This window comes from Cupressus sempervirens, chromosome 6, assembly GCF_028749045.1.
Source record: "Cupressus sempervirens isolate cs-2001-9-10 chromosome 6, ASM2874904v1, whole genome shotgun sequence".
Taxonomy (NCBI): domain Eukaryota; kingdom Viridiplantae; phylum Streptophyta; class Pinopsida; order Cupressales; family Cupressaceae; genus Cupressus; species Cupressus sempervirens.
In genome coordinates, this window is record NC_143123.1 from 195,531,299 (window position 1) to 195,675,477 (window position 144,179).

General features: G+C 36.1%; 1 protein-coding gene across 4 annotated transcripts; it reads left to right on the forward strand.

Moving 5' to 3' along the window:
- The first annotated feature begins 7,161 nt into the window (after window positions 1-7,161).
- LOC149551909 (tubulin alpha-6 chain) lies at window positions 7,162-120,883 on the forward strand. 4 transcript variants are annotated; one of them, XM_089787408.1, is made up of 5 exons: window positions 7,162-7,395; window positions 59,264-59,508; window positions 84,473-84,580; window positions 113,376-113,538; window positions 120,447-120,883. In XM_089787408.1, the coding sequence occupies exons 1-4, from the start codon at window positions 7,194-7,196 to the stop codon at window positions 113,514-113,516; spliced, it is 696 nt and encodes a 231-aa protein (XP_089643534.1). In that variant the 5' UTR covers window positions 7,162-7,193; the 3' UTR covers window positions 113,517-113,538; window positions 120,447-120,883. The 4 variants fall into 4 exon arrangements, with proteins under 4 accessions (XP_089643534.1, XP_089643536.1, XP_089643535.1 ...); XM_089787410.1 differs by lacking the exon at window positions 120,447-120,883 and adding an exon at window positions 114,439-114,672; XM_089787409.1 differs by lacking the exon at window positions 120,447-120,883 and adding an exon at window positions 113,900-114,191.
- Window positions 120,884-144,179: the final 23,296 nt, after the last annotated feature.

Sequence of the window (144,179 nt, forward strand, 5' to 3'; positions counted from 1 at the left end):
CCAATAGTGGCTAGTATTTGACTAATACTTAATTATATATTTTAATATTTAACATAATTTAAATTAATAAAAATATAATAATAAATTTATAAAGTAATATAGGTTTAAAAAATACCTATCAAAAAATATAAGTATAAAATAATTTAATAAAAACATAAGAATAAATTTATAAATTAATATTTTAAATTAAAATAATTATTTTTTATTTTATTTTTTATTGATAAAAAAGCCAAAGCCATTAATTTATATATTTATAATTTAAAAAATAACATCCAAAATCCTTTGTTCAAATGGGCACTAGTAGCAAAGAACGTGGAAGAAAACCTCGAGTCTTGCCTAGGACCATAGTCCAATATTATTACAAGATTAAAAGGGGCATTCCCCAGTTACAAAAAAGTTTTAACCTTGGGGAACTTTGTCCCTCTAATACAAATAACTTTGTTACATAAAATAAAACGTTGGCTTTCTATCATATTGAGTTTTAGTTATAGAAAGATTACAAGATAAAAAATGAACTGCATACTATTCTAAAGAGGGATCCATCTGGGGAAAGAACAACTAAATCCAAATATTTCAGCGAATGAGTGGGAGAGAATTGAAGCTGAAGTTGATGCTGAGTTATACCTCTGATAGAGAGCTACAAGTTTTAAATGCATATGAGGCTAAACTTTGTTATGAAACAACCAATCCTCGGCTTCAAATATGTCAATTAGGCTAGAATGTAGGCAACCAACATACACCCTCCCCAAGCATGTTATTCTTATAGATTAATATACCTTCACATATGAGAATTACATCCGAAATATAATAATAAAATTTTTGAAGTGTTAGTTGAAATAAAACATAATGTTATACTCCCTACTAGTGAAAAAAAATGGGAGGTCATAAAACATATAGATAGGTTAGAACAAAGCTTAAAACTATAAATGTAGTCAAATATCTAGCTCTAATAGTGGGTATAACTATTATGAATCTTCCTCAAGCTCCTCACATAGTTCCTGGACTACTTCCTCCATTGCTTCATCAGCCAGAACCTCATTCGCTACTATGTAATCTTCTACCTAGTTAAGATTGGTTGGGTCAAAGACCCCATGGTAATGGGCCAAGAAGCTCAGATTCCTAATAAAGATGGGTTGTGTTGCCCAGAAACCATCTTCATCTTTTGTGAAGATGATTAGATATGTGGGGACTTCTTCTCCTCTAATATAAAGCATCTCATAGTTGGCAGCTAATGGGATGGTTAAGTCTTCCCTAATATTCCATAATGCTTCTTCAAGACCAAGCTGGATACCTAGAATGAAGATCTTGGAACAGAGCTCCACAACCATATCATTATCTCCATATACATGGTAGAGTATGGTTGCAAACATTACTACTATTTCACAATTTGATCTCCATTAGTTTGGGCAATTGATGTATTGATCTCCCAAAACCCTCATAACCGCCCTAATTACAATCTTGTTGCTTTTGTTCATCATTAACCTTAAACATTCTATCTTGATTGTTTCATTAGAGGCCATAAGCCTCGAATTACAAATTTTTTTAGTGAGGGTATCCATATCTTTCTACTCTTGGAGAGATAGTTGCAAAAAAGACACAAGTAAGAGGGCTAAAAAAATCCTAGGTGTTAAACATAGACATTGATCAAGCTATAAACTCACGTGATAATCACAAAATTTGAGAGCTACAAAAGGGAATCAAGAAGATCTAAAAAGGTGTCCCAGTTGTGATAGAGCGATAATAAGTGGCAGTGACAGGATATGAGGAGACTATCGAGTCAAATCAAGGGATATTCCTTTGAGTCTAAGTGATAACTATGCAAAATTTCAATACCATCAGTACCTTTATTAGCAAGTTCATCAACTAGGGTGTTTCCTTCCCTATAAATGTTGTTGAAGGTTACCTGCTCCAAATTCTCAATGAGGTTGAGGGAAAGGTTAAGGAAACTAGTTAGTCTCGAATTAGGGGTAGCTTGCTTCCTCAAGGCATTGATGATAATCGAAGAATCTCCTTCAATGGAAACACTCTTGAAATTGAACTGGGAGCATAACCAAAGACCTTCCAATAAGACTTTGAATTCTGCAACGTTTTTTTGTGGTAGGTTCTATCTTCATTGATCTTTCTACCAATGTTCTTCCCAAATTATCCTTAATGCAACACCTAATCTCTGCCAAGCCTGGATTGCCTCTGGAAGCCCCATTGAAATTGAGTTTAACCCATCTAGCTTTCGGAGGGATCCACACACAATTTTTCCTTAAGGCTTGACTAAAGCCTTCTCCTTGCATTAAAGGGAGGAATTCTAAGTCCAATCCATCTAGTCCTCATAGAGCCATCCCATGAAGTCATATTATTATTAGTCTGAGTTTATTTACTATTCAGGGTTTCAATTATTGATGCTTCTATTTTGAATATAACTTGGTCAGAAGACATCTCCTGACTCTTAAAGATATGCCTATTTCTCTCTTTCCAAATTTCCCATAAAATAATAGAAGGTGAGATAATCCATATTCCTTTAAAAATATTGTTGAAGTGGAAACTTAGCTAGGCCAAGAGGTGTTTTAAAATTGATTCATGCGAGACCATGAAAATTCTCATCCTTTTATAAAACCAAGTCCAAATTGTGTGAGAAAAATTGTAGTGTAAGAAGATATGATTAGGATCTTCTTCTGCTTCCTTGCATAAGGGACATCTTGATGGTCCTGCATAACCCATACTTTTGAATTTATCTATAGTTAGAATCTTGTTTTGTATTGCTAACCATGAGAAGGTTCCTACTTTAGGCAGGCATAACGAGTGCCAACAAAGATCAGTTGATAATAATTTCAAGGTGTTCGACTTAAGTCTAGATAAATAACTGTAACCATCTTTAGAATTATATTCACCAGTATTAGAACCAATCCAAACAAGTTTGTCCCTAGATGAAGAGAGGGTAAAGGACCTTGAGGCTAGGGTAGATTCTAAAATAGAGAGTTCTTCTATGGGAATGTCATAATTTTTTTAGATATTTCCATTTCCATCCTTTAGCTAAAGATGCATCCCCTTCCCAGTAATCCACTAAGAGGGTTGCTATTGCCTATGATAAGATAGTCCTAGCCTTGGATAACCTTTATTTTAAAAAGGGGTGGGAATGCTTCCCAAGAATCTATCCAGAATCTAACTTCCCTACCGTTTTCTACTTGCCATGTTACTTTGTTGAAAATAATATGTTGACATTTTAAAATGAAATTCCAGACCCCTGATCCTTGAGGGGAGGATTTTGTTCTGCGGATGCTAAGGGGATCTGATGAGTTTAGATATTTATTTAAGAGAGTCCTGACCTGGGACAGTTTTGGATTACGAATCATTCTCCAGATCAATTTAGCTCCTAGGGCAAGAGCTTGGAGTTTTATATCTCTAATCCCAAAGCCACCTTCCTCATTAGTTTGACAAATCTTATTCCAAGCCATTAGGTTGAATTTCTTTTTGTTATCTACTCCTTGCTAGAAAAAATCTTTGAGGATTTTATTCAGTGAGTTCTCTATATTGGTTGGGGGGTTTTGTAGTGATAGTTGGTAGATAGACATACTAGATAAATATGATTTAAGCATAGTAGTTATACCTACTAAAGCGAGCCACTTCCCTTTCCATGACATAATTTTCTTTTTGATTTTGCCTAATATGGGTTCCTATAGCTTAGCAGGTTTAGAGGAGTCATTCAATTAGAAACCTAAATACTTACATGGTAGAGATCCTTTGACAATGTCAAGGGTTAAGCTGATACTTTTTTGTGTTTCTTCCTCTGTGTTGAAGAAGAAAATTTTAGATTTTCCTTTGTTGATTTCTTGACCAGATACCTTAATGTAGTCTAAAAGTGTAGAGTTAATAATCTCAGCTTCCTTTACAGTAGCTTCTCCATAGAGTAAGGTATCATCTACAAATTGTTGGTGGGTTTCAGGTTTGCTATTATTGGAAATCTTAAGCCCTTTAAGGGATGATTCCAAATTTTTGCTATTTGAGAAATCTCCCCAATGCTTATGAGAGCAAAATAAAAAGGAAGGGAGAAATGGGGTCTCCTTGTCTAATTCCTCTAGAAGGGGAAAATAAATCTTCTGGTGTACCATTGATTAGAACCAAAAATTTAGGTGTAGATATACATTAAAAAATTAAGTTAATCTAGGCTTTTGCAAAACCAAAAGCCTGCAAGCATTTACATAAGAATCTCCAATTTACTTTTTTGTAGGCCTTACTAATATCTAATTTAACTAGCATCCCTGACTTATTACTTAATTTTAGTGAGTGTATTGTTTCTTGTGCAATAATCATACCATCATAGATTGATCTTCCTTGTACAAATCTAGACTATTCTTCACTAATGAGCATAGGGAGGAACCATTGGAGCCTTCATGCCAAAGTCTTGGATAATAGTTTGTAAAGGGTATTACAAAGGGCTATAGGTCTAAAATCTTTAAAACCTTTACATTGGTTAGATTTAGGGATGAGCACTAAGAAGGTGTGGTTAATTTCTTTGAGGATTCCTCCAGAGTTCCTGATACTCTCAAGGGCTTCTGTAATTTCATCACCCATGAAGTGCCAACATTTTTGAAAAAGGAAAGTTGGGAATCCATATGGCCCTGGGGCTTTATCTGGATTCATCTTAAAAAGAACCTTCGTAACTTCTTCCTTTGAAAGTTTGTTAAGTAGGATCTTGTTTTCCTTATCATTAATAATCTTAGGGGTAGTTTTCAGAAACTTTGATTGATCTCGACAAGAGGAGTCTTCATTTAAGATAGTTTCAAAATATCTAAGGGCTTCCTTGGTTATTTCCTCTTTTGCTTCTAAGACTTGTCCCTTTTGTGAGTAGATTTTAGTTATATAGTTAGTCAATCTTTTAGCCTTGGTACAATTATGAAAAAATTTAGTGTTCTTATTGCCTTCTTTTAGGCATGCTTCTTTGGATTTCTATCTCCAGTAGATTTCTTCTTTTGCCAGAATATCTTCCAGCTTTAATCTTAGGTTTTTTTTCTTGGGAATACAAATTCTCATCCATACCCTTCCTCATCACTGATTGATTAATGTTTATTAAGGCCTCTTCAATTTCTCCTTTTAGTTCAAAGATATTTCCAAATTGGTGTTTGTTCCATTGTATTAAGTTAATTTTAATCATCTTAAGTTTTTGTACTACTTCAAACATCTTAGAGTCCTCCACCTTAGTAGTGGTCCACCAATGTTCTAATAGGTACAAAAGGTTGTTTTATCTTTGAACCACATCTGCTCCACTCTGAAAGGATTCCTCTTTGGGGTGGCTTCCATTTCCATTGTTAGGCATATGGGGAAGTGGTTAGAGCCAGAATAAGGAATAGTTTCAGAAGTAATTTGGGAAACTACTCTTGGTAGGGGGCTAAAAGTAAAAAAATCTATGTAGTCTTTTTGCCACCTGGGAACTACCTTGTCTCCTATTATTCCAAGTGAAGGCATTATTTTTGGATGGGATCTCAAATAAATAATTAGTTTGAATCCAATAATTAAAATCGATTACTACCTATAGTAGTTTGGACACTCCTCCCAGTTTCTCTTTTAGGGTTATGGCATTGAAATCACCCCCTATAAAGGAGAAGATTCTATCTTGTTGAGTATGTAGACTGATATCTACCCAAACTGCTTTTTTGTCAGAGTTATTTGTGGGTCCATAAACATTAATCAAGTTAAAGGTTAAAGAATTATTCCAATCAACTACTTTCACATTTAACCAATTTTTTTCTTTTCTTAAGGGTTCAACTTGGTAAGTTTTTGGATTCCAGATGATTGCCAGCCCACCTAAGGCTCCTTTTGAAGGTACTCCTTTAATTTTCACAAATCTCATTTTTTCCCTAAACTTTTCTAATTCTAAGTTACTTAATTTAGTTTCTTGATTTAATAAAAAGTCAGGTTTATATTTATTAATACAATTTTTTAAGAGCTGCTACTTGTCAAGGGCGTTGAGGCCCCTAACATTCCATGATAGTATTTTTATACCTCTTTGGGAAGGTTCTTCCCCTTCCCTGCATCATACATTAAAAAAATTATTACATAATTAATTTAAATGAAAATAATTATTTATATACAAATTGTAGTAATTTTTTATATTTTAGAGAATATAATTATTTAATATAATTTTTGTATATCTATAATTATAATATACATTTAAGAAGATCAAAATTTAAAATTATATAATTATACATAATGATAATATAGTGGAAAAATTATTCATTAAATTAATTGTTTAGGTTGAAAGTAATTCTAATATTGTTTAAAATATTTTGAGAAAATTATATAACCTATTAAATAGTATAAATATTTAGATATTTACTCTATGTAAAAAAATAGCTTTATAATTCTTACAAGGAAGTAAAAAGTAAAAAAATAATAATATAATTTTCAATTTTAGTCTATCCACTAATACTAATAAGTGCCAAAACTTAATAGTAACTTGTTGATGTAGTTTTGTAGTGCAAAAACTTAATAGTAACTAACATTGTTATATTTCATAATTATTTAAATAGATTATTGCAACTGTTGTATATCGCATTTGCAAGAAATTAAAAATATTTAGTCACATAAATTGTTAATTTTCATTAAAAAAGATTAATTCATTATTATTTTAATTTTAAAATCTAAATTTTATTTGGAGTGTGATATTTTTGAGTTCATGGAAAATAGTTATTATTTAAGGTATCGGATGATCAATGTTTTAAAGTTTACTTGAGAAATATAAATGTTGTAATGTTTATAATTTTTCTTAATATATAAGATTTAAATTCTTTTGTTTGTTGGTAGCTAAAATTTGGTGGAATATGAAGAATCCTTAAAAAAATTCCTATAACACAAAATCAAATCACCCAATCACATAATTATATAATATATATAAAACAAAATTCTAATAATTATTGGTCCAAACTAATTCAGTATTAGAGCAATGTGAATTGTAAGAAAATCAGATCACCCCTAAGCATTTAATAGCTTTTTTTGAATAATATTGTTTTGATAATATGAACTTTAATAATCAGTGGAGGCCTAGATACCTTGTATAAAATGTGCATTTTGCAAGGCCGGAACGAAGTCCACGTGTTTGGTTTTCTTAGACATGTTGGCAGACAAGTCATTATTTGTCAAAATATAAAATGTATGTTTAAACCAGTTGAGGCCATAGTACAATTGGGAATTGGGAACTTGTGTTAATGGCGGCATCGGTTACTGCAGTTACGGCCTGTAATAAATTATCTCCGTTACATATATCACGGATGTCTTTTTCGAGGAATTCTAATCACCTGTATGTTACCAGGAAGAATTCCATATTACCCCAGTTAACCCATGCTACACCTGCCCGTCGTCGATTGTCCGTCAACTGCCGCAGAGCAGATCGAGATGGCGATTCTTCAGGTTCACTGTAAAATATGATATAGTTTCTGCCGTTGCTTGTTTGTTTTTTCTTTCTTAAAATAATTTTGTATCTGGTTTGGTGAATTGTCTGCCAGTATTGGGCGAATTTTTTAGAAAAAATGGCAGCGCATTGAAGCCGAAGCTGATTTGTTGTACTTTTCTTGTCGATCTACTTAAGAATTTGGAACTTTTGACAATTTTTATTAAAAAAGTGGAAAGCTAAGATTATTGATGAACGAGAGACGAAACTAAAATGTTAAATTTTCAGCTTGCCGGTTTTCTGGCAGGTTAGAGAAGCCTAAACCCGGGCTTGAAGAAAACCAAGCAGCCCTATTTGGGAACTAGTCTTTAAACCAATAACAAAAAAAAAACCAAATAAATGCATTTTAGCAATAGAAAATAAGACAATTATTCCTGGGGGCACACTCCCTTGCAAAATTAAGATGTAACATAATAAATAACCAGACAACTAGTTGGCAAATGTTCTTGGTAGTTGGAAATCATAGTCACGCTTGTTCTGCATTTTAATCTCCACCATAGGCTTCAAGTGAATTTGGAGGTTGTGTTGTGTGATTGTGCTTTGATGTGCTCTTCAAATTTCAGCCATGGGTCATTCTAACTTCCCTCTTCCAAATCTGACAAACTATGCAAGATGGAAATAAGTGCATGGAGTAAACTAATAGAAAAAAGATTAATTAACTACATTGATGGATTTGTACTAAAACCAGAAGATCCTTATTTCAAAATGGATTGGTTCATCTATATTATTACGACTCTTGAAACTCTACAAAAATATGTATTTGCTGATCATATCTTTCATATTGATAAGTGGAAAACAACCAAGGATGCTTCAAATAAATTTGCTCAATTGAATGGCAAAGTTAATGAGATTATGGGATACAAACTTGATAATGATCTCACTAATCTCAATCATAGAATCTTGATACAATCAAAGACTATATAACTATGTAATGTCCCTGATTTAGAAGGATTCTGGAGTATGGTTTTGTCAACTCATCATTGCAACCTTTGTGAGCTTATGTTTGGATTTGGGGGTCTTTGTCGAGGAATTACTATTTTGGGAACTTACTATTTTTGTAAGTCACTTTTGGCTAGTTACTATTTTTGGTTGAGTAGTTCAGGCCGGGTGATCGTCTGGCATTTCGACACTCGATCTCACGATGGATTATTGGTGGAGTCATTTATTTTGAGAATGATAGAATTTAATGAGTATTTAATGCACACTTAAATATTATTGTGCTTTACATTGTAAAGTGACTTGACTTTATATTATAAAGTTGCTTGTAAGTGAAAGGTGTGTGGGTGAAGCTAATTGGATTGAATTGTATTATAAATATGACTTCTTGGGAGAATGTTAGACACGTTGAATATTAAATTTTCTCATTGATAATTTGATTGAGGGTTTTTGTGAAGTTTTCTGAGATTTATCTGAGTTTTGTTACAACTTGTTGCTAAGGTATAATAGGTTGCAAAATCCTCCTACTTGTTGTCCTGCATTTTGTCACCACAAAATGTTGGTAACATCACGAAACTTTTTCAAGCTACTTTGGCGTATCTCTAAGTTGAATTTGGTATTCAATTGTTTAATGTTGATTGATCAATTTACTTCAATTCGTATATCAAGTTATTTTATTGAAGGTTTTCATCAAGTCTTTTTTGTTTTTCTTTTTGTTGAGCCTTTGCTTGATTTTTGAAGCCTTCATCGTCCTTTTCTTTGCTTTTGAGTTTGCGTTTGTTGGTTTTTAGTCCTTTGGTTTTGCTCATGTCATGGCTTTTGGTTTCTCCTTCAATTTGGTCTAATCTAGAGCTCAATCGAAATTGTCAGTCAAGAGATATGGTCGTTTTAGTGCCTCAAACGTGGACCTTTTTGGTGCAACAACACGAATTAAAAATATCATGTTATATTTTTAATTTGATATTCACTTTTTGAAAAATATAACTTAAATTTAGTTTATGTTATGTTTTTAAGTTATGTTATCATTTAAATTTTCATTTAAAGTAACTATAGTGCACTTTATGTTATAATTTTAAGTTGAGTTGGTTTTTTGATTTTTCATTTAAAGTGACGACATAAACTATATAGTTTTAGTTTAATTTTTGATTTTTAAATCAAATACTCATTTTAATGTTACTTTTTAAATGATATTTATGTTTTGTATTTTTAAATATGATACATAAATGTTGTTTATGTCCCAGTAAGTAACATTTTTATGAAATTAAGCTGATTAAATGACTTTAAGTTATCAAAAGTGGATCTTTTATATGCAATTTCATGTAAAATCCATCAAAAGTGGACATTTTCCATGTCACTGCATATACATTTCAACTTGAAAACATAAGTGGATCGTTTTGATGTCATTACATCAAAAGGTAAGCTTTTGTGTCATTACATCCAAAATGTGCGATATAACTTAAAACATGCAGTCCCTCCAAAAGGTGCGATATAACTTAAAACATGCAGTCCCTCCAAAAGGTGCGATTTTGATCACTTGCATGTTTTAAAACATGTCATTCACTCAAAAGGTCTGATTTGCCTTGTTGCAAGTTTTAAAATGTGCTTGTCACCCCAAAAGGTCTGATTTTGACGAAAAACATATTTTAAAACATGCATATCATCCCAAAAGGTTCGATTTTGAAAGAATGGATGCATTTTCTCTCCAAGAATCCGATTTTGCTCATTGTGAGAGATTTTCTTAGTGGATTTGCATGAGATCTTGTCCATTGAAGGCGTTTTTGCTTGGCAATGAGTTTTCTTGCATCAAAAATGGATTTACCATGCTGAAAATCGTTTTTGGAAGCTCTATCATAGGGCACGTTTTTGGAGATAGCTCCAAATAAATCCAGTTTTGATCAATGTTTTTGCACAAGGATGAATCGATTTGGTGTTTTATGGTGATTGCATTGCATTATGATACACATTTTTGACCTTTAAACTCGAAATTGATTTGATCATGCTCCTTGGTGAAACACGTTTTTCACCAAAAACGTCCCATGAGCATGCATATGCAAAACATTGGATCTTGGAGTATTATTAGGGCACGTTTGGTTATCTTTTAACAAATACTCCTTGATTGCTGCCTTCTCCCATTCGAATTTGCAAGAGTTTGAAAGATTCAAACGTTTTTGAAGACATTTTCAATATTGGAGCATCTTTTTCCTTCATTTTTGACACTTAATCTTCACTTTTTCTTTCGTGCTATTTAATTTGTGCTTATCTTGCTGATTTTATGCACATTATTGCTTGATGATTGCCACTTGTTGAAATCAATGCCATGGAAAGTGCATTTTTCCTTTAAAAATGAAGTAATTGTTCATTTTCTTGTTTTTGGTTTTTCCCCAATTTCCAAATTCGAATTTGTGTGTTGAAGTGCATTGCATCTTGACATGTTTTAGCCACTCTCCAAGGGTACATTTTTCTTTTGAGTTTTTGTGCTTTGTGCTTGCTTGATAATTTTCTCCACTTTGGAGAAGTCACAAGTTCTTTTCCGAACTTCTTGTTGTTTCACTTTATGCGAAAGCATCATCACGTTTCACTTCCATCTTCCTTGTCACAACACTTCACATCTCATCCAACAAATGCGATTACATGTTTTCCATCTCATTCACCATCCGCACATGCATGTAATCCCATTTTCCGCTTCTATTTTCACTCATCTCACTTTTTGCATCCATTTGCGTGACATGATTACACGAAAAGCCTTACGTTTAATTGCATCCAAAATGTTAGATTTTGATTAAAAGTCACTTGTTGAAAAGTCAAAAGATGTCATTTTCATCTTCCATGTACTTTGACTTCTCCTTTTCACCAAAGATGACTATAAAACTCATTATCCCTCTTCCATTTTCCATTTCCATCTCTCCATATGCGTTTGCGCCTTTCTGAGCAAATACATGTTTCCGTGTCTTTCCATGCTTTGCACCTCGTCCTCCATTTGCACTTGCATGTAAAGTGCATCCTCCATCCGCATTCGCATCTCATCTCACCTTTCATCTCCCGTTACATGTTGCACTTACATGTACTTATTTTTCATGCAATAATGCCTTGAAAACCCCAAGTCACATTTGAAATCAGAAATCTTCATTCGCACGCATTCCCATGCATTCCACCTTCACACATTTTCATTTCATTCCATCTTCACCCATTTTCCATCTTCATAACACTTCATTCTGCATTCCATTCATTTCATTTTCATTAACTACATATGTATGATGATTTCTTTTTGAGATCATTTCATTGGATCTACAAAGTCTCCAATCCGTTTCTGAACCTTTGTTGCTGATTGCAAATCAACTTGTATGGCAATTCCTTCTGACAATGTGTTTATGTTTTGGGATTTTTGTGTTGCAGCGCAAATGCAAGAGATGCCCTCATCATCAAAATCCAAAGGAAAGATGAAGTATCAATAGGATAAAGAGTTGGCTCATGCAACTCCATCATCAATTGCATTTGTTCTTGACAATGTAATGGACACTATGATCGGTTATGTGGACATGGCTGATCTTCTACGAAGAGCTGAAAATCCTGTTGGTCATGAGATGAAATGCATCAAAAGAAGTAACATTCACTTGGTGTCTGCATTTCCTATGGCAGCCATGGAACCTGATTTTGTTCTTGGATGTGCACGACGTTTTACTCCAAAAACAAAGACTATCAAGGACGCTGACGGTAGGGTTATCATTAGCCTTGATCCAGAAGTTATTGAGTAGATCTTTAAAGTGCTGCATAAAGCAGAATGTGCAGATTTAACCAAGGAATCATTTTTGGCATGCTGGAATGGGCAAAAGGGTGATTATCATAAGTTTGTCAACCTATACTAGTTAGACAATAAAAGGAACAACTTCTCTAGATGGCCAAAGACTGTTCATCAGTCTAACTTCAAACAAGAATATAAGGATCTCATCATCTTTCTCAGCAAAATTTGTGGTCTCAAAGATTCTATTGATTTCGAGCCATGGATGTATAAGTGCATCTTTCGAATCATGGAAAACAAAGAACACATCTTTTGGGGAGAGCTCATTAGCACTGCACTTTGTTAGCAGATAGGCAATGTGGGAACTTTAGCGCCCTTCTACATGAACTCTTACCTTGTTTACATTGCTGCTGCCATGGGATCTTTCTTTGGTCTCTCGACCAAGGGAGATTGTCTTCAGGTTCCTATTTGGGATTACCATAACCAAATCACTTTTGCAAATAGTAAATTTTATTGCAAAAGAGTTCAAGATGCCTTCTTTGGGCATTTCCGGTGCTTATTTGATAGACAATTATCTGTCAAAAGATTGTCTGATGTAGCATGGGAAAAGGTGAGTCAATACGGCTGTATTTTTATTCAATCTCCAACTTTTACATACTTAAGAGTTGGATATTTCAAAGGTGAGCCGTATACCTTACCTAGGTATGCTATAGATCGAATCATCTTGATGGAGCTAGCTAGACAGCTCATGGACATGCAAAGTGATTAACACGCTATGCATAGGCTTCGTTTTAGTATTACCTCAGCTAAACCCTTGGCTGTTGGCAACTATTCAATCAATTCTGTGCCCAAAGCGAAGAACATGGAAGTAGAGTTGCAGTTGATCACCTTGAAGAAGTTCAAGGATAATTTTGACTTTGATTACCGAGAGATGAATTCTCAGAGGAAAAGAGCTTTCACATATGTTGATCCCATCGAGGATATTTGGATTGATAGGAGAATAGAGCTTGACATCATGAAGATGGACTACAACAGATTAACCTTGCAGCAGATAATCGATCTCAACATATTGGAGATCCATTCAGATTTCCAAGTTGAAGATGACAACAACATTCTTGATCTAGAGTTTCATCAATCCGACTTTGATAAGAAGTCCCCTTTTCCTATTTAGTGGCAACAAAAGGAAGGAACATCTATCATGGATAGATTTCAACCCATCTTGGTAAACACTAACAAATGGCTGAAAGATAAAGGCCTTAAAAGAGTTAATCCTAAGATGGGATTGGATTGTGGAAGCTTTGGCCCTTATGGCAGGAAGTCACAACTAGAGATTACAGGAAAGATGGTGCCTCATCTTTTGATGCTAAGGATTCCCTCAAATTCAAATTGAAGGGTGGAAAAGGTTCTAAGTCTTCTTAGATCTTTGAACCAGTTCAAGAGTCAGAGGAAGAATCAGAAGAGGAACTGGAGACAAAATTAGATAAGGAAGATATAGATGAAGAAGGGGAAGTCATGATCATATCTCCTCCAAAGCCTGCACAAACTCATGCACCATCTATTCATGAAGCACCTTTTCTGGATGAGGTGGATGATGATGTGGATTCATTCTCCATGGTTTTCACTCCTATTTTAGTCTTAGAAATTAATACAATGACTCTTCCTATTTCTTCTGCTACTCCTCTCAGTCCTACAAATGAACAATATGAGCATTTGACAAATGTGTTTGAGGATTTTTCCAACTCTCACAAATGGTCAAGTTTCCCAACTTGATATGTCTTTGACAGGTTTTGAGCTTTTCATGTCAGAATCTTCTTGGCATGTTCTTATGCCTTCAGATGTGCAGACTGAATCTTGCTCTGTTACAATGGAAATATAATCTGGATCAATGCCAATGGTCTCCACTGTATCTGCTTCTACGGATGAAGGTTTCAGCTTGCCTGCATGGTTGAGCAGAATCACAACAAAGAGAAGAAAAGTGGTTGTACCGTCAGATAATCTCCCTATTAAGAAGACCAAATCCAAATCTTTGAAAGATAAGATTGTTTCAAGGATATTGGTTGGTTTAGATAAGACCAAGTTTGTTGAAGTTGCTGAGCCCTTGGTGAACAAACTTGTGGAGGAACTTACTTGATCTGATTACAAATTCACTAAGGTTGAAATCAGAAAACAATCACGTTTGAGTTGTTTACAAGATGCTCAAGATGCATTGGCAAATGTATCAAAGAACGATCATGAGCTATGGGGGAAGGAAAATCAACTGAAACAGGAGGTTTCACGCTTGAATGAGGTCATCTGGCAACAATCTTCTCAAAGTGTTGATGCCATGTCTCAAACATTCAAGGAGAGAAAGTTGATTGAAGCTCCCAAGTCTTGGATAGGAGAGATCATCTCCGAAGGAGTTCGAGCCATCACAGAGGCATTTGCAGTTCTTAGGCACGTCAAAGAAATGAATGGAATGGAGCAAAACTTGATCTCTTCTTTGACTCAAGAAGCGGATAATTTGAAGGAAATTCTCAATGATTGGGATGAAATGGAAAGTTTTGATCTAGATGCCTTGGTTTCATGTGACATTCTTTCGTCATGTGAAATGTTCTTTAGATTTCAAGGACTTATTGGTTACAAAGAAGAAACATTGAGGAAGCTAATCACAAGGTTACAGGCGACACTTGGAGACTGTTAGACAGTTGAAACAGGTGTTACTTGTGATTTGGAACAGATGGGATGCCATGTTATTGATGAATTTGATAATGTCATTGTGGTTGAAAGGGTAAGCTCGGAATATACAATTAGGATCAATGCTGATGTAGATTCTGAAGATTTTGGTTCGCACACAATGAACAAGTTTGTCTTGTATAAATCCTCGACAAAACACTTGTTAGATACTATGGCAGCAAATTCCAAAGTTGTGCAATCAACATATGCAGATGCAGTGAGGGTCGAAGCCATATTAAAGACCATGTCAATTGCTGATCTTCCCACAGTTTGTGATATCGTTGTCAAATTCAAGGCATTGAGAAACCATCTTTAAGATTGTTGTTTTTGTTTTTATTTCATGTTTGTAGGTTTAAGACGATGCATTACATGAAAAAGTGTAAAAGGATGTAATGTGAGTTGCATGTAACCCTATTTTTTTATCTTTTAGTTAGACTAGGTCAAAGTTGGTTGAGTTGCTCCCACTTTTTCCTCCACCTTTTTCTCAACTTTTATGCCTATATAAAGGAGTGCCCCCTCTGAAGGAATTGTGCTACTAGAACTTTGTTTGTGTAAGCACTATTTTGAGAGAAAGTGAATACAAAGGAGCATTTGAGACTTAACTTTGATTAAGTGAGATTGTTACTTGTGTGAGTTATAAGCTTTGTCTATAATTCATCTAAGTTATCTTTGATTCATGTTATTTTGTGTTTTGGATAATTGTATCTTGTGAATTGAATATAAAAGAGTTAAGAAGCAATTGGAGCCTGAGCTTTGACTAGGAGCAATTGTGGAAGTGTATAGCTAGAAGCTTTGTCTGTAGCTTATACTCTTTCTTAATTCGTAAAATAGTTAAGTTATTCTTACTTTTAGGAGTTTTTGTGCCCTAATTGTAAAGCTTTTCCATATAGAAGTATGACCAGACTTAGAGCCAAAACTGGTACATTTTCAGCTAACCTTTGAGTTAGTCAAGGTATATCGGTATCATTGTTTCCAGCTCTTGATAGAAGTGTAGTTAGAGATTAACCCTACCCATTACTCGCGAAGCGAGTAAGTGGATTCTTTTTTGAAAGTTAAGAAGAAAGAATATTGATAACATGCATTTTATAAAATCTCTCGACTTCTTGCTTACCTTGAGTTGATCCAAGGAATGGTGAGAACGGGGAGCCTTCCCTTTACGATAGGAGAGACTTTGTCTCACACGATGTGGCTGGTCATCCTATTTTGCAATTGGATTTTACCCAAAACTGTCGGTTGCAAAATATCCACCCAACAATACTGTTCTTACTATGTTTAGGAGATTGAGATTGGTTGACATTAGCTGATTGTAGAGGGAAATCGTTGTGACATCATTATCAATTTCCTATGGAATTGTATTGGAGACTGATTATAATTGGAAGGCAATGTTTTGAATTTATTTGCATTGTGGGTGAATATCTGAACCGATTGATAATTACAAGATTGGGCGGCTAGTGGTGGTTGAGCTTGCAAATACCAATTAGAGGAAATCGTACAAATTGGGGAGCTAGCGGCTGAGTTATTGGGTAGGCCGTCACCTCTATGTTGGTTTGCGATTTCTTATTGACCTGCAATTTGCACTTGGGAGGATCCACGTCAATGATCAGAGGCGTAGTTTGTCATTTAAGGAGGACGTTATTCATCATTGAGGGTCTGCAATACTTGAAACCTGCCGTATATCTTCTCCTAAGGCATTTGCGTTTCAAATCTACTGCTATAGGCATTTTTGAGTTGGAGGATTTGTGGAGCTAGTACATTGTGCAAAGTGAATCGAAATTCAGGTTCCCATTTGTCATTACGTTTACAATTGAGCAATCGGATTTATATATTTTATTTTATGGTGGTGAGAATTTGTATTTAGTTTTCAGTCATTTCTTCAAAGCATTTTTACTCAACCAAAAAAAATACAAAAAACACATATTCCAAAAAAATAAAAAATAAAAAATGGAAAACACCAAAGAAAATATAGGAATACCAGTTGTGTATCAGCATTTCAGTTAGAAGCCAATTCGGGTCTTTACAAAACTAAGGCTAATTAACTAAGAGCATATAAGACAAACATTTGGTAAATTATTGAATGAATAAAAGAATGAGCAAGATGCTCATAAATAGTTTACAAGGATGCTGTTCTAATAATGAAAGTACAAAGGATATTAGAAACATTCTAATATTTAGAAGATTTACAAATTTGACCATTAAAACAATAATAAATAGAATATTATAGAGAGATTATTCTAATACCCTCCCTTAATGGTCAATTGATCAATGACACCAAGAAGCCCCTTGAATTTAACAAACTTTTTTGGAAGGAGGGACTTGGTGAGAATATTGGTAGTCTGATCCATTGTAGGAACATACTGCAAATCTACAGATCCATCTTCAACCAATTGACAGATGAATTGACAATGAATGTCAATATGCTTGGTTTGCTCATGGAAGAATGGATTTTTGGCAAGTTCGATGACCCCTTGGTTTTCACAGAAGAGGGGTGAAGGACCTGCTTGAGGCATATGTGATGCAAGAGCATCTTGGGTTCAGAGCAATCTCGTATCAACCAAAAATACTTTGTTTCTAGTTTGTTCAATTGTTAGATTGTACAGTTTGTGTGATTAATTCTGTGATAATTCATTTCTTCGAGTTAGTGTTTGTTATGTTGGATTATAAGCTAGACTTATCTTAGATCATGTTCCTAGGTTTGCAACTCATCCAGATCATTTTTGCATGAGTTATGATTTGTTCTCTCTTAGATAGCGTGTTCTTACCTGTTCTAGGACTTGGTGAATTCCAATCTCGTGATGGAAATCTATGGCTTACGAAGCTCGGTAGCGGATACATCCATGTTCTTGGAACATGTGTGGACCTGAATCTCGATTCATTGGCTCTTACTTGACTTATGTGGTTTGTTCATTATAATTTGGGACCAGACCTATTTGTTGTTATACGTTTCCTACTCTTGAGAAATGTAATCCGTCTTGGGCCAACCTGCATGTCACAATGCCTATATATTATAATGTAATGTATCTCTTAAGGGGATGAGGAGATAGGGAATATTGAGGATAGATATCATTAGAATTGGATCTAAGGTCTCTGATCGAAGCTTGTAATCAAGAAGGCCTGTTATAGCTTGACATATATGAAGGCATGTATGTTGCCAATTGATTGTAATTTAATTTCTTCTTGAATGAAAGCAGATCTGACATTGTTCTTTCAATCTCTTGTTGGTTTCTATTTTGTTTACTATTTTTGCATACTTGGATAAATCTCTTTGAGGTCCCTCCATTTGTGACAACACCAAGTGGTATCAGGGCATAGTTGTGTTCCATGTAGAGTTGATTATTGAACTTTTTATTGCGAAGCCCTAAGTTGATTTGGTTGTGGGGTGGTAGAGTTGAGATTTGGCCTACAATTGTAGAGGGTTGACAAAATGGTTTGGGGATAAGTAGATCTAGGTGTGACGGGCACATTCAAACATATAACAACTACATTGGAAGTTGTGGAGATTGCCAAAGAAGAGGTAGACCAATTGAAGATGTAAGTGATGATGAAGTTGAAGAAGTAGTTGCAAGAAATGAAGAACCTGTACTTGGACAAGGAGATAAAATATTCTTGAGAGCCTAAACTAGGTTCAATGCAAAACCACATTTTAGTTTACCTGATTTTGATGGTGAGCTAGATTCAAGTGAATTACTTGATTGGATTATTGAGATGGACAAGTATTTCGAATAGGAGATTGCCATGTAGATAAGAAGGTGATATAGCTAGCACTAAGTTTAAAGGACATGCATCTTTATGGTGGGAACACTTGCAGTTGAGTAGGGAAAAGAGACAAAAGGACAAAATCAAATTTCGGGATAAGATGGTGTATAAATTGAAGGGAAAATCATTACCTGGTGATTATCATGTAAGCTTTTTGAGGAAAATGTAGAACCTAAAGCAAAGAAAGTCTATTGTGAAGGAATACACTGAAGAATTTTATAGGTTGGATATTAGATCTAGACATATGGATGATGAGCTTGAAAGAATTGCAAGGTATGCGAATGGTTTGAGGACTTTTATTCAGGATGAAATTAGTTTGGTCAAGATGGATAGCAATTATGAAGCATATCAATTTTCTTTGAAGGCAGAAGAAAAGTTGAACAAAAGGCATGAACAAAGCTAGAGAAGAAGAGGTGATAGATTTCAAAGAGGTAGAAGCAAATAATTTGCAGAAAGAGGTAGATCTTACTTTGATGTGAACAAATGCAAGTCAAAATGGAAAGAAGAGATTTCATACTGAGGAAGAGGAGGTGGATGCCCTAGAGGTAATGGTTACAAAAGAGAGGATAGAAATTGGTTTAAAGGAACTTGTTTCAAATGTGGAGAAGATCATAGTGCGTTTGAGTGCATTCATTGGAATTCAAGCAAGAAATGGGTAACAGTAGCGAAAATTCATTTGTGAAAGAGGAGTCACCTAATCGTTGAATAAACTAAAAGATGAAGAAGCCCTAATGGTAAGGAGAGCCCTATGTAATAAGGAGCTTGATCAAGAACCAGTGATGAGAAAGAGTTTGTTCAAATCCAAATGTAAAGTTGCAAGTAAGTATTGCAAAGTAATCATTGATAATGGGACTTCAAATAATTTAGCATCAGAGGAGTTGGTTACCAAGTTGCAATTCCCAAGAATAAAGCACCCAAAGCCATATTAGATTGCATGGATCAAAGATGATCATAAGGTTTTGGTAAGTGAACAATGTCTTGTGAAATTGAAGATGGGGTCATATTTGTGATATTGTGTCGATGGATTGTTGCCATATCTTGTTGGGTAGTCTATGGCAATATGATAGACAAGTAGTGCATGATGGTAGATTGAATAGGTATATTATTGTGGCTAATGGGATGAAGTAAGTATTGTTAACTTTGGTAGAAGATTCTAAGAATGTGAATTGTACTATAGTAAGATTTTGTTTAGTTGAAGGAAGAACATTTCTTGATGGCTTGAAGAAAGAGAGTGTGTTTTGTTTTGACTCTATAGAAACCTAATTTGGAATAGTGGATGAGCAACCGTTGGAAGTAAATAAATTATTGATAGAGCTTGAGGACATCATTTTGTATAATGTATGTGATGGATTACCTCATGTTAGGAGTATCAGTGATTGTATGGATCTAATTCCAGAAGCAAGTTTACTAAATGAGGCATTGCATAGGATAACACTTGCAGAGAATGAGGAGTTGAACAAGCCAGTGCAAGAATTGTTGCGTAAGGGATCGATTAGAGAAAGTTTGATTACTTGTGCAGTACCTGTTGTATTGTTCTCTAAGAAGAATTAATGAATGAATGAACGATTTTAATAACATCCGCGAGGCAAAAGCATCCTATGGGACCCACAAGATAAAAGACAAGCACCCCCCCATGATTAAAAACATTAGGCCTTTTGGAGTTGCTTTTCTAAGTCTGCCCTTCGACAATTAATATTGACTAGTAAATTTTTGGTCTTGTCCAACTCCTCTTCCTCAAAGAGTATCTAACTTGCCATTTGCTAGAATATCTTGATAGCTAGAGCGGATGTCATTGTATGCTGGACATTCCATGAGAAAGTGTCACTCGGTTTCAACCACTTTTGTGTTGCAAAATATACATATTCTCTCCTCCCATTCTTCCTTGGGTATCGTCCATCTGTCCGTTTCGCATCTCAAATGATGAGAGCCTGTCCTAAGTTGCGCAATGAGCATCTTAGCTCTCCATTTGATATTTGCTCCTATGTATGTTTTCTCTTCATGGGCCCTTGGTGGGTTAAATTCTTTAATATAATAGGTTTTTTATGCCCATTTTGTTTTGACCATATGCAGCTCTTGAATATTTCCTTCACAAACTTCTTTATCTCAGCATTGTTATTCGGACATTCATGTATACTGATATTCCATTTTTCCATCCATTTAACATTTTGTTTCATCCACATGTTCTTTCTTCTATCCAACCTCTCTTCCATGATCAACTTAGGCCAACGATGGCTTTCCATACTTTGGGCTTCCTGTAAATAGCATAATAACCGAATCACTGCTCATGCCTCTAATGGGAAGATGCTCGTTTCTGCCAATAGGATCTCATAGGGAACTGTGGTTTCAATTTTGAGACGGCTGATGATTAAATGCTTTTGGATTCTTTCTACCTGTCTCCATTTCAGATCCGACATGCTGCTGCCCCAAACCTCACATTCATAGAGGATCACCGGGGTAACTGACAAGCAAAAGAACATTTTTTTGATTTTCTAATCCCATAATTCCACATTCCTGCATATATTCTCTAATGGGCAGCTATTGAAAAGAGAAGTGTTTTGCTGCCTCTTGTTTCTTTTTAAAGAGAAAATCATCTCCGTGGTTTTGCTAGTGTTCACTTGCATCCCGACCACTTGACAGAAGGCCTCAAGTGCCTTCAAGTGTCCCTCACACCACCCTAAAGAATGTTTACTGATTCCAAAGCTATAAACAAAAGCATAGAGAAGTATAGACTTCCTTTACCTAGGATGGACAACATAATGGATTATTTGAGTGGAGAGAGGTATTTTACCAAAATTGATTTGAAAAGTTTTACCAGCAGATCAGAATCAGACAAGGAGATGAATGGAAGTCCGCTTTCAAGACTAATGAGGGTTTGTATGATTAGTTGGTTATGCCTTTTGGTTTGACCAATGCACCTAGTATTTTTATGAGGCTAATGAATGAGGTTTTGAAGAAATTCTTGGGTAAATTTGTGATTGTATATTTGGATGATATTCTGATTTTCAATACGGGCAAGGAGGAGCATTTGATACATTTGAGACAAGTATTGTAGAGATTGTAGTAAAGAAATGTACTATTATGAAGGAGTTAGTGTATCTTGGATTTGTGATTTCAAATAAAGGTTTGAACATAGAGCCTAAGAAGGTTAAAACAGTTGTTGAATGACCCACACTGGAAAGTGTTGGAGAAGTTAGATCATTTTATGGATTGGTTAGTTTTTACCGGAAGATTTTTAAGGAATTTTAGTTCAAATTGCAATCCTATGACATAGACTATGAGAGGTGATCATAAAGATTACAAGTGGACACAAGGAGCAGACAAGAGTTTTGAACTACTCAAACATAAAGTTATTGTACAACTAGTGTTGGATTTACCTGATTTCACTAAGGTATTTCAAGTGGCCTATGATGTAAGTGAAAATGCAATTGTAGCATATTGAGTCAAGGAGGTAGACTTGTTGCTTTTTACAGCAAGAAGTTGAATGATCTCAAGAGGAGATACTCAGTTTAGACCAAGAATTTTATGCCATTGTTCAAGCTTTGAAGAAATGAAGACATTACTTGTTACCGAATGGTAAGTTTAATCAAAGACATATGAGATAGGTTGAGTTCTTCTAGAGTTATACTTTTGTTTTGAAACACAGGAGCGGGCAGTTAAACAAGGTAGCTGATGTATTGAGTAGGAGAAGAAATTTGTTGACAGAGATGAGAGTGAAAGTGCATGGGTTTGATGAATTGAATACTTTATATGAGGATTCTTTGGATTTTGGAGAATCGTGGAAAGCTTGTAAGGAAGTTGTTGTAGTTGAATGAAGTAAGAGGTTGGATTATTTCATTCATGATGATATGTTGTTCAAGGGAGTTCGTTAGTGCATACCTAGAGGATCAATGAGGGATAATTTGGTTAAGGAGAAATATAGTGGACTTGGACATTTTGCTATTGATAAGATAGTGAGTTTAGTAAGACAAATATTATTGGTCGCAAATTTATAAGGATGTTTAGAGATATGTGCAAGGTTGCAGAATTTGTCAAGTTACTAAAGGTAGTAGTCAGAATGTGGGATTGTATACACCATTGCCTGTACCTAGTAAACGATAGGAGGATATTAGCATGGATTTTATTTTAGGATTGCCTAAAACACAAAGGGGTAATGATTTTATATTTGTGGTGGTAGACAAATTTTCTAAGATGTCACATTTCATTCCTTGTAAGAAGACTTCAGATGCAGTGCATGTGGCAGACTATTCTTTTGGTAGATTATGAGATTGCATGGATTACTAAGGAGTATAGTTTTAGATAGGATAGCAAGTTTGTGGGATATTTCTGGAGGACACTTTGGAGGAAGATGAGCACTGAGTTCAAGTTTAGTTCTACTATTCATCCACAAACCCTAAGTTACCGGTTCGAGTTCGAAGAGCCGGTTTGCTAGTAGTGCAAGATTTTGGAAAGGGGTTTGGGTTCGTTTGTATAAAAATATGTAAAAATTATGTATATACATATTTATGAAGCCTAGAAGCATAAGTTAAAACTAGAATGTCACATAGCATCATAAAATCATAAGATTTATACAACGAAAACATCGTAAACTTTAAACTTGTAATCATAGCATCACGAATCATGATTATACCATCATATATTTCAAGTTCAACATCAAAGATTCAGACATTAAAATTAAATCATGATTCATAACATTAAGTCCAAGAATTATTGTTTCAAGTTCAACTAATGGATTAAAACTTTAGCAATATTCATCTTGTTCATCTTCATCTTCTTCTTCATCATTATCATCTTCTTTTTCTCCTCGTAGTTCTTTGGCATTAGTTGACTCAGCAATAGAGCTAAGACCAATGGGATCAACAACATCAATAATAGTATTGGTGTCAAAATCTTCAAAATCTTCAATTCAAAGCCGAGAGTAGAAGCATCCAAGTCTGCCAGCTTTGCATTTACATTTCACCTCTTTGTCTCCCCTTCTTCGTATTCTTTAGTCTTGTGTGAGAGGAGACACAAGTTGTAATGCATGAATACCAAGTTCTTTGCTCTTTTTGATTGCAACTTATTGCGCTTCATTGAGTGGATGAAAGAATATGTTCTCCAATTTCTTTCCGATGCAGATGAATTAGCAACCAATGAAGACATGACAAAGTAAACAATTAAAATAAAATTTAAATTATTAATCTTGAATCTTATAATTTCTAGCAATTTATGAAGACAAAGTGAACTGATAGTAATTTAAAAAAAAATAAACTTACTTGTGATATAACTTTGATTGCAAGGGGCTGCAACGTTTGGAATCTTGGGCCATGGAGGTACCACCAACTATGAGCATCCTTCCTAAACCAATGACGAAGAGCATCATTACTTAGAGATTTTGCATCCACAAACTGTATGATGACATCCATAATCAAATCTCGCATATCATCATTAGGATAGAGTCTTTGAAATGCTGCCTTGTATCCATCAGACACTTCTAAATATCTATAGGGTGGTAGCCTTCCTAGTAGATTAGTAGATTGGGTGCTATAGTATTGGGGCATCAATGCATAGGCAAACAAATGTGGAGGAATGGTCATTTTGTTCCATTGTTCTACAATAGTTGCTTGCAATTGTTTGTAGAAGGTCTCTTCAAGATCTTTCTCTTTTTCATTTACAATTTGCTTGATCTTCCCAAGCATTGAGTCTATGCCATCATAGTTCTCTCCAAAGAAAGGCATATCCATGTCAGCATACCTAAGTATGATTATAATGGATTCGGGAGCTTAATGAGATATTCCACATGTTCCCACTGTAAGTCATCCAATATCCTAAGCTTTATTTTGGATGCCCTCCTACTGTTGCTTTGCCTCCATACAACACAATTGTTGCTGATTATCATATTGGAAAGTGCCTCTTTCACTTGCATAAGTCATCTCAAGTGATTACATTTGATATAAAATGTGTCTCAACAACTTGTAAAATAAAATAGAACAAAAAAATTATAACTATTAGATACATAAGAAAAGAGTACACATTACACGATAAAAAAATCAGAAATTGTAAGATAGTATCTTTTTAATAATTATATTACTAACTTGAGTTCAAGTTCACTTACCTTCAGTAACTCCAAATGTGAGAATGTTTTGAATATCCTTTGAGTCATGTGGTGGTTTGTGATGAACATTTGGATGTCCACAACTTCTGCATACACCTTGATCCACTCAATACTCTTCCCAATCTTTTGTAACGTAAGATTGAGTGAATGAACCTCACAAGGTGTCCAAAAACTATGATGATATCTCTCGTCAACCAACAAACCAACAACTCTAAAATTCTTTGCGTTGTCCATTACAACTAGGACAACGTTTGTAGAACCCACTTTTTCAATGACATAGATGAGAATATTAGCAATAAATGAGCCATCTTTTACTTGCCCCTCACAATCCACTGCTTTCAAAAACATTGCCCCTTATAGTGGACACTGCCACAACATTGATCAATGGACAGTTTCTAGCATCTTTCCACTTGTCGGAAACAATTGTTACCCCTGTCTCAATCCATGAATCCTTTATTGGCTTTAATTGCTCATCAATCAACTTGACCTCTTGATCCAACAAGGTGGTTCATACTCTCTCAAAACCAGGACCTGAACACCCTACAAGAGCTTGATTAGCACATCTCAACATCCTCTTGAAATATGGAGAGCGAACAAGATAAAAAGACAATGCATTTGCATACAAGCATCATGCCACATCAATGTCGGCAATTTCCCTGCTCTGATTTTGAAATGCAGTTTCTAGTAGTTCCCTTCTTTTGTGTGTAAGGGCTGCTTTATTTTGAGAATTAGGGGCAGTTGAGTTAGTATAGAAGGGGTGATCTTCTATCACAACATCTATGGTGGATTTTATTCCCTTTGCTTTTTAAAATTTTATTGCTACTGTCATCAATGGTATTTTGCCTATGTTCTCTCTTATATGCTTCCTCATGCTATTGAATATATTTTAATACTGTTGAATTTGGCACAAGTACATTTTTTTCCTGGACATTTCTTGACTCCTCTTCCTGGGTATCCACACAAATGACCCACCACATGAAAATAGGAACTATTCCTTTCTACATCACAACCTCGACAATTCTAATGGAAAGCACCACCTCCTAGAAGAGGATTACAATATCCACATACTTCCACAAAGGAGAATCAGAATGAGGTTCTATTCTTTGTTGGGTATTGCCTATTGAGGGAGAGGTAGATCCCATTGTAGTTCCTTTTCCTATGGCAAGAAATTGTATACATATTGAGAATGAAATTTTAGGGAAAACAATGGGCAAATCTTATTAGCAATGAAAGATTAAAAAAAAGCTTAAACAAAACAAAAAGAAATTAGAACAAGGACTTACCTCTTCCACTCATTGTAAGCTTGCAAAGGTGTAGGAATGAGACACAAGCACTTCAATATAGCTCATAAATCAATCTTCCAACTCCTCCTTGCACAAACAAACTCTTGCTCAACGGCTTATTTTCTCTTGCTCAAGACAAAATAACCTACTTGTACACCACAAATGAGAGTTAGAAGCCAACATAAGCCTTTCACTTACACATTTTAGGGTTAAGAAAGTCAAAACATTATAAAATATGCAGAAAAAAGCATTTTTCCACCATCCGCAAGACCTAGTTTGACCAAGTTCAAACGTAGTTCGATTTGGGCAAGAGAAATTCGCCCAAGTTTGATTTCCAGAGGCACTGGTTCGAACTACTCTGATTTTCAAACCCTAATTGGACCACTTAGTGAATTGTAATCGGACCAGGTGCCAATTTGAACCTAGGCTTGGTCTGTAGGGTGTATAGCCAAACTGGGCCAACTAAGCACAAACCGTTGGGCAAACAGAGGTTTGTGAATAGGAGTTTGGGTAATTTATTGAGATGTTTGGTTGCAGATAAACATGGTAATCAGGATTTAGTAGTGGTGCAAGCAAAGTTTTCATTTAACAATTTGGTAAATAGGAATACTAGTATGACACCATTTGAGATTGTTATATGTATGAATCCTAAGGAAATTGCAAAATTAAGGGATCTTAATCATGAGAAGAAACGGAGTGCTAAAGTAGAAGGATATGCAGATCTTATGAAGCCATTGCACAAGGAGATTAAACATTGTTTGGAGCATAGAAATTAGAGGTACAAGGAGAAGGCTGATAGATCTAGGATATATAAGGATTTTTCAGTAGGAGATGAGGATATAGTTCATTTGAAGAAAGGGAGATTTCCAATTGGAATTTATAGAAAGTTGTAGATGAGGAGGTTTGGATCTTGTAGAATCTTGAGGAAGTTTAATTTCAGAAATGCTTCTGAAGTTGAATTACCCAAGGATATGGATATATCATCCATATTCAATGTTGCATATTTATATGAGTATCGTGAGACTGATTTGAGTTGAGACGATGATTCAGATATAATAGTATCTTAAGAAGTAGATTGATGAGATAGAGAGATTCTTGGATAATAGAGTTGGAAGGAGTACAAGAAGTAAGGAGTATATAGAGTGGTTAGTGAAGTGGAAGGACATACCAGTTGAGGATTCTTCATGAATTTCTCAAGCTGAGTGGGATCAATTTGATTCTTTCCAAATTGAAAAGTGAGAGACTCACTTTCTTAATAACCCTAGTTGTTTGATGTAGGAGCATCTTGGGTTCTTTGCAATCTTGCATCAACCAAAAATATTTTGTTTCCAATTTGTTCAATTTGCTAGCTTGTACAGTTTGTGTGATCAATTCCACAATTATTCATTTCTTCAAGTTAGGGTTTGTGATGATTGGATTATAATTAGGATCTATCTTAGATCATGTTCTTAGGTTTGCAGCTTATTTGGATCAGTGTTGCTCGAGTCATGATTTGTTCTCTCTTGGGTAGCATGTTCTTACCTATTCTAGGACTTGTTGCGGAATTCAGATCTTGCGATGGAAATCTACGGCTTGTGAAGCTCAGTGGCACATTCATCTATGTTCTTGGAACATGTGTGGACCTAAATTTCGGTTCATTGACTCTTACCCGACTTATGTATAAATTGGGACCTAGCCTATTTGTTGTAATATGTTTCTAGTTCTTGAGAAATGTAATCTTTCTTGGGCCGGCCTGCATGTTGCGATACCTAAATATTGTAATGTAATGTATCTCTAAAGAGGATGAGGAGTTAGAGAATATTAAGAATATATATTATTAGAATTGGATCTAATGACTTTCCTGTCACAGCTTGGCATGTATGTTGCCAACTGATTGTAATTTGATTTCCAATTGAATGAAAGCGGATCTGGCATTTCTCTCTCAATTTCTTATTGTTTTTGGTTGTGTTTACTTTTGCTGCACTCTTGGATAGATCTCTTTGAGGTCCCTCCATTCATGACTGCACCAATATGGATATCAAGAAGTATCATTCGAAGCCAAACCGCCTCACAACCTGCTTTGAGTGTTCCTCAATATTTAGCTTCTATCGAGGAAAGAGATACGACCCACTGCTCCGAGTGATAGCTCCTGTGCCCAAACTGAAGACATACTTGGAAGTGGAATCGTCATCAATAGAGCTTCCCCAATCCGAATATGTATAACCAATGAGGTAGGGATCTCCAGTGCGTCCATATAGGATACAAAAGTCTAGAGTGCCCTTGACATACGTAGGATGCGCTTTATTGCAGTCCAATGATCTGAAATAGAAGATTTCATAAAGCGAGAAATGTAGCTCACTATAAAGCTGAGATCAAGTCTAATGGCGGTGAGATAGATCAAATTGCCAACTAGTTGCTCGAATGCGGATTCATCTCAATAGGAGAATTAGATATGGCTGACAACTTAAGTCTGAACTCCATAGGTATAGAAGCAGATTTGCAATCCTGCATTTTGAATTTGTCAAGCAGAGCTTGTACATACTTAGACTGAGAGATGAAGGTGCCATGTGATTGATGCCAAATCTTGACACCTAGGCAGTAGTGCAAAAGATGAAGGTCGTTCATGTCAAAAGACTGACATAAATTTTGTTTGATTTCTTGAGTCAAATATGCCAAACTGCCAGTGACGATCAGATCATTGACACAAATAACCAGAAGACTGATGTCACTGCCAGTAATCTTGACATACAAATTTGAGTCAGAAGGACTCTGCTAGAAACTCTGATTGATGAGTTACTTATCAATTTTCATGTACCATGTCCGAGGAGTCTGCTTGAGGCCATAGAGTGCTTTCACTAGTTTGAGTACTTTGTTCTCTTTCTGAGCAACCTTGAATCTAGGAGGTTGTGTCATGTAAACCTCTTCGTGCAAGTCTCCATTTAGGAAGGCACTCATGACAACAATTTGACGAACCTTCCAACCACACTGAGCTGCCATGGTTAGGACTAATCAGATGGTGCTTATCTTGGGTGTTGTAGCAAAGGTCTCCTCATAATCAATTGCTTCATATTGAGAGAAGCCTTTGGCAATGCGACAAGCCTTGTACTCATCTAAAGTACCATCAGCCCTGTATTTGACTTTGTAGGCCCAGGAAGGTCTGATAGGACCCAAGTGTTATTTTTCAACAAACTAATCATAAATGCTTATTTCAGTGAACAACATAATTATCATTTGTTATGAATGGAGATGTCTGTTCCACCTTTGTCTTCTCATGGATTGATGCAGATATAAATACAAGTCAATCGACTCACAAAGAAGGCAGATTAGATTATATATTTGATAAACAGTTTTATATGCCTTTGTGTAGCGCTGGATAAGAGCATACAAGGTTGCCATAAGCAACTGCAGGTGCAAGCAATTCATATTTACATCAGAGATTTTATCCCTTAAGAAGCATAATCAATTATTGTTATATCAGACACAGCTTCACTAATGAGAGAATCAGAACACAATCATTTCAAGAACATCAAATATAGCCTATATGGCTGCCGGTAAGATTATACATTGACCTGTACATGTAGTGTGGACAACACAGTAAAGGTCAAAGACAACCATTCATGTTATAGAGCATATTTCACATTGTTATAGCAGATACAGCCTTTCCATTATTTGTATACAACCTTCTTGAAAAGTAGACATTTGAATCTATACACAATTTCCATCACAGTCAGCATTTTCATTTGGAATTACCAGTAATCTGCATTTGATACTATCATTCATTGGAATTGTAGTTTGTGTATGCATTTGTATGATCATACAATTGAATCAGTTGCATTATTTACTTCACTATAAGTCATAGTTTGGATCAATAGATCAATGGTTCCAACAGAAATTATACAAATTCTGTATTGTCTCATATATAGCAAAAAGTGGAAATTACAATTGGTACCAGAGCCTATTGTCCTACCTAAAGGTCAATGAGCAAATCACTAATAACTTACACCCGGTGGAAGACAGGAGAAAAAGGACACATGGGCGAAAAGGGAAATATGGGGAGCAAGGTAGATCAGGTTCTAAGAGAACAGAGAGAATTGCAAAACAAATTAACTCAATTAATTGACATCTTAACTTGGTCCACACTGAGCCATACCCATGAAACCCCAAAAAACTTAAAATGGGCATGAAGAATAATCACCAGCCGACAGTCCAAAAAGACAAAGCTTGAGGCCAGGATTACCAAGATTTTCACTGCCAGATGGAGAAATAGGGAAAGAACCCAAGAACCCTCCTTTCTTCAAATTTAGGAGCAAACCAAACAAGATTTGGAAGTAGGGAATCTACAAAACGAAACGCCCTTCAAAGAATATCTTGATTTAAGAATGAAGTATGTGCCTTGAAGATGGAACAGAGAGGGATGCTCTGATTGAAAAGGCAGGTAGGAAAGTTAAGCATTCTATATTTTGAGGGAACAACAAACATGTTTGCTAGAGCCTGGGTATAAAAACTCGGCACTTACTTTCAACTAAACCCTATGACTGAAGAGGAAGCCATAAAATCTGCACCTAGATGGAATAGCTCATGAATGGTGGCATAATGGGGTGTTAACCATGGGACATTCCAAAATTACCTCCTATCTATAGTTCATCAAAAGGGTGATAGAGAGGTATGACAACAAAGATCCCAAGTTGCATTTCAAGGAACTAACCCAAGTCGAGCACTGTTAAGAAAAGATAGCGTCAGTCAGATCAAAAGAGATAATATATGTATATATGTGTGCATGTATACCAGTTAACTATGTGAACTGATACACACACACATACACATGAACATAATCTACTCTGTCATTATACAGATCCTCCTTGAATAAATCTGATCAAACAAGTGTGAATATCTGATTATGTTTCTCTCAGATCAGGTTGCATACCCTGACGATATTGTATAAACCTCTATGGATCAGGTGTATGATACAATATATTTATTGGATGTTATGAAAAGGATTACTGTAAATGCATAACACTTGCCCGATAGTCATAGGGCACATTTACTTAGTTACTAATCATACCTGATCCTGATCGGGTCTCTTGGATTAATTAAATAAAGTGTTCATACCTTTCCAAGTGTGACTTATCACCAACGGTCATGACCATCCTTATTATGCCTCTTGGTGGATATACTGATATTGACTGATCATGAGAGGATACACTTCGAAATCAATAAATGTTCTCTTCACTCCTGATTTGCAGTCGCAGAAATATTCATTACAACTTTGGTAATCATATTCAATTTACAGTATTGTAATACTGCTTCAAGGACCTGTAATAATTTGCAAAACAATTAAATAGAAGTCAGTATTCTGTTCATCAGATTTGTCATATACATATCAGTTATACAGTCTGAACATAAGTTTAATTACATTAACATGGTATCAGAGCCTGGTCAGTAAGATTAAAGTTAAACTTGAGAAATCAGATCACCTACCTTGATAAAGAGATTCACTCTTCCATCCCTCAAAATGACAAACACAATAAGATTGGAGGATCGCCTTGAAGGGGCCAATAACTTCACAACATGGGAGCTAAGGACCATGATGATATTAGAAGAGTGTAAGTTAGACTTATATATAAAAGACAAAAGGATAGAACCTGAGGATGAAACAGAAAAATCTCAATGGATTAAAAATAATAAGAAAGCTATGGAAATGATAGTGGATTATGTAAGGGACCACATAGTACCTACTAGCCAAACAAACAACTGCATACCTTATGTCAAATCTCTAGAGAACTCATCTGAGATATCCCATAATTTAAAACAATAAAGAAACAAAATGTTAATATGAGCAAAGAAAGAAACACACCTTGTCTTTGTATATATCTGCATTTCCTGCATTTTCATAGTAGTTTAGAATTGTTCTAGTAATAGATGGATCTTGGCACTTACCAAGGCATTCATCCACCATGTAGACACTTAACCTTGATAATATGTGTTGAGTAACATGGATCTTTTCTGCAAATGTACTAACATGGCCATTGTGATTGATGTGTTCGAAATGCAGATTTGGATCTCATATAAATATGAGAGGAGACATGTCTCTATGGTGTAATCATCACTTAATAATATTATATTAACATAACTAGTAATATGTATAACAATATATATATACTATACTATACTATACTATACTATACTATACTATATATATTATATACAATAATATATATATGTATTATATACATACTATACTATAATATATATATGTATTATATACAATAATATATATTATTTGACATGGATAAGTATATATATGAAATGATGATTCAACCGAATCAATCCAACTGAAGCTACAACTTCAACACTCCCTCTTGGCTAGGGAGGATTTGTAGAACACACACACACATATATATATATATATTATATTATAGCATATATATTATATATTATATATTATAGTATATATATAATATAATATATAATATATAATATATATACACTATAATACAATATATATATTATATACAATAATATATATATGTATTATATGCAATAATATATATTATTTGACATGGATAAGTATATATAGGAAATGATGATTTACCAATAATAATGTATATCAGATCGAATCAATCCAACTGAAGCTATATCTTTAACACTCCCTCTTAGTTAGGAAGGATTTGTAGAACGCATTATGCTCTCAAGAATATGAAGAGATATCATCTCAGTATGATATTCAATTTACTATGAGGCTAAATTTATCACCTTTCATAACACACAATTGAAACAATTTCCATAAGTTTAATATAAATTTAAACACCACCTTAAGTGTGGTCTATAATATTAACTCTGTCATGGCGTCCGGTAAGATCCGACCCAAAGAACCATAACAAGTTGGTTATCATGGTGTTTGGCAAAATACGGTGCAAAGAACTATGATGAGTTGGTTATCATGGTGTCCGGCAAAATCCGGCCCAAAGAACCATGATAACACTTGCTCCTAGACATCCAACACATTTAGGTGCTACAAGTTAATGTAGCGTATCTAGGAGATAGGTCAAACTATTGATAAGGTTGTCACCTTACAATGGTTACGTTTTGGTTGATACGTTCATTATCATGGTTACCTTAATTTTCTCTCACAGAAATGCATTACAAGGAGTTTCACTTAGAACTTCTCCTCATAGAGAAGATATCATTCACAAATGATTGCGCCTCAAAAATTCTCCCTCTGAACAATGATCCTGGGAAGTCAAGTCTAGCAGTTACTCCCTTAGAGACTCTCTTACCCAAGGATTCTTGTCAGACTCACTTTGAATCTGATATCTAATTTTCTGGTGATAAGTCATCACTTCCTCATGATATACATAGGAGTAGGGCCATCAAAATCATGTAGTCACACATGTATTTCTAGACTCCGTCTAAGCATCAATCTTCTAAGCTCCTGCGTTGCCTTAGAAGAAGTGTCATACTCCTTAATGTAGAAGAATCTCATAATCTCAATCATGAAAGATGTTTGCTTCAAGAGCCTCACTTTATCCATCTTTATCATCAGGCTCTTTGGAGCTATTATTATTAGATTGAGTCCACACAATATTTGGTAGCATATGTAAAGTACTGACCTTCTTTTCCTGGCATGAGGGCCCCTATCTAGCTATAGAACTCTTACTATACTATAAAGGGGGGGCCCCACTACACTATAGTTCCCCTACTCTATAATGGCAGGGGGGTGGCGATTAAAAAAAATAGAGGAAGGGGGGTAGATGGCGGTACTCTCCCACCCCTCTCCCGACGTAATAACTTAGAGTAGAGTATCTCGAAGTAACTCAGAGTCTCCCGCCCGGAGAGGCCCTCCCCCCATTATAGAGTAGGGGGGCTCGAAGAATATGTTCAAACATAAGGAAAAGATCAAGGCAAATAACCCTTATAGTATGTATAGAATTACAAATAAGAGAGCGACTGCAAGGAGTAGATAAATCTAAAAGATAAGAATACTTATCTACACATGAAGATTCATAAATTGGCTTTTTAGATTATTTGAGAATGGAACATCTCCCCTCTAAATAAGGTTCAAGTGGGAATGGAACATTGACTATTATTCCCCCCACAATGTAAAATCTCCACTCATTCTTATTGTTGAACAATTTTGTATCAAATATGACAACTCCTTTCTAAGTTCCAACTTGTTCTTTTCGTCCATTGAAGGTCCAAACATTCATTTAGCTTAACAATAGAAGCGAACACGTCCTTCCATTTTCTCAAACTCGTCCACAATATTGCCAATATCTTGATTGAGTATGATTGTGCCACATGTATGATTCTACAACTCATACGTTGAGTTTCGTTCATCAAAGAGAGACTCGTTAGATGGTTCAAATGAATTCTTAAAAGCTTCATTAACGTCTCACAACAACTCAAATTTCCTTTGTTCATGCAAAGGTATTTTTTTGATCTTTTGATTAAACCTATATTACGCACATCTTGCAATCTGTGTATTTCAAATTTATATCATTAGTGAATCCATCACAATGTGGTTTACTCCCTCTGAATTAATATGATCAAGATCACCAAAGGTTGATTGAATCATATCCTCTATATGCTCCCTCTCTTTTAAGGTTGCCTCAAATGTCAGCCTCGCTCTGAATCTCAATCTTTCTTTTCCTGTAATAACATTCTCAAAGGAAAAGATCAAGGCACAACTTTTATACAAATGTAAAAATAACAATTTATTAAATTAAGAATACAATACTTGGAAATTATACTCAAAAATAAAAATTTATCTCACGTAGTCAAGGATAATGCCCTTCAGATGACTTCCTTATTCATTACTAATGCTTCTCCTTGTTTATAAATAAATTTCATATCTTATTATTTTCAATAACAATATTGGTATTTCAGAATAATACAAAAAAGTTATATTACTATCTTGATATGTACCCACTACATGCTTTATGATTAATAATATTAGATTATCAAATATCATTATTGAAGGTTATTATCCTTACAACAATTTTACATTATACATTATTAAAAAAGTCATTCATTTACTTTTCTATCTCTATATGTTCTAGTGTATTTATTAACATATTGATAGTGTAAGGAATAATACATTTCATAATAGTATGAAAAATTAAATAATGAATCACCTATACTTGCCTCAAACTCTATTAGTGCTTTAATTTCTTAGCTCTTCCCAATAAGTCTTTAAAGGTATATGATAGCTCTATTTGGTATTGGTTACATTCCCTCTTGGTAATGTCCAATGTCCAATCTATGTGGCAGCTCATCCAGTAATTCCCTTGCACCAGGAAAGATAATTCTTATCGACCTTTTCTTCTTGACATAGGCGTTCCCTTTCAATGTTGCTCCACATCACAGTCCCTGTTGATGCTGATCAGATGTAATTGTTTCCTTTCTATGCACCTTAGTGGAAGGGTCTTTATTTTATTGTTGGTATTTTCCCATTTGAACTCTATGGAGGATATATGTTCAAATACCTGACTGTTATTATACGTATGCAATTCTATTCTTTTGGTATGCAGAAGTCCTATAAGTCTATTCTCTTACAGTAGAGGCCTCCAATATGTATGTCAATATCTCTTTCTACATAATGTGTTTGTGCTCGATGCTGAATTGGATTGAATAAATAATGGATAGCGATGAAGACTATGGAGGGATGGATATGAGTACCGCCATATGATTTGTAACACTATATTCTTGTGACAAGTTTGTGTGGGCAATATATGAATATTGCCCTTAAATGGGAGTTGCTCATCTATATTCGGAATAACCAAAGGGGCCACCTTTGATATATGGTGATCATTGTATTTTCATTTTGTAGGCCGTACTTAAATCAAATTTGGTTCCTGTTCCTTCGTGGCTAAAACTCTCCCCTTACAATCGTAGATGTATTCTAAAAAATGTGCCCTCAGTGGAAGAGTTGCATTAACATTCTTGTAAAAATAGTTGTCTGTGATTGATCTTCATTATATACTTTGCTAAAGTTTTCTTGTCCTCTCTATTCCTTTGTCTGCTACTCCTTATGGTATTGTGTCAAATGTTTCTGCCATTGCTCCCGCAGGTGTAAGGCTGGTACAGTTTATTTGAGTGTCATTAATCATTTATTCTCTTGTCTCATGTTCTTCTTGTATTACTATCTGTACGGTCGACGCCCTCTTTTACATCTTTCCCCATTGTAGATTCGCACTTTCAGGCCTGTGCTAATACCACTGGTGGAATCTGAAATATGATCTCCACGTAATTTGCAGTCGATGATGTCAATGAATATGTACTCCTTTACCTTATAAGTTTGGGGGGCCATTAGGGGTTGCAAAGGTCTCGAACTATTGCATAGTTGACATGGTGTAATCTACACAGGAAATCCCCTTACACATCAAACCCCTTTATAACTGGTTTGTAACTGTATACAAAATTCGCTTCATATATGCTTATTCCTTTGCTTCTTATGCGATAAATATGAGAGGAGGAGACATGTCTCTATGGTGTAATCATCACTTAATAATATTATATTAGCTACAACTTTAACAATATGTATAAGTGAACTCAGGGTGACCACTTGTATATACCATCACTGCTAGTGAGCTGCATGATGGATCAATGGCTTGATGATTGGTTTTGCAGCCATCATCATGTGATCACCATCATGGTGTGCACTATATTTCATATGCCATGCCATCAACATAAATGCATCCATCCATGATATGCCATCACGTATAAATGCTTAACATATCAGTCATGCATATATACATGAAATCCTCATCATACATTGATACATTCATGCTGACTTAATTGTATAATCTTCATTCATATTATATAATACATTATCCACATAACACTATCATAGGATCAACTTCACATATAATCATTATTGTAGGATTTGCAATAAGTATCATATTCTGCATCATATTTGCATTCGCACATCTCTGCAATGTTGCTAGCTGATACATATCATTGGGCTTGATAGAGTAATTATCATGCACCATGAGACTCAATTGATACATACATCGGGCATCATATATTTTACCATTGTGCTATGATATGAGTTGATTAATATAATTGAGCAGAACAAGTTAAGTTGTTAACGATAACTATTAAATTAAGTATATAGAAGGTTTCCATAAGCAACCGCAGGTGGAAGCAATTCATATTTATATCAGAGATGACACCCCTCAAAAGACATAATCATTTATTATTACATCAAAGATGGCTCCGCTAATCAGAGAATCAAAGCATAATCAAATCAAGAACATCAGATACAACCTATATCTCTGCCAGGGTGATTATACACCAACTTGTACATGCAGCATGGACAAAATAGTAAAGATCAAATACAACTTTTCAGGTTATAGTGCATATTTCACATTGTTATAGATAATTTCCATCACTCTCAGCATTTGCATTTGGAATCACTACTAATCTGCATTTGATAATGTTGGGTGGATATTTTGTAAATGACAATTTTGTATAAATTCTGTTGCAAAATAGGAGTATCAGCCACAGTTTGTGTGACAGAGTCTCTCCAACCTTGAAGGGAAGGCTCTCCCCTTCTCACTATTCCTTGGATCAACTCAAGGTAAGCAACAAATCTAGAGATACTTTTAAAGGGTGTTACTGATATTCTTTCCTTTTGTTTTAGGGAATAATCCACTTGGTCGCGGAGCGGGTAATGGGCAAGATGGATATCTGAACTACACTTCTATCTTAAAATTGGAAACAGGGATACCGATAAATTCACACCAATTCACAGGCTGATTCAAAGCATACCGGCTTAGATCTATGTCTAGTTTTTCTACACTATGAAAGAAAATCACTACTATTGGGACACACAGACTTCCAAAAGTTGATGATTTTGAAACTCATTCTAGTTCACAAACATGAACATAACTTAATTCTAATAACATGCATGAACATGAGATATCAATACAAACTATAGTCACAACTTCTAATTTGTATCATAACAATTACTTCCTGTCACAACTTCAAAACAAATTGCTTCTCGTACTCACTTTGCTCCAAATACACACAAGATTAACATGAATTGAAGATAGCAACACAAATTGCAGTCACAACTTCCAATTTGAGCTATCACAATTGCTTCCAGACACAACTTCGAAACAAATTGCTCTTTCTATTCACTTTTCTTTCAAACTTGTACAACAAATCAGAATTATGTTTGCACAAAAATGGTAGAGCTCTCGGCATATAAAAAAGATGATTATTTACAGTGAAGGGAACTCCTTTATATAGGCAAAGGAGTGAGAGAAAAAAAGAGAAAGTTGGGAGAAACTCAACTACCTTGACTAAGTCAAAGTAAGAAAGAAAATTTATTGGATTACACGACTAAAGATATATGTAATCAGGTTACATGCAAATGGATTACACGCAACCTATCTTTTGAAACTACAAAGTTGAAATCACTTAAAAAAACTTGAAGAAAAAGTTGAAATTGTTGAATCAATCTTCAAGATTGTTAGTGAAAGCCTTGTACTTTGTAATGCAATCACAAAGCATTGAAGGATCTGGAATTCCCATGCTTTGTGCAATAGAATTCACCTTGATTGCTGGGGCGTTACACTTCTTGATGATCTGGTAGTTCTCTTCAATAAACTGCCATAGGTGTTTTGCTAAAAACTTGTAGGTTGAGAACCTGTTCACTCCAAAATCATCCGCTTCAAATTCAGCATTGATCCTATTGGTGAATTCTGAAGTGATGTCTTCCTCTACCAACAAACTATTGTCTTCAGTGAACACCTTGTACCTCATCTGCTCTAGATCATCCATGATGTCAATTCCACAGCATTGCACCTTCTAAGGGCTTCTTGTGCCTCTGTTACCAACCTTTCTATCACTCGCGCCTTATGAACAATGAGCCCTTTGTATTCATGGAAAATCTCCGAAGATGGGATGATCTCATATGTGACCAAGACATCCAAGTCAGTTTTTGGCATTTTGTCCCAAATGCTCAAATCTTCATCCAAGGTTTTTAGTTCTTGGTTGAAGGAAGAATGCATATCCTTGAGCCTTTCTACAATACCCCTGAGATGTCCAAGAACTTTATGTGCGTCCCTTATGGCCTGAACTCGCTCTGTGATGATTCAAACCAAGCTTTTGCTGCTTCAACTCTCTGATTCACTTGTTCTGAATGTAGTTTGGTGACAACGGATTGTGAAGATTGTTGGCGAATGATCTCACGTAGGCGAGTATTGTCCAACTTGAGATGGTTCTTTCTTCTCCCGGAGTTCATCATTACTCCGAGATAGGGTAGAAACTGCACCCTATGCATCCTACTCACAATTGTCTTCCAAGTTCAATTTTTATTAACTTGTAATCTAAGCGATGAAGCTCTTCAAGTGGCGTGTCCACTAAAAGTTCTGCAATTTCAGCATACTTGGTTTTCTTAGAATCAACTAGGATTCGTGAGACAACCTTTACATTATGTATTGGAACTTGGAAGTTCTGATTTGTTCTTGGGAAAAAGATCATCAGGTGGTAACTTGATCTACCTCCTCTTCACAACAATATTGCTCAACCATGTTGGTAAGCTGAAATCTTCTTCAGTTGAGACTGAAATGGTGGGTAAGCTAGACATTGGTCTTGATTGTATCTTTTTTGTCATAGTGCTTGCATCTATTTGCACAATTGGGATCATGCGCGCTCTTTGCAATGATTTTGACTTAAACACTTAAAACCCATTGGCGGAGGTATCAAGTTGGGAAACTTTTCCCTCAGTGAGAGTCAGAAAAGTAGGGGTCTCAAACACATTCTCCAGACTTCCATACTGTTCTGCTGTGAGAGAAGGAGCCACGAAAGAGATAGGCTATGCTAAAGTGTTCACTTCTGAAATAGGAATGGTGGGTACAAACACTGTAGAGAAAGAATCCACATCAATATCCAATGCAGACAAGAATTTCTCACCTGGAATGGATGGTTCTTTGTTGGTCAACTCTTGTGGAGGAGAAAGAACAACCACTTGTTCTTCCTCACTTGATTCCTGTGCTTTGAGAGAAGGTGGAGAAGAGTCTTCCTCATTTGATTCATGTGCTTTGAGAAAAGGTGGAGAAGAATGTGATGTTGGAATGATGGCCTTTCCTTCCTTGGGTTTCAGTTTGAAACCCTTTTTTGGCATTGAAGTGGATGAACCGTCTTTCTTCTTACCCTCAACTTGAGATTTCCTGCCTATTGGACCGAAATGGTTGCAATCTACCTCGACTTTTAATTTAATTCTCTTTAGACCTCTTCCTTTCAGCCATGTGTTTGTGTTCATCAAGATGGCTTGAAATCGGTCAAATATTGAAGTTCATTCCTTCTGCTGCCATAGCATGAGGGTAAGAAGAAGCCTCTAAATTTGACTGTTGCAATATGTTGGGTCTAAGATCATATTATCATCCTCAACCTTTAGGAATACAGACTAAGTTGAGATCAATGATCTGCTGTAATGTGAGCTGGCAATAGTCCATTCTGGTCACACTTGTTTCACTTCGAAGATCTATCCGACCATCCTTAATGCGGTGAACATGACTGAATGTTTTGTTTATCTTAGAGTTCACCCCCTTGCAGTCAAAGTCTGATCTGGATTTGAATTTCTTCAATGTGATTAATTGAAGCTCAAATTTCATACACTTGGCCTTGTGCACTGTGATCAATGTATATTTGCCAACTTGTAGAGGATACTGTGAAGAGATCCCGAATCCTAACTTGTGTTGAGTGATTTGATATGCCTGTACCACATGAGCTGCCTTGCCAATTCCATGAGGATAATCCTGGCAGTAGGATACCTTGGTAAAGTGTAAGATTCTCCTTTGAAGCAAACAACTCTCATGTATATGAAAGTTGGAAACTGAAGGAACAACTACAAGCACCCGTATTGACTCACTTTTTTCCATGCCTCAGACACCCTCTTCGTTGTTAAATCTTTATCAAAACAACACTTGAATGCCCATAAAAGGCATCTTGTGCCCTTCTATAGTGGTACTTACTTTGTGTAAGATCAAGTTGCTCGCAATAGCTCCAAATTGGAACTAGGGCACTGTCTCCCTTGGTAGAGTCCCAAGACTGTACCCATAGTTGCAGCAATATAAACTAGATAATAATTCATGTGGAATGAGAGAGAGCTTTTCACATGAACCAATTGTTTACATATTGCTGTACTTATGATGTCTCCCCAATAGACGTGCTCTCTCCTTTCAAGAATTTGGAAGACGAACTTATATATCCATGGCTCAAAGTGATTAGATTCTTTCAGGCCACAAACTCATCTGAGAAGAGTAATCAAGTCATTGACTTCTTGGGAGAAATTAGTCTCGTGCATTACATTAGGCCATCTAGAGAAGTTTTCTTTCTTGTTGATCAACCTCTTATCTTTAGAGTACTTGATATAATCATGCTTGTTCTCATTCCATAGCTGCAAAGATTTCTCTTTGGTCAGATCCACACACTCCGAATTCACAGAAACTTCAATAACGTTTTCTATCACGTCCGGATGTAGGCTTAGGACAACCTTTCCATCTGCATCTTTGACTGACCTTGTTTTGGGATCAAAATGTTTTGCACATTCCCATACAAATTTAGGCTAAAGGGCTGCTATGGGAAAGGTAGAGACCAAGTGAATGTTACTTCCCTTGATCCACAATATGTTATGCTAGGAGGATGTCCCAATTCTTTGTAAGAAATCTGCCATGTCAACATGACCAATTTCCGTGTCTGTGATTGTTGATGTCAGTTTTTTTTCCACTACATAACATATTAGCAATTGAATACTTGATACAGAGTATCAAACACACAATTCCTCTCTTGAAAAGTTAATACTTATGAAGACATAAGCAATAACTCCAATGTTTCTTACACCTGTGGATACTAACTCAGTATATCGATGTGATTTGCTGGTAATCACGTAGGTAGGCTTACGTTATTCATTTGAAGATAACTTGGTCCTTGGTGGAATGATGGTGATGGAGGGTGAATGTTCTTACGGCTTACGCCTTTCCAACTTTCCTCTTCAAAACTCCAACTCCTAACTACTTGCTATTCTACTCCTACTCCTATGAATGGAAAGATTAGCAAATGGACGGGGATCAAATCTAATGAAAGTTAACTAGTGGCTCCACCTCCATAGATGCAATGATTCAAAGGAAAATGAATTATTTTACCACACAAGGCTTCCCAACAAGCCCCTAGGATGCTAGTGGCCTAGTATTGATCCCTATCAAACATCAACTAATGCTATCATGCAACTATCCATCTACTCATAATCTTACTTAGCAACTTGAAATGAAATCCATTTTAGCAACTTTAAAATAAAAATCTTATTCTAACTAGTGGAAGTAGAAACCATGCAACAACACCAAAAGCTCTTAATCACCATGCGAGTCACAACGATGAGAAAGAAAAACGATTTTTTGGCATTATCTTTGCAACAATTTTCTTTGACCATTACAAGTGAAAGCAAATGGCCTTATATAGAGCCCAAAATGTACAACCGACGGTAGAGATAAAGAGGCAAAACCGATGATCTAGATTGAATCCTAAAAACCCTAATTAGGGTTGCCACTCCATCGGCCAATGAGAAGAGGCCATCTCACTAATGGATCAATGAAAAAAGTGGAAAAGTAGCAACCAATGAGAAGGCACCAAAATGGTGGCCAATCAGAATTAGACGCTTGTCCTACCCTGGAAGAAAGAGAAATTGCCACTTGGGCTTACATCAAACAATCTTCTAATATAAATCTCCCTTTTTCTTTCATTCTTTTAGCTAAGGCAATGAACCTAGCTACCCTTTTGTTGACTTCTTCCATGGGAGGGCAAGGTATATGCTTTATCTTGAGCTCAGCCAATTTCGTCATATTGCTTGCTACCTGTAATGTCTTCTCATGGTCCTTCTCATACTCTTTTGCAAAACTGATAAAGGCATTGAGGGAGGAAAGGGTGCCCAAATGTTTCTTCTTGATAGCAACCTTTCCTAGCTCATCCAATCTTGATCCAAGTCTTGTCTCATCAATGTTCTCTTCTCTGATGTCTTCAAAATCAAGTGCCACCCCAACATCGCTCATCATGGTTGAAATGGAGGTGTTGACATTTGGGCTGTGATGTGCAACTGCTTTCTGTATCTCCTCGAGTGCTCTCAATCTGGTAGTCAAGGCAACAAACCAAGACTCAACTGCACTTAATCCTCTTTCATCAACCAACTTGGCCCTTTCCAAATATGTCTCCGGTAGCCCAATGAATGCATGTAGCCTAGGAATAGCTAAATCCTTGATCGGAAGGAAATCCTTCCACTCCTCTTCAAATACTCTGAACTTGTTTCTAACAGTCACTAATGACCAGAATGTCGAGATAAAGGAAGGCAAGAAATTTTGCCTGTCTTGGATTGTATCATGGATCCAATCCTTGACTTCATGCAGCTGAGCCGATATCTTTTCTAGGTTGCTCCCGCTGTCTTGAGGAAGGGCTGCTTGGTGCAGCTGTTGGATGGGCTGGCAATCTCTCCAATATTTGTTCTCGGCCTCCAACTTTATGATCCTTTCATTTGCCTTCCTCAATCTTTCTCTGATCGAAGCTATACCCTCCTGGATCTCCTCACACTCCATGTCATTTGTGTTTCTTCCCAAATTATGCTCCACTATCTCGTATTCTTGGGCCGCAATCTCATCCAATGCCTTGTTGACTGTTGGTATAGCAATCTGAACCTTTCGGTGACCATCATTGTCGCTCCTGATTACCTTTGCCACCGTTTTTGCCATTTGTTTTTGATTCTCGCTATCACCCTTTTCTATTAGTCCTTGGATGTCTTCAATTGTTCAAGTAGTTACTACCTCGCCTCTTGGCATAAGCATTTGCCTTAACCACAGTGGTGCGGTGCATCTCCCCAAATCTGGATTCGGTTCGACTAACAGAGCATCACCAACGGCCTTAGGTGCTTGACTTATTGCCTCAATATCAATCGGCCCATCTTCTTCCCCACTAGTAATTGCCATGTCATCTCCTTGTTGGTTTTCTGAGAGAGGAGAGTACTCGGTGCTTTCACTGTAACTACTTGATTCAGAATCAGAGCTCACCTCTACTGTGGTCCTTTGTTCACTTTTGTTATCTTCTTGGCCTCTAGCCTCAATTATACTTTCCCCTGACGGTGCTGCATGCTATCTCTTTGTTGGAGGTTCCCGATGTTCTTTGCTCTTTTCAACCTCCAAAACTCTCTTCTTGCTTCTAACTGTTTCTTGTTGCCAGCTACTTCCTTTACCCTTCTGTCTGACTGATTCCACTAGACCTTCTTTTGGCTTCATTTTCTCATAAGTAAGGGGAATCCTTTGACTTTGTAGCTTCCTTAATTTTTCATTGTACCATGATTCGATATGCAAATCAACTACTCTTGTAACTGCTTACAAGGAAGGATCCTGATGATTATCCCAATCTACTGGATTCTGTTCCTTCTACTGTATCATAATCTTCTCTCAACACATTTCCATCATTTTCCAGTTGATCGGGAATATCAAGGCCTCTCCATTTGATATCTCTCATCATGTTCACCGACAATCTTGAGAAAGCTAGCTTTCTCACATGAAAGTCATCCTTGGCACTGGCCCAAAAGTCATCTATAGTGGGAACATGTTTAAACACATTTCCATGAGATACCTTGATAAGACCATTAGGATTGAATCCTTGCCTTGCCCTGAACCATCCTAGATGATACCATTCCAATTCCTTCTCTGCATTTGCAAAAGCGACACGGTTGGGGCCACTATCATTGCCAATCCCAAATGAGAAGGTAATCCTTGTCTTACCCTCGAGTTTCATTATTCTATCATAATGCTCAAGTTGCCTAGCCAATTCCATCAAAACTACATTGTCGGGTGGGTATCTTGGAAGCCTCTTGGGACAAACTGTACTTCCTACTACTCTAATGTAAGTGAATTGCGGAAATTGGATAAACCAACTCCCATACTTCTTTATCTTTGTTTCTGCTTCCGGTGAGAGTCTCTTAGCAGGTGTCCCTTGTAATACCCTTACTGTCTTCATGGAAAAGGCGTCACAAAACATTTTGTAATCTTTGTTGTTGTGCAAATGAAGCTAAGGATAGCATTCATGCACCAAATATTGCCCTGGCCCATTGCCAATTTCTCCTAAGGCCTTAAGTCCCGAATTTTTATACAATCTAGCAATTAGGTAAAACAGATAGGATCCCATGTAGAATTGCTTTTGGTTTTGTATGGTTCTAAGTTGCAACTCTAAATTCTCGCTTATGATCCTAGCACAATCAAATCTTCTTTTCTCTTTTTCAATTTCACCAACAAAGAAGTACATCCAATTTTCTAATTGCATACCTTGAGCTAGGCCCATGATCTGGCTGAGGAGCACAATGAGATCGCCATATTCTGATTTGAAATTTGCCACTGTGAGCCTCGATGATCTGGTTACGCCTTTTTTTCCCTCGTGTAGCCAATCCTGTTTTAGATGTGTGAAGTAAGCTTCCTGGTTATCCTGAAATGAATTGGCTGCTTGATCCATCATCACTACTGTCATGCTCTTGTACTGAGGAATGTTAAATGCTTCTTCGATTGCTTGTTTGCTGATGTTGGCCAACACCCTCTTCCCTTCATCAAAAATGATGGATTTACTGATCAGATCAAACCTGGATGCGCACTCCACAACCAATTTTGGACAAGGCAAGGTAGGAGGAAAAGCTGCTGCGTGTACAATTCCACTTCTGTATATCTTCTTTGCCATGGGGGATTGTCCTTCCTTTAGTTTTTCTTTTACCTGTATCATGTTTACAGCACCGACATTGGTATCGATTATTCACCTTATTTTCGAGAAAAAAGTTGTTTTGGGCATCATATCCTCTTTGTCTTTCTTAGTATTTGTTCTCTTAGGGTTTTTGTTTGCACTAACATCTACCATCCTAAACACTTATTTCTGCCCCTTCGTTTTAAGTGATATGGACTACCCTTATCGATCTCCAACTTTCTTTCTATCAATGTATTCTACACTTATTTTTGCCTCGACAAGTCCTATCACTACACTTATCAATCTCCAATCTTCAACTTAGGGTGGGACTAACACTTATTTCTGCCTCGCCGTTACATTAGGATGGACTACATTTATATCTCCCAACTTCAACCTAGGGTGGTCTAGCTTATTTCTGCCTCTTCAAATGTCCTATCATGGATTCTACACTTATCAATCTCCAATTTTCAACCTCGGGTGGGATGATGAAGTGGTGGATGATGAATGCAAGAAGAACCAAGGGAAACAAAACTAGACAAGAGCAAAAGAGCGAAATCTGCTTAAGGACCCCTTTCAACTTTAAATGAATTGAACTTACCTTTACCAATGGCCAGGTCCTCTTTTGGAATTTAGGATCAGACCTAAGAATTTCAAATCCCTTGCAAATCTTGATGCTCTAGTTGGAGAAATCATAATTCGATCGACTTGAAATTGCCCATGCATGTGCCAAAAAATCAGACTTTCACTTGTTTTCTTCACCAACAAAATCGTCCAATCTCTAGGAGAAAAATCGCAGCCCCTCTTGAAAATCAGAATTTTGTGTTCCACAAATTTCGGCTCCCACAAAATTCGGCTTAGGGCAAGAAATTCTGATTTGCCACAAGAAGTTGCCTAGTGCAGGAATGCAACCTTCATGGAAAGAAATATAGATTGCCAACAATGAAAATTCACCTTTGCAAGAATGCCAAAATTTGAAAAAACTCGCCTTAAGAAAAATCACTGCCTTCCTCAGAATTCGCCTAAGCATGGAAGAGGAGGATGGAATGAATGAGGAGGTAAGGGGAAGGAGATCCCTCTTATACCCATTTCACTTGCTCTCCTCTAGTTGGCCGACTTGCACCTAGGAGGAAAAAAAAACATTAATTAATGCACAATTGTGGCTCGGATTAAATGATAAACTAAAAATTAATTTTGCCACAATGAAATTTGCATTTTTAAATTGCCAGTTAGACAAAAATTGCAAATATAAAATAAATAAAGTCTTGGAGATGCTAAACATTTTCATTTAATGACGATTTAGTAATTAATATATCATTAAAAATCAGATTTGACAAGCCAAAATTGATTTTTTCAATTTTAAATTACTAATTTCTTTAAATATTTTAAAATCTTCAAGGTAGATTTATTCCATTTAATGCCAATCTTTGCAATTTAATCTAAATCGATTTTGCTATGCAATTTTAATTTTTTAATAGAAATAAATAATTTCTCTAGAATCCAAAATCGATTTTGCAATTTGATTTCATCATCACAAAATTAATTTTTTCATCGAAAAAAATTCAAGATTTTCCAAAAAACTTAAATCTAACAAAATTTCATTTTTAAAAAATTATTCAAATTTATACAATTATATCCAAATTTTCAAAAAAATCGTCTAAGTAGAAAATTTACAATTTTATCCTGCCAAGTGTTGTTCTTTGAAATTTGTTCAGCCTAAGGATGTAATTGGTCGTTTTGGAAAATCAAGTTGAAACCGGGTGAAAATAAATCTAACCGTCTCCCCTCTAGCCCGAAGGCATCCAAGAAGTAAAATTTTCTAAGATTGGAAATTTTTGGACAACTTCAAAAAGTATTTGCCAAGCCGATAAAAAAAAAGGGGGGTCCCCAAAAATTTTGGGGTGATGGTGTGAAAACCTCACAACAGTGATCCCATCAAAAAAGGATGAAGCCTGAGATGGGGCACTATGTGATAGTTCCTTATCATACTGGTATTTGGTCTTGCCTTTTCCTTTTGAATGTGCAGATTCATTGGACATATCTTGAGCTGCAATGTGAAAGTTCCAGATGGTGAAAACATCATCTAATAGGACTGGAGCCATGAAAGCCTTTGGGATTTGAGTCACATTGATGGATCCATAAGGGATAAGTATTCAAACTATGATTTGGATACTTATTGAACACTTTAGAATGCTGAAAATGGTTGAAGCAGCTTCTTTCTTGGGCAATAATGGCCAAAATCAGGTTTTAGGAAGTGGATTACACGTAGTCCAAATTGTGGCTTAGCTTTGAATGGATAAGAATGCAAGTTGGGAGAATATGGATGTATGTGGATGGGAGTTTTGTGTTTTTAAAAACATGAGCTTTTCCCAAAATCAGGTTTTTGAGATGCATTTACTTATGGTGAAAACTCACTATTTTTATCTTGCGTAAGATGCAATCAGGCTTTAGAAGTCCGATCACACATTTGGGAAATGTGGAGTTTGGACAAATTTGGAGATGGATTGGATATGGAAGATGGGAATATGAAAGATACTTGCACTCGTTGGAAGAAAATTCCAACTTTTCTTCTCAAACAAACTAAAACATGAAATCAACAAACACACAAAGTATATAGAAAAACAAAGAAATGACAAATGAAGAACAAATCTTTTGCTTTGACTCAACTTGATAAATTTCAGCACTTCACTCTTGTATGCAAATTCGTTTTTGGGTGAAGAACCTTTGCAATTACAAAGAATGAGAGTTTTGAACTTGGTTATTAACTTGGAACAAAAATCTAGGGATGCAGCTAAACAAATGGAAAGAAAAGAGCAAAATAATGCATTAAATAAGCAAAAATGATCAAGAAATGCAAAAAAAACCCAAATCTTACACTCACTTGCAGAGAAAAGAGCAAAACTTGGAGCAAGAAAAAGTTGGAATGGAACTCTCTTCTCCAAAATCAGGTTTTAGATGTGTTTGAATGTGTATAGATCAAATGCCTTTGAAATCTTCTCTAATATCATGTTTTAGAAATGTGTTTGCATGTTTAGATCAAATGCCTTTGAGAAATTCTAACTCCAGCCCTAAATTGCACATTTCATGTGCAAATACATATGGGAAATGATGCAAATGTTCCTTCAATGTGCCAATCACACTTTTCCAAGTGCTTTACATGTTGGAAATGCCTTCTCAAATACAGATCACGGTTTTTAGAGGCATCTACATATTTTGAAAATGTAGTAAATGCAAATACTAAAGCATTCAACTCCAAACGCCCAAGAAAAACACACTTTTCCAAGTGCTTCGTATGTCTAAAATGGGTAATCTTATGCAAATCAGGCTTGTCGGGTGGATATTTTGCAACCGATAGTTTTGGGTAAAAATCCTGTCGCAAAATAGGATGACCAGCCACAGCGTGTGAGACAGTCTCTCCTACCTTAAAAGGAAGGCTCCTCCTTCTCACCTTTCCTTGGATTAACTCAAGGTAGGCAAAAAGTTTAGAGATTTTATAAAATGGGTGTTACCAATATCCTTTCTTCTTATCTCTCAAGAAAGACTTACTATTGGAGCGAGTAATGGGCAGGGTGAATCTCTAACTACACTTCTATCAAGAGCTGGAAATAGTGATACTGATAAACCTTTAGTAACTCAAAGACTAGCTGAAAATGTACCGGTTTGGCTCTAGGTCCGGTCGTATTTCTATATGGAAAAACTTTACAATTAGGGCACAAAGACTCCTAAAAGTAACAATAACTTAACTATTTTGTGAATTAAGAAAGAATTATAAGCTACAGACAAAGCTTCTAGCTATATATTTCCACAACCGCTCCTAGTCAAAGCTTTGGCTTCGATTGCTTCTTAAATCACTATGCTCTTTTATTGAACACACAATAATAACATGAATTAAGAAAATAGGCACAAATTATAGTCAAAGCTTCTAATTTGCTCTATCACAATTGCTTTCAGTCAAAGCTTCGAATTCATTTGCTTCTTTTGTTCACTTTTCTCCCAAATTCGTACTACACAATCAAAGTTATTTTTGCACAAATGTGGCAGAGTTTTCTTGCATACAACAAAAGATGATTTTTACAATGAGGGGGCACTCCTTTATATAGGCACAAGAGTTGAGAAAAAGGTGGAGGAAAAAGTGAGAGCAACTCAACCAACTTTGACCTAGTCCAACTAAATGAGAAAATATAGGGTTACATGCAACTGCATGTGCAACTCGCATTACATCTTTTCAAGTACATGTAACTCGCATTACATGTAATTACATGTGTAAGTCTTATTACATGTAATTACACATTTTCATATAATACATTCTCTTCAATTACAAACATGAAAGAAGAAGAAGAAGAAAGACGGAAAATAATTGAAACAATCCTAAGGATTTTATTGAAAGGCCTTGTACTTGGTGATGCTATCCCGAATGATCACAAGATTGGGAGTTCCTATACTTTGTGCCACTGCATTCGCCTTGATAATCATAGTGTTGCGTCTTCGACTTTGATGAATTGTTCATTGTTATTTGAAATCTTGATGTGATCAAGCTTTTCTCGTTCGAGTTGTTGTGAATTCTCCTTTGTAGATTGACACATTTTGGATTTTATGACACTTTGAAAACCTTGACGATGTCCGGATGTAAACTCGGAATAACTTTCCATCAACACCTTTAACTCTTTTAAAAAAAAAGAAAAAAAAGTAAAGTGCTTGGCACATGGGAATGTGTGCAATGAGAACTCTTGACTTTTAAAAAGTGACTTGGGCTTCCAAGATGTCATTGCACGAAAATGGATTACATGTAAATGCAACATGTAACAAGGAATGAATGATGAGATAGAATGCAAAGGCGGATGGTGGACAAGCTTTTACATGTAAGTGTGAATGGAAGATGAGGTGCAAAGCATGGAAAGATGCAAAAAATGGAAAAGCACGTATTTGCTTATGAAGGCGCAAATGCATATGGAGAGGCGAGAATGAAATGAAGTTTGAGGGAAAATGAACTTTATAGTCGTCTTTGGTGAAAAGGTGAAGTCAAAGTGCATGGGAAAACATGCATATGACATTTTTGACTTTTCAAATAGTGACCTTAAGTCAAAATCAGACATTTTGGATGCTATTACATGTAAGGCTTTTCATGTAATCGTGTCATGCGAGTGGATACGGAAAGTGAGATGAGTGTGAATGGAAGCGAAAAATAGGATTACATACATGTACAAATGATGAATGAGATGGAAAACATGTAATAACATTTGTCGGATGAGATGCAAAGTGTTGTGACATGGAAAATGAAAGTGGAATGTGGTGATGCTTTCGCATGAAGTGAAGCAGCAACAAGTTCTTGGGTAAGAACTTGTAACTTCTCCAAAGTGGAGAAAACTGGCAAGCAAGCACAAAACACTAAAACTCAAAAGAAAAACATACATTTGGAAAGTGACTCAAACATGTCAAGAAGCAAAGCACCTTAACATACAATTTCGAATTTGGAGTTTGGGGAAAAACCAAAAACATGAAAATGAACCATTTCTTCATTTTTAAAGGAAAAATGCACTATTCATGGCACATATTTGGACAAATGTGCAATAACAAGCCATAATATGCGTGAAAATAATAAGATAAGCATGAATTGATGAGCAAGTTTGAACATGTCCACTTACTTGGAGGTTAAAGAGCCAAAATAGCAAATTTCATAGAGTTTGAAGACCAATTCTTCTCAAATTTCGGATTCTCAAACAATAATTTGACTTTTTCCGTACTTACATTTAACAAATATTAACAAGCAATGAAGGGTCGAATTTGACATGAAAATGCCAAATACATGGTCTCCAAAGACAATAGCATGCATTAAAATTAAAAATGACCCTTTTTGATCCAAATGTATGGGCTGAAAAGTCATTTAAAAAAGTTTTTTGAACAAAAACGTGACTTTTTAATGCAAAAATCTGGGCCGTTTTTGCAAAAACGTGGCAAAAAAATGCATGTTTTTGAGTCATTTTTTACTTGTGAATGCAAAAACAACTTCCCCAAATGCATACACATGGATCAAAATGCAAAAACGTGACTCCAAAATGCAAAAAAGTGTATAAAAACCCCAATTTTCTGGACGTTTTTAGCAAAAACGTGATTCATAAAAAGCATGAAATGAATTCGTTTTTGGCTTCTAAGTGCAAAAATGCGAGTCAAGATGTATTGCAAATGATTGAAGATGCCAAAATGCCTCTTTCCTTTGCATAAATGTGATTTAGATCACTCTAAATGGATTTATTTCAAGATTTTTCCAAAAATGTGCCCTTGGAAGGAGTTTGAAAAAATATTTTTTTGCAAGATAAATCCATTTTCAATGTTGGAAAATCCATTGCCAAGCAAAAATGACTCTATTGGAAAAGATCTCATACAAATCCACCAAGTGAATCTCTCACAATGAGCAAAATCGGGTTCTTGGAGATTAAATGCATTTGTTTGTTAGAAACAATAGTTCATGAAGATAACTGAGAGGAGGGGATGGGGCGGGGGTGAATTAGTTATCCAATAATTAAAACATTTATCAACCTTAAATAATCTTAACCATTCAATCAAAGTAAACAACCATAATACGATGCTCATGTACAATTACACCTGATATGTTAACTAGGGAAACCCTTGATTAAAGGCAAAACCATGGTGGGAATGATGCCCACAAGATGATGTACTATTATAAATATTCCTTGTTAGAGGATGGACCTTGTTAGGAGTCTATTACAACATTTAGTACATATGAGTCCTTGTTAGGAGACTTTGAATCTTTGTTAAGAGATTCCAACCCTGTTAGGAGTTGTGAAAGATAGGAGTACCCACTGTCCAAACAACTTCTGGGTCAAGACCACTAGACTCACTGTCCAACTGATCTCTCAACTATTCCTTGCAGAATAATTGTCTGTACTGTACTTTAACTTCTTTCCTCTGTCCTGTCAACTGGACCAATCACTGTTAGACCTTGTAGATCAGGTCACGAACTTCATATCCAAATATCAAACTTTGGATCCCACGATAAAACCTCAGAAAAGAAGTTTCCTTCACCTTCGCTCTGCTCTACTTCTCTTTGCATTCCACTTTTCATGCTTCTTGCAATCATTAATCCATTTCATACTTGATAAAGGAAAATGTCCTTCCTTTATACCGAATCCATAAAACAATTCCATGAGTCAGCTATTACACCTTCTCAATTAATTGTTATAGGATCTCATTAAGAACACGTTACATTTAGCGATAACATTAATCTTTCGCCTTGTAACTTGAATAACTTTCCGTATGTGTAACATTATGATGAGTGAGCTGGGTTACGTCATCTCTAGAATGTCTTCTTCACATCTTTAACTTCAACTTCTTAGAATAACAACTCTGCTAAGAGATATAACAAGTTTATCAGAACATGCTTCTATAAACTCTATCTAAGAATAGTCTTCACCAATACTTGCATAACTTCTTCCAGAATTAATATCTTATGCTTCCGAGGTTAACTGCATATACTGGACACTTAGTAGTATCTCCCTTTAACCTCGCTTAGTGATAATGCTCAACAGTCTATTTGTACCAACTTGCTCTTCAGATACCACAAAAAACTGTTATGTTGACATCAATGACAAACACAATCATGAATGTAACATATTATGATAATGATTTAATCACGTTTCTACAATATTCTCTCATAGAAGTATCATCAACATTCATGCTTCCAATAGTGTTCTTCCAAAATCGGACCTTTTGGAGTGATATGCATATTTTAAAAACTTTCAACAAAGAAAATCAGACCTTTTGGAGTGTATAACACATTTTAAAATATGCATATGGTCAAAATCTAACCTTTTGGAGTGCAATGCATATTTTAAGTTGTATCTCACTTTTTTGATGCAATGACATAAAAACTCACCTTTTGATGTAATGACATCAAAAGGTCCACTTTTGATAGCCTTTTGATGTAATGATACAAAAATTTACCTTTTGATGTAATGACATCAAAAAAGTTCACTTATGTTTTCAAGTTGAATTTTATATGCAATGACATGTAAAATGTCCACTTTTGATGGATTTTACATGTAATGGCATATAAAATGTTCACTTTTGATGACTTAAATATGCAAAGACATGTAAAAGGTCTACTTTTGATGGATTAATGTTTCCAAGTTGAACTTTATATGTAATGACATGTAAAAGATTCACTTTTGATGGATTTTACATGTAATGAGACATAAAATGTCCACTTTTGATGACTTTAAGTGATTTAATAAGCACATGTCAATTTAAATTCATTAAAATATTACTTAAGTGGAACATAAATTATATTTACATATCATATTAACAATATAACATGTAAATATCATTTAAAAAGTAATATTTACTAGAGCATTTGATTTAAATGCTAAAAATCGAATTGAACTATATAGTTAATATAGTCACTTAAGTGAAAAATCAAAAAGTAACTCAATTTAAAAATATAAAATAAAGTGTACTATAGTTATTTTAAGTGAAAATCTAATTGATAAAGTAACTTAAAAATATAACATAAAGTGAATTTAAATTATACTTTTCAAAAAGTGAATGTCAAATTAAAAATATAACATGATATTTTTAATTCGTGCTGTTGCACCAAAAAGGTCCACTTTTGAGGCACTAAAATGGGCATATCTTTTGATTGACAACTCCAATTGAGCTCTAGGTTAGACCAAATCGAAGGGAAAAGCGAAAGACATGACATGAGCAAAACCAAAGGACTAAAAACCAACAAACGCGAACTCAAAAGCAAAGAAAAGGACGATGAAGGCCTCAAAAATCACGCATAGGCTCGACAAACAGAAAAACGAAAAAGACTTGACAAAAGCCTTCAGTAAAAGAATTTGATAAAAAAATTGAAGTTGATTGATCAATCTACATGAAGCAATTGAATATCAAATTCAACTCAGAGAGACGCAAAACTAGCTTGAAAATGTTTCATGATATTATTAACATTTTGTGGTGATAAAATGCAGGACAACAAGGCTTTTCTAGCCAAAATGCATATCACAAATTTTCCTTCAATCACCCAAAATTGGGTTTCAGATGAGCATTTACGTATGTTAAATGCTATGTTAAGAGCATGAAGTTGAAACACAGACAAATTGGGGTTTGCAAGCCACAATGCATATTTAAAATAGAGTTTATATGCAATGAGAAAGCACATACAAACTCAAACGCCCATATGGGGTGATGAAATCATGTTGAAATGCATGTACTTGGTGAAAATCGGGCTTTTCCAGCCCATTTACATATTTAAAATGACTCCTTTGATGCAAATCAGGCTTTCCAAAACACATTGCACATTGCATATTTTGACTTCCTGTGCAAATTGCACTTTTTATGGTCACTTACATGTTTCTTTCTTGCATAATAACCCAATCTTAGAGCTGGTCTCAGTTTTCTGGGTGGATTACATATTACATTGTACATGTAAAAGAGAAAATCGGGGTTTGCACAATGAAATGCATATTTTATATGCATGTAAAACCACCCAGCCAAGTTATTTTGCTGAGAAACAAGTGGTTTTGCAAGCCAAATCGTGGTTTCTAGTAGCAAATACACATTGCATATTCAAAAATAGGTTATATGCAATATGCAATTGACTCAAAAAAGGTGTGATTTGCCTCTTGGAGTGAGGAAATACAAAGCAAAATCACACTCTTGAGGTGCAATTACATGTGTAAATGACTTGCACTACTTATTGTTTCTATTTAGCAAATGTTTAATTGATTCACTTAAGTGAATCTCACTTTTTGGGGTCTATTACATATTTATACATATCATTTATGTGTAAATGGGTTGAAAAGTGAGATTTTCACTTAAGTGATTTAAGTTAAAACAATGAATTGCAACATAACATCAAATTAGATTTAAATGTGCACTTTATAACTTAAACGAATTAAGTTATAACTTAAATATCAAAAAGTTGAACTATATAACTAAAAAAGTTAAAAACATATTATAAAGTGATTTTAAGTCATATATTTGAAAAAGTGCAACATAACATCAAATTATTAGGTCTAATATTTAAAATATGCAATCAGGGTTCTAAAACCCAATTACACATGCGCTTAAACCTTAATAACCTTTGATTAACAACTTTGATCAAGTCCCAAGATAGCTCAAAACGAGGGTGTGATCGAAAGCAAGAGATTTAAGGAAACAAAAAGATGAAAGCAATCCAAATAAACTTCCTAAAATGCGAAAAAGGACTTTGAAGACCTCAAAAATCAAGTATAGGTTACCAAACTAAAAAATAAAAAAGACTTGACAAGATCCTTCACTAAAAGGACTCGTTATATAGATTTGGGAAGATTTTTTGATCAATTTCTACCAATTGTATAGTGAGTTATCTTAGAGAAAAATGAAACTTAATTGGAAACGTGTCATAGTGTTGCCTCCATTTAGTGATGACAAAAGGAAGGACAACAAATAATATCATTCGTTTGGAATTGTAGTTTGTGTATGCATTTGTATAATCATACATTATTTACTTCATTGTAAGTTGCAGTTTGGATCAATAGATCATTTTTTCAAATAGAAATTGTATAAATTTTGTAGTGTCTCATATATGGCAAAACAGGGACATTACAATTGGTAGCAAAGCCTATTGGCCTACCCAAAGGTGAATGAGAAAACCATAAATAACACTTGGAGGAAGATAGGACAAAAAAATTACACATGGGAAAAGGAAATATGGAGAGCAAGGTAGATCAGGATCTTAACTCAATCCACACTCAACCATACTCCAAAAACCTATAAAAACTTAAATGGGCAAGAATGACAATCACAAATTAGTAGCTAGGAAAGACAAGGCTCGAGACTAGGATTATCAAGCTTTTTGCCTCTTGGGGGACAAATAAGGGAAGAACCCTCCTTTTTTTCAAATTTAGGAGCAAATCAAACAAGATTGGGAAGTAGGTGACCTACAGAAGGATATTTCCTTCAAAGAATGTCTTGATTTAAGAATGAAGTATATGCTTCGAAGAGGGAACATAGAAGGATTCTCCAAATTGAAGAGCAAGGTAGGAAAGCTAAGCATTCCATATTTTGAGGGAACAGCAAAAATGTCTAGTAGAGCCTGGGTACAAAACCTCGACTCAAGAGGAAGCCATAAAATATGCAGATCTCCAACTAGACAGAATAACACATGAATAGTGGCATCATGAGATGGTAACCATGGGACATTCCAAGATTACCTCCTATCTAGAGTTCACCGAAATGCTGACAGAGAAGTTTGACAGCAAAGGTCCCAAGTTGCATTTCAAGGAATTAAGAGAGGTTTGACGACAAAGATCCCAAGTTGTATTTCAAGTAATTAACCCAAGTCAAGCATCAAGGATCCATAGAAGAATACATCACTGAATTCCAAGAATTTCAGTGCCTGTAACAGATCAATCCGAAAGAAGACTAATTGTGCTCTTTATTGCTGTGCTGCAAGATCCCTTGAGAGGATGGGTAAAGGTACTTAATCCTCTTTCCCTACAAAAAGCCATCAAGAAAGAAAGGGATATGGATTTTGGATCAACTAAGTGTAAACCCTTCAATAAAGAACATCCTTTTTTAAAGGATGTTCCTACACCCTTTAACAAGGAGCCCCTCACAAGACCCAAATTGGATTTTGAAACATGACAAGAACTCAAAAGGCAGAAATTATGCTTCACTTGCAAATAACCATAGGTTCCAAGTCACTGCTGTAAAAGAAAGGGAGAAACTCACTATATTGAAGTGAGACCTAATAGTGGAAGCTCTCATGGATACGTGGGAAAGGAAGCTAAGGAATAGGTTCATTAGTGAGTATTTGATGAGGTGGAAGGATCTGCCAATTGAAATGCTAAATGAGAAGAAATCAACTTTATGAAGCATCCAAATTTGGATTGTTCAAGGGCAACTGATCTCAGAAGGAATGACTGTCATGTCTCCTTTCCGCCTAAGCTTCCAAATCAACCTGTAAGCCCATCTTTCATTTCTTGTGGGCTTCAGGAAAGTAACAAAGGGAACTTAAGTATTTGAATTGTGTGTCCATATATGGTGCCACGAGTGCTATGTAACAAAATGATTATTTGAAGAAATACTAGAGTCGACCAAGGATTGTGTGTGGGTGTATTTTGGAGGGAAAGAGAAGAACAATACTGTCACTCCATATTTAATCAAGATAGGGATTGAGAGAAGATATGCTTGTCTATTCATTAATTTTCCTAAAATATATTGGACTCTGTGTTTGTCTATCCCTAGAGATTGGAGGACAGGAACTCCTTGATTTCCAGAGCTGGTTAGTGGACACAAAACGCCTTGAACTCGTTGTGAGCGATTCCACACAGGCATTGTAATTGAGCTTTACAGATTTGCTATTTAGGTGGCTCTGACAACACCTGTTTGTTTGAGTTTAAGGAAGCTCTCTTAAGCACCTCAGGTTTGTAATTCTGAGATGGCACATATGGCATCACATTTCTTGATAATAATATGGCTTCTATTGTTTTTGAAGTCTAGTAAACTGAATTGACTGTAAGTGCAGTTTCTGTTGTAATAAGAGGAGTAATCAGTAATTTTGAGTAGTTGTGTATTTTGTGTTGACTGTTTATTTTGCAAGAGTTTATAATTCATATCTGCATATATTGTAAAGTGTATTAGTTTTATTAGATCTGATTAGAATTAAGATTCAGTAATTTATGTCAAGTATAGTACCTGTTGTATTAGATGCGAGTGGAAATTGAGATTCGTTGGCTGAGTATATTGCCTGTTCTATTCGATGAATGGAAGTAAAATTTAGTCAATTGTTGTCTGCATAGCAACATCCTATTTGCCTCATTATGAATTATAAATTCCACGGACAAAAAATTATGGATCTATATACTTGCTCCTAGAAATGAAATTTTTAAAATGTGGGGAACTTGATGAGGTTGATTAAATGTAGGGATGAATAGTCTCCTAAGGATTCCTGGTTACTACATATGAGTCTTAAGAATGGTCATTTATGCTATAAAATGAGTTTTGGGTGGATCATTCAAAGCTCATTAGAGATGATTACTAAAAGATATTCAGTAATGATCCTGCTGGTCCCAAAATAGTATTCAATAATTATGGACTGCAAAAATGTAAAAAGCTTAAAATGCCAGTTTTTTTAAAAAATTGTTTAATACTAGTATGTCCTGCTGTATTATAGTGTTATGCATGGCTTTGCTCACATGCTTTTACTATATCTTCATAACAATAAATGATCGAGTCAAACACATTATTTTTATTTTTACATGTAATGGATGCACACAACCTCTCCAAAATGATAAATTCTAGGCTTTCCTGTTGCTGGATGCATTCTGTTACATCATAGGTCCTATTTGTACATGGCAGATTGTGACATTTTTTCTTCAGAGTAACATTTAGCATAGGTGAATGACTTGGGTAATCTACCTTGTCTCCATGACAACCACAGACACGTCTGATCACTTGAGTCTGGATGATTGCTTTTGTCTGTAGATATTATCTAATCCATATGTTCATTGTAATAGTTTTGATTTTGTTAGGATTTATATCTTATAATAGTAAGTCACTGCCTATTTTTTTTGCATCATTCTTTTTTCTTCTGGCAATATTATGCATTGCAGGTGAAGAGCCACCAGAGTCATTATTTATGAAAGAGCTGAAGCGGCGTGGAATGACTCCAGCGTCATTACTTGAAGAAGATGATAAAATTCCATATGGGCTAGGTAACAAAGAGACAAAGACAAGAGAAGAGGGAAGTGATACTTTTGAAAACAGAAAAGACAGAGGATCTTTTACAGGAAGTAGTGATTGGGGCCAATTTAACCAGAGAGCACGTTCAATGGCCCTCAACAGTGAAGGTCTTGAAGTAAGTTCCATACTGCTGTTGTTCTTTAGCCAAACATTTTTTTTTGTGATAGGAAGAAACCATGTAGTTAAGTTTGGTTTTGTTACTTTAATTTCGGGGTTCTTGAACTTCAAAATTCAAGGAGCGATCACATATGTGACATACTGATTCATATGTTATTCTATAATCTTTTGGCTGCTCATTTTCATTCAAAATAGACTTAATATTGATAAACAATCAGAGCTAGTCCTAGATTGCTTCATTTGAGAAAGATAGCAAAAGCAAATCGAGCATTGATTGCACATCATAAAGGTTATGCCTGGACAATGTATTTCATCTGGCAATTCACATGCCTACATTGTTGTTTCTGCACTTTGCAATCATGCCCATTCAGGCATTTGAAATAGGATAGTTTGAAATTAATCTGCATTCAATTGTTCAGTTGAATTTTAATGCAGGGTGGAGGGTGCCATCCAAGGTTGATGATAAGCCAGGTTCACACCGATGATTGCATATGCTTCACAGTATTCTAGCTTTCTGGCAAGCCATCCTGTGCATATATTGAAATCAGTCCATGATGCCATATTTTAGTTAGCCACTCCATGAAAAAGACACAAAGCCTCTTCAAGGAGACCACTTTGTTCATAACTTGTAATCATCACGGTCCATGAGACCTCACGTAATTGAGACATTATAACAAACACTGCCTTTTGTAAACTTCCCATTTGTGACATCCATATCTTTGACAGCAGCCACATTTCCAAAACGTGGCAGACATCTGCTTCCTATTTATAAGCTTTTACATCTGCTTCCTATTCATAAGCTTTTGGACTGCTGCCACTTTGTCTTACATGTTTTATTTAGGCAAAATATGCATGTTATTATTTTTGATTGTGAGGATGATGAAGGGGCTGGGGAAATAGTCTGCTGACCTAATACCAAGTGGCAGGTTGGGATAAAGGTGGGAATTGTTTATGTTATGCTAGCTGCAGGAGATATTTTCTGTACCTGTAAGTGTTTTAGTTTCCTGTTCTCATCGTGAATTCCAGCAGAACTTTTCTTTTATTGATGGAGCCTTTAGTTGTGTTTGTGTTCTCTCTGCATTATCCATTCTTCATATTCCTTTCCACCACTGGCAACACGTTGACTTGGCATTGCAGATTTATGTGTTTGCAATTTTATTACCTTGTGTACTGAGCATCGTGTTCATGCTTCATATTCATGAATTTAAGTGTTGCATCACCATCATGGACATATAACTTGGTCAGTGCTTGTAACAGTGGCTTTTGGGTATTCCATGCAAGCCTCTACAACTTCCGTATGGGCTCTATTGGTATTCACAAGAAATCAAAACCGTTTCAGCTAATTCAATATCAGAAAAACAAATATTAAAGGGACAAGTCTTTTTAGGCTTGAAACCTTTTGTTTCAAATGGAGAACAGAGCTGAAAGTGTCAAGTGCAGCAAAGAACAATACAAGTGTGCTAAAACAGGAAAAGCATACAACCAGTATGATAATGAAACATTATTTTCAGAAATCCACAATGATATACTACTTGTATCAGCAAGTCAGAAAACTGAAAAGTGAAGCTACAGGAGGAATTAGGAATGAACTTATGATTGCTACAGCCAGATGCATATTATTTAGAGTGCAACAGCAGAGAGAAAAATCAGGAATAACAGAATGAGCTGAAAAGAAATACACACAGGAGGCATCAAATGGCAAGAAGTGACAATAACATGCTGTAGGTGTATCAAACACATATGTAACAGCAGCAAAGAATAAAAGAGATTTCAAAGGCCTAGAGAGTAGAATGACGAAAACAGAAGAGAGCCTCAAACAAGGGGAAGCAAATGCATCTTGCCCAGCCAAGGAAAGCCGCAAAGTATCAAGATGAAGAAGATGCACAGGCTGGGAAGAAAAAAAGATACAACTCTTTCTAAAAAATGCAGATGCAGATTGCTATTTACTTAGTTGAGATATTAGTAGGGGATTGGAGAAAAAGAAAATATCATGTGTGAACAAATGTGATGACATTTTTTAGATGATTTTTTATACATTACAAAGTCTTTAATTACTGCTGACGCTGATGTCAAGCAGACCTTAAGCAGAATAGAAGATATGCATTGCTCTTGCTCTGGTAACCATCTACCATCAAGAATGCCTTGTAAATGTATTTATGGTACAAGAGGTGAATATGGTTATAACAGGGATGGTCTTCTTATTCCACAGATTGGCTACTAATTTTGTTTTGAAGATGGTAAAATCACTAAGGCGAGGGACTTTATTACTGAATACATTCCTATCTGTCCTTGTGATATGCAATGTGGCAACTGTATTGTGCAAAAGGGTTTGAAATATGGATTGCATGCCTTTATGAAAAAAGAAGGAAAGGGCTGGGGGGTTTGTACATTGGAGAGATTATGATAAACATGGAGCAATACTACTGTAATGAGGAGTTCAAAGATAAAAACATCCACACCTATCAAATGCTACTTGATGTAGATCATGACATGAAGATAAAATACTTCAAGGATGGTTTAAATGATAATGAAGCTCTTGCATTGGATGCTACCCGCTATGGAAACATTTTCAAGATTTGTTAATCACAGACAGAGAAATAATATGCAAGGGAACCCATTTCGGCTTTTAACACAAGTAGTGAAAACTTAAAATTTTAAAACAAACTCAAGAACACTTACAGTAGAACAACTCTAGACTGGGCGTCACACTCTACAACATCAAAAGAATGGTGTTGAGACCAGTCACAACACCATAGATGGCTCACGGCTATAGCTGGAACCCAACGCCATAAGCAATTAAACACACCTATAAGGAGATAATCAAGAAAAATCCTGTACCGACTTCAACATCTTCAGAAAACCATGAAAAAGAGCCACAGAAACTCTAGTTTCTCGTCCATAGCGGCTAGAACAACAACAAATATGAAGTCGCAACAGGAGAGCATAGAGTAATGACAGAAAAAAAACCAGAAAACCATGAAATAGAACCACTTGACTCATGTAAAACCCAGATTTGGCATGATAGCCAGAGCGAATATGTAGAGAAGAGAGAGAAGAATGCGGCTTATGAACTCCAAGCCACCCAGTGACAGCCATGAAACAAATCAAAGCCGCCAAAACAACTCCAGAATGAACAAGAAGCAATACAACATCCCTCAAGATGTGGCTAGTTCAGCCGTAAAACTCCAGAAACAGTGGCTAGGGTTTCAAACCCTTTTAATCAAGCTGATCTCCAAAACTCACAAATAACAAAAGACTTTGTTTTTCCTCATCTTTATTCCATCTGTTGTTATATTTCATAAGATGTCGGGTCTGCAACTCTTGCTTTACGGTAGGAGATGTATATCATTAATTAAATAACAATGTGAGACTTGAACTTTAAGTCTATATTGTTATTCTAATTAAATTATTACTGTTTGTTGCATTTAAAAACAAAATTGTAATTATTATTATATTAGTTGATATTTTATAAATCAGCTGATTAAAATTAAATATCAAAGTGCAACAAGTAATGGTAAAGGGAAGTTCATATAAATAAAAAATAAGAAAGGATAAATTATTTGTTTGATTAAATGTTGCAAGGAAAAGGTGAAGTTCTTAAATGCCTAAATTCAAGGGAGGTGTCTCAGTTATTATTTCTAGGCTTGGAGTCAATTATGGAGTCTTCTTTGACTTGTCAACATGTGTATATGATCAAGGTACAGTTTGGAGCGCATGTGGCATGATTTGGGAGTTTTTAGACTCTTTTTTGTAAACAGTTCTTTGATTTGCAACCCTCACTTCCTAATTTGGTGGGAAGATGATTGAGTTTCATTATTGTTATATACTTCTCTTTTTGATAGAGAAGGGGTTCAGATTTTCAGATTTTGAGAGGAGAGAGGTGCATATGTGATTTTTTGTCCTTGGCATCTTTTTCTTAAATTTTTTGAGCTATTCACGCAGATGTATTGTTCTTTGGGCTTTTGATCGTAATACAGTTTTCATTGGACTCAGCTTTTTGGAGTAAAGATCTGGTTGTATGTTTTTGGCAATTGATGTTATTTAATTGTGTTTTATTCAGAAACCTTTTGGGTAACTTCTCGTTTTACATCTTCCATGTCTGATATCTGTTATTCATAGGTTTTGAGCTGTGTTTCCCTGGTGATATATTTGATTGTGATTTATTTCCTTTTGTATATTCATCTTTTAGCCTTCTCTTAAAATATTTATGTGAATTAACAATTCCTTCAAAGTGTGTTTTGTGGTTATCTATTGAAAGCTTTCATTGTGCTACATAATATAACAATAAATTGCATTATTATTCTAGTGTATCACCTTAGTTTTCATGATTTAGGTTTTCCATTTACAAGCCTACCTCTTTACCCCTTTTCCATACAAATTTCACATCTTTTATTAGTATAGGTGAGTTTATCAGATATATCAGATAGGAACCGGCCTAGAATCTAGAGGTTCAATTAGGTCATAGGTTACCCACAACCTCTGATTGATCCAATCTTGCTCCAAAATTGTTGAAGGTTTCAGGAATTAAGCATTAGGGTGCAAATTTTTGAGATAACAGTATTACTACAACAAATCCTCAAAATGCCATGCATACATCCGATCAACACTTGTATCCTAAACCATCCTATCAATATGATACTGGGAGGAGTAATGGATCTCTAACAACCTATCATCCTGGACCAACCAACTGAACAAATTGATCACACAACCAAAACTGCGAATATTCAAGAAGTTCGACTCATAAGTCCAACATGTATTGCTGTCATAAACTGGACCAGTGGTACATAAGGTGACACTGCTATCACTGTGCTCCTGTACTGGAAGGGTAACCATCTCGTAAGGTGCGAGTCTCAAGATGAAAAATCTCCACCAAAGAATCTACAACTTGCTAACCTCAAGAGGCTTGACCAAATCTGAATATATAATAAAAAACCCAATATAATAACCACTTATAGCTGGAGTATGCATAAAGATAAAATCAGTAGCTAACAAATAAATAGCAGCCATCTCATGAAGACTTGGTGATATGTCTCTCAATAAACGATAGGAACTATCAGTATACATTAAGGACAATTCTAAATGTTCAACATCTCCATGAGTACCATCATTCAAATCAACACCTCCATCAATGAAATATTCGCCATCAAGTGAAGTCTCTGAATCATTTTCAGTTGTTTCATCTCCATCCACGTGACATTGTGTAGATATATAACTGCTGTCATACAAATCGGAGTTCTTATTGTTCATTTTATGCTGGTTCTTAAGGTCTTCCTCAACATATTGAGCTTCATATAGATAGGGTGAAGTGAGAATACTAAGTTCACCTTCATTCTCACCAAGGTAATTATCCCTTCTACAATGTGTATGAGATCCGTGGTTCTATGATCCCGTCCATCATCAATGCGAATGACTGTTGTAGAATTCTGATTTTCAGCCTAATGTAATGAGTATTGTGTCATACTTAGTTGGAGACATAACTCATCTATCTCTCTCTTTTAATCTTTAGCATGTTTGATAGCCATATCTCTATCATTGAGCAACTTTAAGTAATCTGATTTCATTCTTTCCATTGCTCTCTTAAGAGTGTAAAGACTTGGACTATTAGTTCCCCTCATTATTCCCATCTCCTTTTCAGTACTTTTAACTTCCCACATTATTTCCTCAATGTTTTTATGGGTTTTGTTTGTTGGTTTTCCGAGGACCGCTGCAAATGTACTAGGCACTGCCATGTATGTGGTATGTATGTTTCAAATGGCAGCGACGTCTTATTTATAATGAGAAAGGATAAGAAGAGACATGTCCCTTCATGGGACATGTTTATTGATTAATTTGATAATTAATTTTAATAACAAATATAATCATAGTTATACATATCATATATACCATTATTTTATTAATTTCTCTCACATAATAAACTTATATCTCTAATGTAATTATATCTCATATATACTTATATATGGCCATAGTTTTATCCGACTGAAGCTACCAAACATCAACACTCCCTCTTAGCTAGGGAGGATAAACACAAGATATTACACCACTGGCAATCTTTAGGTATGGCACATTAAAGAAATATTTGATAAGAAGATTTATACTATTTTGATATCACATTTGATATCATGAGTACTGGCCTTCAGAATATCAAAATATGATATTCACCAAATACTCTAAGTAATGGTCTCTAGAATATCAACACTTGATATTCACCATGTACTCAATAAGGTAATGGTCTACGATAACATCAACATATGATATTCACCATTTTGATATCACAATTGAGTATTGGTCTCCAGAATATCAACATATGATCTTCACCAAATAATCTTTGAGTAATGGCCTCCAGAATGAGATGCATGATATTCACCAAGTACTGTGAGTAATGGCCTTCAAAACATCAAGTCGTATGATATTCATCACTTACTCTGTGTAATGGCCTCTAGAACAACAATTTGCATAACATTCACCATATACTCAAAAAATGTTTATAAGGTATGTGCACACACATTCTCATAATGCTTACCATATAAACATCCACCATGCATGGTATAATCTATCATGATCTGCATAGACATCGTAAGATATCCATCATAATAGAAAATTAAGTTATTGTAAGATCATCACCTTTCAATAACTTTTGCAAATACAAGTGAAATCATTTGGAAGCTTCCTCATTATGTACACAGAGGGTAGGCCCATTGAAATCACAATCACGAGGTATATTCATCAATCACAATCCTCTTGACCACTACAATTTATTGATCACTAGAGAATCCATCTCAACATGGTTTACTCTCTTTGAATCAATATAACCGAGATCACCGTAGGTTGACTGAATCATATCCTCTATTTGCTCCCTCTCTTTCAAGGTTGCCTTCTAATGAAATTTCAAGCTCCCTTTGAATGTCAATCTCCCTCCTGTTCCTATAAGAACATTCTCGGGAAAAATAGCTCCTATATTACATATTAACATAATAAGAGACTAATAGACTATTAAAATAATATAAAGACCATTCCAATAAAATATAGATAAAAAATCTAATTTAAATATATACTTTGAACATATATGCATATATATTTCTTCAATCTTCCAAGTATATATCTATATTTAAACACATTATTTTCTATGGTGACTGATTTCCCAATCTATAATCACTTATATTCATAAGAAATTGTTTAGAAAATATATTTACTTTATATACATATGTAATTCACCACACACACACACACACACACATATATATTAACATTTACATCTCTATATATAAATGAATAAATTATATTTATATATGTAAAAGTCTCTATAACATAAATTGATATAAAAAGAAATAAATTCATAAACTTACCTCTTATATCCTTCCATGTGATTTTTACCATAAATTCATAAAAATGAAATAAATTCTTAACCTTACCTCTTATATCATGCTAGGTGAACTTTGCCTTTATTCCTTCTATTTGATATCAATAGTGGGTCCTCGCCTTTGGACTTCTCCAACATCGATATCTTCGTGGTTATTTAGACTCCTTATGAAGCTTCAAATTTGTTTTGTCCGTTGTATGAAATATTCAATAATGATGCCCCCACTCTAATATTGATTTAATGTTTCCATATATACTTTCGAAGTGTCCTTTGATTGGTCTTTGTTAGTCGATGCAGATAACATATCACTCTTACTATGAAGCCCAACTCATTGCTGACGAAGGAGAGCCCTTTAAACATTTATTTGACTTCGATTCTTGGTAGGTCCTCCTTCCTACGTGGAAAATGAGCTTTAGTAACTTACATCACAATACAAATGCATTTATAAAGTCAATGTTGTTGGGGTGGCGGGTTTGCAAAGATTGAGGTCCGGTCATACGTCCACTTGGTGATATCCAGATGCACCTCCTAATTGTAAATACAAAATTTATGCCTGGTTTTCCGCCCTCGATGGTAACGTAAATATATCCTCCTATGCCTGCAATAAAGGGTCGAACCAATTTGGTATCACCATTTGTATATGCTCTAATCATCCGACGCCATGTCCATGCATTTTATAGTCGATATTTAATGCCAAGTCTGCAATTGACATTCAATGCCCTATATTCCCATTGTCTACCTCATTTAAAGGTATTCCTTATTCTATATGAAATCTCCCATTCGATTCCTAAGTCTTTCCTATGATGTGGGTGCCCATTGTTTATAAAATGCCCTCCATATTTTATTTTCTACATTTATTTCAGTTTGCAATAAGTCTTTCCCTACGTATTTGTCCTCTTCAATCACTTGTGGTTTGATGGCCAAAGTACGAAGAGATTGGTGGGGTCTAAAGTCTTGTCCCATGGTATGAATTAACACCTCTACTAGCGCTCACTACTTCTCTAAGAACACATATGTAATCGTTCTAATGCTGACGGGGCCTTCTTAATATCTATTTTGTTATCCCCTGGTCCATTTTGTGGGGCTCGTAGTTTTTAGAGCATTTGTGTTCCAATGTTTGTCTGGTTATATCAGAGACAAATACAAACAACTATTGGTACGACAAATCCCTTCAAGCCTGTTGGTGGTAGGCTCATCAAATTTTCACAATATCTTTTAGATTCTATAGAATCGGTCTTGGCTTCTTAACTGTTATTATCTTTACTCTTCTTCGGTGAATAATATTTCAATGCTTTTTTGCAGAGGATATTATATGTCCTCTTTTGTGTCATTGTTGAATTAAACTTCTGTTCTCAGGTATCTCTTCATGCATTTGGAACCCATCTATTGTATAGGTACACAATCTTTCTTTCATGTCTTTGATGGCTTTTCTTACATTTGCAACCTTGTTCTGATACTATGTTGGTTTTCCGAGAATCGTTGCAAATGTACTAAGCACCGCCATGTATGTGGTATGTGTGTTCCAAATGCCTGCAATGTAATGTCCCATTTATTTTTGGAGGAATTAATTATGAAGTTATCAATTAAAATATATATATTACAATGTAACTTTATAAAAAAAAAAAAAAAAAGAAGCTTCTAGAGGTTGCTGGAAGAAGCGGAGAAAAATTAAAAAGGGAGGCCGACCTATCAAGGAAAAAAGAATAAATAGGCATTGAGGGCTCATTGTCTATCATCGAGATTTATTATTGATTTTTGCTTATGTGTGTTGTGGAGCCTAGGGTTTTTGCAAATAGTCACAATTGGCCATTGAGAACGAAAACTCTTAAATGGTACATAATTTTGAGGGTGTGAGAGATCACTTGAATTATTGCAGCTGTGGGAAGGATATTTCAGTCCTTTCATTTGTGCTTAATTGCTGATTTGGAGTTTCCAGTGGAGTTGCACTTTCACTATATCATCTACAGCATTCAGTCTCCACCATTTGATCAATCCAGGTTCTTTATATTAATCTGTAGTTGCAACAAGTTCTCAATTGTATATAGCCAGTTAGGGTTTCTTTGTAATGTGCTATGTCATAATGTTTTGGTGCTGAAATTTGCCATATCATTTATAAAAACATTTGATTTTCATTGAATGAATACATTGGCACTGCTATTTCTTTTATTTCAGCAATATATTTTAGTAGTGTATTAAATTTAGGGTTTGTTTAGTGGCCTACTGGTACGGGTCATTACAGTGGTATCAGAGCGGTTTCCTGCCAGCTTGATAGGGTTACCTAGCCACCATTTAATTTAGTTTACAAAAGAACCAGCATAACTAAGAATATGGCTGAGAGACATTCTCAAAGTCCATCCAGAAGTGTGCGAAATGATGAGACTTTACAGCAACAGGAGAGGCTTCTACAGTCAATAGAGGCAAGTACACAGGCAATGATGGTTATGATGCAACATTTGATTGGGGAAAATAGGAGAAATAATCATGATTAGGATGATAGAAGCATAGCAGGATCACAACATAGGACACGGTCTGGAACAGCTGATAGACCCACACGTCCTACATTTAGAGAAGAAACTCCAGCACGCACACCTGATGCTATGGTAACAAATATTGTAGATGAACTCTGACAAGCGAGGAATGAGTGGGATTCATTACCAGAATATGTACAAGATGGATGGACATTTGACAGGTACCTGAACTATAGAGCTGCCAGGCAGAAGCAAGTAGATAAACATAGTGAGTTGCAACAGGTCACCAACAAGTTGGTATTACCCACATTTGATGGCAGTGGAAAAATGACTGCTCGTGCTTGGATTCATAAGGTGGATACTTTCCTATCTCTGAAGACTATGACGGAAATTGAAGCACTCAAGTATGCCACTTTACACTTAGATGGGGCAGCACATGATTGGTGGACACATGGCATGATCACATTGCAACACAATCAGGTAACCACTTATTAGGAGTTTGTGGATAGATTGATAGAAAGGTTTGATAAAAAAAATCTTGAAGTTTATTTCCGGGAGTTAGCCCAGTTGAGACAGTCAGGAGGCTTAGAACAATTTATCAATGACTTCCAGAAGCTTGCAGTGATGGTGCTTGACATTTCAGAAAGGAGGCTAGTCATTTTATTCACAGGGGGATTAACTGAACCACTCAAGGGGTGGGTAAAGGCCTTTGATCCTCCTACATTACAGGAAGCCATGAAGAAAGCCCGCAGTATGGAACTTGCAGCTCCAGCAAACCGGTTTAGTTCAAAAGGTTCTTCATCATTTAGAGATAACAAAGGGGAATTCAGCAAGGGTAAAGAGAAGGTTAGTGACTCAAAAGACAAGCTAGCTGCACCTTGGGATAAGGAAACACTTAATGACTTGCGTAGGAAGAAGCTATGCTTCTTTTGCAAAGGTCCCTATGAGTTTGGTCATGATTGTCCTATGAAGCCTAAGGGGAAGGCTAACCGGGTGATGTGGGCTTATTATGAAGGTTCAGATTCAGACATCTTAGAGCACCATGATGAGGATCCTGATGAGGTAGAGGGTGAACAAGAGGTAGATAGTGTTGAGAAAAAAGAGGCTCCAGAGATACATTTACAGGAGGCACGTCTGTCTAGTATTCAAAGAGAGGGATCTTTCAGATTTTGAGGAGTCTTGGCAGGACAAAAGATTATTACTCTGTTGAATACAGGTGCCACGCATAATTTCATTGATGCACGATTTGTGGAGAGGCGTGGACTCATTACTGAGGAGTTTGAGGGACTAAGAGTTAAGGTAGCTGATGGATATACTCTTCGTTGTGATAGGATGGTGCGAGATCTACCTTTGCGCCTAAACAACTATGAGTTTAAGGCGGACTATCATGTGGTCAACATGGGTGACATGGACATAGTACTTGGGATGCAATGGCTACATTCTTTGAAGGAGGTTACCCTAATATTGGAGGATATGGAGATACGATTCGTGGTGGATGGTAGGACTCATGTGTTGAAGGCTATCCGTAATGGTGATGTTAGGACTATCTCATTTAGGCAGTTGGAGAGATTAGCTAGGCATAATAATATAGAGTGGGCAGCAATATGTGCCTTGATGCCTACCCAAGGGGAGCAACATAAGAGTGAATATCATCCAAATATTCAAAAATTGAGAATCAAGTATGGGAAGGTATTCAGTGAGATTCCACTAGGCAGGCCACCAGACAGAGGTATTGAGCACATTATCGAGTTGGAGGAAGGTGCTCAGCCTGTCATGATCACACCATACCGGCACCCAAAACGACTCAAAGATGAGATCGAGAGGACCATCAACGAGTTGCTAGCAATGGGACACATCAGACCAAGTAAGTTACCTTTTGCATCTTCTGTTGTTTTGGTAAAAAAGAAGGATGGAACTCTACGAATGTGTATTGATTATAGGGTGTTGAATAAGAGAACTATAAAGAACAAGTATCCCATACCACACATTGATGAGCTAATAGACGAATTGCATGGGGCTTGTTATTTCACAAAAATTGATTTGAGATCAGGTTATCACCAGATCAGAGTTCGAGAGCAGGATATTGAAAAAACTGCTTTTAGATGTCATTACGGTCATTTTGAGTTTGTAGTCATGCCTTTTGATTTGACTAATGCACCTGCCACTTTTCAGTCCACTATGAACAAGGTCTTCCACCATTAGTTGAGGAAATTTGTGCTAGTGTTCTTTGATGATATTTTGATCTATAGCAGGACATGGCAGGAACATTTAGAGCACTTGGAGACAGTATTAAGCATTTTACAAAGCGAGTCCTTGTATGCCAAGGAGTCCAAATGTGATTTGGGGATGACAGAATTGTTGTATCTTGGACACATCATTAGTGCGGAAGGAGTGCGAATGGATCCTGAAAAGATCCGTGCTATTGTTGATTGGCCACCACCAGAGAACCTTACACAGTTAAGAGGGTTTCTTGGTCTATGTGGATTCTATCGCAGGTTTGTTAGTGGCTACTCACGACATGTAGTGCCCATGACAGATTTGCTGAAAAAAGGGGCATTTGTGTGGACTCGGGAGGCACAGGAGTGTTTTATGCGGTTCAAGGAAATAATGACTACATGCCCAGTATTAGCATTGCCTGATTTCACGAAGCCATTTGAGCTTCAATATGATGCTTGTGGAGAGGGAGTTGGTGCTGTACTCATGCAGGACAAGCATCCTATAGCTTATGAGAGTAGGAAACTCAGAGGGGCTGAGAGATCATTCAGCATATATGATAAGGAGATGTTGGCCATCATGCATGCCTTGGCCAAATTCAAACAGTATCTTGTGGGCAGCAAATTTTGTATTAAAACTGATCATAATAGTTTGAGGCACTTTTTGGGACAGCGGGACCTAAATGATCGTCAGTAGAAGTGGGTGAGTAAGTTACAGGCATATGATTTTGATATCACATATGTTAAGGGGACACAAAATATTGTTGCAGATGCTTTATCCCGTAGGCCACACCTCACTTCTATGATTCGGATATCAGAAGATTGGCGACACTTGATTGTAGCAGAATATGCCAAAGACACGTGGGCCTCTGCTATAATGGAGGGAACAACAATCGACACCAGATACACTCTCATAGATGATTTGATCATTTACAAGAACATAATTTACTTAGTCCCAGGATCGAAAGTGAAGCAGTTGATTTTGAGAGCATTCCATAATTCACTTACAGCAGGCCATCCTGGGTATTTCAAGACTTACAGGTTAGTACGGGAATGATTCACTTGGAAGGCACTTAAGGCTGATGTTTTGTAGTATGTGCGTGAGTGTCATGTTTGCCAGCAGAACAAACAAGAGCACACTTATCCAACAGGGCTCCTACAACCACTTCCTATTCTTGACAGGAAGTGGGAGTGCATCTCTATGGATTTTATTACGAGCTTGCCTAGGGCCCTGGGGTGTGATTGTATCTATGTGGTGGTGGATAGGCTGACAAAATATGCTCACTTCTTCCCTATCGCTACTACATACTCAGCAACTCAGGTGGTAGAGGTCTTCTTTAGGGAGATTTTTAGATTACACGACTTACCTCGGAGCATTGTGAGTGACAGGGACAGCCGCTTCATGAGTCACTTTTGGCAGGAGATATTTCGGTTGTCTGGCACTGAGCTTACACCTAGTACCAGTTATCACCCACAGACTGATGGTCAAACAGAGATTGTAAACAAATGGGTGGAAGGGTATTTGAGGAATTATGTGGCAGATCAACAGCGAGCTTGGGTCAGATGGATATATCTCTGTGAGTATTGTTACAATACTACATATCATATGACTATACAAATGACACCCTTCATGGCACTTTACGGTTATGAGGCACCTAGTTTCTTAGATTTGTTGTTGGGAGACAGTTGAGTACCCTGTGCAGGTGAACTATTACAGGAAAGTAAGGATATAGTTGCTACTCTCAGAGACAACATTGCTAGAGCTCAGAACCAGGAAAAACAATATGCAGACAAGAAGAGGATTGAGCGTAGTTTTGAGGTAAATGATATGGTTTACCTCATGTTGCAACCATATAAGCAGTCCACTCTCAAGAAGAGGGGTATAGAGAAACTCAAGCCAAGCTATTATGGACCATTCAAGATCATCAAACGAGTTGGTGAGGTGGCTTATGAGTTGGAGCTTCCCACAGATAGTCGAGTGCACAATGTGTTTTATGTATTACGCATCAAAAAGGCGTTGCGTCAGAATGTGATGCCTTCTGCAGTATTACCTCCCTTGGATGGTGAGGGGAAATTGATCTTAGTGCCAGAATTTATTCTGGATAGTAAAGAGAAGCAGCTTCGCAGGAGAGTAATTAGAGAGTATCTAGTTAAGTGGAAAGATTTACCTATTGAAGATGCTACTTGGGAGGGAGAAGTGATTTTGCAGCATCCAGCATTAAGATTGCTTGAGGCCAAGCAATTTTAGGAGGGGCGGACTTGTAATGTCCCATTTATTTTTTGAGGAATTAATTATAAAGTTATCAATTAAAAAATATATATTACAAGGTAACTTTATAAATTAAATAATAATAAAAAAAAGCTTCTAGAGGTTGCTGGAAGAAGTGGAGAAAAATTAAAAAGGGAGGCCGACCTATCAAGGAAAAAAGAATAAATAGGCATTGAGGGCTCATTGTCTATCATCGAGATTTATTATTGATTTTTGCTTATGTGCATTGTGGAGCCTAGGGTTTCTGCAAATAGTCACAATTGGCCATTGAGAATGAAAACTCTCAATTGGTACGCAATTTTGAGGGTGTGAGAGATCACCTGAATTATTGCAGCTGTGGGAAGGATATTTCAGTCCTTTCATTTGTGCTTAATTGCTGATTTGGAGTTTCTAGTGGAGTTGCACTTTCACCTTATCATCTACAGCATTCAGTCTCCACCATTTGATCAATCCAGGTTCTTTATTTCAATCTGTAGTTGCAACAAGTTCTCAATTGTATACAGCCAGTTAGGGTTTCTTTGTAATGTGCTATGTCATAATGTTTTGGTGCTGAAATTATCATTTGTAAAAACATTTGATTTTCATTGAATGAATACATTGGCACTGCTATTTCTTTTATTTCAGCAATATATTTTAGTAGTGTATTAAATTTAGGGTTTGTTTAGTGGCCTACTGGTACGGGTCATTACATGCGATCTCTTATTTATAATGAGAAAAGGCTAAGAAGAGACATGTCCCATGAAGGGACATGTCTATTCATTAATTTGATAATTAATATAATAACAAATATATATATATATATATATATATATATATATATATATATATATATATATATATATATATATATATATATATATATATATATATATATATATATCATTATTATATTAATTTCTTTCACATAATAAACTTATATCTCATATGTAATTATATCTCATATATAATTATATATAGCCATAGTTTTATCCCATTGAAGCTACCAAACATCAGCATTGTCAAAATGCACTAAGGCTGCAATGACCATATCATTTGATACTTTCAGCTTATCCTCCAAATTATATGCTCCAAAATCATCAACCTGAAATGGAATCTCTGATTGGTCCTTCAAATAAGCCCCTATAGTAACATCATCTTTCTCTAGATTTTGAACACTAGATTCATTTTCAGTTGCACCATTTTCAGAATTTCCTTCTATCTTCATTGTATTGTCTCTTTAACTATTATGCCATTGTTTTCAAATAGTCCATCCTCACAGAGAGATACTTTTTCATTTTTAGATACATCATGTAGATAGACATTTTTATGAAAATGCTTGTCAATAACCACGTCCAATTCACCAAATAAGATGCTAGAACAATACTTACCATCCTCCATAGTGAAGTCCCTCTCATGATCTTCATCATGTTGAAGTTGGACTAATGAGTCCTCAACTTCGTCAATGCTGATTTGTACTTATTGAGCTGACTCTTCTTCCTTGTTTTCCTCACAAGCGTGATCAAGTGATCAGATATGCTTGCAAGTAAAGCAAATCTGCTGTTTCTTCATTTGGTTCTTGCTCATTTTCTGAGATTCTGCAACCTGTAATTCCCTTGCTCTTAGTTCTTCTTTAACCCGTTGTTGTTTATACTTCTCAAATTTTGGCTCACATTGTTTGAGCACCTTGTTAACCAACTTGCGAGCGGCTTTGGAAACTCTTTGTTCCCTGTTTGGAATTGCTAACAACATTTGTAGAAGTGGCTGGAAAGGAGCACCACTCTCATTAACTGTCATAAACAGAATGTTTTTTATGGCTGCAATATTATTTGCATTGTGTTCTTCCTTGATTGTGCCTAATAGATTTTGAAACATGGTATGTTTTAAATCATACAATCCCATGTCAAGCATAAGATTGCATAATCCGATTTCTGCAAATGCTTTTAGTATGACACCCTTCTTGAGAAATGACAAGTGCTGATGTCCCAAGGTTTTGAAAACTATCAATGATTAACTCAAGTACCTCCTTCATCGTGTCTTCTTTGTAAGGTTCTTGAGGTGCTGAAATTCTTGTAATCTCCATCAAACAAGAAGTAACGAACAGTTTAATCTCGCCATCTGAATGCTTCAGCCACATGAGTCATTTCAACTCAGTCACTGTAGGGACAAGAGCAGTCTGCAATAATTTTGCGAGCGATTTCTCAACAATCGTCAAACATCCTTCCAGTTGAAACAGGGTGATGAGATCCTTTTCCCTTGTTTGTGATACCAGAACTAGCTTGTTACCTACCTCAAAAAGCACTTTGGCCAAATTATTTACTGATGTCATTTTTAAAATTTGCAAATCTGATGCCACTAAAGTTTGCACCCTTGACTACTGCCTTTTCTCATAGGAAATTCATTGAACAGTTCACAATTTATATATTAGAGGGGTATTGTCTTGGTAAAGCAATGCAATAGCTTATATTGAGAGAAACACATCTTACAAGATTTATTGTATTGTTGGATACCACAATATTTGCTCAAATATGAACGCTTAGTACCCAATCTTCCAAAACTTGCAGATCTGTTTCAGAATGTTATTTGAGTACACATAAGGGAAAATACGTGTTTGCAGACCCAGTATGATTGGATGCACACAAATTTACAGAATCAAGAACAGTTCAGCTTACTGATCAGAAAATAATCCCTCAGGAGGTCTTACATTAATCACTGACTGGTCCTTGGCAGATGCAAACAGTAAAGTAAACAAACCACACTCTCACCAAACGCAGTGTTCATACTTTCTATCTAGGAAACTCCAATATTAGAACCTTTGACAGTTGAAGCTCAAACTCATATTCTCAGCGGTCTAAATAATGCGGCATGTAAGTTGATAATTGGAAAAGGTTTTTATGAAAGGGTCCAGCCTGCAAGAGCAAAGGTTCTCCTAAAAATTCCCAAGAGTAGACGACACATTGTGATACATAGCTTAATGTTTACCACCTCCAATAGAAATCAGGCCTCAACTTAAATACATTTGGCAAATGGGAACAAAAATCAAATCACACCTGTAATGCCTTCTGCATTCTAACAACCTCCAAATTCCTCTCAAAAATTTCCCCAGCACACAAATGTAGTTGATAGAAGACTTAAACTCCACATGTGGCAATAATAGAAACCATTTCAATTGTTAGATTCTGTTTGTGGATTCTTCTGCCTTCAATATACGTACGTTATATGAATTAAGGGACAAATTAAGAACTCCGAAATTGTGCTTAGCGTCTTTAATGAGATCCATGCCAGAGTTCTTGACCTACCTAGTGTAATAGTTCAGTTCCCAGAAATAGCCATGTTGTAATGCCAATGAGAAAGCCCAAATTTATAAATATTCTCTCCTGAAGAATTACACAAAGCCTGTGACCCTGTATTGCAGAAACACATAATTTCCGAAACATTTGCCTTTTAAATGTTCAAATAAAATATATGGCCAATGTTCCTGAATATTAAATATCTGGACATTCAAATAATAGCATTGCCTGATAAAATATATGATAAAGAAATATTTAAATCACCAAACGTTATGTTCAAAATTAACGTTTTGCCACCTAATTTGTTATTGGTGTCTGCCAATGAATTGCCACTAGAATATGAAGTTGTGCTCTGGTAATGCTGCAATATTAATCTGCCTCCATCAGTATTTCATGATATAGAATCTTTCTCAAATATGAAGCGCCCAACTTATATAACAGACGTTATTAATTACACCACTCAAGCCGCAGATAACTCCTGCAATTTCTCCTGTCTCATCCTCTGTGTTTGACAGTTTCCTATGTATGTTCTTCAAAACTTGACTGGATGACTTTTGTTACGACAGTGACTATGTAGAGAAAACGTTATTCTCTTCGTATACCCTTCAGGGAATGATTAAGAATAGTTAGCAGTATTCTGTTCTTCTGCCTAGTACTTTTGCACATGCATCACAAAATGATTCCAATTTGTCTCCTGAACAGGAAACGGTTCATAACTTTTATAACATTTAAATCTATACCCTCGGACGCTCATTCTCTTGATTGCATTGAATCTTAATTTGAGTTATATTCGCATTGCTACATGGCATGCAAATGAACACCATTGCCTGTTTTAGATATTTCCTAAATTTAGTAGACTGAAATTCTTGTTTGTGGCAATGGAAAAAGAACAATACTCAGCCAAATACGATTACACTGTTGGCACACGGCTCTATTAGTAGTATTCATTCACAAAGAAAAATTAATTGCCCAAGCGCTCGAGACCATATATTATAGTTCAAAAAATGAAGGCCCGATATCCATCAAAAGTGGACTATAACTCCAACTGCGATTTGATATTAGGAAAATATTTAACTTCCAAACTTTAAAGAAGCCCCAAAATTTAATCACAACAATCTTATGGGTCCACCAAAATTAATCAAAGGAACCTATGAAAAGCAAATTTCAAAATCTTTCAACTCAGTTAGTGCCGAGTCTCTAAGGAAAGCTGACCAATCAGAAAATTGTATTAATAATGGAGACTTTTATAAACCACAAACTTTACCAATACTGTGGAGGATTTCGATATTCAATGACAATATGTCCCCCGACTATACTCAGATGCCACAAGACAGCGAACAGGACCCACAAATCGATATTCATTAGCTGAGCAGAAAAATATTTAAGGTCTCCAAATCACAATATATCACATTCAAAAAATGAAGGTCTGACTAAATAATCAATCAAAGTCTCAAACAGATTATATACTTCTGTCCCAGTTTGGCAAAACATTCAAAGCCTTCAAAATATTGCCCCATCCATTATCTTTTCATGACCAAGGAAATCAACATGCACTGTCAACTATTTTCCCTGATTCTCTAATGTTTTCTACTGGTTCTATGTCCATATTTACTCCAATGCATATTAAGAAAATTCTGTCATTTTCATCCAATCTTGAACAAGCTACAAATTTGTCTTTGCAGGTCTAGCTGTTCAGAAAATTAATATCTTATCAAACTAGATAAAATATTTCTATTTCTTGACCTCACAGGCTGGCAGGATACACCGCTCTGATATCACTGTAATATCCCAGATTGATATTTCCCAAACTTATCTCAAAAATATGATTTAGAATACAATCAGATCACTTATGCAATAAACTTTCAAACGTGAGTAGCAATTAAACAACAAATGTATGTCGAAAACCTCAGAAGTTTCTATTGTCTTATGATATTCAATAATTATAATGGCATGAGCAAAAAAACTCATATAAACTCTTTAGAAAACTTTATTGCATTATACATCAGCAATACAATAACCAACTATCAAAAATTCCAATCTTAAACACAGATTTACAGTCAAATTGGAAAACTGAGAAAGATTCTGTAAGCACACGTGAGAGACCTGGTGGTGATGTTTCCACAGACAATGGGGTTGCGTTCACTGTCTACTGGCACAAGGGTTGCCGTCCTCAGGCTGGATGAAAGCTGAAGCTTTTAAATAGCTCTGCAAGAGAGAAACTAAAACTGGAATCATAAAGCTTGTCCAAATTAATGCAGCCTCCCTTCTTTTAATGCTCAAAGCTGTGACCCTTCAACTACTCCCTGCTGTCTTTTTGTCTTGTTCCGCTTTTTCTGTGTCACCTTTCAGCTCACTTTAATATATTAAATTGACCTCTTTTAAAAATTAACATTAAGCTCTCAAAAGCCAATTTTAATATTTTAGTGATTTAACTTTGGAGTTCCTAATGTCCCAAAAGGGGACATTACATTTCCTGTGGATAGGATTTGCATAACCAAAGAAAACTTGTAATAGGACCGACAACCATATGGCTGCATCCCAATTTCAATGTGCCTGTGCTGATATAACTATCTGCATTGTGCTTGGAATTGGACATCACTAGAACACTGATGCACAACTCATAAATATTCTGACTAATGCATAAGACAAGGTGCTCTTTAATTTTATTTTAACATATCCATTCTTGTACCTACTAGAAAACAATAAGAATAAATATCAGATTTTCACTTTTATTGTTTTTAACACATGTAATTTATAAATAAAATATTTTCAGTAGTTTCTTATAATGTATGTTTCTTTTCATGTTGAGCACAATGCACACATTAACATTCTTTGCCATTCCTACAACTTTACATTCACAGGACTCAGCATACATATTTTGTCAGATGAGTGTATATTAGTCAATGCACACATGTTGCATTTTATAAATGCAACACTTAAATCTTTTCAATCAGGACAATGCCAGATGTGCATTCTGCATTCCACAATACACAACTTATTTACAGAATTCTTAATAACATATGCGCTGCATCGACAATTGTGCATACATAAAAAATACACAGACTTAATCTCATTCCCAGCATAAATTAGATTAATGACTGATGCATCTAATGAATTTCCCTTCGCATTATTTTCTCATATATAACATGTAATCATGGCAAGCACAACATAATCTCAATATTGTCCTCAAGTCATAGCTCACATCCACATAAAAGTCTCTGGGTACTTGCCTTATTCAAGGACCACAATACTTGCTAAATACCCTAAATGGTCCTGGCACAGTCATCTGTGCAGGATATAAACATTTCCCTTTGTTCAGTCCAATAAGTAAACATTTCAAGCTTTATGCTTGGTGTGTCGAGGATATTAGACTGGATTAGTATGGCATCACAAGCACCAAAGGTTCCTGTCTGATACATTAGCCAATTCTTGAGCCATGGGTATAATTCATGTACATATATAGATCACACAAGCATCATAGGGATTGTTCACAACATATATTGTACAAATAACTTGCATCTAAAATACATCGGACATATCTCTCCAAGGATAAACATATAACACAATTTATTATCCTCTAACGAGGTTCTATGTTGAGGGAGATAATGAGATGGTATTTCTTGTGGCACTTCTTTAATCATTATTGGGGCCCTTAGGGATGCACCTCAATCCTTTCATCCTAAAAAACCCTCAGATTCATAGCTTCATGCACAAGGCACTTACAATACTGCATTGGTTCCTTTCGACTGCTTCTTTTCATCTGCACATAGGCAATTAGGATGTTATTTCCTTTAACTTATGCATTCAACCATATTTCCGACCACTTTCACCTGGGTCTATGAACTGCGGTTCCTATTTGCTTTTACTTACACAAGGCTAGGCACTCAGAACGATAGGTGACATGAAGATCCCTCAGTTCTTTACACAAAGATCCCTCAGTACTTTCAACTCTTTAGGGCACTAGCCCTAGTTTCCTTTCCCTTGTGCAAGGGTCTCAAAACAACTTTATTATTTTTGTTCACTTGTGTAAGGCACTTAGAGCCTCTAGATCCTTTTGCTAGCAATCACTAGGATGATTAGGTGGGCAATCTGCGTTCATAACCACTTACATATCTGTAATGTCCTCCCTTTGTTAATTTAGGACTTAAGACAATTACTTGAATTCCATTGGCTTACTCCCCTTAATAAGAAGTAGGATAATATTGTGTTTGATGGATAAATAAACGATATGCAAGTAATTGGATCATGTTGCCAAATCAATCTATATAATACTTAAGATTGTTTCATGTATAATTCTCCCAATGTTAACAATCTCTGTTGTAAAGAATTACATATATTAATCTGTAGATGTAATGTTCAATTCTTCTCTAATAAATCAATATGCTGGTTGGTATAATAACTTGTTTTCTTTCCCCCTGATGCTACTCCGTTCTTTGTATTTGTTGGTGATACCCACATGCTAAAAAACAGGTCCTCTCCTTATTCCCTTTTCCCAGATTCCTTCTAAAACAGTTCAAAGTTCTGATAACTCCTCTAGTTTTAAACACTTATTATCATGGTTTTCTTGATGTTATTTGATATTTATACCTTCCTTTCACCACTTGTTTGAATCTAAACTGAGGACATGTCGTGTAACCCTGGTTAGCTGTAGATGCCACTTTGGTTTCTAATTCTTGGTTGCAGACGTAATTTCCTTGATTCCGTAACCCATGGTTGACCAGCTCTAGTCTTTATCCTCTTGGTTGTCATGCTGGCATATTTTACTTGTTTCTAAATTGCTGTCTAATCATTTTGTCTTTTACTAATATATGGTTTGAATATTTATGTCTTCAGTTTGAATCTTTCTACTATATTATTAATTGTTTGTATAAATACAAAGATTAATATTTAATTATAGGTTGGATTAATTACTAATATGTAATATTAGTAATACTGTTGGATTTTTAATGAAATACTATTGATTTGATTAATATTAATATTATTACTCTTGACATAATTTAAGGAATTAACAATACTTAAATAAATTATATATGTATAAAGAAAAATATTTGTATTGTAGATATGTTAATTAGGGATCATGACAATATCTCTCCAATAGCTACATAAGATCTACACATCTCTCCAGCGGCAGATGGTTGTCATAAGTATGAGAACTTTAGATAAAATTCCTTTCTTAACCCATTTGTGTACAATATAAGTGCCTTTCCCCCTTAGATGGCACAACAAGTGGGAAAGTACATGCACATAGAAGCACAAAATGACAAGACACACTTCACATTACAAGTTAAGAAACCTCGTAATGGAATACTGATTTGAAATGATATTAGGTTCAGATGTTATTTAAAATATTGCTTTTTAGATTATTTATTAGGGCTACAAGTCTCTCTACAAATGCTTCGACATTCTGTATGGATAGATATATGATGTTCATTACTTTTATGCCTTGTTATTGAACTGCTTCATAATTCCTCCATGCTCTACAACGTTGTAACATTCTTCTTTCATGCTGCTTTTATAGCTCACCACCACACTCCTAGATTTAGCACTTGTGTTGGCGCACTCCTACAATTATTTCCTTTGATTAGCTATCTTATTTCTTGCCTCTCTTTGTAACTTCTCGCTAACATTGCATCCCTGAAACTTTCTCATTTTCAAGCCTAAAGAGGCAAAGTTCAAACTTATTGTATCTAAATGGCCATCTTGTTTGTATGTAATTGTTCCTATGCTTGAATGTGATCTTCATTTATTTTTTATTAGTATCCCAAATATTGTCTGTCTTCCAAATTTGACATGTGTTGACATTTACCAGTCCTTCAAATCTATGAGATTTACTAAATACCTTGAAAGTTGGCACTTTTCTCCTTCATCCCTTGTTGGCTGTTTGTTATTTTAAATGTTTAGTTAGGGTAATAAACAGTTGACTATCTACTATAATCATTAATGCGGCATTCATACACACATGTATGATTTGATATTGATCCTTTAAGCCACCATACAAGATACTAGATAATTATTTACCTTGACATGAAAGCTCTTAGACATAAAATTTTACCGTTTACACATCAACTGATAAGATTCTAACCTATATAATCCTACAGGTCTGACAGTACAGACCGTACCTCTCTTAGTGTTGATATATCTTAAGATTGGCATCTAATATTTATACTTGCTTATCCTATAGGTGCCAGCTACTTTCTTAGGGATGTCTTGGTTTGTGTTTGGCTAAACTAATGTTCAGTTAGTTAAATCCTAAACTAAGTCCCTTGAAATCGCTGACTTAGGAAGAGGTATAAGTAAATGTCATGTGAAGGGTTATGTGCCTTAAGGAACACACCCTCTAGCAAGGTATATATTCGGTTGTGGATGCAGATTAGAGGACACACTATTCACAACAGTCTGCTCCTATAAGCATCTCACTTCCAGCAATCAATGAGTCTGCAATATTATATATTATCAGTTTGGAAATAGAACATTGAATCTACATTCAAGAGAAACCTTCAACAACACCTAATATTGATAATATTAAGAAGATCATTCTCAGCCAAACTCAGAACTGAATTATAAGTCTGATTCAAGACTCAGATTTTGCAGAACGTTACATCAACTTTAATGCAAATCAGTTGACTATGAGCTATTGAAGATGATATCCTAGCCATTCAGAGACTAGGTTCTAGAGGCGATTTATCTGTACATTTAAAAACACATTAAAAACATCCATGGTAAGACATTGCCAAAGCATAATACAATGTCATCTCATCAAATACATGATGAAGGCAGTTCCTTTTCCCAATACTTTTTCTTGGGACAAGCATATCATCTCTGGATGTCGTTGCCATTGCATATAATAGCAGAAGAGGTGAAAAGTAGTTCACTCTCTTGGACCATGAGATGAAACCAATGGAAAAGTTATATTGTAGATAGTGTTTACAGAAGTTAGATTACAGTATTTTGTGTCAAAATTCATGATTAGACTGTCTCTAGTCTGATGATTAATGTCGCTGGAAAATAGTAGACATTTCACATACACACATATGTATATGTATTATGTATGTAAACATATATACGCTCACTTACATAAACCCGCACATGCACACATCCACACACATCCATTCATCCATACGCATATGCATACGAATATGCATGAGTCATACGCATACACATATGTATACAAACAGACATGCTTTCAGTCACACACTTACACATGCTTGAACTTTCCATTTGTAAGTTTGCACAAATTATGCTTTTTAAAGTCTTCATGTCACGCTTTAAGAAAACATTTGTATTTAAACTAGAAATTTGAACAAGCATTTGTTTGTCTGCATAAATGCAACATTTAAAAAAGATATAAGCATTCATTACACGAAAATTCTTTATATCCTATTGTTACAGGGATTGATCCCACGAGCTAAGGTACTTTTGACACTTGGTGCGACATTCTTCTTCTTTTTCTGGCCACTTATTCTAACAACAGTGGCATTCTTTTCAGCAGTATACATAGTAAGTTTTCTAAATGCCAGTTTTTTTTTTGAAAATATTAGAAGCCTATATTTATTTAAATGTTTCAACTTCTGGGAATCAGAATGTAAATTTTGCCTCCTTAATGTTTATCTTAGTATTGAAAGAGGATTTTTTATTATGAATTTATCCATAGGAAGTACTACTTAAGCGTACGACTACTGATTGCACAATTTGAGAAAATCTTTTCATTTTCCTAAATATTTCTTTATGGTGTCTACTGTTAAACATTATGATCAATGAAATCCCTCAATAGGGATAATATTTTTTACAATTAAGTCAAAATTTTTCTTAATCTTTAGTTTGAATATATCTTACGTTCTATTTTATGCATATTATGCATATCACTATCAAGGGAAGGTACCTTAAAAGTATTTATTCAATTAGGTTAATTCATTGGAAAGGCAGAATGATTGGACTGTTAATCCAGTCTTATTTCGGCAAAAAATATTCAATAAGATAATGCGTAGTATTTCATCATCTAGAATTAAATATTCCATATTATTGCATCATTAAAAAACACATAAATAATAGAAGATTTAATTTTTGTTTATAAAAAATAAGGTCTTCAGTTTGTGATTGTGAAGCTATGCATTGGAGCATTATCAGAGTCTTTCATATACATATTGTTGACATAAATAATCTCATTTCAAATAAATTTAAGAAAATTATAGTTAGAAGATCTGAAAGAACCAGAGGTTAGAATGCAAGACTTTGAATAGAAATCAACTAAATATGGCAGGAAAAAGAGAATACAATTAAATAATCTGTCATAAAACAGACTTTAGGACTGCATGTTAATGCAATAACATTGAGGATAACTGTCAAGTGTTTTTAGTCACCACAAACATCCCCGATGATGTGGAAATGCTAGGGATATCTCCCCTTGCCACCTCTCCACCACTGCCACCAATATAGGGAAAATAGTCCCTACTGGAGATGGCTGGGGATGTTGGGGAAATTAGGGCATTGACAAACATTTAAATATCAAAAAATGATTTTTTTGTTTGTTAATGGCAGTGAGCTTAACATCCATGAAGTAGGTTGTCAAGTTTTTGTGATTTGAGGGAATTTTTCTGTATTTTCTGATGACTATGCATTTACCTTTCTTTGTTTATGGTGATCTGGTTTGGCCTGGCAATGTGTTGAGTCTTGGAGCATCGTTAATTTTATCTACCGAGGTTAAAATGTTATTCCCAATTGCCAATAGATTATTCCCAACAATCATTCGTATTGCATCAGTTGCATGTGATCCAATGCAAAAAAACCACCTCAATTTTTTTGATACGAATAATTCACTGCAGTCATAGTTTCCTACCTGGAGATATTTTGGGATGCATTTTCAGTGTCACGTGTAATCTACTACTAGTTATTTCTCTCCTTCCTTAGATTTCTGAAAAGTTTGTTTCCAATGTTACACTACTTGGTCCTTCCTGTACTTTAGGTAGTGTTTCTGATTATTAGTATAGACTGTTTTTGTAACAAGTATTTGAATTGTGTCAGTCTCTCAGCCATTATGAATTTTTCAGTCTGTTCAATGGCACGTTTTTTCAGCTGTCCATAATTTTATTAGCTGCCCTAATTTAGTGCTAGACTGAATAATTGTCCATCTCTCCAAAACTGTCCATATTTGTCAACTGCTAATATACTTTTGAGTTTCCAATTAGGGATATTTCTCTTTAGCAGCACATTGATTGGTGATCAGTGAATAACTCTCTATTTGAGTATCAGTCATGTTTACATTTTTAATCCTTCTTTGATGAAGCCTGAAATTCAACTTGCTATAGTCTTTAGATTCTGCATAAATAAAATTACCATGCTCTGAAAGACCCCCAACTGTCTAACCACAGATTCCGATTTTTGCTTGGTTTCTGATTTTTTTTTGTAATTTTTAAGATCGGAGATGCAGTATATAAACACTAAAAAGGAATTTAACGCTTTTTATGTGAATAGACACTTACAAATGGCAACTAGGATGGCAATCAGATGATGAAATTGTGGCATGATTATTTCACCCCTTTGGCATTATATTACCACTCCCAAAATTTTCAATAACTAGTCATTACTTATGAAATCACATACTTCATCGAACAAGCTGAAAGATGGCATTTGAGAATGCTCAACCAGCAGTAAGGTGGAACATACAAACAGAAAATCATGCATTTAAAGTGGCATATTCGGTTAAAATGGTGACTACAGTGGCAAAAAATTCCTAAAGTTGCAAAGGGCTATGGCATGTTTCTGACATGCATGACCAGTTGAACAATGAGAAATGAGGTGAGCACATTATAAAACTGTGTCCAACATCCAAATCACTATTTTAGATGGCAGATACATCGCAAACTTCTTTAATTTTTAAAAGATACTTGTCCAACTAGAACTAGGGTAACCAAAAATAATCATCATGCCTAATCAAAGCTTTTTGCAAGCAAAAAGCGATGAGTTTTAGTCTTTGCTTGATATAGGGAAGCAGCTTTGAGGAGAAAACAAAGGTTCAAGGAAAAAAGAGACCTATTTTGGGCTAATTTTAGGGTTTTGGGTGGATGAGGATACCATTGCTTTAAAGTGCAGCTGAGCCCAAGAAGCTACTGCTGGAAGCCATTAATGTGTGTGAGGAACATATAAATGGAGGATAGTGGAGGGCAGACTTTTGCTGCAAAAATCATCATATGGATTTAAGTCAGGACTTTATGATTTGTGTAGTGAATAAACGTATGTGAGTTGCTGTAAAGCCTATGCCACGGAATCTTATTAGGAAATTATTCACCTCGTGTTGGTAATTCTGTCAAGTCAGTTTGATTTGAGTAGCTTTACCAGCCTTTGTGATGATGCTACTTGTTCATTGAAGAAACAAGTTTATGTGTCCCTTTAGCAATTGATTTCATGGAATCATGTGATGCCTATTTCATTTCTTGTGTTCATGTTAATTCCTTGATCTTTGATTTATGTAATGAGCTCAAGTTGGCTCTACTGGCTATGCTGATAAAAGTAGAGATGTTCTTTTTTATATTTTATGTTTCACTTGTTTGTTTGGTCTTTGCAATAGACTCTTCTGAATTTTCAAACAACATATCGAATGCTAAAATAAATCATGCAAACTCACAATATGGAAAGGCAATATATTGAAGCCTTGAATAAACTAACATTTTTAATGATATTCAAATGACAGCTTCAGCTTAACTGGTAATTACAATCCATAAATTTAAAGAACCTGGTGATTCTCAGCCTAGAATGATTTGCAGCAGTTTTAATGGCCTGTGGTGTTGCGAGTATGCAAGAAACTCCACATCCAAACTCGCTGGCAAACAGAGAATAAAAAGACCTGATAATGGCATTCACTTACAGCAGCAAAGTGGGTCCATTTTCTGGGCAGTGATTGCAAGGGTTAGATGCCAACTTTCCACACCTTATCAAAACCAAATTGCAGGTCCACACAGCTAATCCAATCGCTGTTAAATGCAGTCCAATTTGGGTTGGAAAATCTTCCCAAATTACCTCAATTACACAATGCCAGAAAACAGAAACCTGGACATTGGAAAACCAAATAATTATTCACCAAACTCACAGGCAGAAATTTGTACCAATAAGCTGAAATATTATGCGTTCAATGATATAAGTGCTAGCTGTTGGGTGGATATTTTGCAACCGATAGTTTTGGGTAAAAATCCAGTCGCAAAATAGGATGACCAGCCACAGCATGTGAGACAGAGTCTCTCCTATCTTAAAGGGGAGGCTTCCCCTTCTCACCATTCCTTGGATCAACTCAAGGTAAGCAAGAAGTCGAGAGATATTATAAAATGGGTGTTACCAATAGCCTTTCTTCTTATCTTTCAAGAAAGAATCCACTTACTCGTGGAGTTAGTAATGAGCAGGGTGAATCTCTAACTACACTTCTATCAAGAGCTGGAAATAGTGTTACCGATAAATCTTTACTAACTCAAAGGCTAGTTAAAAATGTACCAGTTTGGCTCTAAGTCCAGTCATATTTCTATATGAAAAAAATTTACAATTAGGGCACAAAGACTCCTAAAAGTAAGAATACTTAGCTATTTTGCGAATTAAGAAGAAAATATAAGCTACAGGAAAAGCTTCTAGCTATACGCTTTCACAATTGCTCCTGGTCAAAGCTCTGGCTTCAATTGCTTCTTAACTCTTTTCTATTCAATTCACGAGATACAATTACAAATAACACAAGATAACATGAATCAAAAAAAACTTGGATGAATTATAGACAAAGTTTACAATTCACACAAATAACAATCTCACTTAATCAAAGTTAAGTCTCAAATGCTCTTTTGTATTCACTTTATCTCAAAATAGTGCTTACACAAACAAAGTTCTGCGGGCACAATTTCTCCAGAGCTCTCTTGCATAAAGATAATGATGATTTTACAATGAGGGGGCACTCTTTTATAGAGGCATGGGAGTTGAGAAAAAGGTGGAGAAAAAAGTGGGAGCAACTCAACCAACTTTGACCTAGTCTAACTACAAAAAAAAATAAAGGGTTACATGCAATTCGCATTACATCCTTTTACATGCATGTAACTCGCATTACATGTAATTATGCTTTTTCTTGTAATGCGTTCTTTACAACTACTAAAATAAAAACAAAACAACAATCTTAGAGATTGTTTCTCAGTGTCTTGAATTTGACAATGATGTTACGCATTGTGGGAAGATCAACAATTTCCATAGTCTTCAATATGGCTTCAACTCTCATTGCATTTTCATATGTTGATTGCACAACTTTGGAACTTGTTGCCGTAGTATCTAACAAGTGTTTTGTCAAGGATTTATACAAAACAAACTTGTTCATCGTATGTGAACCAAAATCTTTAGAATCTACATCAGCATTGATCCTGTTGGTATATTCTGAATTTACTATATCTGCTGCCATAAGATTAGCAGATTCATTAGTAACATGACATCCCATCTATTCCAAATCACAAGTAACACTTGTTTCAATTGTTTGACAATCTCCAAAAGCCGCTTGCAACTTTGTGATCAACTTCCTTAATGTCTCCTCCTTGTAACCAATGAGCCCTTGAAATCTGAAGAACATTTCACATGACAGGAGAATGTCACATGAAACCAAGGTATCCAAATCGAATTTCACCATTTCATCTCAATCATCAAGGATTTCCTTAAAGTTATCTGCTTCTTGAGTCAAAGAAGAAATTAAATTTTGCTCCATTTCATTCATCTCTTTGACACGCCTAAGAACTGCAAATGTCTTTGTGATGGTTTGAATTCCTTTAGAAATGATTTCCCTGTATCCAAGACTTGGTAGCTTCAATCAGTCTTCTCCCTTTAGATGTTTGAGACATAACAACAACAATCTGAGAAGATTGTTTCTGGATAGCTTCATTCAAACGAGAGATCTCCTGTTTCAACCGATTCTTCTTTTCCTAAAGCTCATGATTGCTTTTTGATACATTAGCCAATGCATCTTAAGCATCTTGCAAACAACCAAAATGTGATTGCTTTCCAACTTCAACCTTAGTAAACTTGTAGTCAGAATGAGTAAGTTCCTCAACAGGTTTATCTACCAAGGGTTCAACAATCTCAACAAATTTGGTTCTATCAGAATCAACCAAAATTCTGGAAACAATATTATCTTTCAAAGATTTGGATTTAGTCTTCTTAATAAGAAGATTGTTAGTGAGGAACAACCACTTTCCTTCTCTTTGTTGTTATTTTACTCAACCATGCAGGCAGGCTGAAAGTTTCATCTGCAGAAGCAGGCACAGTGGAGACCATTGGCATTGATCTAGATTGTATATCTGTAGTGACTGAGCAAGATTCAGTCTGTACCGCTTGTTGGCTCCTGATTTAACAGTTTTGAAAATGACCAAGAAACCAAACGAATGCATCTAAGGCTAGCCAATTCCTATGATGAATGCACCTGATTGCAGTCCTGGGCCAACTTTAAGGCATAACTCCTTCACTTCAGGCTCTGCTAAACCTTCAGGTTCTGAGATATGGTACCAATGCATTTAAAACATAAATCTGAACCTAATTATTGCAGATGTAAACCCCTTATATCTCCTAATAACTCATGAAATGACACAGATCTACAGTAGCTGAATGCAAATCTATGAATCTCATAAGTTGAGTGAGGGTTAATCCTTTTTCAGCCCACTACAAAACATGAAAAAACTGAACTGATTTGATTAAAAGATTTTGAATTCAACAAAACCCCTAATATGCAGCAGCATGAACAAGTGATCTTGTAAACGATCAATGCCTTATCTATTGGGCAATTCTATGAATTAATCACACACATATAGATATCTGAGACATATTTCTATCTTCAGATATACAATCTATCCATTCACCTTGTAAATGGACATCCATGTTCAATTTGAATCTCATTCTTACATGATATCCTTCTCAATAAACTTGCAACCCTGTTGATTCCCTGAAGCATTTACATAACTCCTTGAGTAATAAGCAACAATAAAACAACATACAGCCTTAAGGGACTGCAACTATGACCTAAGCTCTTTGTTCAAAGATTATAAAACATTGAAAATTCATTGAGACTGGAGACGAGAATCAGAATGAAACTAATGAAATTTTTCCTCCTTTGTATTCATTTCCTTGAAACAATACAATCAAATGCATGCAATCAAAACATGAAAACACCTAACACATCAGAACTTCTTGTATTATCCTTCCTACTACTGTTCATACAAGAGAGATTTGCTAAAAAAAATGGTTTCACAGTAAAAATCTAGAACCCTGCTGGTATTACCCAGAGAAAATTGCCAACCCTTACAAATGAAAGAGAGAAAGAATGATATAGGAAGAAGATGAATTCCCGGATTTGATCTATGCCTGACATGTGTCCACTTGGAATTCAATCTTTTGCAACTGAACAACCTCTCTCTTCCTTCTCCCATTTTGATCTGATTTTGTTTTCATCATTACTTTGTTACTGATTTGCAAAATATCTCTTGTTGAATGATGAAATCATATGTTTGCCAAAATATCTGATATGCATCAAGAATGCTGATAAAACTCCATTTAACTGACTTAGAGATGACCCCAATTGCATTTTCACTGTCTCTTACCCATATTCAGGTCATTAACATGTCAAAAATCAGTTTTGAACTTTGATACCTGAATACGATTGCAAATTGGAAACCTGATAGTAAACCCCTTATAGCTCAAATAGACTGCTTCTTGTGTGAAAACTAACCCTAGAATCGGAAAGTTCGTTTGCTCCCGATTCCGGCGATATATAATACTGCTATGTTCGCCTACCGGGAACCTCCAAAATCTCTGTTTGAAAAACACTCCTCTGGTATGAAAACTCAGATCTGCATCCTTGATTTAAAAAAATTAAAAACACTTTAATGTTTGAACTTTAGAAAATGCCTTTTTGCAATTTAAAAATCCTGTACGCATCTCTTTTTGAAAAACATTGTAAAATGACATTTTAAAAAAATATTTCAATTTTTGGTCCATTGAGGTGCCTGACATGTGCCACATGGCACCATATTATTGGCCGCCCAACTGCTCCGTCACCATCTGCCTGCTTCGACTGAATTGCCACCTCACCATGCGTCCCGGGCCCACCTACCACGTGGCGCCCGGGCGCATTCCCACATTGCTTAACGGTCGAGCACTTCCATGAAGCGGGGAAGCGCCAACCGCTTGATCTGCCATGTGGCAACATCTCGGCGCATCTCCTCCACATCATTGCACGTGTACTTTGGTTCAAAATTAATCTACAGCTACCTCCAGCTGTTGTCCACACCCGGCTGGCCATGGGCCCTACACAACACAACTTTGCCTTTACAAAAGGCGCAAGTCTTAAGACATGATATTGGGTGAGTGGAGTAGTATTTAAACTCTTAAGTAACCCTACTCCCAGCGAATGTGGGATAATGGAAGATGCCAGACATGGGTTTTCTTGCAATGATAGTCGTAGATTTTGATTGCCACGGCTCCCTCCTTTGCATACTACAACTATTGATGTTGACACTGCCCTCCTCTTTCTTATTTGGCGTAAGATTAATATTACTTGGCAACTTTCTTTCCACATGCCACATTTGTTATGCGTAGAAGGCTCCCTTGATTCGCTGCATGGTATTCCTTTGATGAGCTGCCCGTGTTCTTACTTCTATCTTTAGGGAATTCTCCTTATGCGTTTCCCTCTTTAAAGAGGCAGCCTTCTAATCTGCATACGCTGACTGTTTCATAATTCCATTTCAAACTTCCCTATTCAGCGTGGATTGCATTGGCATTGACTTGTGTGGAGTGTTTCGTTCAATGCTGCATGGGCTTCTTTCATGCCCTGTCTTTAACATTGCTGCCTCATCCAAACGGCTCCCGTGTCCTCTTCATGCGTATTCCTGCCTGATTTGGCGTCTTTTTCTTTGTTTTGCTGGAAGTTCTCCTTTTCTGCTACAGATTTCACATATGCATGGGTTTTTGTTGTTAGGCGGCTTCCATTCTTGCCGCGGACTGCCTCTTTTCTCTGTGTATGGGCGTCTTCTTGTGCCCTGTGGCTTGACGTTGGTTTTGTTTTTGACTGGCGTCTGCTGCTTGGATTTTCTTTCATTCAATGCATGCTGGTCTTTTCAAGACGCCCCTTGCAAAAAGAAACCGTTGCTTCCTCCTTCAAACATCTCCTTCCCTTGCGGCTTTGACTTCATGGTTGTGGCTGTCCCGTTCGATCAAACTTATTATAAAAATGCTTTCTTTGATTTAAAACTCAGCTTCCTCATTTGCTGACGCCTTGCTCTGCTCGTGGGTGTTCTTTTACTTGCATTATTTATTATTGAGCATACTCGGGCTGCATACGTAAGTGAATTATGGGTCTCATCCAAATTAGACTCTTTTGGAGATATGTTTACAAACATCAAGGTCTTTGCATTCCCACCAAGTGAGTCACTCATGAGCATGGTCGGCTTGTGATTCCTGTATGGTATATGTTGCCCTTCAGAAGCCAATGCACTAATCACATCACCCAGAGCTGAAAGAGATTTGTTTATATTTTGAGCCTATTTCAATTGATTCCCTGTTAATCCTGATTTCTTTACCCTCTCAGATCCAACAAGATCAACAAAACTTAGCTTTCCTTTAACTTGGACCTGAGTTTGAAAATTTGTGCTCTCCATTATAATAGAAAGTATTAAGTGTGATCTTGAACTTTCGATATTCATCTATGTTCCAGAAGTATGTCACCTTTCTATCCCTTTAGATACAATAGCTTCAAGCTCTTCATATGTAGATATAGGTACAACAGTAATATTCTCCACCATTACCATCCGATTTTGCATAACAATATGCATACATCAGAAACTTTATAAAGTCAATGTCAATATAATCAATCCTTTTAAAATAACACTAATCCTTTCAAGTGTCATGAATTTGATGAAAATTAGTCGGGCCCCAAAGTGGGTCCGGCTAAATTTTTTTTCGTTTTCAAACAACTGAAATTGCAAAGTGACCTACTGAATCATCCGACATTAATTGGATTCAAAATCAATCACTGCTCTTGCCATTAAAACTCATTTTACTATTAATCTTTAACTTGTCGACTTTGTACCAGTAGGTCCTTTGATTGGCCTTAAAAACTGATCAGAACATCTCATCGGGCTCTGAAAATTGGTACACTGATTCTGTATTCCATACACTTTTACCCTGTCGAATCTTGTCTGATGACGAATTCGGGGTCAAAAGATATTCACTGTCAAAGTTGACCTCTCAGAACTGCTTGCAAGCGAACACGTTAAAAAAGCAATAAACTGGGTTTGGATTTGGCTTTGAAAACCAAGCAAATGGACACTTGGGAAAATGAAAATTGGAGCATTGATTCTCTGTCACGAGGAGAGTATAAATCTGTGACTTGGGCTCGTGACGAATAACAGGACGCAAATGGCGAGAGGTCAAAGTAGGCTACTCAGATTTGCTGACTGGAAACAATGGCAAGAAATCGATTTTTGCAAATGGAATGGACTTGGAAAAGTGTGCAAACGGATTCGTCATGACTTGCAAACTGACATACTTAAAGTATTTTTAGAGGACAACACAGTGGTACATTCCATTCAATCTTACTAATCACGGATTTTGAGTTATGACATCTCGAATAGGGGTACCAAACAATATACATTTTATGACACCAGTAAAATTTTAGAAATTGCGTTTGGAATCGCGTTTGAAAACTGATCAAACGGATTCGTCATGAGCTGAAACTTGAAACATAACAAGTCTTTGACGTTTGCAATGCAACGCAAAAGGAATTTCAACATTTGGGTCAACTGGTCAAAAGTTATAACTCGTCAAACAGGGCTTCCCAGAATTTTGAACAATTTGCAAATGCATGACATTGATAAACAACCAACTTTGAGGGATTCGAAACCTAGTCAAACAGACTCGAAACAACTCGAAATCTGAAACATAGGTTCACAGGTATGGACACTAGACATTCCCAAAGTGGTGAGTCATGAAACATTTCTGGGTGTGAGATATTCAATTGCAAACATAGCCTCTTGTCACTGTTTGACATAGGTGAATGCAGAAATGACACTGGCTCAAAACAGGACTTTACCAAATGACTCGGAATGTCAATTTAACTTCATGGAACGCTTAGACAGGCTGCATGGAAGGTGCTAGAAGCATTGAACACCTCTTAGGCCTCAAAGGTACAACTAGGTACACATGCATTTATGGGCATTTAAAGGGCTTGAATTGACTCAAAATTTGAAATAGATGCTCAAAATGGGAATGCAATTTTGAGTGCCAACACGGCTGAAGGCATAGGAACATGTTGAGAAGACTCTATCATGAAAAGTTCAAATCCTGTCAAAGATGTATCAAGTTGGGAAACTTGACCATTAGTGAGAGTTGGAAAATCTTCAAACACATCTGCTAAGTGATCATATTGTTCATGTGCAGGGACGCGAGGAGCAACAAAAGAAATAGGAAGAGCCATGATATTAACCTCCGAGATTGGAATGGAAGGAGTGAAAATAGTGGAAAATGAATCCACATCATCATCAACCTCATGCAAAAAGGGCTCTTCATTTATAAAAGACGTACAGGCTTGTGCAGGCTTTAGAGGTGATTTGATCATGATTTCCCCTTCTTCATCTGAATCTCCTTTATCGGATCCTGTTTCCAATTCTTCTTCTGATTCTGCTATTGATTATTGAATTGGCTCAGGAACTTGAGATGATTTTGTTCCTTTTCTGCCCTTCAATTTGAATTTGAGAGAACCCTTGGCATTAGAAGACGAGGCACCATCTTTCCTTGTAATCTCTAGTTGTGATTTCCTGCCAGGAGGACCAAAACTTCCACAATCCAAGCCCATCTTAGGATTTACTCTTTTAAGGCCTTTACTTTTCAACCATTTGTTGGTGTTTACTAGGATGGATTGAAATCTATCCATGATAGATGTACCTTCCTTTTGTTGCCATTGCATAGGAAAAGGGCATTTCTTATCAAAGCCGGCTTGATAAAACTCCGGATCAAGAATGTTGCCATCATCTTCAACTTGGAAATCTAAAGGGATTTGCAACATGTTAAGATCAATTATTTGCTACAAGGTTAATCTGCAATAATCCATCTTCATGATGTCAAGTTCTGTCCTCATATCTATCCAGATGTCTTCGATGCGATGAACATGAGTGTAGGCTCTTTTCGTTTGAGAATTCATCTCTTGGTAGTCAAAATCAAATTTGGCCTTGAACTTCTTCAAGGTAATTAACTGCAACTCTGCTTCCATATTCTTTGCTTTAGGCACAAAAATGATTGAATAATTGCCAATAGCCAAAGGCTTATCTGAGGTAATGCCAAAACCAGGCCTATGCAAAGTATGCTGATCACACTGCACGTCCATGAGTTGTCTAGGGAGCTCCATCAGGATGATTCAATCTGTAGCGTACCTAGGTAAGGTATGCCGCTCACCTTTGAAATATCCAACCTTCAAGTATGTGAAAGTGGGAAACTGACGAAAAATACAGCCGTATTGGTTCAGTTTCTCCCATGTTGCATAAGATACTCTTTTGATAGACAACTGCTTATCGAACAAGCACCAAAAATGTCTAAAGAAGGCATCTTGGACTCTTCTATAGTGGAATTTACTATTTGCCAAAGTGATTTGGTATAGTAATCCCAAATAGAAACTTAAAGACGATCTCCTTTGGTAGAAAGACTAGAGAAAGATCCCACGGCAGTAGCAATGTAAACTAGATAAGAATTCATGTAGAAGGGTATTGATGTTTTCACATTGCATATTTGCTGGCAATGCATAGTAACTAATGAGTTCTCCCCAAAAGATGTGTTCTTTATCCTCCATAATTTGAAACATGAACTTATACATCCATGACTCAAAATCAGTAGAATCTTTAAGGCCACAAATCCAATTGAGAAGGATGATGAGATCCTTGTACTCTTGTTTGAAATTTGACCGATGAACAATCTTTGGCCATTTGGAGAAATTGCTTCTTTTATTGTCTAACCAATAAAAATTGACATACTTTTGAGAATTACCTTTTTGCTCATTCCAACTGGTCAATGATGATCCTTTAGTCAAAACAACACATACTGATTTATGCGGAACCTTGAAGATTTGTTCTATAACCTCAAAATCTAGGCTAATGATAACATTGCCATCAACATCTTTGATAGTTTTCGTCTTAGGAGTAAACCGTCGTGCACATCCATAAATGAAGTCAGGTTCTATAGCCACCGTAGGAAACGTAGATACCAAGTGAATGTTGCTTCTCCTAATGCGCTTCATTTCATTACTAGCCGGAGCTTCAACTCTTTGTAGAAAATCAGCCACGTCCACATGACCAATCTTTGTGTCCTACATGTTATCCAAAATAGATATGATTGAAAGAGTTGCATGAGCCAATTCTTTATCATAGTGATATTTCATTTTGCCTTTGGATTTGGATGGCGAGGACACGTCTTGTGCTTGTGTTGCAACACAAAAATCCCAAAATACAAATACATCATCAGAGGGAATCTCCATACAAGTGAATTCCAGATCAGCAGTGAAGATTCGAAAATGGATTGGAGACTTCACAAATCTGACAAAGTGACTTAAAAGAGAAAGTATATGCATATGCAATGGAACAGAAAACGGAATGGAATGAGAATGCGTGAAGGTGAAATGCATGGGAATGCGTGCAAATGAAAATGGCTGATTTCAAAAGTGACTTAGCGTTTTCAAGGCATTACTACGTGAAAAATGAGTACATGTAAATGCAACATGTAATGGGAGGTGGAGGGTGAAATGAGATGTGAATGCGGGTGAAGAATACACTTAACATGTATGTGTGAATGAAGGTCAAGATGGAAAGCATGGAAAGATGCGGAAACATGTATTTGCTCACGAAAGCGCAAATGCATATGAAGGGATGGAAATGGAAAATGGAAGTAAGATAATGAATTTTATAGTCACTTTAGGTAAAAAGGAGAAGTCAAAGTACATGGGAGGTGAAAATGACATCTTTTTGACTTTTCAAAATGTGACTTTTAATCAAAATTGGACCTTTTGGATGCAATTATACGTAAGACATTTCGTGTAATCGTGTCATGCGAATTGAAGCGAAAAAGTGAGATGGGTGAAAATGGAAGTGGAAAATGAGATTGCATGCATATGCGGATGGCGAATGGGATGAAAAACATGTAATTGCATTTCATTGAGTGAGAGATGAAGTGTTGTGACATGGAAATGGAAAGTGGAATATAACAATGCCTTTGCATGTAATGAAGTAAAAACAAGTTCTTGGGAAAGATCTTGTAATTTCTCCAAGTGGAGAAAAACCGACAAGCAAGCACAAAACACAAAACACAAAAGAAACAACATACCTTCGGAAAATAACTCAAATATGCCAAGATGCAATGCACTTCAAAACTCAAATTTGAAATTGGGACTTAGGAAAGAACCAAAAACATGAAAATGAAAAAAATCATATTTAAAGGAAAAATGTTCTTTTCATGGCAAAGATTTTCACAAATGGCAACCATCAAGTAATTTCATGCATAAAATCAGCAAGATAAGCATGAATTTAAAGCAAGAAAGAAAGAGTCTACTTACATGTGCAAAAAATGAAGGGAAAAGATGCTCCAATGTTTGAAAAATTCTTCCCAAACGCTTAGACTTTTTCCAACTCAACAAATTCAAATGGGAGAGGGTAGCAAATAAGGATAAGTTGTTAGGAGATGCCAAAACGTGTCCTATTCATGCTTCATATTCCAATGGTTTTTAATGTTCATGCTTGCAAGACGTTTTTAGCAAAAACGTTTTTTTATGTTGCAAGATCAAAACGTTTTAATCATTAAACACCAAAATGTGAACTACAATGCAATCTAATCCCCAAAATATGCCAAATCGATTTGGTTGGGAGGAAAAATATACATTAAAAATGGATTTTTTTGCAAATTTCTCCAAAAATGTGATCCATTATGAAGCTTTCAAAAACATTTTTGAGGTAAATGAATCCATTTTAGAAGCAAGAGAAATCATTGCCATCCAAAAATGTCTCCAATGGAACAAAACCCATGCAAATCCATTAAGAAATTCTCAAGTTTTGACCAAAATCGGGTTTTTGGAGGGCAAAAGAAAGTTTTCTTCAAAAATGAACCTTTGGAAGCTCAATGCATATGTTAAAAACATGTTTTCCTCTGAAATCGGACCTTTTTGGGTCACATACACATTTTAAAATATGCATCTGAAATGACCCTAACTATTAAAGTCACTAAAGAACCAATGCTTAAACTGAGACAATTCGTAAAACACTTGTTTTGAAATCTGAAACTGTACTATAAAGATAATGTTCTACAATATTTGCCAAACTTCAACTATTAAATGGTTAAGGAAATGATGTCTCAATCAATTCACCAAATGTGCTGGCAGTAACAATGTAATGGTAATACAAACAGTATTCAGCTTAATTCTGTTACCAATCTTACAGTATTGTAATAATCGCATAACAATGTCTGGATGTTCTTAATTTTCAAATAATAGAAACAACATCAAGAACTTGAGATTTCTTGCTTCCATGTATTCGGCTTGACTGTAACGTTGCTAATGGATGCGGGTCTGCCCTTTGCGATTTGGAGATTCTTGCCACACGAGTCTTTACTCCAATTAGAATGACGTTTGTCTCGAGTTTACCATTGCATTGCAATAAGATCCCACGAATCAGGGTTGATCTGATCACCTACTGCGAATTATCAATTATATTTCATAACCTTCTTATCGAGTGCCCAGACTGATGAAAACGATATTGTTACTGCTGTCGAATTTGAATCTTGACAGTGTGTGAAATCGCTGACGAATTTACCAATACTGGATGCGGGTAGCCGAACTATGAATAAGCAGTATGCCGCCCGAGTGAAAAACCTGACTGGAAGTACTTGTGGTTAGTGCGTCTCTACCCGCTATCTGCCCTTGGTTATCTGCTGAAGAATGAGTTCCCAGACTGAGTCGAGAATGGGGTCCTGAAGTAGCTGCCAGCTCATTCAAGAAATCACTCAATCACGTGTGGCAGACCATCTTAGCCCTGATCCGAATTTCGCCAGTTCTTCAATAATTGGGTGGTTGGCAATTAACTCGTCTCAGACAATCAAAAATGCAAGAGTTCCCAATTTGGCCTTAGGCCACAGATTTTCGCCCTGATGAGATGACTGTAATGTCACCTCCAGTTTTGCAATAATTCGAGTGATATCTCACACCCTCAAAATTGCTTATCAATGGGAGTTTTCGTTCCCAAAGATAACTTGAGAATTTGCAGACCAAATGACTACAAATTACTCCAACTGAAATAGAAGTCGAATCCACAAAACCCCCTTGTGCCAATGGGTGCCTCTTGTCCTCTATTTATTCACTTTTTGAGAAGTCACTGGAAGCTTCCAGAATTGTCTTTTATAATATCTTATTATAATGCACTTTTATAACTTTATTAAATTAAAAGTGCAATCTTAATTCAACATTAGAACATGTAGTCCCCAATTACTGGATGTAGCAAAATGCAATCTTCTGGCAACGAGATGACTCTCTCTCCAAAATCATTTGCTTACGAGAGTCGATGATAGGCAAATCTACTGTAGGAATTGTGTTGCTAAAAAGGGGACATGACAGTCCGCTCTTCCTGAAATTGCTTGCCCTCAAGCAATCTCAAAACTGGATGCTGCAAAATTGTTTCATTTTCCCAAGTGGCATCTTCAACTGGTAGATCTCTCCATTTAACCAAATATTCTCTGATCATCCTTTTGCGGAGCTGCTTTTCCCTAGTTTCCAAAATGAATTCCGGCACTAAGATCAATTTCCCTTCATCATCCAAGGGAGGTAACACTGTGGAAGGTACCACATTCTGTCCCAACGCCTTTTTGAGACGCGACACATGGAACACATTGTACACTTTGCTATCCGCGGGAAGCTCAAGCTCATAAGCCAATTCCCCTATTCGCTTGGTGATCCTGAAGGGCGCATAATACCTAGGCTTAAGCTTTTCTGACTCACCCTTTTTGAGAGTAGATTGCCGAAAAGGCTGAAGCATGAGGTAAACCATGTCACCAACCTCAAAGCTTCTCTCAGTTCTCTTCTGATCTGCATACTGCTTATACTGATTCTGTGCTCGAGCTATGTTATCCCGGAGAGCATTAATAATGTCCTTACTCTCTTGAATCAGACCCTCGGATCGTGGAACCCGAACATCACCCATCAGCAAGTCAATAAAGCTCGGTGCATCATACCCATATAACGCTCGGAAAGGTGTCATCTGAATAGACGTGAAAAGTGGTATTGTAACAATATTCACACAAGTAAATCCATCTTACCTATGCCTTCTGTTGATCAGCCACGTAATTTCTCAAGTAGCCTTCCACCCACTTGTTCACTATTTCCATCTATCCATCAGTTTGCGAGTGATAACTGGTACTAGGTGTGAGCTCAGTGCCACATAATCAGAACAACTCCTGCCAAAAATGACTCAAGAATCTACTATCCCTGTCACTGACAACACTGCGGGGTATCCCATGTAACCTGAAAACCTCTCTGAAGAATACCTCAGCTACCTGTACTGCTGTATAAGTAGTGGTGATGGGAAAGAAGTGAGCATATTTCGTTAGTTTATCCACCACCACATAAATGCAATTGCGTCCTTGAGCCTTGGGCAACCCTGTAATGAAATCCATGGATATGCATTCCCACTTTTGATTTGGAATGGGAAGTGGCTGTAGGAGTCCTACTGGGAAGGTGTGCTCTTGTTTATTCTGCTGACAAACAGGACACTCACGAACATACTGCAATACATCCGTCCTGAGTCCTTTCCATGTAAACCGTTCTCGCACCTGTCTATATGTTTTAAAGTACCTAGGGTGACCAGCTATGGGTGAATCATGAAGAGCCCGCATAATAGACCGCTTCACCTTCGATCCTGGGACTAAAAAGATCCTGCTCTTGTAAATGATCAAGTCATCCATAAGTGAATACTTGGTATCAACAATTGTCCCATCAACTATCCCAGATGCCCAAGAGTCTCTAGCATACTCTGCAACAATCAAATGCTTCCAATCCTTAGAGATCTCAACCATCGCACTAAGATGTGGCCTCTGTGACAAGGCGTCTGCTACAACATTCTAAGTTCCCTTAACATATGATATATCAAAGTCGTATGCCTGCAGCTTACTCACCCATTTCTGCTGTCTATCATTGAGATCTCTTTGTCCAAGGAAATGTCTCAAACTGTTGTGGTCAGTTTTTATACAAAATTTACCACCTATTAGATACTGCCTGAATTTAGCTAATGCGTGCATGATAGCTAACATCTCCTTATCGTAAATGCTGAATGATCTTTCTGGCCCACGGAGTTTCTTGCTTTCATATGCAATAGGGTGTTTGTCCTGCATCAGAACAGCCCCAATACCATCTCCTGAGGCACCACACTGAAGTTCAAATGGCTTTGAGAAATCGGGCAATGCTAGTACCGGGCATGAGGTCATGATCTCCTTAAATCTGTCAAAACAAGCCTGTGCCTTTGCTGTCCAAACAAAAGCTCCCTTTTTTAGCAAATCTGTCATAGGAGCCGCATGTCGGGAATATCCACAAACAAATCTGCGATAGAAACCACATAAACCAAGGAATCCTCTCAGCTGGGTCAGGTTCTCAGGAATAGGCCACTCCACAATAGCACGAATCTTATCAGGATCCATCCGTACTCCTTCTCTACTGATAATATGACCTAAGTACAATAACTCGGTCATGCCTAAATCACATTTGGACTCTTTGGCATACAAGGACTCTGCCTGCAAGGTATTCAGTACTGTCTCTAAATGCTCCATATGCTCACGCCATGTCCGACTGTATACCAAGATATCATCAAAGAAAACCAACACAAACTTCCTCAGCTGATGATGGAAGACCTTATTCATGGTGGACTGGAAAGTAGCTGGTGCATTGGTCAACCCGAATGGCATCACTACAAACTCAAAGTGCCCACAATGACATCTAAAAGCAATCTTCTTTATGTCCTGTTCTCTGACTCTAATCTGGTGGTAACCAGATCTCAAGTCTATCTTACTAAAGTAGCATGCCCCATGTAGTTCATCTATCAGCTCATCAATCCGCGGAATGGGATATCTATTCTTAATGGTTTTCTTATTCAGCATTCTATAATCTATGCACATCCGTAATGAACCATCTTTCTTTTTAACCAAAACTACTAAAGAAGCAAAAGGAGACTTACTGGGTCTGATATGTCCCATAGCAAGAAGTTCCTTAATGGTCTTTTCTATTTCATCTTTAAGCCTTTTTGGATGCCTGTATGGAGTAATCATCACTGGTGTAGCACCTTCTTCTAATTCGATGATATGCTCAATCCCTCTATTAGGTGGTGTACCAGGTGGAATATCACTGAATACCTTACTATACTTTTCCCTCAATATCTAGATGTCTGGATGATATTCTGTCCTTTGCTGTTCCTCCTTGGTAGGCATAAGAGTACACATGGCTGCCCATTCAATATCGTTATGCCTCACCAATCTTTCCAATCGTTTGAGAGAAATAGTTCGGATGTCACTATTCCTGATAGCTCTCAACACATGTTATTTCCCATCTACTTCAAACTTGATCTCCATATCCTTGAGTCGAAAAGTGACCTCACCCAATAAACGTAACCATGTCATACCCAAAACGATATCCAAGTCGCCCATATTGACCACATGATAATCTGCTTTAAACTCATAATTATTCAGACATAAAGGCATGTCTCTAACCATTCTATTACATTTAAGAGTGTATCCATCGGCAACCTGTACTCGGAGACCCCCAAACTCCTCTGTCTTAATTCCATGACGCTCGACCAGACGTGCATCAATGAAGTTGTGTGTAGCACCTGTATCAACCAATGTGATCACCTTCTGTCCTGCTAGAACACCACGTAACCTAAAAGATCCCTCCTGCTGAATACTAGACAAATGCCCCAGCTATAAATGTAACTCAATTTCTTCCTTTTGCTCTGAATTTCCTGTTTCTTCTTCAGGTTCTGAACTACTGTGATCATCCTTATTTGCCGTACTATCAGAATCTGATCCTTCATAATATGCCCACATAACTCTATTGGCCTTTCCCTTAGGTCTCAAAGGACAATCATGGTCCTTGTCATATGGGCCTTTGCAATAAAAACATAGTTTCTTCCTGCGCAAGTCGTTTAATGCTTCTACATCTAGGGGTGTAGTAGATTTTCTTTTGGTTTCAATACTCTTCCCTTTATTCTTATCAAACTTCTTATTGTCTCTGAAAGAAGTAGTACTCTTGGAAGTGAACCTGCTAGAAGGTGCTGTAAGCTCCATACTCTGTGCTTTCCTCATGGCCTCTTGAAGTGTTGGTGGATCAAATGCCTTAATCCACCCCTTAAGGGGTTCGGACAATCCTTCTGTGAATAAGATAACCAACCGTCTCTCAGACACATCCTGTACCATAACTGACAACCTCTGAAATTCACTAATATAAACCTCCAAATTGCCTGACTGTCTTAATTGTGCGAGGTTGCGAAAATAAATCTCCGGATCCTTTTTATCAAAACGCTCAACCAATCTATCCACAAAGTCCTGGTAAGATGTTACCTGATTGTGCTGCAAAGTAACCATCCCATGCGACCACCAATCATGAGCTGCGCCTTCCAAATGCAAAGTGGCGTACCTGATGGCATCTATCTCAGACATAGGCCTTAAGGCTAGGAAGGTGTCCAACTTATGAATCCATGCCTGTGCTGTCATCTGACCACTTCCATCGAAAGATGGTAAAGTGAGTTTGCTAGCAGCTCGCTGCAACTCACTATCATGACCTCCTCTAGACCGTCTATTCTGACGGCTACTCCTCATATGCTCTCTCCTTTGGTTTAGATAGCGATCAAAGTTCAATAGTTCACGCACATGTGGTGGTAATGCCTGCCATTCTGCAGTAGCAGCTCTGGGATCATCCTGAAAATCATTTGGCAAATCGTCTTCTCCTATTTCCTGAGCCTCCTCCCTTAGGAAGGTGGGACGGGTAGGCCTATTTTCTATCCATGATCTGCGCCTAGGAGCACCTTGTGAGCCTGCCACACTTCTATTATCATGATCAGGTGTACCTCTACCTTGTTCCTGAACCCTGGGCTGAACAACTCTCTCCATTATGGTAGTCAAAGCTTGTAGTGACTGAGCTATTTCTTGCTGTCCAGTAGTCATGATTCTGTAAAACTCTCTGGTCTCATCGTCATCAACTCTGGGAAATCTTGGTGGACTCTGTGACTGTCTCTCACCCATATCTCTGAATTTCTATTCGCCCTTAAGTGTTGCTCTTCTGCGAATATAATATCTGGAATATGGTTGCATAAGATGTTCTACCCAACAGGATGGCAGGAACACTGCTCTGATACCACTGAAATGACCCTAACTATTAAAGTCACTAAAGAACCAATGCTTAAACTGAGACAATTCGTAAAACACTTGTTTTGAAATCTGAAACTGTACTATAAAGATAATGTTCTACAATATTTGCCAAACTTCAACTATTAAATGGTTAAGGAAATGATGTCTCAATCGATTCACCAAATGTGCTGGCAGTAACAATGTAATGGTAATACAAACAGTATTCAGCTTAATTCTGTTACCAATCTTACAGTATTGTAATAATCGCATAACAATGTCTGGATGTTCTTAATTTTCAAATAATAGAAACAACATCAAGAACCTGAGATTTCTTGCTTCCATGTATTCGGCCTGACTGTAACGTTGCTAATGGATGCGGGTTTGCCCTTTGCGATCTGGAGATTCTTGCCACACGGGTCTTTACTCCAATTAGAATGACGTCTGTCCCGAGTTTACCGTTGCATTGCAATAAGAGCCCACGAATCAGGGTTGACCTGATCACCTACTGCGAATTATCAATTATATTTCATAACCTTCTTATCGAGCGCCCAGACTGATGAAAACGATATTGTTACTGTTGCCGAATTTGAATCTTGACAGTGTGTGAAATTGCTGACGAATTTACCAATACTGGATGCGGGTAGCCGAACTATGAATAAGCAGTATGCCGCCCGAGTGAAAAACCTGACTGGAAGCACTTGTGGTTAGTGCGTCTCTACCCACTATCTGCCCTTGGTTATCTGTTGAAGAATGAGTTCCCAGACTGAGTCGAGAATGGGGTCCTGAAGTAGTTGCCGACTCATTCAAGAAATCACTCAATCACGTGTGGCAGGCCATCCTAGCCCTGATCCGAATTTCGCCAGTTCTTCAATAATTCGGTGGTTGGCAATTAACTCGTCTCAGACAATCAAAAATGCAAGAGTTCCCAATTTGGCCTTAGGCCACAGATTTCTGCCCTGATGAGATGACTGTAACGTCACCTCCAGTTTTGCAATAATTCGGGTGATATCTCACACCCTCAAAATTGCTTATCAATGGGAGTTTTCGTTCCCAAAGATAACTTGAGAATTTGCAGACTAAATGACTACAAATTGCTCCAACTGAAATAGAAGTCGAATCCACAAAACCCCCTTGTGCCAATGGGTGCCTCTTGTCCTCTATTTATTCACTTTTTGAGAAGTCACTGGAAGCTTCCAGAATTGTCTTTTATAATATCTTATTATAATGCACTTTTATAACTTTATTAAATTAAAAATGCAATCTTAATTCAACATTAGAACATGTGGGCCCCAATTACTGGATGTAGCAAAATGCAATCTTCTGGCGACGAGATGACTCTCTCTCCAAAATCATTTGCCTACGAGAGTCGATGATAGGCAAATCTACTGTAGGAATTGTGTCGCTAAAAAGGAGACATGACAACATCCCTTCAAAAACACACTTTTTGGGTGCCATTGCATATTTTAAAACATGCTTATAGGTAAAATTGGACCTTTTGGAGGAGGATGCATATTTTAAAATGTAACTCATCTTTTAGATGTTTAAACATAAAAACTTCACTTTTCATGTCATAGCATCAAAAAGGTCCACTTATGATGAACTTTTGATGTAATGACATCAAAAAGTCCATCGAAGTAAACTTTATATGTAGTGACATGTAAAAAGTCCACTTTTGATGGATTTTACACGTTATTGCATATAAAATGTCCACTTATGAAGACTTTAAGTCATTTAATTCACTTAAAATTATAAAAATGTTACGAAATGGGTCATAAACAATATTTACTTATCATATTATGAAATCTAATATATAAACATCATTTTAAAGTAACATTTAAATAAACATTTGATTTTTTAAAACCAAAAATTAAACTGAAACTATATAGTTATATAGTTACTTTAAGTGAAAAATTAAAAAGTAACTCAACTTAAAATTATAACATAAAGTGCACTCTAGTAACTAAAGTGCACTATAGTCACTTCAAGTTATAAATTTAAAGTTAAAGTAACTTAAAAACATAACAAAATTGAATATAAGTTATATTTTTCAAAAAGTGAATGTCAATTTGAAAATATAACATCATATTTTTAATTCGTGCTGTTGCACCTAAAATGTCCACTTTTGAGGCACTAAAACAGGCATAACTGTTGACTGGCAATTCCGATTGACCTCTAGGTTAGACCGAATCAACAGGAAAAACGAAAGGCATGACATGAGCAAAACCAAAGGGCTAAAAACAAGCAAACACAAACTCAAAAGCAAAGAATGGACGATGGAGGCTTCAAAAATCAAGCAAAGGCTCGACAGAAAGCAAAACGAAAAGGACTTGATGAAGGTCTTCAGTAAAACAATTTGATATTTGAATTGAAATGGATCAATCGATCGACATTAAACAATTAAATATCAAATTAAAACTTAGAGAAACGTGAAACTAGCTTGAAAAAGTTTTGTGCTGTTACCAACATTTTGTGGTGACAAAATGTAGGACAACACTAGCCACCCAAATTACAAATTAAACAAACACCAAATAGCATTAATACTAATGTCCAACGGGAGATTAAAAGGGCACATTGCCTCATACACCAATACTTCCACCTACTGAAATTCTTCAGCACAATCTCTTCCCAGCCATAGTAAACACAGTAAAGGAAGATGTTGAAATAATTTTCAGAATTCAACTACTTTACCTCAACAAACAATTCACTTCTTGGCCACACAAACACCAAATAGCATTAATAGTAATGTCCAACAGGAGAATAAAAGGGCACATTGCCTCATACACTAGTACTTCCACCGACCAAAATTCTTCAGCACATAATCTTTTCTCGGCCACAGTTTACACAGTGAAGGAAGATGTCGAAATAATTTCTAGAATTCAACTATTTCACCTCAACAAATAGTTCACTTCTTGGCCACAGTAGCATCAGTATAAGAAGGCACTAAGAAACTCAGTCCAAATCCATTATACTTTAGCAATGGATTGAAATTCAAAAGCTTCAGAAACCTTCCCCATTGCCACTTGTTTACTCTCTCCAACATTTATGAGGCTGTCAGATCTTTGAGATGTAGCATAGCGGCTAATGGGCAAGGTTTCTAGGTGGAGCTTCTCAAGCTTGGTATTTCAGTTCAGGGCTTCTACCTTCTCGTACTCTTTAATAGAGTGGTGTGCACTAGTTTTTTGACTCTTGGTCGAGACACGTGATTTATCTAATTCATAAATCCGGGTTGGATTCGAACCTCGGTAACTATAGGACCTTCATGATTGGGCATACCTTTACCAAACTCTATGCCACTACACTTAGCGCCATTCTTACCGGTGTACTTGACAGGGGACATTGTAGGGCGAGATGTCAAGTGGGTTTTCGAATAGACTTTCAAACCATGGACCATATCGTAATGTTGTAGACTATCATTGAGGAGGCTCATCATCGTTCGACGAGAGTCTACTGCTGTTTTGTTGTCTTTTGCAAGGCATATGATTGTCCCCAAGGTGGTACTTTTTAAGAGACTTAGGGACATTGAGGTTTCAGAGACTCTACTGACGGTGATCATGAGGCTCTATGGGATTATTGCGGCCAAATTCAAGACTTCCAAGGGCTTTTTAGACTCGATTTGGAGCACAATTGGGGTGAAATAGGGCTGCCCTCTCTCCCCCACTTTGTTTGGCATTTATATTGATGAGCTTGAGGCTTACCTCCAGGGTTCCTTGCTCCCCGATGACGGTTGCTACTTACACAAAGTCATGATCTCTATTCTCCTCTTTGCCAATAATGTGAGACTACTAGCATCTTCCCCTGAGGGGCTTCAGAGGCTTCTTGATAGGCTGGCCTCTTTTTGCGACCAATGTTAGTGCGTTGTGAACCTGAGTAAGACTCGGGTCAATGTTTTCAACTGTCTGAAGACTTCACACCTCCATTTTTGGTTATAGGGCCAAGAGATAAAGATCGTTTCTTCGTACACTTACCTCGGGGCGAAGTTCTCTAGCCCCCGATTCAGCCCGAGACCTGTTGTTTGGGCTAGGATTAATAAAGAGCTGGGCTCCCTTGCCATGTTAGAGAGACAGTGCTTTAGACACTATTTTCAAGACACTTTCTGTAAATTGTCCTCTTGGACTCTTTGGTTAGACCCACACTCTTATATGGCTCAATGGTTTGGGGCCCCTCCCTCTTGGATTGTGACTGGTCCTTGGTTTGGGGCCCCTCCCTCCTGGGCTGGTCCTTGGTTGAGTGGGTTCAGATGCTTTTCCTTAAGTGTATCATTAGATGTTACCGTTCCACTCTCCGTATTGTTATTTTGGCAGAGTTTAGAGCTCACCCCTTTAGACTTTTGGTCATCTTCGATCTGGTTTGGTTTCTTCACCGTCTCCAGAGCTTTGCCGATTCAACTGGCGACCGACATAGATATTTCTACTTGGCTTATTGTTCTTCGATCATCATTGCTGGTTCTGATCCGTCTACTAGGGCCCGTTGCTGGGACGCTCGGGCTACTACTCTATTGGGTTCGATATAGATTGAGATTGATTGTCTCCCTCCCTATTAGTTGTCTCTAGATACTCCCGCTCACCTCCTCCCCTTTTGTTAGGAGCTGAACGGGTATGTGAGACTTGATATTTATAAACAATACATTAGGTTGACTTGGATCAACCCTTTGAGAGGCTGTGTCCATGGATGACCTTTATGTCGAGCACTTCTTAGATGTCTGTGATGGGATTATTGTGTGTCTTGCATATTTGACCCGACATTGGTGTCATGCCCTTTGTATCTCTCTTGGTTCCTTTAGAGTTTGATCCCACCGGCTTAGATACCACACTGACCATCACATCTTTTCTGTTTATGTACCTTGGTGGAGACGGAAATAATTCACTTCATCTTTTGTTGTCCCATCTGCTATGAGATCAGAGGGAGGTTTTACTGTCTTTTCCAAGATTGCAAGTCCTTATTGCTTTTTTTTAGTTACATTGACCAGCATTGCCTGGTGCTCTATCTTCCGGAGGCCATTCAGCTTCGAGACCATACTTTGTAGATGCTTTTTTCTCAGCACCAGGCTTCGGATCAACGTATCACTGACTTTTATGCACCCGTGTCTTGCACCAGGGGCATGAAGCGACAATTCTGCACTCCTGCTTCCAACCACATCAGATCAGTGAGACCTTGTTTTGGACTCACTAGACAATGACACTTCTCATCCGACAGTATTAGAGATGTTATGGGACCCTTCCTTATCCTTCTATGATGAACTTCTTCTGGCCAAGGAAGGACTCCTAGTCCTTTTCCTGGGCATCTTTCCTTTGCTTCTTTATTGCTTTGTTGCTTTGTTGTTTCGTGGACATTGTTTGGTGTTATTGCTCTGAGTGGTTTCCATTGTTTGTAAAATTTCAGCTCCTTAGACCCTTGTTGGGCTCTTGTTGGACATTAGTAAATTTATCTTATCTCCTTTTTAGTGTATATACATTCTAAATTGTTCCTCGTTTTGTGTAAACAAAATGAATGAAAGTGACCCAAAATTTGGGATATAAACCTAGAGCATACTCATTTTGGATGCTTCTGCTTCATGACATGCTAAATTTAAGGAGCCAAATAGTGATCATTTTTTTGTGCAAGTATTAGATGCATTGTTCAAAATCTTGTTCTCTGTCACTTATTGGTGAAGCAAAAAATAAAGTTCTCGGGAAATATCAAAGATAAATCGGCAACTTCTCGAGAAAATACTAGGGATTTTAAAAATGATTTAAATATAATTAGAAATACATTTTTTTTGCAAAATTCCATAGAGATAATGAGTCAATAAATGAGATTTAGGCAAGAGCTTACAACACAACAGTAACTTGTGAGCCTCTCATAGGGGAGGTCTTGGGTTTGAATCTACTTAACTAATGATAATAATAATTAACTTCAACAAATAATAAAAATTAATCTAGGCTTCGGCCCATTACCTATCACAAAAAAAAAGTCTGTAAATGAGTTAACAAACCAAACAAGCTGATCTAGATATATATAAATGCAATATGTAACAAAATTGCATCTTTATTTGGAATGTTGATGGTTGGCAGCCATATCCGGAGACTTTGAACTCTAAAGAAAACTAGAAATAGAAATTTGTCTTTGGAGAAAGATAAGCAAATACAAATGTCAGGTAAAATATGAAACTAATCTACAGCTTCCTCTTCCGCTTCCCACTAAATAGAAGTTTAGAAAACTGACTTGTGAATCCAGATTTGCTTGAAAAATCTGCGTCGAATCCACTTCAAATCCACTTGTGATCGATCTACAAGGCTTTTAAAAATTATTTCTCTCTGCCAAAACCCTTCTCCTCTCCTCCAAAAAATTGCAAAATAAACAATGAATGGGCAAGTTGTTGTGTGCCCTAGTAATACTAGTGCCACCCAAGAGAAGTAGTTAAGTTACTGTGAGAAGTTTGTGATTTATCACACAGAAGTGGCCAACTTATCAGCAAGAATTTAAGGTCTTCTCAGCTAGAATTTCTCACAAGAAAACCTCAAGTTTTCTTGTTTTGTAAAAGTTCTCATGAGAAGTAGAGATTTCTGCCACTTCTTGGAGAGAATTTAATCTATGATTAGATGCATTGCTTCGGGGAAGTGCCAATGTCACAGTTTTTCATTCATTCAATCTACCCACATCATCTAATGAGAATGATCTTTTTGAAGACCCATATTATGCTGATCGTTGACTTTAATATTTAATATTGAACAATGAATATTTATTATGACATTCGAGCCAACCAATAATTTTGTATAATGCATTTTTATAGAGAAACATCCTACAGCCGTCAAATAAAACTGGCTTTAATAGCAGTCCTTTAATATTAGTACCTAAAGATAATGTAATGAATGATGATCATTCTCTATGTAGAAGAAAAAAATCATAACAAGCAATACACCCCATATAAATCAGGAAAAAGACCTATTACAAATCAAGATATTATGCAGAGAAGCTGAAAAGAAACAAAACTAGTAGCCAAACAAGCTAAATCCTGAGGTATAACAAATTACAGACAAGGTGTGATGCTGACCACAAGATGGCATTTTATATACTCTCAACTGTTGTTATTGTTGCCTCAGATGCTTTACCATGGTATTGTGATGATTATATAGCTTCTTGTTACATTAAAAGAATATTATATCTCAATACTCTGTTTTAGAATTGCGTTCTTTTCAATTTAAAGTCGCTGAACTGTTGGTAAAGCCGATTTTGGAAGGCAAAACTTGTAGAATGCATGGATCGTAGCTCATGCCATTGATTATTTGATAATGATAAATTTCAGCCATTAAAGCCAAGTATTCCATCTTCAATGAGTATTCATTTATTGTGTGAGCATTATGATGACTGGAATATGGCATTATATATACTCTCAACTGTTGTAATTGTAGCTTCAGATGCTTTACCATGGTATTTTGATGATTATATAGCTTCTTGTAAGTTAGCTTCATCCTGTTACATTAAAAGAATATTATATCCCAAGACTCTGTTTTAAGACTCTGTTCTTTTCCATTTATAGTTGCTGCACTGTTGGTAAGACAATATTGAAAGTCAAAATGTGTAGAATGCATGGATCCTAGCACATGCCATTGATTATTAGATAATGATTTACTTCAGCTATTAAAGCCACATTTTCTATCTTCAATGACCATTCATTTATTAGCAGAAGCAACTAGTGTTTAAGAAAAGGTTTCCGGTTTTAAGAATTTATTTTCTATTTAAATTTATTGAGAGGACAAGCATGGTTATTTTTTTCCACTATGTATTTCGAATAGTTCCTTTTTCAAATTTAATTAACTCTTTTTAGCAATTTCATGTCTAGTCCTATTTAAATTCTTGGCAAGTTCAATTTCATTATCCATTTGTGAATGGAACTATGCTGAACATGCTCTTGATGCAGTATTTTGGACCAACCTTCATACATGCTGGCAACAAACAAGTGGCAGCTCCTACCTACATTGACCCATATAAACTTTTGGAAGATGAAGAGAGATTAACTCAATCTGTTTTACCACGTGCTCCATTCACTTCATCTCAATAATTGATGATGGTCTTCCTCAATGGTATCATTTCTTGTTACATTCTCTAATTCTTTTGACTTGTGCTGTACATTTCATCTCAATAGTTGTATATCTCTTTCCCGTACAATGCTCCTTGTGAGGCTGCAGTGGCTGAAAGTTTCTATTTTCATATTTACTTTTACCTAAGCAGAAGTGACCTAATCAACCTATATATTTCTAATCATGGGAATACCTAGATTCCACTGTGTATCAAGAATATTTTGTATTCCAATATCATTAGAGATGTTGATATACAAGATTCCTCCTTTCTGTATTTTAGCAATTCATCCTTGCGGATGGTAATTTACCTTTCAAACTTTGGCTACATGCCATTATAATAATTCATATATTTTGTCTGGAAAAGATGAAAGCGATAAAAATGCTGTCAGAAATCAAGCACAATCCTGGGTTTGCATTATTGATTGTAATGTGAGGTACCTCAAAATAGTTCGTTGGAGATACCTTCAAGTTGCTGTATGAGATTTCATTTCTCATGCCTATTGAAATCCAGAAATTTTGGAATTTTAATAATTGAAACAGGAGTAATTACATTGTCTCCGTCCAAAGTATTGAGCATAAGGAGTTAAACTGTAAACATGTGATTGAATATTTGTACATTAAACAAAATAAATTAATTTCCAGGACTTTCAAATTCATCTAAAGACTTTCCAGCACTTTCAAATTCATCTAAAGAAGGACTGTATGAGGCTACAGGACATGTGACATATTATACTCTTTTTATTAGTGACCTCAATTTTAAATTCTAGTTACAATTAAATTTATTTTGGAATTGCTATGTTTACAGCCATCTTTTTCCAGCAAAATATAGTTGCATCCAAATATTTTTATAAATCTTGATATTGTGGCTAACTGCAATAAGTATATATTTGCTTGTGTGTTCAGATTTTCATTGCAGGTCATTATCCCTTGCATTGGAGCTTAGATTTTAGAGATATGTCAATTTCATGAACTGTTTCTTTGCTACTTAAAAGGAGATATGCTAATGTTGAGATCAGCATACTCATACCAATTCCCATTTAGTTTTAGGGCCATTTTGATGTAATGACTTAATAGAATTACATATTGACAACTGATACAATCTTGTGCAAATACGGCTCACAACTTGATACTTTTCCCTATCAGCTCTATTTTTATTGCAACTATTTGTATGCATTCAACCTTATCTCATCCTGATTTACTCATTCCAACAAATTGACCATTTATGCAATTTATATTGACCTACATTTGACACCTATATTGACACATTTGATCCCTACCTTGAAACCAACACTTTTCTATCTAGATTAATCTCAAGTTCCTTGAGATTGATCCTGATTGGGGTGGGATCGGGACCCAAATTAAATATTTTATAATTCAAGCCTTAACTTCTCGGTCCATTTCTGCTCACTCTCTTGAGCCAACGTGGAACGTATTTGTGTGACTTATTGTTATATCTTGGTATTAAATGACGTTCAACATGTAACTAAATTCATAAATTGAATAACATAACATATAGAGAAAAAATAGTGTTCTTTTAAGGAACATTTTGATTTGGAGATAAAAATAAATCATTTTTTGCATCAAAATTAGATAGGCCATTTACAATGTATGCATATCGTCTTCTAGCCATTTACTTAAAGCCATAAAGTTGGATCTGAAAAGGGGGTGACCTAGGTGAAAGTGACCATTATGAGCATAACATAACTTGCCATTTTAAAACAATTATGCCCAGCTTGAGGATACCAAATTTAGAATTAGCAATTATTTATTCGAAGGAAAATGTTATTTGGACTTCTAGATAAATATTAAAGAAAATTCTTGTCTAGATAAATAATTAAAAATAATAATCAACTCTCGAAAAATGTGAGCAATTGTCTTTAAAACTATTGGAGAATGAGCAAAAAATACTTCTAGCTTAAACTTTCTAATATAGGATGACCAAGATAATGATATGACGAGGCATGAGAGGTGGTGCGACATTTTCATTGAGGATCATGACAAGAAACTATTATATCTTTTGGCTTCAGGTTTCTTCTATGCATAAGGACAATATGTCTATTAGGAAGAGTTTGTAGAATAAGGAAAGAGGTAGAGGTGGCAGTTTTAAACGCTTATGAGGTTCTTAGGGTTGCATTGACGTGAAGGAGTTTTTAGGGGATGGACCCTAGCTTGCTAACTAGCCTCTCTTTAGCTTTCCAAGATCATTTTTGGATGTTTTGGATGACCCTTATATGCCACAAAAAAAATCAATTTTGGCATGTAGGGATTATAACTTGGCCTTCTATGATCTAACAAGCTTGCTAATGGTTCTAATAAACAACTTGAGCATCATGTTGGGACCCTACATGTGTTGATGGTATTTCTAAGGTTGTGTTTGTCATCTATGCGTAGTTGTGTATGAATGGGAACAATGTCCTTTATATACCTCAAATGCCTAAAGATGTTTTTGTTGAGCATTTGCATATCACATGCTAAGTATGTTTTATTTGAGCAAGATATGTCATTATTTTGGCTCAAATGATAAGTTGTGGGAAGTTGATGATAAGAAAGTCCTTAGCATGCCTTTTTCTTATGGTTTGGCATGGGGATTAACAAATTTGGGTCTACCATTTATGGTGGAGGACAACTGTAGGAGTTGATAAAAAGTAAATGTTTTAACTTGTCTTCGTCTTGCATTCATAGTTCTTGTTTTTATAGCTAGGAAATTGGTCTTAGGGTAAACTATTATTTAACCAAAAGATCCTTCATAAGATCATGTTATTTTCTTGTTGGGAATTTTCAAGGATCTAGAGAAATTGTAGACGTTGGTAGAAGACGGGCTTAGGAAAAACAAAAATCACTTTGTTAAGTCAAGATCTCTACTATGGCTAATTTCTTTTATTCTTGTTTTCTTTTTCATATCATGAGGATTATGTCGAGCCCCTTTTTGGAGGTCCTTGGTTTTTGGGTAATGCGGAGATCTTCCTAATAGAATGAAAATTGGTTTTCATCTTGAGAACATTACATGGTCCTTGGTTGGGTTAGGCATCTCAGTTTGCTAATGTAGACAAAGATTTGGAAGGAGGTGAATTGGGTCTTTGTTCTTTGTAAAGTTATGTAGTGTAGGTTGTCTCCTCTCCCATTACTATTCCTATGTGAGAACAGTGATAATCTCCAAAAAATTATTTGATTTAGGGGTAAAAGGTAAGGAAGGGGAGATATATTAGGAAGGAAGCCCATTGCAAACTATGATTTATTGAGGGGAACGACAATACATTAGAGCGTTGTGACTTCAAATAACCTGTTAAGAAGTGCACATGAAGGTTTTGTGGTTTTCCAAGGGTTGTTTGTTCTACTCGTGGATATTAGCCTCAACAACGTTCTAGTTTTGAAGTGCAATTCCATGCCTCACTATTTTTATTGTTGTTTTTTATTAAGTGAAAATACGTTTTAAAGGGGCCCTAAAACCTTTTACAAAGAAGGTTTTAGGAGGGACTTGAAACCCGCAACAAAAGAGAAACAATAAGATTAACAAAGACAAACAAAGTAAAGACAAAATGAGATATAGGCAAGGAAAGGGGAACAATAAAAAGAACTCTCCCCCCAAAAAAACAAAGAACAAGAGTCTAGAAGTGATAGATAACCAAACAATTGATTTGTCAAACTATGAACAACTAACCCAAATTAGGATTTCCCTTAGCATCATTTTTTATGAGATCTAAGGGTCATATCAAAAAGAGAAGAATTCTAATAATATTTTCCTTTGACCATAATCTAGCCTTCTTCAACCTTAGTAGCCTCACATAACCAACACAATTATCAATAGTAGGGACAACAAAATCTTTAGGGGTAGGTGCTAAAGAAGAGTCAACGATGACAAAACCATCATAATCAATAGTAGCAGGGATAACGAGCTCTCTAGGAACTCAAGTAGAGACAACAATTACTAATGAACTAATAGGGTTACTATTAGCAGGGACATTTCCCGTTGAAGGAATCCTCTTAGAACCAATAATCATCATTGACTAACAAAAGTAGGAGCACCCTCTGAAATAACATTGATAGGGACAACACTGTCACCAACATTTGTAGAAGATGAATCGAAAGATTTACTGGAACCTAGGGGAGTAGCACAATCCAGGGCTAGCTTTGATTCCTTGGAATGATCCTACCCATCCAATTGAGAGGATCTTAAGAACAATGTTATGTTGAGAGAGACACCCTTCCACCATGAAGAAGACTTCTTCAATTTAACTTTCTCTAACCCACATTTTGCTACAAGATGTCCAATCTTTTAACACCTTCTATATAGGAAAGGAATTCCTTTATAGTCCAAAGGTTGAATCCAGGGACCTTTTGGAGACTTGAGCTTAGTCTCCATAGGTAACCCCTTGGAACCATCAATATCAACCAAAATACGTGCATAGTAAAAGTGGAGGATATTAGAAGACTTTGTATCCACCATAATAAAATCTCCTAGAGTGTCACCCACTTCCTTAAGGAGTAGATCCACCAAAAGGTGAAGAGGTAGGTAGGGAAGTCTGACCCCAATTGACATCTTGGAGAAGGATTCAAAACAAGGGTTGAAGTCCTTGTGCTAGGGTTTCATCATCAAGGGTAAACAATTTTCCCAAGTGAAAAAAATGCTTGCAATGTCTATTCACCACATTTTCAATCTTGGCAATAAAAAATCCCCTAGCCAAAGGGAAAATTTGGACAAAATAAGTACAAATGGTCTCCTAGCTTAGATATCCACTCATGGAGCCCTATAAGACAAGGCCAAAAACCCTTAAATTTGCAAATAATCACAAGGGACGAATGATCAAAAGCCACTCGATTAATTTCAACAATTGTCTCCCTAGCGTAATAGTTATGAGCCAACAAACTGGGAAAGGCACGGCCTCAACATCTTTACCCTCACCAATAGCAACTCCTTGACCCTGAATGTGAGGTAATAAAGTATGCGAGTCTAACATGAGGTACAATAGACCTTGTTGATCATATTTCTATGTTCTCAGATGATTGTATGTTTATTTGGGAGATCTTTGTGTATTTGAGTATGTTATGTTAAAGTATCAACTTTTTGCACTATGTGACCTAACCCATTTATGATAGAAGAGGTACAAGATTTAGTGGGGAAATTTAGTTGTTTCCTCACCATTCGAGTAGCTAGAGTGTATAAAGAGCTTAAAGGATGAGGAAAACAAGATAGAGCAAAGATTTCAAGGTGATTTGTGCAAACCCTACATCTTTGTCAAAAAGATATTTGCATGAATTGCAAGCTTTAATTTGAAGTATTTACTAGTTCATTTTGAGCTTAGAGAATATGGAGAAACTACAAATTTATATTGTGAAAGAGAGACCTAGGTATCAATTTAAGAAACACCGCTTAAGTCCATGAAGATGATCTTGAGGGAACGTTCTTGCAAACCCCTAATGGAGTATTACTTGTGGAAGACATTAGGGCATACATTCACTGCAAGCTTGAATCAATTGGAATGATGATATTTGGGAGAAACTGAGCAAGATCTACAATGATGACAAAACCCTTAAAGATGAATTCAAATATGTGCAAAACCTAAACACCTTGCAATACATTGATTATAAGAGTTTGATGAACCATAGTTGATAAGGATACTCCTTAGTAGGATTCATGATAGATTTTTTTGGATTTGAGGTGAGCTTGTGATGATTACAAAGGGACTGGTTTACTTAGTAATAGGTTTGGACAATGCTGCCATTATATCAATTGCAATCAAGATGGTCAAGAAGGAAGTTGAGAAAAATATTGGAACAAAGTGGGATAAATGAGAAATGACTCTTTCTGACATAAGGCAAACAAACGTAAGGATTATTGCAAAGATCTCAAGGTATAAAATACATTATAACAGTAGGTGCAATTCAGTTTCAACAGAAGTTATATTGACAACATAGAAGATGATGGTTGAAAGGGTACACTTTGATATTTTTGAGATTCTTAGGCAACAAGTATTGGAGAATTTAAGAGAGATAAAACATGACAAGACACTGCCATTTAGATTTGTCACTAATACTTAGTATATTCTTTCATATAATTTATAAATTTCCCAACATGCTGTAATGACCCCTCTTGATCTCCTATATTACAGGATAATTTTTTCATAGACAACACTTGCAAGGGGCTTATCCTATTAAGAGTCTCTAATAATGTTAAGATGGCTAATGATTGAAGTTACTTAGTTGCAACAGTAAAAGTCTATGATGCCCCATTTTAAATGATATTATACAATTGATATGATTTATTATATAATTTTATAAGATATTTCAAAATGACAGTTACTGTTGTCTTTGATATAGTGATTTTTGTGTATAACCTCTAATCTAAATAATCCATTGCCCCTTTACTAATTATTTTGTGATTCTGCAGTTGCAGTTGTGCAAATTGATCCTTTCACCCATCTATCTCTTTCACTTATAGTGATGAGATGATACATTGCACCATATGTATCTTTATGAGAATGCGAATATGTATGGTTTCTCGTATAGTGTTAGTGCCTTTACTTTTATCCACCTTTAGAAGCTTGGGACAACAGTAATTTCTGGAAATTAGTACTCTAGATATTTATGATTCGTTTTGTCAATGGTTATTCTATCAAGGATGTCAGTTCTTCTCTCCCCATAATAAACTATAAGTTGTCCTCTTTATATCTTACGATGGGATGCATCTAAGAGATATGTCCATTGTCTTTCGTGATAGCTAGTGTGTTATACAATGAATATTGTTAATCACACTTTATTAACTATTTAATTCTTCACAACTTCATCAACATAATAGCTTCCTTACCATCTCATAATTAGAGACTTCTTGTTGGCATTTGTTCTTGCAATATAATGGGTTTTTCACCTTTATCTCCTCAACATCTTCATTCCTTTTGGCTTTATGTTTGATGCAGGAGCATTCTGGGTTGCCTTGTTATCCTACTCATTTTTGTTCATTCTGCATGCTGGTGCTGAGTTACTGTATGTGCCGAGTGTCAGCATTTGGACGTGATTTCTGCGAGCCAACTTGCGGGATTTATTTCGATCACGATATTTATGTTAAGATCTTTTCTTAGGATGTGTCCAGATTGTTGTTGGGTCGACCTTCCTCTTATGTAATGTTCTGGAATGATCTGTAAGCCGTTTTGGCAAGTATATATAGAGTGTTTAGGCTTAGAGTTAGGCAACTTTTGGAAGAGGATTGGATAGCAGAATTGGAAAGTGTGAATTTGCTGTTGGATCTTTGAATGTGAATGTATTTGTATTTGGCTGTAACCCAGAAGGCCTTACAACTAGGCATGTATGAAGATATTTTGATGAATCAATAAAAGTACTTCACTCTTCTTCCTCCTTTGGTTGTTGTTTTTTGTGTTTGCTTCCATTGTGTGAGCTCTTGCAGGGTAGTTTGGATAGCTGGGTGAGCCTTTGGCCCTAGTTTTTCATCCATTCCCTACGTCAGGTGGTATCAGAGCTTGAGGTTCATTCTTGTGGATATTGGATCGTGTAGAACCTTGATTCAGATTTGGTTGTAGGGTGGCAAATTTGCAAAGTTGACCTATAACTTGCAGAGGGTTATGATCTTGTAGGAACCTAATTTGTAAAGATGGTTCGTGGTAGAGGAAATGCTGATAATGCCATATTGGATTAGTTGAGACAAATTGCAGCCAAATTAGATGCTGTAGAGACAACCCAGAGGAGAGGAGCACATCTTGATGATGTAAGTGATGATGAAGCAACAACACCAAACCATAATCTAGAACCTGAAGAAGATCAATACGAGGAAAGATTGTTGTGAGTGTTGTCTATGGAAAATTCAAAGCATGCTGTAGAAGTTGTTCCTTATGATGAAGAATTGGATACCAATGTTGTGTTCGATTGGATCTTAGATATGGAGAAGTGCTTTGAGTATGAAAACACTCCTGATAATAGAAAGGTGAAGATTGCAGTCATTAGGTTGAAAGGTCATGCATCACTATGGTGGGAACATTTGCAAACTGATAGACAAAGGGGAGGAAAGGAGAAGATCAAAACTTGGCCAAAGATGGTCAACAAGGCAAAAAACAAATTCCTTCCTGCTGATTACTAAGTTAGCTTGTTGAGAAAGATGCAAAATTTGAAACAAAAGGACATGACTGTGAAAGAGTATATTGAGGAATTCTATAGATTGGACATCAGATCTAGACATGTGGATGATAATGTTGAGAAAATTGCAAGGTACATAAATGGATTGAGATCTAGAATTCAAGATGAAATAAGTTTTGTGAAGTTGGAAAGTGTTAAAGAAGCATATCAATATGCCTTGAAAGTTGAGGAGATCTTAGCAAAGAAGCATGAACAAAGACAGAGAGGTAGAGGTGGTAGATTCCAGAGGTGAAAGTAGCAGATCTGAACGCTTTGTGCAGGATAAAGGCAAATATGAATGAAAGAATGATGACAAAGGCAAGACCGAATGGAAAAGTGGTAATTCTTACCGAGGAGGTACTAATTCTTACGGAGGAAGAGGTAATTCTTATTCTAGAGGTGGATTTTATGGTAATTGTTTCAGATGTGGTAAATAGGGACATATATCTTTTGAATGTAGATCCTTTGAAAGTGGGCAAGGTAACAAAAATGCTGTGATTCAAGGAGATGATGAGGGTTCACCAAGTGGACCTGAGGCTGGAGAAAATTTGATGGTGAGAAGAACTTTATGTAATAAGGGAAGTGATGAGGAACCTGTTTTAAGGAGAAGTCTTTTCAAGACAAGATGTAAGATGGCTAGAAAATGTTGCAAAGTGATCATTGACAGTGGAAGTTCTACAAATTTGACATTAGAAGAGCTAGTTACAAAGTTACAATTGTAGAGGCTAAAGCATCCTAAACCCTATCATGTTTCATGGATCAAAGATGAGCATAAGATATTGGTAAGTGAGCAATGCCTAGTGAAGTTTAAGATTAGACATTAATTTGATGAAGTTTTGTGTGATATTATGCCTATGGATTGTTGTCATATTCTGTTGAGTAGATCTTGGCAATATGATAGATATGCTATGCATGATGGAAGATTGAATCAATATACTCTTTGGGTGAATGGGAAGAAACAAATATTGTTGTCTTTAATTAAAAGTTCAGATGAGGTTAATTGTATTGTTGTAAAAATTTGCATGGTTAATGGGAAACAATTTGAAAAGGAAGTGACGAAAAATCAAGTCTATTTTGCCATAGTTCCTAGTGGATCGAGTGTTGGTAGTAATGATCGAGCAACGGAAGTTGGTAATGATCGAGTGACAGTAGATAGTGATAGTTGAGTACCAATAGAAATTACAGAGTTGCTGAATGAGTATAAGGATATTGTTGTCGAGGATATTCTTGATGGTTTACCATCAGTAAGAAACATAAGTCATTGTATGGATTTGATTCCTAGAGCTAGTTTGTCGAACAAAGCACCATATAGATTGACACTTATAGAGAATGAAGAACTTAATAGGCAAGTGCATGAGTTGTTGTAGAAAGGTTTGGTCAGAGAAAGCTTGAGTCCATGTGATGTACTTGTTGTATTAGCACCTAAAAAGAATGGAGAATGGAGGATGTGTATTGATTTCTGAGCTATTAACAATATAATAGTGAAATATAGGTTTCCTATGCCGAGGATGGATGACATAATGGATTGTTTGAGTGGAGCGAAGTATTTTACCAAGATTGATTTGAAGAGTGGCTATCATTAGATCAAAATTAGAGAAGGTGATGAATGGAAGACTACTTTCAAGACAAACGATGGTTTGTATGAATGGTTGGTTATGCCTTTTGGTTTGATTAATGCACCTAGTACTTTCATGAGGTTGATGAATGAAGTTCTGAATTATTTTTTAGGTAAATTGGTGATTGTTTATTTGGATGATATTCTGATATTCAGTAAGACTAAGGAAGAACATCTTGAGTATACTAGTTAAGTATTGCAGAGGTTGAAAGAGGAAACGTTGTTGATTAATTTGAAAAGTGTTCTTTTATGCAAGAGGAGATTGTGTATTTGGGATTTGTGATTTCAGTTGATGGATTGAAGATAGATCTTGAGAAGGTTAAAGCAATTTTGGAATGGCCTACACCTGAGAATGTGGGCGAGGTAAGATCATTTCATGGTTTGGCTAGTTTTTATAGAAAGTTTATAAAAAATTTCAATGCTGTTTGTAATGCTATGACCGAAACAATGAGGGGAGATAAAAAAGAATTCAAGTGGACACATGGAGCTAATAAGAGTTTTGAGACTTTGAAACAAAAGGTTGCTGAATTACCTATATTGGCTTTACCTGATTTCAACAAAGTATTTCAAGTTGAATGTGATGCAAGTGGTAATGCAATAGGAGCTGTATTAAGTCAAGAAGGTAAACCTATCGCTTTCTTTAGTGAAAAGTTGAATGATGCCAAAATGAAGTATTCTGTGTATGATCAAGAATTTTATTCTATTATTCAAGTATTGAAGAATTGGAGACTTCATTTGATTCCTAAGGAGTTTGTGTTGTATATTGATTACAAAGCTTTACAATATTTGGGAACTCAACATAAATTAGATCAGAGACATATGAAGTGGGTTGAGTACCTGTAGAGTTTTACATTTGTTATTAAGCATAAGAGTGGAGTTACTAACAGAGTTGCTGATGCATTGAGTAGAAGACGTTCTTTGTTGACTGAAATGAAGGTTGAAGTTCTTGGTTTTGATGAAATGAAAGAGTTGTACGATGCTGATACTGATTTTTTTGAGGTGTGAAGAGAGTGCAGAGCACCAGATCTGACAGATCACATAAGTGAGTATAATGAGTATTTCATTCAAGAAGGTATGTTGTTCAAAGACATTCAGTTGTGTATTCCTAGAAGTTCTATGTTGTTGAATCTGATTAAGAGAAAGCATAGTGGTGGATTGACTGGACATTTTGAAATTGATAAGACATGGAGTTTGCTAAAAGATAAGTATTATTAGCCACAAATGTAGAAGGATGTTAAAAAATTTGTAAAGAGTTGTGGAGTTTGTCAAATTGCAAAAGGAGTAAGTCAAAATACTGGTTTGTATACACCTATTACTATTCATGAGAAACCTTGGAGTGACATTAGTATGGATTTTGTTTTTGGATTACCTAAGACAATGAAGGGGTATGATTCCATATTTGTTGTAGTGGACAAATTTTCTAAGAAGACTCATTTCATACCATGTAAGAAGACATCAGATGTAGAGCATGTTGCTGAACTTTTCTTTAAAGAGATTGTGAGATTGCATGGATTACCAAGAAGTATTATTTTTGATAGAGATAGTAAGTTTGTTGGTTATTTTTGAAAGACTTTGTGGAAGAAGATGAGTACTTAGTTGAAGTTTAGTTCTACATTCCATCCATAATAGATGGATAGACAGAGGTTGTGAATAGAAGCTTGGGTAATTTGCTGAGATGTTTAGTTGGAGATAAGCCAAGTAATTGGGAAATAGTGTTAACACAAGATGAGTTTGCATATAACAATTCTGTGAATAAAAGTACAGGGAAATCACCTTTTGAGATTGTTACTGGAATGCAACCTAGAGGTATATCAGATTTGAGAGATGTTGCTAGTGAAAAAAAGAGAAGCGCTGCAGGAGAAGAATTTGCTGATTTTATGGAGTCTTTTGCATAAGGAAGTGAAGTTGAGGTTGGAAAAAAGTAATCAGAAGTATAAGGAGAATGCTGATAAGTCTAGAAGACATAATGATTTTGAAGTTGGTGATGAGGTGATGGTTCATTTAAAGAAAGGAAGATTTCCAATTGGAACATATAGTAAGTTGAAGATGAAGAAATTTGGACTTTGTAAGATTTTGAAGAAGTTTGACAGTGGTAATGCTTATGAAGTTGAGTTACCTAATGACATGGATATATCTCCTATATTCAATATTGCTAATTTGTATAAGTATCATGAATTAGATGATGAAGTTGTTGTATTAGAAGATTATCCTAAGAAGTAGATTGAAGAAGTTGAACATATATTAGATTAGAGAGTTGGCAAGAGCACAAGAGGAAAAGATCAGTATGAATATTTGGTGAAGTGGAAGAACAGACCTATTGAAGATGCTTAATGGATTTCTCAATTTGAGTTGGATTCAACTCGGATTATGACATGTCAATGATTCAGGAGAATCATTTCTTTCAACGCCGGTTGTCTGATGCAGGAGCATCCTGGGTTGCCTTGTTATCGTACTCATTTTTGTTCATTTTGCATGTTGATGCTGAGTTACTATAGCTCTAGTTGGTGCCGAGTTACTATAGCACTTAGTTGGTGCCGAGTTACTAGCACTTAGTTGGTGCCGGGTTATTGTAGCACTTAGTAGGTGCTGAGTTACTGTATGTGTCGAGTGTCAGCATTTGGACGTGATTTCTGCGAGCTGACATGCGAGATTTATTTCAATTGCGATATTTATGTTAAGATCTTTTCTTGGGATGTGTCCAGGCCGTTGTTGGGTCGGCCTTCCTCTTATGTAATGTTCTAGAATGATCTATAAGTCGTTTTGGCAAGTATATATAGAGTGTTTAGGCTTAGAGTTAGGCAGTTTTTGGAAGAGGAGTGGAGAGTAAAATTGGAAAGTGCGAATTTGCTGTTGGATCTTTGAATATGAATGTATTTGTATTTGACCGTAACCCAAAAGGCCTTACAACTGGGCATATATAGATATTTTGATGAATCAATAAAAGTATTTCATTCTTCTTCCTCCTTTGGTTGCTTTTCTTTGTGTTAACTCTTGCAGGGTGGTTTGGATAGCTGGGTGAGCCTTTGGCCCTAGTTATTCATCCCTTCCCTATGACAATGTTGGAGTTAGACCTCCTTCTGCCATGCTGTTATCTTATAAATACATGTCGCATAACTACATCATCTTACAAATGCATCCTCATGCATGGACAAATGATGCACCCATAGTTGCATTAATTACATAACATTACCACATGCAATATTGAGGCAACATAATTAGTTAGAATTCCAAAACAAGTTGTTCCTAGTATGCAAATATAGTATTCTTCATGGTTGAGACATTTACATGCGTGGAAGCAGTTGAACCAAGAAAAATTTGGATAGACCCATTGGGTTATGAGGTCAGTCATGAAATGCTTGAGCAATATGTTGAAGTTATGTTAGCTTCATCAAAAGACACTAGTATAGAGAGATGGAGTGCATATAAAGAGAAATTTAGCCAAGTGAGAGTAGAACTTCATAAAGGTTCTAGGAAAAGAAAGGTAGAAAAGTTTGTGGAAAAGATAGCGGAAAAGGAAGGAATTACTAAATAATAGTGGACAACACTAAAGGAAGGCAATGAAGTTACTCCCAAGACACAAACTAGTAGTACAAGTGCAAAAGCCATGAATGATAGTGTTGTAGAGGGCATGGAAGTTCATGAGGTGCAAGATAGACCTATTATTGCAATCGCTGAGACAGAGGTTGCGCCACAATCTTGCCAAGCTACAAGGAAGTCCATAAGGACAACCTTTCTAGTTAAGACCGAGAAACTAGTAAAATCCACACCTACAAGGACAACTAGACAGCAAGCAAAAGCACAAGGATCTTGTCTTAAGAAAGCTAAGGTCACCAAGTCTTAAACTGTAGATAAGACCAAGGAAACAAGGAAAATAAAGAATAAAGCAACAATTGCAGAGAAGGATAAATATGAGGTTGTAGAGGCAAATCTAGAAGATGAGAGAAAGAAATGGAAACCAAACATGAAAAAGATCAAAACAAGGATAGAGGAAGAAGGTAAAATTGACTAGCTTGAAAAAGATTATGCAAGGTATGAGGACAATGATCAAGTCTTACTTGAGAATTTTATTGTTGGATATCTTTTGAACTTCAAAATGAATTTGTTAGAAATCAAGGGTAGCATACTAGATGTGATATATGAAAAGCTAGATGTTAGAAGACATTTAGATTTGGAAGTGGACCAGAGGATAAGAGAGAACTCTTTGTGACATATGCACTCTAGTTATTGTAGATGAAATGAAGGACATATTAGGTAAAATAAGACTTAAAACGATGACTAAAATTAGAATTGTCAAGATAATGGTAGGGCTGTATGAAGAAATTGAATAAGAAACTGAAATATCCATAGCAAAAGTATTGAATGAAATTGATTACAAAAGAACATCTACATCTAGACCAGTTGGAGTGATAATAAAAGAGCAAACAATGAATCCTCTTGATGAATCAAAGGATGCAATCAAATTCTTTAATATAGTCTAATAACCAGATTTCTAGTAGTAATTGAAGTATAGGTAAGACAAATGATAAATGAAGGTAAATCTTCATTCATCATAATTGATAATGTTGATCAAGTGTACACTCCATCTGTCACACCATCAAACCTGACTATAATTGATCCTATTACCAAGGATAACATCATAGCTAGTGTAGAAGTGGAAGTAAAGAAGATGGAAAGCTTAACTGAGACCCCAAATTCATTAAGTATTGAAACATTGTTGGGAAGTGACTTAAGTAGAGCCATTGCTAGTATAGATAGGGGTAAAAATCTGGAGTCATATGATAATGATGCTTTAATGGAGATTTCACTAATAGCTTTTGCTAAAGCCAAGGAGCATCAGAGAAAAAGTAAAAAAGACATGCACAGATTCTAGGAAAAATATTGGATAGATTGCAGAACGCATTACACATGCAAAAATGTTCCAAGGTAATATAGAAAATGATGTGAAGGTAATTGATGAGTATCAAAGGTGTTGAAAGAATGAGTTGAGGAAGGAAAACAATTATATATTACTTGTGCAAATTCAATTAAGTTTGTAAGAGATATCGATAAGGCAACAAGGGAAGAAGCGAAGTAGGAAAAGACTATGAAATTAAGTTAGAATGTTGTAAAACTTGATAGGATTGTGAGCAAGTCATTTGATCTAATTACTGTACTGCAAAGGGAGAGACACGATGATACACCAATTTTTACTATTGTAAAGTTTGCTTACACCTAACCTTGAGATCATGTAGAAGGAATTGGAGCTATTGGAAGCATCCAAGAAATCTTATGAAACATTCATACCCACATATCTTCAAGAAGTGATAGAAACTTATGCTATTTGTGAACAAATATAATTAGTGAAAAATTTGAAGAAGGCATGGGACACATTTTTGCAGTGCTAAAAGGTAATTTTATAGATATACTTAGATTTGTGTAAGCTTTTGGCCACACAATTTTGCTATGTACATAATATTTTTGTGAAATCTTGCCTTTGCCATTGATGTCAAAGGGGGAGTATTATGGTAGGCAGTGAAAATGGGAATAAAGTATAGTGCGAGCTATAAAAAGGAGAGTATGGTGCAACTATTGGAATATATACAATCATAGCATGTACATATTAAGTATTGATAAATTTTGGCATTGGCACAGAGTCACTTTTCACTAAGTGTTGTCATCAAGGCCAAAGGGGGAGATTGTTGGCAAGTGATTAGAACTAAGAGCACAAATGTTTTCATTGGTGGAAACCAAGATAGGTTCTATGATCACCTGACACCATATTCAATTTTGAGTAAGCTTTGAGTATAAAATTTGCATAAGTATAATACATAAAACAATGAATAGGTGCATTATTCTTACCAGTGAGCTTAGTAAAGTAAATATTATTGGCCACAATTTTGGATATAGATAATACAAAGTCAAAATATGATAGAGATATGCTCACTTATGTTAAGATATTGGTTGACAAATATTTTGGATAAAGAATTAGATGATATTGCCACATACAAAGATAGTGGCTGTAATTAGGAAGATTGGTCTAAGGAATTGAATTGCCTTGTCAATTCAATTACTTGGCAATGTATGGATGATATCCTAGACGTTAGTCCTTAGAAAATTCAAATATTTAGTTTTTGTTGATGTGCCACATGTTTTGTGAAAAATAGTTTTGAAGGCCGACTAAGAATATAAGTTGGAGAGGTATATAAAGGGATTAATATTTGTATGTGAGGTATGGACATTATATGCAAACTTTATGTAAGATGTTATGATGCTACATTGGCAATTAGATGAGAGATTTGATGTATGGACGAAATCATATGTGAGCTATACAAATCTAATCATATGTTGAGATATTAGTAGTCATTTTTGGTATTGTATTATTACCTATTGTATTGGTTATCAATCATTATTGAGCAACGAGCTCCCATTGTAAAACAAACCCTATTAGGGTTGAGACCTCTAACAAGGACTTGTGAACAAAATGTATGTAATGAATCCTAATAGGGTCAAAACTTCTAACTTAGAAATTTAAAATTAGTACATAATTGTGGGTATCATCCCCATCAAGCTTTTCTTCGGGCCAGGGTTTCCTTGAAAACAAATCATGGTGTTATGAATTTCTCATTGTTATATGGTTTACTTTTGAGTATATTTATTTGTGGATTCATATGGTTAAGTTTTGAAATACATAATTAGTGCAAAAGTGTTGTAATACTGATTCACCCCCTTTTCAATATTGCTTAATACTAACAAAGCTAACAACAAGGTGGTTTTGGGTTGTAGAAAATTGTTTCTTCAAAGTTGGTTGGTTGTAGGAACATCACTTCAAAGGCCAAAGAGTCAGTTTGGTCAAGTGAGCCATCGAAACCACTAAACACTAGTGAAGCCCACAAGTGCACATAAGGTGTATAAGCATTAAAGTCTTTTATTAGGAAAGTAGTCCAATGAGGGAACATATAGGAGCCATGGAGTCTAAAAGAGGGGTCCTATAGAGGATAGTGACTTGGGATTGTATTGGGGTCCAAAGTTTGAGAATCCACTCAAGAGCTTGGGTGTATCTAGCTTGTCACTTTCTCCCTAGCCTCCTCATCATATTGCTATTAGAGTAGAGGAAATGGATAACTTAGGTGGTGTGATCTTGGTATATGTCGACAAAAGAAGGATTGGAAGAGGCTACCATAATGCCTATAAAGAGTATTTCATAAGATGCCATCGAGAAGCAAATAGAGGAGACCATAGTAGCCAGATTGGAAGAGTTGCAGTAGGATAAGGGAAAATAGAAAGAAGGAGAATGTGGTTCTGAAGGAGAGGAGAATGGAGAGGAAGAAACTCTTAGGTAGGTAGTAAAGTTTCCTGCAAAGTAGAAAGCCTTTGTAGAAGACCTCAAATCAGTGGGTAGAGATGCAACATATGGTTTACCCATGTTTGGTTTGTTGTGATGTGGAGCCTAATCAAACTTAGAGATTATTTTTTCCCACTTTTTTTGATGTCATTTCTCCCTAGATTATTTGTAGGGGGCCAGTGCCCCTTTTAGGGTCCTAGAGCAAAGCCCCAGGTGTGCTCCCTATCATAATACAGGTGAGGTCGAGGGGAAATGCCCTTGCGAGGGTTTTCAAGAGCAGTTCCCTAGAAAGATATACTGACTTTATTATTGTAAAAGACGTTGGCTTCTATTTTTCTATTGGAGGACTTATTCTAGCCCTAATTTTTTAAGAGGCAAAAAGCTTGTATAAAATAACTTAGGGTTAGGGTTTTCATAATGTATGATGAGATTGGAGCTTCTTGTGGCAGTATTGAGCTATAAGGGATTATAGATTGTAACTAAGTTGTAATTAGGATAATAAGAATATTGGACTCATTGTTTGGTGGACGTAGCGTAGGGATTGGGTGAACCATGTTAAATCTTTGTGTCTTGTGTTCTCTTTTGTATGATTGGTTAATTTTTGATATTGGTTCTAATTGCATGTAATTTTTATTTTTGTCTCGTTAATTCTAATTAGTGGTATCAAGGTAAGGTTATTTGCTGTTATCCTCTTCAGGAAGGTCTCACGGTTGAGTGGGAGTCTCACAATTGAGTGGGAGCGATGTAAGATGAGGGTAAGCTAAATGTTGACAATTTTAATAGGAAAAACTTTTAGTTATGGAAAATGCAAATTGAGGACTATCTTTATCAGAAGGATTCATGGTGGCCATTGCAAGGAAAATCCAAGAAATCGACCGCTATGACAGATGAGGATTGAGATATTTTAGATTGAAATGAACTTGGAAGTATTTGTTTGTGCTTGGCGCAATATGTGGCTTTTAACATTATGAAAGTTAAGACGACATAAGAGTTGATGGAAACCCTAGCAAAGCTATATGAAAAGCCCTTCGCTTCAAACAAGGTATTTCTCATGAAGTGTTTATTTAAGATGAAGATGGCACAAGGTGGAATCGTTGCAGATTAGAAATAAGTTTAATATGGTTACCGATCAATTATAATCTTCAGCGAATGTTAATTTTGATGAAGAAATTAGGGCTCTCTTCATTTTGTGTTCTTTTTCTGAAAGTTGGAATGGCTTGATAATTAATGGTTGAGTAATTCTATTTCTAGATCTAATACCCTAAAATCTGATGATGTGGTTGGTGTTAATATGGGTGAAGAAACTTGTAGGAAAATTTCTGGTGGATCTACATAAGAAAGTGTTTTGAATGCGCAAAGAAGAGACATAACGAATGAGAGAGGAAATGATTCTGAAAATTGTGGGAAATCAAAGAGAAAGAGGTCTCAATTGGGAGAACCAAGAAATTGCTGGTAGTGTGGTAAACTAGGGCATAAGAAGAAATATTGGTAGACTCAAAACAACAATGAAGGAGACAAACAATAAGGGAATAAGGAGGCAAATGTGGTAAGTAATAAATCCTAAGAGGATGCTTTGCTTCTTTCTTTTGAAAATGTTGATGATTCATGGGTTTTATATTTAGGGGTTTCATTTCATGCTACTCCCTGTAGAGGTTATTTTCTTGATTATGTCCAAAGAGATTTTGGGCCTTGCTTATTTGGGGGATAATGAACCTTGTCAGATTGTTAGAAAAGGAAAAATTAAGATTTAAGTTGTAGAATGTGAATCATTGGCTACTACAAGAGGTAGGACATGTTCAAAGGTTGAGTAGGAATTTAATTTCAACAAGACAACTGAGTGATGATGGTTGGACAATTAATTTTAATGATAAAGATCAAAAGGTTTCAAAAGGTTCCCTTGTAGTAGAAAAATGTGTGAAAGTAGGCACCTTATATCTTTGTACAAGTCATATTGTTCATTCTACTTCAATTATTTTAGAGAAAAATGAATGTTCAGGAACAATTGCTACAATTGAGCAGGGAGAAGAAACAATTGTTATAGATTTTTAAACAACACTATGACACATTAGACTTGGGCACGAGTGAGAAATGTGTGAAATTACTTCATTCAAAGAAAGTTTACCTTGTTTAAAATGTGTCAATATGATGTAGGAGCATCCTGGGTGTAAGGGAAATCTTGCATCACCAAAAAATATTTTGTTTTCAGCCTTTTCTATTTTAATTAGGACTCGTAGATAGGGTGGTTATTATTTATGGCAACTTGCTATTTTTAGTAAGTTTGTCATACGAGCTCAGAATGTTCTCATTTTCTACAGGAAGGTTCATTTTAGAGATATAAGCCTACCATAAAAATCTCATTGCTCCAACTTAAGTATCAGAGAAGTTATTGTGGACTTTTAGTGGAAAAATTTGAAAAAACTTTCTTCAGGCTCACCGTTGGAGGCCTTAGCGTGCTTGGATGAGGTTTGAAAACTTAATGGAAGGGTGTTAGCACAGTTCTGAGTCTGTAGATCAGAAGCTGGCATTTTCAAAAAATGGTTATAATAGCCAATTGGAGCAACGGTTCGTGAGTTATGGCCTTCAGAAGTTGGGCTACTGAAGTTTCTAAAATAATTTGTCAAAGATGTATTTGGTGAACTCTATGTGAATTTTTAGGGTCTATTAGCCCTAGGTATTAAGTTTGAGCATATAAAACCTTCCTGGGCGACATAAAACTGCCTATTTAAAAAAGGCCTGAACATTGTCTAGGACAACTCTGGGTGATAGTTCGTAACATTGTCTTGCAGATTACTATAATGAAGGCACCCATTTGGGTTAGCATATTGTAATTGAGAATTGTGTAATTTCGCATTTGCGGTGATAATAAGAAGTCCATATTTTGTTTCTCGCATTCGCTATTGTTTATTTGTTTTGTGTTATGAGTTTATGGTATTAAGGGGAGTCCCCTGCATCAAGTGGTATCAGAGCTAGAGTTCTTGAGTGTGTGGACAGATTGCTGATTGTGAGAGAGTTTGCACCAGGACTGTCGTTTGGGTTAAGCATGTAGACAGATTGTCGATTGTGAGGTAGTTTGCACTAGGGTTTCAACAGGAGTGCGAAAATGCCTCCATAAAGAGAGCATGGTGGAAGAGCTATAGGTGTTACACCTGAGGGTTAATGAGCCCTCCAAAGGCAAATGCAAGCGTTGGAAGAAAAAATGCGAAGAGGAATAAATCTTCTTGTAAGAGATGAAAGTGAGGATGAGGATGAAGTAGGAGAAAATGCCGAAGCAGAGACAATTCTAAATCTAGAGGAAGAGAGGTTTTTTAGGGCCATCTCCAAGATTGGAAAAATACCTAAGTTTGAGGTTCCCACATTTTTAGGAAATCTTAACCTAGAAGAGCTGATAGATTGGATCAATGAACTAGAGGAGTACTTTGAATATGAAGATATTGAGGATCCGGATAGGATCAAGTTTGTGAAGGCAAAACTGAAGGGACATGCAAAGATCTGGTGGCAAGAGGTTCAGTTGGAACAAAATAGAAAGGGAAAGGACAAAATTAGTAGATGGGATCAGATGATAGCTAAAATGAAGCGACAATTCATTCCTATGGATTATGATCTCGATCTATTAAAGAAGATGCAAGGAATGAAGCAAGCAGAAAAATCTGTTCAAGAGTATATCGAAGAGTTCTACCGAGTTCTCATTAGAATTGGCCATGCAAAAGCTGACAAGGAGAAAGTTGTCCATTATCTTAATGGGTTAAGGCCAAACATTCAAGCTGAGCTAAGTTTGGTTTGAATGAACTATATTGAGGAGGCATACCAGTTTGCCTTAAGAGTTGAGGAGAAACTGAGCAAGAAGTTTGACAATAAGAATAGTGGAAGAGGTCATGGTGGAAGATCTGACGGACGATCTTAAGGAGGCCGTAATGATGATCAAAAGAACAAGGACAAGGCTGGAAGTAGAAACCAAAACCAAAGGGTAAATAATTCCAATCATTTCCATGATTAGAACAATAGAGATCAGAGAGGAAGAGGTAGAGGACAAGGATTTGGAAGAGGAGGCTTCTATGGAAAATGTTTTCATTGCAGAGAAGAAGGGCATAGAGCATTTGAATATACCCAGCACCAAGGAAGGACAGATTGAAGAACAAAAGGTCAGGCGAGAGTTGCACATGTTGATGAAGATGCCAGATCACATTTTGAAGATGCTAAAAGAGAAGTCTTAGTTAACAGAAGAGTCCTGCTAAGTGGTGAGAATGAACCTGATCAAAGAAGGAGTTTGTTTCAAACAAGGTGCAGATGTGAAGATAAGTGTTGTGATGTGATCATTGATGGTGGAAGTACTAACAATCTGGTGTCCGAAGTGATGGTCACTAAGTTGAAGCTAAAGAGACAGAAACACCTGCGTCCATACCGTATTGCTTGGGTGCAAGATGACCACAAGGTTATGGTCAATGAGCAGTGCTTAGTGAAGTTCAAGATTGGGAGCTACCAGGATGAGGTACTATGTGATATCATACCTATGGACATATGCCATATGTTATTGGGTAGGACATGGCAGTTTGACAGGCATGCCATACATGATGGGTGAGAAAATACCTACATTCTAACTGAGGATGGAGTGAAACATAAGTTGAAGCCGTTGAAGGATAAAGAAGAAAAGATATGTAGTGCTACCAGAATATGTTTTGTTGATAGAAAAGAGTTTCTTAAAGGTATGAAACATGATCATATGTGTTTTTCTATAATTCCTAAAGATAGTAAAGAAGAGGTAGAGGAGGTACCTGTAGAAGTTGCAGATATGTTGGAAGAGTTTTCTGATATTGTATCAGATAATGTACCTGATGGATTGCCCCCAATGAGGAAGATCAGTCACCAGATAGATTTGGTTCCAGGAGCCAGTTTGCCAAACAAGGCATCGTATAGAATGACACTAGCAAAAAGTGAAGAGTTGAACATGCAAGTTCATGAGTTGTTGCAGAAGGGGTTGATTCGCGAGAGTCTGAGTCCATGTGCTATACTAGTAGTGTTAGCACCAAAGAAGAATGGAGAATGGAGGATGTGCACAGATTCTCGTGCTGTCAACAAGATCATAATAAAGTATAGATTTTCTTTGTTAAGGATGGATGATATTATGGACTATTTGAGCGGATCTTAGTATTTCACAAAGATAGATCTGAAGAGTGGGTACCATTAGATTCGTATCAGAGAAGGTGATGAGTGGAAGACTGCTTTCAAGACAAGGGAAGGACTGTATGAGTGGTTAGTCATGCCTTTTGGGCTAACCAATGCACCAAGCAATTTCATGAGGCTCATGAATGAGGTACTGAAGGAGTTTCTAGGTAAGTTTTTCATTGTTTACCTAGATGATATATTGATATTTAGTAAGACATTGGAGGAGCATTTGATTCATATTCGCAAGGTGTTTGAAAAGTTGAGGGAAGAAAAGTTGTTGATAAACTTGAAGAAGTGTAGTTTTGTAAAGAAGCAGTTGGTGTACCTAGGATTTGTAGTCTCAGGAGAAGGTCTGAAAATGGACCAAGAGAAAGTGAAGGCTATCCTTGAATGGCCTACTCGAAGGAGTGTGACAGAGGTGAGATCTTTTCATGGACTAGCTACATTTTATAGAAAGTTCATAAGAAGTTTTAGCAGTATTTGTGAACCCTTGATTGAAACAATGAGAGGAGATAGGAAAGAGTTTAAGTGGATTGTAGGAGTAGATAAGAGTTTCAATTTGTTGAAATAGAAAGTTACTGAGCAACCTGTTTTAGCACTTACTGATTTTAACAAGGTGTTTCAAGTAGACTGTGATGCTAGTGATACTGCAATAGGAGCTGTTTTGAGCCAAGAAGGTAGACCTGTTGCTTATTTCAGTGAGAAGTTGAATGACACAAAAATAAAATATTCTGTTTATGATCAAGAATTTTATTCTATAGTTCAAGCATTGAAGAAGTGAAGACACTATCTTCTTCCCAAGGAGTTTGTTTTGTATACTGATCATTAAACTTTGCAATATTTGAATAGTCAAGGAAAATTGAACCAAAAACATTTAAAGTGGGTTGAGTTTTTGCAAAGTTATACATTTTTTTTGAAACATAGAAGTGGGAACTCTAACAAAATTGTAGATTCTTTTAGTAGAAGACAACTTTTGTTGACAAAAATGCAGATAGAGGTGGTTGGGTTCAAGGAACTTAGTACATTGTATCTAGATGATCCTGATTTTGGTGAAGTGTTGAAGGCTTGTATAAAAACTATTACACTTAATAGGACAAAGTGGTTTGAGTTTATGATCCAAGCTAATATGTTGTTCAAAAGAAGCCAGTTCTGCATTCCAAGAAGTTCAATGAAAGAGAACCTCATCAAGGAGAAGCATAGTGGAGGATTGGGTGGACATTTTGGTAGACATAAAAATATAGCTTTGGTTGCTGAAAATTATTACTGGCCACAGTTACAACAAGATGTGCCGAGTATGTTAGATGGTGAAAGGAGTGAAGCAGAATACAGGGTTGTATCAACCATTACCTGTACCGGAGAAATTGTGGGAGAATGTCAGTATGGATTTTGTTCTTGGATTACCAAGGACACAACGCATGCATGATTCTATTTTTGTGGTGGTTGACAGGTTTTCAAAGATGACACATTTTATTCCTTGCAAGAAGACTAGTGATGTTGTTCATGTAGTAGAGTTGTTTTTTAGAGAAGTGGTGAGATTGCATGGTCTGCCAAAGAGCATAGTTTTAGATCGAGATACCAAATTTGTTGGGTATCTTTGGCATACATTGTGGAAGAAGTTGAAGACAAATTCGAAGTTCAGTTTATCACATCATCCACAGATTGATGGAGAGACAGAAGCTGTGAATCGCAGTTTGGAAAACTTACTGAGATGCTTGGTTGGAGATAAACCAAAAGGATGGGATATGATTTTACCACAGGTGGATTTTTCATATAATAATTCTGTCAATAGGAGTACTGGTTAATCACCATTCTAGATTGTATATGGGAGTAGTCCTAGAAATTTTTTTGAATTGAGGAAGTTGGATAAGGGAGAGATAAGTAGTGCTGAAGTAGAAGATTTTGCTGAACATTTGAAGAACATCCATGAGGAGGTGATAAAGCACATCATAAAGATGAATACACAGTATAAGGCTAAGGCAGATGTGAAAAGGAGATATAAGAAATTTCAGATTGGAGATGAAGTCATGGTTTATTTGAGAAAGGAGTGTTTTCCAGTAGGTACATATAATAAGTTGAAGATGAAGAAGTTTGGACCATGCAAGATAGTGAAGAGACATGATTTTGGAAATGCATATGAAATGGAGTTGCCTACTAAATTGAATATTTCACCAGTATTTAATATTTCAGATTTGATAGAGTATTATGAATGAGGTGATGGAGATGAAGTTGCAGAAGCACAATGGAGCATTCTAGTAGCTAGTTCAGCTACCAAGGAGATTGAGGAGATACTCAATAGTCGTATTAGAAAAAGTACCAGAAATAGAACTTATAAGGAATATCTGATCAAATGGAATGAGAGACCAGTTAAGGATTCATCATGGCTAGCAAAGGAGGAGATCAACCGTCTTGGTTTTCCTTTGAACACTTGAAACATGATGGGGTCACTTCTCAAATTACTTTGGGTGTTTGACGCAAGAGCATCTTGTGTGTAAGGGCAATCTTGCATCACCCAAAAATATTTTATTTTCAGCATTTTCTATTTTAATAAGGACTAGTAGACGGGGTGGTTACTATTTATGGGAATTTGCTATTTTTAGGAAGTTTGTCATATGAGCTTGGAATGTTCTCATTTTCTACAGGAAGGCTCATTTTAGAGATATAAGCCTACCATAAAAATTTCATTGCTCCAGCTTAAGTATCAGAGAAGTTATTGTAGATTTTTGGGGGAAAAATTTGTAGAAGAATCTTTAGGCTCACCATTGGAGGCCTTAGCATGCTCAGATGAGATCTGAAAACTTGATGGAGGGGCGCTAACGCGGTTTTCAGCCTATAGATCATGAGCTGGCATTTTCAAAAAGTGGTTATAATAGCCAATCAGAGAAATGATTTCTGAGTTATGGTCTTCAGAAGTTGGGCTGCCAAAATTTCTACAATAATTTGTCAAAGATGTATTTGGTAGACTCTATGTGAATTGTTAGGGTCTGTCGGCCCTAGGTATTAAGTTTGAGCATCTAGAACCTTCCTGGGTGGCATAAAATTGCCTATTTAAGAAAGTCCCAAACATTTGTCTAGGGTAGCTCTGGGTGATAGTTCACAACATTGTCTTGCAGAGTATTGTAATGAAGGCACCCATTTGAGTTAGCATATTGTAATTGAGAATTTTGTAATTTCGCATTTACGGTGATAATAAGAAGTCCATATTTTGTTTCTCGCATTTTCTGTTGTTTCTTTGTTTTGTGTTATGAGTTTATGGTATTAAGGGGAGTCCCTTGCATCACAATATGGATTTTTGTGAAAGTTGAGTGCATAGAAACAAAAGCGAGTTAGTTTTTTGAAGAGTGGGAAGGAAAAATATATGAGAAATTAGAGTTTGCACATATAGATGTATGGAGACCAACTCGGGTAACTTCCCTTGGTGGCTCTCATTATTATGTTACATTCATTGATGGTGCAACTAGAAAAGTGTGGGTTTATTTCCTTAGACATGAATTTGATGTATTTCAAAATTTTAAAAAATTGAGATGTCTGGTTGAAAATGAGATCGGTAAAAGATTAAAATGTCTCAAATTTGATAATGATGGTGAGTATTGCATTAATGAGTTTGAAGATTATTTTTCCACTAATATTATTAGTATACAAAAAACTATTCCAAGGACTCCACAAGAAAAGGGAGTGGCTGAACATATGAACATGATAATAATGGAGTGTGCAAGGAGCATAATTACATGTTGGGATGCCCTTAAACATGTAGGTAGAAGCTATCAATACTGGCGTATATTTAATCTATAGAGGTTCATCTACTCCTTTGGGTTGTGGTATTCCAGAGGAAGCATGGATTGGTAAAAAGGTGAGTTATTCTTTTCTTTGAACCTTTGGTTGTGAAGCATTTGCACATAGAGATTTTGAAAATAGAACCAAGTTGGAAGGTAAATCAAAGAAATGCGTATTTTTTGGATATGACATTGATGAATTTGGCACAAGCTTTGAGATTTAAAAAATTATTAAATTGCAAGAAGCGTGGATGTCATATTCAATGAGAAAGTGTTGTATAAAGATCTGTTGTAGTAACATGAGAAGAAAGAAAATGATCATGTAATGCTGGATGATACTCTGAAAGATGATGTTTCAGTAGTCCCTCATGCCCTGTAACAACCACAACAACACATATCACACACCCCATTGAATGTTAGATGGTCAACGAAGATAAGTAGACCTTTAGAAAGATTTTCTCCCTCTTTTTATTCTATTTTATTAAAAGATGTTGGCGAGCCTAAATATTATGATGAAACTGTGCATGTGGATACAAAGACTCAGTGAGAGTCTACAATGACAAAAGGAATTGACTCCTTGTTGAAAAACAAGACTTAAGATTTATCTAAGTTACATGTAGTTAAAAGAGCTTTATAGAATAAATGGGTTTACAGATTGAAAGAAGAGGATGGAGGCAAGAAAATATTTAAAGCTAGGTTAGCTTTAAAATGATTTGCACAGAAAAGGACATTGATTTTGATGAGATATTTTTTTCTGTTATTAAAATGACTTCTATTTGCACTGTTTTAAATAGTATGACTACTGAAGATTTGCATTTTGAGGAATTTGATTTTAAATGACTTTTCTTCATGGAGATTTAGATGAAGAGATATATATATATATATATATGACACAACCATAGGGATTTGAGGTCAAAGATGGGTCTAACATGGATCACATTAAGGCATTAAAACAACAGTCAGCACATTCATTTCTTATGAAGGATTTGAAGGCAACAAAAAAAAATCATTGGTATGAAAATTTAGAGAGATAGGAAAAACAAAAAATTGACATTATCTTAGCTGATCATATTGAGAAGGTGTTGCAATATTTCTCAATGGAGAATGCCAAAGCTGTCAACACCACCTTTGCATGATCATTTAAAATTGACTAAGGAGATGTGTTTAAAGACACAAGAAGAGGACGATAAGATGTCCAAGGTACCTTATGCTTCAAATGTCAGAAGTTGAATGCATGCCATGGTACGTACTAGGCCAAATATTGCACATGCAGTGAGAGTTGTTAGCATGTATATGAGTCATCCTCAGATTGAGCATTGGAATGCAGTAAAATGGATTCTCAATTATTTGAGAGGAACATCCAATAAGTGTTTACATTTTGGGGGCACTACTACTGATTTACTAGGCTATGTTGACTTAGATTTGGAATAGGATCTTGATACTAGACATAGTACTGCATGTTATATATTTAATATTGGTGGCACAACAACGAGTTGGATTTTTCGGTTGTAGAAGGTAATTGCTTTATCCACTACAGAGGCAAAGTATGTTGTTGTTACAAAGGTAGCCAATGAGATCCCATGGCTTCAGTTCTTCATGGAAGAGTTAGGGCATCCTTAGATGGACCATTATTTGTTTAGAGATAGTTAGAGTGCCATTCATCTTGTGAAGATTTTGCTCTACATTCAAAGACAAAAAAACATATAGCTGTGGTATTATTTCATTCAGTCAATTTTGGATGATGGACAGTTAAAGATGGAAAATATACATATAAATAATAATTCAACAGATATGTTTACAAAGGTAGTGAAAAGGGAGAAGTTGAACTCCTCTTTAGCTTCGGTTGGTCTTCTAGACTAAATTGAATAAAGGAAAAACAAAGTCTAGGGTGGTTTTACATTCTAGTGGGAGCTACAGGTTTAGTGGTGCTATGGCAAGTCTTTGAGTGGGAAGTTATTATTATAGAGTTTGACTAGTCTTCAAATGCGAGATTGTTGTGGTGTGGAGCCTAACCAGACTCGAAGGTTAATTTTCCCACTTTATTCGGTGCAGTTTCCCTCTAGATTATTTGTACAAGGGTTTGGGGGCAACGCCCCCAAGACATGGTCAAGGGGGGACGTCAATTGCTATTTTTATATTGGATGACTTATTCTAGCCTTAATTTTATAAGTGTTAGATTGTTGTGACTAATTAGAAAAGTACTGTACATACATCATAAATTCGTTGCAAAATTTTTTTGGGCCCTATTTTATTGAGATTTTGGCCAACATGTAATTATTAATTATAACCCTAAAGCGGTAAAAATACTTGTATAAAAGGGCTTATGGTTAGGGATTGTTTCATTGTGGTGATGCAAAAATTGGTTCTTACGACAATATTGAGCTGTAAGGGATTATAGATTGTAATAAGGTTGTAATCACTAGAGCGTAATAATATTGGACTTTCTCTTTGGTGGACGTAGCCCAAAGATTGGGTGAACCACATTAAATTTGGTGTCTTATGTTCTTTTCTATGTGATCTATTATTTTCTGATATTGTTTATATTTGCATTATATTGTTATTTCTGTCCTGTTGAAATTATAGAAGGAGTAATTGAGAAAGGGGGTGAATCAGTTACCACAAAAACAAATCCACAGATCCCTTAGATGTCTTAAATAACTAGTTACTGTTGATACTCGATAAACACCATAAAAATGCTGTAACTAAGTAGATTAACTGATTATTGATCATCTAGCATTCATAATTATTAGTATGCATGCAAAGGTTAAATGAACACAAGAGACACCAGATTTAACGTGAAAACCCAATATGAGAAAAACCACCAAGTAACTAGCTACCAATTTTTCACTCTTCTGAAGCGAGCCCTGTTAGGAGCCAACCTTGTTAAAAGCTACAATACACACTATTAGGTGTGACCCTGTTAGAGGATTTAATAATCCTATTAGGAGTGGCCTTGTTAGAGGTTTTTAGAAAAATTCAACTGAACTGTCACCTTGTTAGAGGATTTACAAAATGGCTATTAAACCAACTCTGTTAAGAGATTTGAGATCACTGCTAGAATGGTTAGAAAGTAACAATGAATTGACCTGAATAAGATGCAACTAAATTTGCTGATAACAGATCTCCCTTCTGCACTATTAGAGCCTCCACGATCAAATATAGCTTTGCTGCTCCTTAATGATCTCTGGTCATTCTTCAAAATTCGTTCTTAGTCCTTCTTCTCATTCACATCTATCACACACACTTAGAATTCGCAACTTGACTTCTTGTATATACCATTTAGATTATCAAATCGACTCATTCACAAGTTACATTTACCAATAAACCATATATTAGTTGACTACAAATATTACATTAAACAAATAAATTTTATTTCACAAAATAATGGAATCCTTCACTGGCCGACCCGTCTTGGTAAATACTGCATCCATAAATAATTTCGTGAGTTAACTGTCTTAACTCGGTTAACACTGCAAAATTTGCAAAATCCTTTGGCTGCCAAGTTAATTCGGTAAGAACTAGATTTCCTTCACTTTCCATGAGAGCTCGGTTATAACTATTTTCTGCACTATTTTCTCTTGATGACCAAGTGAGCTCGGTAACAACTGAATTTCCTTTGCTAAACCTTTAAAGCTTGATAGCAACTGTTTCTTCCACTATTTTCTCTTAATGACTGAGTGAGCTCGGTAACAACTGAATTTCCTTCACTGTCCATGAAAGCTCGATTAGAACTATAAACCTTCTTGCTAACCTTCTGAACTCGGTAACCTTTGTCTTTTACCTTGCTGACCATCTGAGCTCGATAGACTCTGACTGATAACTAATATGACATTTGTGTAACATCAAAGACAACACACAATTGAACAATTGTATCCAACAATCTCTCTCTTTGGCATTGATGGCAACACAACATGTCATAGAAAAATGAAATTTGAAGACAAGTCTTTTCTGACAAAATACTTCTTCCTCTTATACCAAACTTCTCAAATACAGTAATCTCCTTCTTTCATAATAATCTCTCTCTCTTACACAAACTCTCTTTTTCTTGCAAATTTTAGAAAGATATGATAGTATACTCTCCCTCTTTGACAACACATGCCAAAGACAACACAAATCAAATGAATAGCATTGTACCTGATGTACTGATTCATATGCAATGTCTTCATTACTTTGCTGCATCAACTGATAGATCTTAAATTCTGTTCCTATTGATGCATCACTAAAACTGTATTTTAGTGGGCTTTAGATAGGGGAATGACCCCTAACTTACCTCTTAGATACAAGAATGCATCCTTAGGTAGAGGCTTTGTGAATATGTTAGCAATTTTGTTTCTTTGTATGGACATATTCCAATCTGATTTTCTTTTCTTGCACCAATTCTCTAACAAAGTGATACTTTATAGCAATATGCTTGATTTTTGAATGCATCACTGGATTCTTGGATATGTTGATTGCACTTGTGTTGTCACAAAACATAATAATAGGTTCTTTGATTTCTTGCTTCATACCTTCCAATAATTGTTTGAACCATACAATGTTTGAGCAGTTTACTACTGCTGCAACATATTCAACCTGTACTGTGGACTGAGATGTACAGTTCTACTTTTTACTTGTCCAAGAAACCAACCTCTTTCTAAAAAACAAAGCTCCTCCACTTGTA

What these genes read in the sequence shown, in the direction of transcription:
- LOC149551909 (XM_089787408.1), top strand. Translation starts at nt 7,194, where the DNA reads ATGGCGGCATCGGTTACTGCAGTTACGGCCTGTAATAAATTATCTCCG. An exon ending in TCGAGATGGCGATTCTTCAG is followed by an intron (nt 7,396 to 59,263) that starts GTTCACTGTAAA and finishes TATGCATTGCAG; the next exon opens with GTGAAGAGCCACCAGAGTCA. An exon ending in TCTTTTCAGCAGTATACATA is followed by an intron (nt 84,581 to 113,375) that starts GTAAGTTTTCTA and finishes CTCTTGATGCAG; the next exon opens with TATTTTGGACCAACCTTCAT.